The 144,179-nt window shown below is 42.2% G+C and overlaps 1 protein-coding gene and 1 long non-coding RNA gene across 2 annotated transcripts; both read right to left on the bottom strand.

The window, feature by feature from the left end:
- Positions 1-55,406: 55,406 nt before the first annotated feature.
- LOC134579350 (uncharacterized) lies at positions 55,407-58,012 on the bottom strand. The gene is made up of 2 exons (XR_010086198.1): positions 57,611-58,012; positions 55,407-57,565 (listed from the first exon to the last, which is right to left on the bottom strand). It is a non-coding gene; the product is annotated as an uncharacterized LOC134579350 (long non-coding RNA).
- Positions 58,013-62,111: 4,099 nt separating this feature from the next.
- Positions 62,112-129,402, bottom strand: WTIP (WT1 interacting protein). The gene is made up of 8 exons (XM_063438882.1): positions 127,366-129,402; positions 92,303-92,404; positions 78,941-79,008; positions 71,421-71,483; positions 69,227-69,357; positions 68,275-68,326; positions 66,066-66,134; positions 62,112-63,393 (listed from the first exon to the last, which is right to left on the bottom strand). Exons 1-8 carry the CDS (start codon positions 128,801-128,803, stop codon positions 63,241-63,243), a joined length of 2,076 nt encoding a protein of 691 aa, XP_063294952.1. The 5' UTR covers positions 128,804-129,402; the 3' UTR covers positions 62,112-63,240.
- Positions 129,403-144,179: the final 14,777 nt, after the last annotated feature.

Below are 144,179 nucleotides of genomic sequence, written 5' to 3'. Positions count from 1 at the left end.
TTAACCCTTAATAGGGAACACATGGGATGGGTAGCAGCATTGTAACCAGGCTGTGTGATACAAAGTAAATACAAATACAAAAAGAGAAGTCCTGCGCTTAAGCTGCAAGGACTACAACACACATCAGCCCCTATATATAGTAAAAACCAAACTTTGGTCTATTTACTTTGTATCACACAGCCTGGTTACAATGCTGCTACCCATCCCATGTGTTCCCTATTAAGGGTTAATAAGTAAAGGGGTGTATATAAAAAATACCCCTTTCTGTCTCATTAGAGATATCTTTGCCAGAAGCTCAAGGAAGCAGGCTGAAGGGTCAGTGTTAGGACCCGCTTAGGGGGGGTCTGCCTTGACGTTGGCAGGCGGGCATCCCTCCAATGGCCATTGGAGCAACTAAATGACCTCCATTTGTCTAAATATACATAGGGATTAAGGAAAAGGCGCAAGTAACATTTTCTTTTCTTTGGTTTTTACTATATATAGGGGCTGATGTGTGTTGTAGTCCTTGCAGCTTAAGCGCAGGACTTCTCTTATTGTAGCTTTTGTCTGCTCCTTCTCACTTTTCAGCAGAATGATACATTGACTACATTTTGATAAAAATAAATAATAATTAGCAGAAGTCAGATCTCCCCAAGATGAGACACAGGAGTTACTCGGAAGGTAAAAATCTATGCAAGAGTTGCATGGCTAAAGCTGGTGAAGAAACTCCCCAGGAAGACCTCCAAGACCTGGATCACCAGGCTACAGCTGAATGTTTTATGCCTACTGCAGGGACCTGTTCCTCCAAACATACCAGAGGAATTGGTTTCCTCCGTTTTTGAAGAGAATTTAGAATTTCTAGAAGGAATTTCAGAGGGATACAATGAAGAAAATTATAGCTCTAAAAATGTTGATTTTTAGGTCAGTGGAGAAGCTGATAAGGGACACCAAGAATTATTTTGAGGACCTTGCATCCAATAGACCTACTTTCTATGTCCAAACTGTCATCAGGGAGGTTATTAACCAAGAATGGAACAAGCCAGAAAATAAAGTAATCCTTTACAATAAGGCATCAAGGCTTTATCCTTGTGATCTAACAGATTGTAAATCCTGGGGAAATGTTCCTAAAATTGATGCTGCTCTATTTCACATGGCTAAGAGAAGACTGCTTCTGATAAATTCCATGGCTTAGTTGAAAGAACCTAAGGAAAAGACTCCTACTTGTCTCTGGGATCAGCATTACAATCTGCTGTAAACTTAACATCTATTCCAAGACCTTTCAAAGTTTAATTGGAATTTTTAAAGAAGATATTACTAGAGGGTTACATAGGGAACACCTTGATAATATGAAGGATTTTGTTCAGAGGCATATTTGGATATAAACAAAATGGTAGAAAGTAAGGCACTAACAGTGGCATCAATGAGCGCATTATGGCTACACTATTTGAGAGCAGACTAAGCATCCATGTCACCATGTGCCCTTCCATTCCAGGGTAATTTTTAGTTTGGTAAAGTCCTGGATGAAGCCATCCAAAAAGCCATAGATGAGAAAAAGGCTTTTCTTACTCCTGAGAAAAGATTGAACACCTTAGCCTGGAAAGATTAGATATTGTTTCTTTTGAGAAAGCAGGTCATATTGACCAGTGAAAGAACACTCTAAAGCAGTGGTTCCAAAACCAGTCCGCATGGCCCACCAACAGTCCAGGATTTATGCATTTCCCTTGTTTATTCCAATGGATATACTGAAAAAATGGACTGTTAGTGGTCCACGAGGACTGGTTTGGGAACCACTGCACTAGAGGGAATAAACTGGAGAAATTACCAATCCTCCTCAACTAACCCCCTACCAGTCCAGGGTTTAGGGATTACCTGGGTGTGTCTAAGGTTTTTAGAAAAAGAAAAAAAAAAAACACCTTAGAGCCTAAGGTGTTTTTTTCCCCTTTTTCTAAACACCTTAGACACACCCAGGTAATCCCCAAATTCTGGACTGGTAGGGGGTCCTGAGGACTGGGTTGAGAACCCCTGCCTTAGAGGAAGAGGATCAACTATTAAAGCCTTCTGAATGTGTGCAGGTCCATCCATAGCTAGTAGGAAGAAGACAGCAGTTCTTCTATCCTGCCTGGACCACACCTGTTTCCTATCCATTGTCAAAGGATACAGGATAGAATCTGCTTATTTCACAGGTATGCATTCCTTCAGAAAATAAAGAGTGGGAATAGGAACCTGCCATGAAAGATGGGTGGAACAAGAGGTTATAGAAGAAGTCCCTCATTACGAAAGATTTAAAGATCGCTACAGTTTTCTTGGCTCCCAAACCTCACAGAAAATGGAGACCTCTAAAAATTCATAATCCTGCCCTAACAATGCAAATATTAAAAATGGAATCAATCGCATCTATCCTTTTAACTATAAAAAGAGTGGATTGGATCACTTCAATAGACCTGAAGAATGCCTGTTGCCAGATTCCGTCTCACAAGAACCATGTCAGGTTTCTCAGGTTCTGGATACTAGGAAAGCCCTTCCAATTCATGAGATTTTCCTTTTGGGTTGAATCTTGCACCGAGAACATTCTCAAAGATTATGGTTATGTTAATAGCCTTACTTCTGCGGCAAGGTATACAAATGTTTCATTGCATCCTCATTGTGGTCCCCTCATTCCTAAAAACAGATCTTCATACAAAACAGGTTTTAAAAGTCCTACAGGATCATGGTTGGATAATAAACGAGAGGAAAAGTCCATTAATCCCTTCCGATCAGACAATGTTCCTCAGAGCAGTGATGGATACAATAAGCACTTAGGGGCATCCTTCCATAGAAAGGATGATGAGAATTTGACAGAAGATTCAGGCTCTATACAAGAAGTCCTCTATATCTACAAGGTTGTACATGAGCCTACTGGGCTACGCGAATTAGATCACCTCCTATTCTACTCCTTGGAATTTACCTTTAGTTCTGGATGCGTTAACAGAACCTCCTTTCACTCCATTGGATAACATTTCTACCTCTTATTGCCTTTATTCCTTGTGGTTATCACTACGGCTAAAAGAGTCTCAGAACTACAATCGTTTTCCTGTGAGAATACTCAAGCCTAGGAATCACTTCCTGCCAAAAGTAGTGTCAAAATACCATCTTTTCGTCCCTGAACTTTCTATAGAGTTGGAATCTAAGGTACATGAACTGGATGTCATTACCTATTTCTGTATCTTTAGAATTTAGAAAATCTAAGCAATTATTTGTATTTTTAGTAGGTGCTAGAAAATGGGAAGCAGCTTTAACCACTACTCTCGGGTATTGGATCACGAAGATCTCATGAAAAAGCAAACTCCTCCCAACAAAATCAAGGCACATTCCACTAGATTTTTGGCAATGTCCCGCTCTACATGGGCAAGAGGTTCCTTCTGATGATATCTGCAGGGTAGCCACATGGTCCTCGCCTATGACTTTTTTATTAAACCCTACAGACTGGATTTGCTTGCCTCGTTCACCTATTTGGCAGAGTTGTTTTGTCATCTGTTTCTTCTTTTTAATAAGATTGGTTTCGTCAGCACGCATTCTGGTCTTCGATTTCTTTCCATACATTTTGTAGTGCTTGGGGATTAGCTATAGTAACGGTTCCATGATTGGCCATGAATAAAAGCAATTGTTATCATGCTTACTGTAATTTTCTTTTTCTGGTTAATATTCATGGTACAATTTTCTTTATTTTTAATGGTGAACGAATTCCAAGCAGCCAATTCCCTCTGTGCTGCTCAGGCTAATTAGGGTAAAAGTATGAAATTAAAAATGAACCCTAGAAGATGTACAAACTTTGAATAACCACTAGATGGAGATATTATCACATATATTGCATGGTCCTGTATATTGGCTTTCATTGGCCAGGCATCTTTCATCACACAGCTCAACGCAACTCTCTCATCCCCCTTCACTCCAAAACAAGTATATTATAAAGATCAAATCTTTATTAAATACTCCTGTTGACTGTGTGGAATTTCAGACTTTGTCTTATGCATGTTGTTTTTCCCTACATCAGGCAGAACTTGCACTGTAAAGTGAGGGCTGAGGAGAAAAGGCTCTGTCTGGAGTATCTTGCTGGATCCTCCTTAGACAAGTCTAGTGCATGCGCGAGAGTCAGCACTGACGCAAGCTTCTTGATGATGTCGCTCCAGGAGCTCTTCAGCAAGACGTCAGGAAGACCACGGCGGTGGCTGCAAGGTACAGGTTTAGGTAAGTAAATCCTCACCTGCACCTGGCAGAGCAGTCACCGTCTGGGGTCTAAGTCCCGAGAAGGTGACAGAGCCGTTTTTAACAAACTTGCAGCACTGGATAAATTAATTTATTGTGTTTAACAAGACTTGATCTGAAAGACAAACCAATGTCTGGTTTTGAGAGTCCAGTTTGCGAGCTTACAATAAACCAATCGTGCTGGTAGAGATATTGACTGTTCATGCTGAAATTCAGAGAAAACAAATACTGGCTCTGTATGAGGTGACCTGGCCTGCTGACCACGGTGTGATTTTCTGTTACAAGACCCCTTCCATATCGGCAATATCAGATTTATTCCTATTTGGATGGAATTCATTTCCCAAAGGTGTGTCTGCTGACCCTCTGAGCCAATTCTATCCTAACACAGACTGAACTGATTCTACTAATAAAGAAATAGGAACTTTGTTTAACTCTTAACCAGAATACTAGCACCATAACCACTACAGCACGCTCAGGAGTACTATTAATTAATGTAAGTGTTCAAGGCTTGTTCCAATTAAACCGTGCTTCCACCCTCACTGGGAGCCAGACAAGCTCAGCCCTGTTACCTGTCTTAAGGACTTCATGGCATCTGCGGCCATGCTGTGTGACCAGGAGAAGGACAAGCCATGCTTATCTTCTAAATTATTAGCATTAAAATGAAACCAACTGCCATACAGAGTTATTCACTAACGCTTGGAATGTTCCGGTTCATCTATCTTGGTTTCGAATTTAAAGGTTCACTTGGAACTTATTGAAAAGCGGAATATCACAATGGCTTGAATTGAGTTACATTCTCCCCATTGTAGGAATGCGAGTTGGCTGTATTTGTCCAGAACTGGCTGGTACAGTAACTGTCAGATTATCAGTGATGGAACATGCATGATGTCGTTTTAAAAAGACCAGTGAAGTCAAAGGGAATTTCAAATTTAAGTCCAAAATAGCTGAATTAGAAAAATTCACCAAGTAAGCTTTACTTCCGCTTCGGCTATTTTGATCTTGAATTGCAGTCATTTTGTATTCTCACTGTAGTGAATAACTACTTATTGGTATTTGATGGATAATGTTAATATTAGGATACTAGATGACAGAGAGGCTGACGTTAGAGGGTTACTCCAAGCGCGGCAATGTCAGTGATATAAAGTGGTTATGGTGCCTGGAAGTCTGAAAGTGCAGCCTTTCCCTATGAAATGGTGCACGTACGGAGTTAACCTCTTTGCTTCATTTTTGAGTTCAGTGGCGTACACATAACCCATGGGGCCCCGTCGCAAAACGGATCCATGGGGCCCTCTTCCCACCTCTCTAACTTCTCCCTCCTCCCCCCAACAGACAGACACACACACACACACACACACACAGATACATACATACACACACGACACATACATACAAACAGACAGACAGACAGGCGCACACAGACAGACAGAAAGACACACACACATACATACATACATACATACATACAAAGACACATACATACATAAAAACAGACAGGCACACGCATATACAGACAGACACAAGACACACATACATACAAATACACATACATAAAGACACATACATACACACACACACACACACACACACATACAAGACATACAAAGACATACATACAAACAGACAGGCATACAAACAGACATAATATTTAAGTCGCCCTCCTGTTTCCTACCTTTTAGGTGCAGGAGGGTGACTTTCCCTGGGGTCCAGTGGTGGCTCAGGCAGGTGGGAGTTAGAGTTCTCACTCTGACTCCCTGTTCTTCCTCCCACGCAGGCTCTCCGTGATAGCTGGGAGGAGTGACGTGCAGTCACTTCCTCCCAGCAGTGATGATCTCATCACAGGGGGCACCTGGTCGCAGAGCTCTGCAGGGCGGGCCCCCTGGAGTGACGGGCCCGGTCGCAGCTGCAACCCCTGCGACCACGGTATGTACGCCAGTGGGTGAGTCATTAGCCAGCCTAGGACTATAGTTCTGGGCTGGCTAATGTCAATTCTGTGCATCTTTCATTACACAAAATTTCAGCCATTGGCTGAGAGAAGTCAGCTGACTCTCTCAGCTAATAAACGCTGACGGCCGTAGCTCTTTAGAATCTGGAAGCATGTCAACAAACCACCAAGAAGCATAAGAAGACAGCAAGTATCCAGGTATGGGGACAAACCGTTGCTAAACTATTTGCTCCATAACCAGGCCAGGATAATTCTGACACCATAGTCCCTACGGCGGGCTAAGCAGATATCATGACTGGAGTAACAATGTGTTACTGACTGTGTTTAGTTAAAAGCCTGTTTGAAAGAAGACTACTGCAAGGCTTACAACTCCAGGGCAAGAATGCATCTATTATGTTCCACTCTGAGCTTACGCTTTAATAGAGAACAATCACAAAATCAATGTAATTTTCCCTTCTAATGAATATCCCCCCTAGGAGGGCTTGCAGGAGTGAGCTGTTCCAGAGGATTACTGGCTGACCTGACATAGGTGTGATATTTCAGCCATGGGTTCAGGAGGTCAGAGACGGTCTTTCTGATATCTATATCTGCCTTTGTAACCTTGCCATACGTTTTACTGTGGATCAGACGCTCAATAATAGAATGGCTCACAAAGAGACTTGACACCATGACCCTCCATACTTTGACCTGCCTTAAAGGATTCTAGGTATTTTCATTTCATTGGCCAGAGATTCACAAGAGTAAAAATATGTCTCGTCATTGAATACACTACATAGTAATCTAGGTTGGAAAAAGACTAAGGTCCAACAAGTTCAACCTTGAAACCGATTCTTATATGCTGTTGATCCAAAAGTAGGCAAAAAAAAAACCACACAAATGAAGCCATGTCCAATTATGCCACAAAAGGGGGAAAATCCTTTTTGACTCCATAAAGACAATTTAATTTCTTCTTGGATCAACAACCTGTTTACATAAATCTGAATTATATCCGTGAATATTGTGTTCTTTTTTATAAAAATCAGCCAAGCCCTTTTTTAAAAATGTATTTATAGAATCTGATAACACAACCTGTTTAAGCAGAGAATTCCACAGTTTTATTGTTCCTACTGTAAAGAACCCTTTCTTCTGATGTAAGTGAAAACTCCTTTCTTCCAGTCTTAATGGGTGACCTCTCGTCTGTTTTATATTTCTGCTAATGAACAGGTCAGCACATAGCGGTTTATACTGAGCCTGTGTGTGTGTGTGTATATATATATAGTGCTATCACATCCCCTCTGAGAAAAATTAAATTAAATGTAAAAAAAATCCACCCTTCTTTACCTCTGTCCTTTGCACCTGACAATTTACATAGAGAAAGAGTACAGGTAAGAAGAGTTTACCAACTAACTCCAAATGTTTCAATTTTTCTCCTCCGGTTTGGCTTTGCCTGATATGACCTGGGTTATGATGTCACTGCTAAATATTTAATATAAATTTGAAATAAAATGGAGCATCTCGTGATAAAAAGGTTAACACAAGTTATAGGTGATATTCAATGATTTATTATAACGATGTCCATTCCAGAGAAGTGACAGTGACCCTTTAAGGATATTGAAATGCACGTTAACCTTCGTTTCATGGGATCAGAACTTTTGTTTTTTTTTTCTCCTGAGTTGATCAATCGATGTGACAATTTAATCTCCAATCTGGTTTGACGTACATACATTCATCCACTGAGTAAATATCTTTGATAATTTTGTTCTAAGAGGAGTGGTTAATAAATAATAAATTACATACTCAACCACAAAACAGTAACTATAAACCCGCAGCCCTCTGACTGTCTGGAGTCTTCGCCAACTCGCCAACAATAGACGAGAACTTTTCAAAACACGATGAAGCAATAATCTCTTCTCCATCTTATAGAAGACCCCTGACAGCCAAGTCAGATACTGTCCCCAAACTTTGGATCAAGCCACGGTGGTCCTTTAATGCTGAACTCTACCCCACACACTGCTGCAAAGTTAAACAGAGCTCTTTGTTGGCGCTGTGTGACATAATCCTTTCATCTTGGCTGGTGAAAGATATGTGCACTCAACTAACCCCCCCTCAAAAAAAAAGACCTGCTGGGATTCCTTGTGGCACCTTCTCAATGTATAGCTATGAAGGGGGGCTCTCAGCACTGTGAGACCCTGGACAGAAACATCTGTGTATTGTTCTTAGTTTACAAACACTGGTAAGGCACAGGGACATTAACAGCATTGTCCTTCTCTAGAATTGTAATGTAGTTTTGCTATTTTGTTTGTCTGTTTGCTCACCGAAAGCCCTTTGAAGATCCTTAACAAGGAGATCAAAGCTGTGAGATTTGGAATTTTTTTTTTTAATCAAGTGTAGATGGATCAGTTTAGATCAAAGGGACAAGGAATGATTAGGTGTTGTCTGTAGTCACAGCTAAGACCAGCCTTGGGCACAGTACGCCAGCAGTAGTTCAGGCTAGCCGGAGTATCTTGACAATGTACCTGGCCTCAGCTTCTGCAGAAACTCTTTGACATAAAAGGCTTCACTGCGAGGTTATGCTGCAAAAACTCTCCCTCTTTAGGATGAAGAGTCCCACTCTGGGTCCCAAATCCCTCCATCATTCTTTACTACCCATGACAAGAACTCCACAGCTCTGGAGCAGTAAAACTGATAGTAGCGTGCAGTTTGAATAACAGAGCTCCACAGTAATAAAACTCACAGTAATATGCAGTGTGTATAAATGTATCACAGAGCTCCACAGCTATAAAACTCACAGTAATGTGCAGTGTGTATGAATGTATCACAGAGCTCCACAGTAATAAAACTCACAGTAATGTGCAGTGTGTATAAATGTATCACAGAGCTCCACAGCTATAAAACTCACAGTAATGTGCAGTGTGTATGAATGTATCACAGAGCTCCACAGTAATAAAACTCACAGTAATGTGCAGTGTGTATGAATGTATCACAGAGCTCCACAGCTATACAACTCACAGTAATGTGCAGTGTGTATGAATGTATCACAGAGCTCCACAGTAATAAAACTCACAGTAATGTGCAGTGTGTATAAATGTATCACAGAGCTCCACAGCTATAAAACTCACAGTAATGTGCAGTGTGTATGAATGTATCACAGAGCTCCACAGTAATAAAACTCACAGTAATGTGCAGTGTGTATGAATGTATCACAGAGCTCCACAGCTATACAACTCACAGTAATGTGCAGTGTGTATAAATGTATCATAGAGCTCCACAGCTATACAACTCACAGTAATGCGCAGTGTGTATGAATGTATCACAGAGCTTCACAGATATAAAACTCACAGTAATGTGCAGTGTGTATAAATGTATCATAGAGCACCACAGCTATAAAACTCACAGTAATGTGCAGTGTGTATGAATGTATCACAGAGCTCCACAGCAATAAACTCACAGTAATGTGCAGTGTGTATGAATGTATCACAGAGCTCCACAGCAATAAACTCACAGTAATGTGCAGTGTGTATGAATGTATCACAGAGCTCCGCAGCAATACAACTCGCAGTAATGTGCAGTGTGTATGAATGTATCACAGAGCTCCGCAGCAATACAACTCGCAGTAATGTGCAGTGTATGAATGTATCACAGAGCTCCACAGAAATAAAACTCACAGTAATGTGCAGTGTGTAATATTAGAATCAAAGAGCTCCATATATAAACAACTCGGTCAGGTGCAGTGTGTCTGAGGACCGATCAGCACAGACATCGGCGGAGCGGCCCAAGATCACCATATCGGCGAGTACACCGTATTGTACTTCTGCTTTTTCTGTGATACTTAGAGACAAGTCTCCCAATATTATCTTGTAAGAGTTTGTATGTAGGGGGGATATTTAAGTGTGTTCAATAAATTGTTACTTTTTTACACTATGTTAGTATCACTTTTTTAAGGTGGACACAATTTCACACCAGACGAAAGAAAACTACTATAGAAGATTTGCACCATTTTCCCACTATTTGAACTGCCTCGTCAGTGTGGAGATATCCTGATTTATTTTATATCCTCTACTTTGACGTTTACTTCAAGACATTGGATATATTTTATATAAAATTAGACTCAGAGGCTGAATACCTCTGTCCATTCGCTTGGTATACAAGGGATTGTCTGCTAAGCGCTGATACTGGGATTTGATTTATTCTTGTTTGAATAAGTGAGTGATTAGTATGAGTGTATCACAGAGCTCCACAGCAATAGCTGCGGTGTATGAGTGTATCACAGAGCTCCACAGCAATAGCTGCGGTGAATGAGTGTATCACAGAGCTCCACAGCAATAGCTGCGGTGAATGAGTGTATCACAGAGCTCCACAGCAATAGCTGCGGTGAATGAGTATCACAGAGCTCCACAGCAATAGCTGCGGTGAATGAGTGTATCACAGAGCTCCACAGTTATAGCTGCGGTAAATGAGTGTATCACAGAGCTCCACAGCAATAGCTGCGGTGTATGAGTGTATCACAGAGCTCCACAGCAATAGCTGCGGTGTATGAGTGTATCACAGAGCTCCACAGCAATAGCTGCGGTGAATGAGTGTATCACAGAGCTCCACAGCAATAGCTGCGGTGAATGAGTGTATCACAGAGCTCCACAGCAATACATCTCACAGCACTATGTGTACAAATGTATGAAAGATACATAAATCAGTAGGTGATGATGTGACCAACACAAATGGCCATAGTACTCCCAGTCACTGGTCACACCTCTAGCCACACCCCGTGATTAAGAAGTGAAATGAGGAATCCCTCTCCACTGAGATCTCAATAGCACAAAATAGGCATACATATATTTTCATACACAGCTATAGTCACAGACCGGCTGTTTTAGTTGTGATTCAGATATCTGACAATGTTCTATAATGAACACTGATTCACTAACACTTAGTATCTGTAGTTTGAGACCTTATGTAGTGAATAATTGTAGTTCTCATGTGTAGCCACTAGGTGGCATACAGACCTCAGGCCAATACCATCCTAACAGGAATGCACTGAGTTATTTATTGAAGTATTTGGACTTTGGGTTTTGGATTGATTTGATAGCATTGAGCAATAGAATGATATTTCTTAATACCAGCCGTACCATCTCCATGGAATTAATTTAAGAAATATATATATATTTTAACTTGATATTATTTTATGAATTTGTTATTTAAACAATTTTGCCAACTACTACAGATTTCGATAGACTGACCTTAAAAGATTCATGTATTGGTCAAATATGCCTTTTTTCCTAGATTTGTTCAGAGTGAATTTGGCTGGAATTGTGAGCTCTGACGGCAGCTCTCAGTCTGTCTAACATGGTTATTTACAATGAATGTAAATTGTCTGCAATACAAAGAGAACTCTGAGTCAATTTCAAATTTAAGGCCAAAGTAGCAGAATTTGAAGCATAGCTAACTTGGATAATGCCTCCTATTTGACTACTTTGGCCTTACATTTAAAATTTATTTTGAATTCCCAATAATCCTCACTTTAGTAGATAACACTGCTACTTATTACACTGCTTATAACACAGAGCACTAACCATTAAGGAACTGTATAGCTTGGAGGTAAGACAAGATGGGGGGGATATGACAGAAACATTTAAATACATTATTTATCAAATATTTTACCCGGATCGATACATTGAGATTTCTCTTGTATTTAGGTATGTCCTGGGTCCACAAAACATTGCATTGATACATTATGGTACAATAAAATACAAAAACAATATTAATACACAATATATACAAAATGTAACATAGAACAGGTAGGAAATATATAATACACACATAAAGAGAATCACAACACAGTAAAGGAGGAGACTATATTTCAAAGAAGAAAAGCTACCACAACAAGAGGACATAGTCTTAAATTAGAGGGGCAAGGGTTTAAAAATAATATGAGGAAGTATTACTTTACTGAGAGGGTAGTGGATGCATGGAATAGCCTTCCAGCTGAAGTGGTAGAGGTTAACACAGTAAAGGAGTTTAAGCATGCGTGGGATAGGCATAAGGCTATCCTAACTATAAGATAAGGCCAGGGACTAATGAAAGTATTTAGAAAACTGGGCAGACTAGATGGGCCGAATGGTTCTTATCTGCCGTCACATTTTATGTTTCTGTGTTTCTATGACTTATTTACAACAGAGACTCTTGAGAGGGGAATGTAAACCTTAATATATTTTACACTAAAGAGGTATGGACGAAACAGTTCTGCAAAGTCATAAATATTAAATAGTGAATTTAGATTATCAAATGTTTTATTTTTCATGTCAGTTCTCCTTTAAGACCTGTAGCACCCGCCTTATAATTGAAAACTTTTTTTTTCCCCCCAAAAAATATATTGATCTTTAATTAACACACCTGTCGCTTAGCATCGTACTGTGGGTGATCAGGACAAGCAGAGTGAATTTATCATTGACTAGCTGTTAAACTGTAAGTACGTGTTTTATATATATTTTAATGAAGCAATTTTTCTCTTCTTAAACATGAATCTTGAGATCTAGTGAATGCATAAAGGGTGTCTCTAGGAGAAGGGGGGAAACCCTTTAACCTGCAGCTTGCAGGCGTAGCCCTATGTAACTGGACTCTGGGAATTGAGAAGGCTAGTGATCTCTCTCTGATAACCTGTGTGTGTGTGACAGATTAACCAATTCCATGATAGGTCTATGCTGAGGTGTGACTGATAAATCCCACACAGGGAGTCAAAGAATGGCAGGCATTCCTAACTAATACAACCTATTGATGGATAAGATACTTTTTAGTAGAAAGCGTTATTGTGTGGGGTTTTTATCCCTGTGGTTGGCTTTGAAGTTTGACAGTGTTTTCATTCTGTGTGTATTTTATTTTCTATCCTACAGGTAAGGAATTTTAATAAACTCACTACTGTATTTTCCTCCGTCCCTCACCAGCCTCTCTGGGCCGCTAAATGATTTATCCCAACTCTAGCTGGGTCACTGGTTCCATGTAGACAAGACAAATTAACCAACTGCTAAATGCTAAAACACAGGGCTTTTTTTTTTTTTTTTAAATTAAACATTTTAAAATATCTGTGTTTGATAGAAGGCTGGGTTTCATAGCTTATTGCGGTTAAATATTTCATCGTTTTGTCTTTTTTCATCTTCCCTCCCCATGAGAAGATCTAACATTCTAAATTCTGGTCGAGAACCAGTAAACCTTGCAGTCCAGGCGTGAAAGTTGTGTCACTGCTGTTGCCCTTCCGACTGGTCAAGCAGACTGGTCCACTGAGAGCAGACCATGCAGGTTGCGCTGTTTCAGTGCTTATTGAAGGGCCTTAGTTCCACCTAATGACTGTTCCCTGGTGTCCCCAAAAGAGGGACATCAGGGAACAAAGTCGAGATAATGGGATAGGACCCTAAATTAGAGTCTGAATAAATTATGGTTCAGACACTCCGGAAAACAAAAATAGCAGCTTTATTGGAGAAAAAGCAGCAACGTTAGGAGCCTAAATTAGGGGCTATCCTGCCAAAACTGGGACAGTGTTGGTGTGGGCTTATTATATTATGCATGTATCAATGCAGAAGAAAACTGTGATTGGTGCTTTTTGGGGTCTCTGCTCAAAGAGTAAATAAGTTGCTTATGCGTTGAGTTGGTAGACCACTATTATAATGAGGGACACCTAAAAATTCCATAAATAACCCCCCCACACACAACCATAATGGTCTTAAAACTCACCCCTGATACAATGGAGTCTGGTACCCCTTCTATAGCTCCAGTGATGGGTGAGTCCAGTTAGGGTGACACTGACAGGACATTTAGGTTATAGAATAGATGAGCATGCGTGAGATTACGAAATGGGGGATTTACTGATTATGGGGTCCACCAGAGATCAACAATGCACCTGTCATGGTTGATTATATATTTCTTACCTGTTCTATTTTATATATATATATATATATATATATGTTGTGTATTAATATTGTTTTTGTATTTTTACTATTTTATTGTACCCTCTTGTAACGATGTAATGTTTGAGGACCTAAGACTTACTTGAAAACGAGAGACATATCAATGTATCCTTCCTAGTAAAATATTTTATTAATAAATAAATTAGTATAACATTGGTGGTTGTCTGTGGCTGCTAGTATAGGTTCTTCACAGGAGCGTGTTTCCTCCACTCTAAGAATCCAGTTCCCGTATGGTGGACACCTCTCTCCTCCTCCAATGACTGGGTAAAAGGCTACGGGTAGAAGAACAGACCTCTGATATAATCGCATGGGAAGGAGTTAAGATGAAGCAAGTAGACTTTGTCAATGAAAGGACGTGGGTGTCTTCTAGCAGGGAGACAGCTGCATGAATATACCTCCAGAATGATCCTACCTGAGGACACTTCCACCATATGTGGATGAGTGTGCCAAGTTCTTTCCCACAGCGCCAATATTCCCGGTCTGCAGTTGAGTACATACTGGTTAACTTCTCAGGCGTGTTGTACCAATGAGTGAGCAATTTGTGCCCCAACTCATGATATTGGGTACTGATAGAAGATTTATGAGTAAAAAAGGAATACCTGTTCCCACTGGGAATCCTCAAAGGTTTTGCAAAGGTCATGTTACTGAAGCTTTGTATAATAAGGGCGTAAAGGGCCATCTGAGAGCACCATAGGAAGGCTATATTGCTGAGACACACCAAGTTCCAAGTACACAGAACTAGTCCTTCAATCAGACGAAAGGTTCTAGAAACTTCTTCCATGTGGAGTAAACAATAGGCCAAGAGCATAGGGCTTTATGAACACATTCCATTGCGAAAGAAGTTGAATAGGTCAATAAGAGGTGTTCACTACCCACCACTTTCCCCCAAGCCTCTTACCCTGATGTTTTTATTCCTCTGACGATTTTACAGGTCCTCCAGCTGGCATCTGATGTCTATTAAGAGTGTGGAGTGCTGTCTCAGGGTGTCAGTCATTCTAGTGACCGTATTGGAGGTTTCTGTCTGCGGATTGCAGTCTCCCCTCAAGGAAGGAGAGGGATTGCCACAGGTCTGCCAGTTCCCACTAGAAGGTACGCTTCACCTTATAGAGTATCCCTGTTTACCTCACATTAAAGAAACACTATAGTCCCCAGAAGCACTGCAGCTTAATGTAGTGGTTCTGGTGTCTATAGCCTGTCCCTGCAGGCCTTTTAATGTAAACACCGTGGCAGTCCAGCACTGGCGTTAGTTAACATGGCAGAAAAATAATTGGAAAGGGTTAGGGGGGCTACTAATAAGGATAGGGGGATAGGGGGAGAGGGGTAGGTGGAAAAATTATTGGAAGGGTTTAGGGGGGCTACTAATATGGATGGGAGGAGGGGGGAGGTAGAAAAATTATTGTAAGGGTTTAGGGGAGTACTAATATGAATGGAAGAGGTTAGGGGGTACTAATATGCACGGAAGGGGCTAGGGGGGTACTAATATGTGTGGAAGGGGTAGGTGGGGTTATTTTGTGCATGGAAGGGGTAGGGGGGGTTCTAATATTCATGGGAAGGGTAGGGGTGGTTCTAATCAGGAGGATCCCGGCGCTGTATCCGGGTAAGTAAAACCCCTTCCCTGTAGTGACCCTTTAATGTTATTATTTAATCATTGATATAGCGACTGCAAATTCCGTAGCGCTGTACAATGGGATAAACAACTCCTAGTTTACTAAATAAGAATATACCCGGCGAGTAAAAATGCTATCCCCCCAGATTTTTTGGGGTTCCTACGCCCATCATGGCTTTAGAATTCTAGAGTGTCCCTTCAGAGCTGTACTAGGTTATCTGTGGTCTCTAAAGGGACACACTAAGCTGTATAACCACTCTACACCACTATGCTGCTTAATGTCCCTTTTTAAGTAGGTATTTCTGTTGTTAAATTGTAAATCCCATCCGGTAATTAATGGTAGCGACTTTAGTCAGTTTAATAATAAATGTCCCATATGTTTCTATCAAGGCTCCAAGAAAATGTAACATTCTGATTGTTTGTGCCTGGGATGTTTCTTTTGTTGATGTGCACCGTGGTCCAAAAAAGGATGATGGCACTGATATAAAAGATTTTCATAAAGGTTTTTTTTTTAATGAAAAACTCAGATGTAACCATAGATGATAAGCTACATCATGCTTGAATACGATTTCTGTGCTAATGTATCTACCCCCTTGACGTAACTAAAAGAATATAAAAACATATAAATCTGCGCTTGTTTGGTAAAGCTGATAATTACATCCTGTTAATTGCAAGTAATTTAGTTTTTGCTAAAGTTAAGTAAAACATCAGAACAGTCTGTGTGTGTGACAGATTGAGCAGACTATGTTTTGCAGACAGGGAATGTCAGAAGTGATGGGAGCTGAGACTTGGAGCTGAAATGCATGATTTTTGTCGACGGGTGGGTAGAATCACAAATGATTCACTCAAACGCCTTGCGAGATGATTACTGAAAGATTGCCAGTCTGATAACAGGTGAGCTGCAGTCAATGATCTAATGGTCACATGCTTTCACAAGCCAGCCGTCTTCCTGGTACAAATTCTTTTGGTATGCAGCCCGCTGTGCCCAATGCTGCCAGTGAGATGCCGGCAGAGATGCAATGTGTGTTGTCTACATTTTGAAGAGTTACTAAGATGTAGAATAACATTAGAAAGTTTAAAAAAGCAATATACTAAAGGGACACTATAGGCAACTAAACCACTTTAGCTTAGTGAAGCAGGTTTGGTGTATAGATCATGCCCTCGCAGTCTCACTGCTTAATTTCGCTGATGATGAAAGTCTCATCTTGCATCTGACTTCCTCCACTATAAATAGATACTAGGTGACTCGTTAGTGTTACAAGGTTTCAGGTGTGAATTGGAGCAGGTGTGTTAAATTTCCTGTTATCGCTCTCACACTCTCTTACTGGTCACTAGAAGTTCAACATGGCACCTCATGGCAAAGAACTCTCTAAGGATCTGAAAAAAATTGTTGCTCTACATAAAGATGGCCTAGGCCAGGCATAGGCAACCTTCGACACTCCAGATGTTTTGGACTACACCTCCCATGATCTTTTGCCAGCATTATGGGTGTAAAAGCATTATGGGGGATGTAGTTCACAACATCTGGAATGCCGAAGGTTGCGTATCCCTGGCCTAGGCTATAGGAAGATTGGCAAGACCCTGAAACTGAGCTGCAGCACGGTAGGCAAGACCATACAGCGGTTCCACAGGACTGGTTCCACTCAGAACAGGACTCGCCATGGTCGACCAAAGATGTTGAGTGCAGAGGTTTTCTTTGGGAAATAGACTGCATTGCTGCAGAGGTTGAAGGGGTGGGGGGTCAGCCTGTCAGTGCTCAGACCATACGCCGCACACCGCATCAAATTGGTCTGCATGGCTGTCGTCCCAGAAGGAAGCCTCTTCTAAAGATGATGCACAAGAAAGCCCGCAAACAGTTTGCTGAAGACAAGCAGACTAAGGACATGGATTATTGGAACCATGTCCTGTAGTCCGATGAGACCAAGATAAACTTATTTGGTTCAGATGGTGTCAAGCGTGTGTGGCGGCAACCAGGTGAGGAGTACAAAGACAAGTGTGTCTTGCCTACAGTCAAGCATGGTGGTGGCAGTGTCATGGTCTGGGCCTGCATGAGTGCTGCCGGCACTGGGGAGCTACAGTTCATTGAGGGAACAATGAATGTCAGCATGTACTGTGACATACTGAAGCAGAACATGATCCCCTCCCTTCGGAGACTGGACCACAGGGCAGTATTCCAACATGATAACCTCAAATACACCTCCAAGATGACCACTGCCTTGCTAAAGAAGCTGAAGGTAAAGGTGATGGACTGGCCAAGCATGTCTCCAGACCTAAACCCTATTGAGCATCTGTGGGCATCCTCAAACGGAAGGTGCGGGAGCGCAAGGTCTCTAACATCCACCAGCTCCGTGATGTCGTCATGGAGGAGTGGAAGAGGACTCCAGTGGCAACCTGTTAAGCTCTGGTGAACTCCATGCCCATGAGGGTTAAGGCAGTGCTGGAAAATAATGGTGGCCACACAAAATATTGACACTTTGGGCCCAATCTGGACATTTCCACTTAGGGGTGTACTTACTTTTGTTGCCAACGGTTTAGACATTAATGGCTGTGTGTTGGGTTAATTTGACGGGACAGCAAATTTACACTGTTATACAGGCTGCACACTTACTACTTTACATTGTAGCAGAGGGTCATTTATTCAGTGTTGTCACATGAAAAGATATATAATAAAATCTATACAAAAATGTGAGGGATGTACTCACTTTTGTGAGATACTATGTGTGTGTGTGTGTGTGTGTATATATGTGTATGTATGTTGTGGGTAAAGTAATTTTAGGAGTTAAATCACCTTGTTTATGCAGTCCTAGTCACACCTGTCTGCATGTAACTTGCACAGCCTTACTAAACACTAGATATTTTAGGTTCCTGATTGAAGTGAAACTTTTTTTCCATGCAGACTGTGCCCGTTACAGCCAGAGAGGGTGTGACTAGGGCTGCATAAACAAAAACAAAATAGCTTAGCTCCTTAATGGCAGAGAATTGAGCAATGAGACTGCAGGGACATGGTCTATACACCAAAACTGCTTCATTAAGATAACATTGTTTTTGGGGCCTATAGTGTCCCTTTAATAACAGATTGGCAGTGTGTTATGATTATGATTTGCGCTTGCTAGACTACCATGTTTTTTGCTTTCCCATAGAAATATGATGGTTTCCTATGGGGAAATCCTAATTGACCTGAGCCAGCACCGAGGGATGTCAGCTTTTTAACCTCGTCTGCACTGCAAGAGGGGTGGGGGGGTGAGAGGTGGGCACTATAGGGAGCTAACTGTTTTCCTGGCACTATAGTTTTCCTTTAATGGTGATGTTTCTGGATGGATTTGGACAGTTTTTCTGGCAGTGTTGATTAATTTGGCAAGTCTATTAACCCCTTAAGGACACATGACGTGTGACATGTCATGATTCCCTTTTATTCCAGAAGTTTGGTCCTTAAGGGGTTAAACCAAGGCCTAAGTACTCTGTATAAACGATCTTCAGTGTCTGGATCTCATGGGCAGGGCCCTCTATACCTTCTGTATTGATCTCTGTATATTATAGATGACTTGAATTTTTACAAATCGGCTATGAATAGCTTTTTGAGTCACTGGTATCCCCAGATGCAAGACGCCCAGGATGACAGGACGTGGCTAAAATAAATTGTGGCCTGCACACGGCACACAATTACCATTCTGGGTGTCAGTGATCGGGAGAGAGCATTGGATCAACACAACCTTTCATTCCCTCCCCCATTGTACCAATGTGGATCTTCTGCGTTAGCTGGGAAGCAGGAAAGGGCTGAGCTGTAATGCGTTGAAAAGCCCCTGGTTTTCTTATTTTCTTTATTTTTTTGTTATTTTGTTTTTCTACCACTCAATGTTTTGGTGCAGAATGTGAAGGAGTCAGCACCCATAGATCCTACATCATAATCACTGCAATGAGTTGTAGTTATGGTGCTTAGAGTGCCCCGCTAATACATTCTCTGAACACATAAAAAAAAAAAAAAAGAATGTGTCACAACTACACCCTGGTCTGTCCCTTTAACTCCTTCCTGCCAGATGATGTGCGGTGATTGTCACAGTATAATAGAAATTGCCTGCCGCTCTGTCCTGAAGGGGTTAAGTTTAGTCCGTGGCCCCATCCTTTGGATTATTTAATAGTTTGGCTATTGTGTGGTTCCTATGCTATCCTGTAAGCTGATGACCTCTTGTTTCAAAACATGACCTCTCTCCTTTTCAGACCCTTCCTTGAAACAGGGCTGCTATCTAAATTCCATGAATGCTTGCATAATGTAACCGTCCACAATGAGCTTTGGACTAAATTCTCAATTACCTGCCATTGTGCAAGTCAAAGCTTTCACATTTTTTTTTCTCCTCCACTTAAATGTTTAGTTTCTGAGCACTCCATCTATAATTATACCCCCGATGACGCAGGGAACTAACAGGAGTGATAAACCCCACTCCTACAAAATCTGAAAATATATTTACTAAAAAAAGAATAAAGGGGTAAAAGTGTGCCTTAATCCAAATCAAGTCTCTGGATCTTTCATTCCAGTAGGAGAGACACTGAAACAAAGCTGTAAAATTAATTTTGCACTCACACGTTCCTGAGCCTGAATGGAGCTCTCTGGGTCAGTGTTAAAACTGAAACAAGAGGGAAGATTTGTCTTCAGAGTGTTTCGGGAAACTAACCGGGTTATTCTAAGTAAATTTCACATTTTTAATTCACAATATCTCAACTGGAAAAATGCTTCAAGCCTCGATGTAACAAGTTTAACTATTTTGACTTTGAATTCCTTCCAGTTCGAACATTGCTGAATGACTCTGTACAAGGTCATAGGCTGGTACAAGCAGTTAAGGCAACATGTAGACATGTTGGCAACCCATTGGTCATGGAAACTGTCATGCGTGAACAGCTGCTTAGAATGCCCCAAATATTCCACATGTTTCTGTTACAAGTCCTGGCATAGAGTAGATATAGGGCAATGGCATGTAGATCACATACACGCAGGACCGAGTAACCCTCTCTGGCATGTCAGAAGAGGTTAAAGGTCATCCCAGGATCATCTTGCATGTGAGAGGGCCCATGACATGTACGTTAGAGTGGACGTTGAACATTATTAATTGCTAGGAATGCCATTCTTGGAACAACCTGTATAAAATGCCCCCAGAACCTGCTAGTGTACTTTATTGATGTTTACAACAAAAAGTAACTTTTCGACCAACCAGATGGCCTGGCTTAACAAAAAACACACATTGTTTGATATGTTGTGAACACCAATAAAGCATGTGACTTTCTTGACTCTTAGTTATTTTTGTTTACTTGTTCGTTTGGCTGTTCCGATGATCGCTTGCTCCCTTTATACAAGGAAGGTAAGTGAGTGCACACACACAATTGTATGTCTAATACTAGGATAGAACACATACACAGGGGCTGTGACGCTTAGTTTCTGTAATAAGTGATCCTTGCTTACGATGTATGTACGTTTATTTTGTTCCCTATGGCTTTGTCCTGTCCACAAGTTGAAATGGTGTGGCACTCTTGAGGGGGGAACAACAAGGTATAGGAACCAATGCACCTCCCGCTACTCCATAGTAGACTCGCGCAACCTCTCAATAAGTAGACTATAAAATCCACGCGTTCAACAGGTAGGATGCAAAGTGAAATTTATTTAGGCAGTTAGCACAACAAAATACAACGTTTCAGCCCAATGGCCTTAATCATGAATTAGGAGGCCCTTGGGCCAAAACGTCGTATTTTGTTGTGTTCATTGCCTAAATAAATGGCACTTTGCATCCTACCTGTTTAACCTGTGGATTTTGCTGTATGCTCTACTTTTTGTTCTGTCTACATTTCTATGGTATTTTCTTGTAAATATAAGTTTATTGCCTATTTTGGTTTTCGAAAGCATAGGCATGGAAAGCACACAATTGGACTCGCAGACCCACGATTTGAGAAAGGAGCTGATCTTGCAGGACCCAAGGCTCAGTTGTCATAACTTGAAACTTGGGACACGCACGTCCCCTACAACCAAAAAGCAAAGCAGAATTTCCAAACGTTTAACTTCAATTACATTTGCTACGAGCATCCCAACCTTCCTGCAACTTAAACCATCTGAGTTGTGGGCAGGGGCGGACTGACCGGTCGGGCACTTCGGCATTTAAAGGCAGCCCCTTTAAATGCTGCAGCCGCCTGAGCGAGCGCTCAGGCGGCTGCAGTTTGTCACCTCACCTCCCCTGTAGCGTGGCCGAGCGGCTTTCCGGTTTTTGCACCTTCCTGTCAGTCCGGCCGGGTACAGGAAACAGAAACTCCTGTTCCGCGCGGAACAGAAGTTTCTGTTTCCTGTACCCGGCCGGACTGACAGGAAGATGCACACTCAGTGTGCACCTTCCTATCACTCCGGCCGGGCACCGCGGACCGGAAAGCCACTCGGCCACGCTACAGGGGAGGGGGTAAAAAGAGAGAGAGAGGGAGGGGGGTTAAGAGAGAGGGAGGGGGGTTAAGAGAGAGGGAGGGGGGTTAAGAGAGAGGGAGGGGGGTTAAGAGAGAGGGAGGGGGGTTAAGAGAGAGGGAGGGGGGTTAAAAGAGAGGGAGGGGGGTTAAAAGGGAGGGAGGGGGGTTAAAAGGGAGGGGGGGTTAAAAGAGAGAGGGAGGGGGGGTTAAAAGAGAGAGGGAGGGGGGGTTAAAAGAGAGAGGGAGGGGGGGTTAAAAGAGAGAGGGAGGGGGGGTTAAAAGAGAGAGGGAGGGGGGGTTAAAAGAGAGAGGGAGGGGGGTTAAAAGAGGGAGGGGGGGTAAGAAGAGGGGGAGCAATTGCCCCCTTCCCTGTCCGCAGGCACCGTACGGGCAGCCGGCAGGGGAGGGAGGAAGAGAGGACCCGGGAGCTCAGCCTGCAGCTCCTCTGGGTCCTTCTTGCGCGAGCACAGATCGTTGCCGCGGTTACCACGGGAACGTTATGGCTCTTGCGAGAGTAAACTCTAGCCCTGGAGCTACGGGCTAGAGTTCACTCTCAACACTGTGACCACCAGGTATTCCTGGTGGTCACAGTGGTGAGAGTGAACTCTAGCCCAATAAACACACTGCCCCCACACACCATACACATTCACACACTGCCCCCCATACACACACACTGCCCCCACACAGACCATACACATTTACACACATTGCCTCACACACACACACATACACTGCCCACCCATACACACACAGCCCCCCATACTAACATTGCCACACACATACACAGCCCCCTCGTACACACATTGCCCCACACACCCTACACATTCACACACTACACCCCTTCACACACACTGAACCTTTCACACACACTCTGCACCCCTTACACATTGCACCACTGCTCCTATACCCTACTACAGCCTCATATCCCAGCAGACCCCAGGTAAGTTGTCAAACTGTTCTTAAACGGTTTGACTACTTACTCTAGGAGGGGGTCCCGGCCCTCCTGGCACCATAACAACTACACAGAGCAGTAGTGGTTATTGTGCATGGATTATTTCTTTAAATAATCTACGAGTGCCCCAGTAGCCAGCAAGCCAGCCAGCCCACAGGCCGGCCAGCCAGCCAGCCAGCCCACAGGCTGGCCAGTAGCCAGCCAGCCCACAGGCCACCAGTTAGGCTTAAAGCCAGCAAGCCACAGCCTGCCAGCCAGCAAGCCACAGCCTGCCAGCCAGCAAGCCACAGCCTGCCAGCCAGCAAGCCACAGCCTGCCAGCCAGCAAGCCACAGCCAGCAAGCCACAGCCAGCAAGCCACAGCCTGCCAGCCGCAGCCAGCAAGCCCACAGCCTGCCGGCAGTAGCCAGCAAGCCCACAGCCTGCCAGCCGCAGCCAGTAAGCCCACAGTGTTCCAGCAAGCCCACAGACTGCCAGCCAGCAACAGTAATTAAGGTAAGAGGAGCCAACTTGGCCTAGGTATCAGCGAGCTATGTTGTGTTTCTATATTGTGAATAGGAACCAGAGTGTTGGAGAGACCCCCCTCCAGGCCCCATTAGACTCCATTGTAGTCTCTAATGGGACCTGGAGGAAATTCTTTCTAACACACTCTCTAAAGGACACTGAGATAGCCTCTGCTAGAATGCTCCCCCCTCCATGGCCCATTAGCCCTCAATTGTAGTCTCTACTGGGGCCTGGAGGCGACTGTTTCCAGCAGGGACACTGAGATGGCCTCTGTTAGAAAGACCCCCTTCCAAGCCTATTAGACTCCATTGTAGTCTCTAATAGGGCCTGGAGGGTATTCTTTCTAACACACTCTCTAAAGGACACTGAGATAGCCTCTGCTAGAAAGACCCCCCCTCCATGGCCCATTAGCCCTCAATTGTAGTCTCTACTGGGGCCTTGAAGGGATTATTGCACTTTTGTTCCTTGTGTCTAAAGATTGTGTAGGGTGTGGCTGGAGGCGGTGCATGGAGGCGGGACATGGGTGGCGCTTGCTGCGGAGTATGGGTGGGGCCTGTAAGGGGGCCCTTGATTTAATTTGCCCGGGGGCCCTGAGGGTTCTCAGTCCGCCCCTGGTTGTGGGGTCCATGTTTTTTATTGTAGGGCACTCTGCTCTCCCATCATGCACTGCTTTCATGCCTACTCTCTAATTATTTCCAATCATTTGTCCCTGCTACTGCCAAGCAGGATCGCCTCATTTCCAGGAATCTCCCGATCCCAGCCACGAATTCCACATGAATACCGGTAAATCTAACCACGGCTATTTGCTCCATGCAAATCTACTTACCTATCCCATGATTCACCCTCTTTCTCTACATTGTAGAAACCTGGGAAAGCAGACCACACTAGCTAATATTAGATTTTCAGATAAGAGAAGAATTTACCATTCCACATACAAATATTTAGATTTTTATTTTTCCCATAAAAGTAGCGTGTTTTGCTGTCTGAGTGCGATGTAATCCTAGCTAATGGGTAGGCGAGTGTTGATGACTGTGTCGTGATGATTCAGGTAATTGGTTGAGTGGTGTGAGCTGACTCCCAGTGAGTGAGGCCAGACAGTTATGTGGCTGCAGATTCTAGTCAGCCCGTGGGTAGTGTTGACAGTCTGGAGAGGTTTGTGGTCATTAATAGCCCTCTTTAATATATATGTTTATTTCCCTGCTTGCAAATCAGTAGACGCTCTGAAGATACATACCTGCCTAGACTTGCTCTGATCAAGGCGCCGCAAGATGGCCAAGCCCTGTATTTGCAACCATTGCAAGATAAATTGTGAGCCATACGTGCTAACTGGCCTGGACATTCAATTGCAGTCTTTTTTTTTTTTCTTTCTTTTTTCTTTTTTGGTACCCGGCTTTAAACCTGTGTTTATTTTAACCCTTTAACAACCAATAGTTATCGATGTATGTCTTGGTAAAATTCGATTTATTTATTTAAATTTTTTTGACAATGCTCAAACAAGGCGTAACGATTGACCAGGGTTGCTGTATCTCTCGTGCAGAAATGACTTGCCGGCATTTCGATTCTATACTGCCCTTATGGGTGGGATCAGTCTGATACACAAATGGTGTAGGTTCAGTTTGTAATGGCACAAGTGAACAAAAATTATTGTGAGACCTGAGAGGGGACTAATCGAAGGGCAGGCTACTGAGTTTTCATATTCTCTGTTTTTTGTTAAAATTAGATTTTGCCAAACGCTTTTTTTTTTTAGGAATGAGTTAAAAGATTAAGGGAATTAACCGCAACCAATAAAAGAATCACTTAAATTCATTACCTTTCATTTTGGAATATTCCCCTTTTCTCACATTACTGAAAATCGTTCTGATAACCTGACCGGTTTTACTGCACATGAGCTCAGTATTTTGACATAATCCCTGCCAATATAAAAATCTCATACAATGCCGAAGGTCTTCAAGATCTCATAAACTGAAGGGGAGATGGAGTACGCCCCCATATCTTCACTAACTCAATGTGCAGGTTTATTTAACCGGTTAGTTGGCTTCCCTTAAAATCCCTGCTTAGAACCTCACCTCTTACCTTAGGCTGTGGGATGATGGTCAATTAAATATTACATTAAATGAGAACGTTTACTAACCCCTTACGTCCTGCCGTAAATCTCATCTGCATTCAAGTTTTAGCTGCCTAACATAACCTTAAAGGCACATTCCAGACCCCTAAAGCACTTTAGTGTGCTGAAAAGCTTTGTATGTGAAGAGTATGTCCTCTTTTTTTTTTTTTGCAAACATTTTCAGATTTCAATAGAAAGTGACACTTTTGTAATTGAACCTGGTTACACCCCCTTGGCTTTTCAGCAGATAACCGGACCTGTTACTTCCTGGTTTGGTTAGCTCAGTGGAGTTAAACGCAAGAGGCAGAAATTGCCCTTGCAAAGACTTCTCGTTGAGCTGCAGTGGGAAGTCTGTGATTGGACAGTCACAGAAAGTCTGGGCGGGGATACAAGGGGAGGGCTTGCAAAGGCTGCAGACAAGAAATAGGCAGGTTTTGCAAGAGGATTTTATATATATATCCCCCATGAAACAAATGCATACTTAAATGCATGCATGTTGTCATTTGGTGTATATCTACTTAACAGGGATTTTTAATTCTGGCAGAGCAGTTTTCACACAGAAAACCCACAAGTCACTTTCTCAGTGCATCAAGACAGCGCTTCTAAACAAGTGTATTGTCAAATTTGATCTCTACCTTGTTTCTCTTAGATTGCCATTAGATGCATCGATCGCTAGATAAGATTTGTAACTGTAGATTGCATTCCTTTAGATCATAAGGTCCAAACTCTACAGATGAAGATAAATAATTTGAGTCTAGCAATTTTGACTCTGACTCTTGGTTCTTGACCCAGAACTTCAGATAAAACATTAGCTGACTGTATGATCAACAAAAAAATGTTAAAACGTGCACTAAAGAGAACTCACCTATTTTGGCCTAAATTTTGCAAAACGTTTGTCCCTTTGCATTGGTTGTTTAGTTGATCGGCTCTCCTGATTAAATTCCGTCATTACCCAATTATCAAGCACCCACTCTCTGATGACTACATTATTTAAAGAAAGAAAACACTAACATGTCTTCTTCAATCCGCAGGAGTTTAAAATGATTTTTCTTTTTTTCTAACACCATGCAAAACCTGTTTTTTTGTTGTTAATATTCATAGGTATAAGTGATTTTTAAATGGCCAAGCGAGAAGAACAAAAAATACAATAGAATATAATTTTTTTTTTCCCCTGATGTTTTCAAAGCACTTTAGTCTGCATAGCAACGACCGTAATACTAGTGCTTTAAAGAACAACTTGGCTCTAAGTAATTGTGCCGGGCTCGGGCATATAAAGGTCTCCCGTGATGCAGAGATGAAAAGTCAAGCAATGAATGTTCGTGTCCCGTGGGGACAAATCTTCTGCATCCTTCGGGAGCTATTTAGCATTAGAATAATGATCACAGTACCCTGTGCAGCTGCAAGTAGTGGGGATATCATTCAAATTATCTAATGTTAAGCAAGTGCAAGTGCTTGCAAACTGCAAAAGCTGGTTTTATTATTTTTGTTTCACTTTTTTTTCTTCTTCGTAAATACTGTAATTATTTAACTAAGAGCATGCCATCAATCTCCTATATCCTGTGTCCTGTGGGGTCGGTATGTGGCTTGTAAAACCATGTAAATACATTTTTTTAAAAATAAATCTTCGACTAGAGATATGTATCTCCTTGATTATTGCACCTTCTGTAGGTTCTACAGTACCTGTTCAGACCTTTAGGGTAATTGGTTCGATTCCAAGCAGGGATGATGTTTATCCTTCTGAGGTTGATAACGTGAGACTTATGGGGTAATAAAATCTAGAACACGCTATAAAAATTGTTATATCTCACTGTTATAAGCAGTCGACAAATCTTTTCCTGAGAGAAGCTCACCACCAGAAATGAGCGTACTTGTATAAAAAGGGGACGAGAGGACAGAGGAGACGGGGTCATAAAAGGGTGTTCTAAACCTAGTCAATCAAGACTAGGCCAAAATCAATAGTGGTCCTCTGCCAATCAAATGGATCATAATAGAAGAATGGGATTGAATTAGTATGAAGTAGATACAAGAGTCTCCATGAGGTCTTTTGACCAAGGTTGGGAGAGTGTGCGCGTAGTGTGATATGTGAAGAGGGGTGGAAGGGATAAATATATTGACCTCTAGGCTGGGCTCCAATTTGAAGGGTCAGTCTGTGCTTACATTTAAAGAAGACAGCAGGTCCTTGCTGATGAAAATTATCACCGAAGCATGATGGTTCCACCACCACAACATATTGATGCCTCTTCAAGTGTGGACAGTAAATGTGTGAAGGCACACATGACATAGGCACTGTCGTTATTCGGCAGGTGTTAGTTTAAATTACCTTTAATAAGACTCGGACACCAGTTATTCTGTTGGAGTATAACGTCCACAGCTTTTATTAAATCTTAAACAAATTAACATATTTAGGGTCATTGTCATTTCTAACATTTCGTTACTATCCCCCGTACAATACCCCTGACAATGACCCTAGCACTTAAACAATAAATAACATTTAACTTATAACACCCGGCCTACCAAAGAGGCCCCAACCAAACGTTACTGTAGGGGTGTACCCAGACACCCCTACCCCCTAATGTTCGTAGCGTGCGCTACGAGTGTGCGCGTAGTGTGATATGTGAAGAGGGGTTCGTAGCGTGCGCTACGAGTGTGCGCGTAGTGTGATATGTGAAGAGGGGTGGAAGGGATAAATATATTGACCTCTAGGCTGGGCTCCAATTTGAAGGGTCAGTCTGTGCTTACATTTACAGAAGACAGCAGGTCCTTGCTGATGAAAATTATCACCGAAGCATGATGGTTCCACCACCACAACATATTGATGCCTCTTCAAGTGTGGACAGTAAATGTGTGAAGGCACACATGACACAGGCACTGTCGTTATTCGGCAGGTGTTAGTTTAAATTACCTTTAATAAGACTCGGACACCAGTTATTCTGTTGGAGTATAACGTCCACAGCTTTTATTAAATCTTAAACAAATTAACATATTTAGGGTCATTGTCATTTCTAACATTTCGTTACTATCCCCCGTACAATACCCCTGACAATGACCCTAGCACTTAAACAATAAATAAAATTTCAATAACATGTAACTTATAACACCCGGCCTACCAAAGAGGCCCCAACCAAACGTTACTGTAGGGGTGTACCCAGACACCCCTACCCCCTAGGTTCGTAGCCACCGAAGAGCTTGAACCTACCAACACTCTTATCCATCTGGCCTACTCCGGCCTAGGCCTTGGCCTATCCACTTCCAATTCCAGCCAACTTCCGACTTTACCATGCCCTGTTCCCGCCGCTGTGACCAAACGGGAACCCAACCAAAACCTAAAGGGAGGGTGGGTGGGACAAAGAACAGGTGAGTGAAATTCTGTTAAAATGGCTCCTCTCTAAGATGGCCGCTATTTAACTTGCTCTTAGACCACCCCCACGCTGCATTAACCTAAGCCCACCCCCAAATCTTTTCCCTGCCCACTCTCTGGCCCTGTCAAGGCCCACTCCCCCTCTGCGTTGTTCCGTGGGCTTCATGACATAGGCACTGTCGTTATTCGGCAGGTGTTAGTTTAAATTACCTTTAATAAGACTCGGACACCAGTTATTCTGTTGGAGTATAACGTCCACAGCTTTTATTAAATCTTAAACAAATTAACATATTTAGGGTCATTGTCATTTCTAACATTTCGTTACTATCCCCCGTACAATACCCCTGACAATGACCCTAGCACTTAAACAATAAATAACATTTCAATAACATTTAACTCATAACACCCGGCCTACCAAAGAGGCCCCAACCAAACGTTACTGTAGGGGTGTACCCAGACACCCCTACCCCCTAGGTTCATAGCCACCGAAGAGCTTGAACCTACCAACACTCTTATCCATCTGGCCTACTCCGGCCTAGGCCTTGGCCTATCCACTTCCAACTTCCAACTTTACCATGCCCTGTTCCGCCATAGCACATGCCTTGACCCCTTAAGGACATGCGCGACCCCCACCACACAAAAACAGGGCTCTATCAATACCTTCTTGAAAGCCCAGGTTCAGTAAGTCAATCCCTACGTCTGACAAATGAACCCCGTCCCTCCTGAAATAACCAGGCAACATGCCCTCCAACTCCTTGTGCCGAACAACTACACCTCCCAGACGCCTAATAAACACTGACATAGCCCTATTAACCTTGCCCCTGCAGCGGGCCACCGCAGCCGGGTCCCTAGCGTGCCTCCACGCAAATCGGGGAACCATCTCTGACCACACCACCACCACGCCAGGGACCAGCTCCACTAGCCGATCCATGTCCCTCTTCATCCGCCTCACTAGCTCCCTCTGAGGAACAAGCCCTAAATCGTTCCCCCCGCCATGCAACACTACCACATCTGGCTTCGCCCCCCCCATACAGTTTCCTGAACAATACACTGCTGAAACCTTGCCAGTTAAACCCCCTAAAACCAAACCATGAGATCGCCACCCGCTCCCGAGGAAAGCCCAGCTGTGTTCCGCTTCTTCTAGCTGCAGCTCTCTTCTGTGCCCAATACACAAACGAATGGCTGATCACCCACACTTTCCAACCTGTAACGAAACAAAAGTTAGTACCTCGGCCTCCACCGCACAGTCCCTTTAACAACACCTTCACCACCCAGTTTTTTATTTATTTATTTGATTTATTTTTTTTGTTCTACACCAACCTGTCGGGCCTCACATACGATCGGAAACGCAAGGATTCCCATCTACCAATCCTTTTAATCCTATCGTCACCCAAACCTAACCTCGCCGCCTCCGTTGCGGCCCCAATACAGAACGAATGAGTACCGAACTGCATAGGCTCCAGGCCCATCCTCCCCAGACCTATCCGGAAGACCCTGGTAAACTGAAAACGTGACAACGCTGACCCGTCAGCGTGTATGAAAAAACAGCCCTTACCCTCTGGTCGGAGCGCCAAATAACTTGCTCCCCGTGGCACCGGGCAAACCTTGGACCCTGGCAACCCATACAAGACCACCGTGCAGCCTTTTCCAAAAACGTCAGTTTTTGACCTGCACAGCCTGATACTCACCCTGTCAGCATAGATCACCACATCTTCTTGCTGCAGACCCCCGACCCCCGCCTTGTTCCCACTCACCAGCTCGCTGACACGAAAAGCCCCAAAAAAGGCCCACACAAATGCACCTGCGAACAATTCAACCTCAAATGGCGAGCGGCATATCGAGGGCAGCAGCTCCACCAACCCCTGAAGTATCCCGAAAGACACCGGCCGCCTCGCGTCAGCCGTTTTCTTCCCTCTCCTGAAGCCCTTGATAGCCTGCCGAACCAAGAAATGTTTAGTAACATCTTCCCACCCATTAAACTTGAATAAAAACGCCAAGGCCGACATGTGTCTGTCGACCATGGCCGGAGAGGCCTGCTTAACGAACAACTGGCAAAGAATCCATAACAAAACATCCAGTCTCCGATCCCCGGAAAGCTCCCCCCCTACCTGATTCACCGTTTCCTCCCATACATTCCAGACCTTAACATACGCCGACCAGGTGCTTGGTGCCAGCGACTTCCTTATGCACTCCCCAAGCAGGCCATCCCGAGTTGCCACATTTCGACTGGGCACGCCCGCCCTATCTTCGCTGCACCAGGAGCCGCTTCCCAAAAACGTTCCCACTGCAAACGAGAGAGAGCGTCAGCCACCACATTCTTACACCCCGGAATGTGCCTAGCCTTGAACACAATGTTAGACGACATGCAAAGCAAAACCAACCGCCGCAACAAACGCACCACCGGTGGTGAGCTAGCAGACAGGCTATTAATCGCCTGCACTACTGCCATGTTGTCTGAATGAAATACGACCCTTTTGTTGGCAAGTTCCCCACCCCAGAGCGACACCGCGACCACCACGGGAAACAGTTCCAAAAATGCCAGGTTTCTGATAAGCGCGGATGACAACCACATGTCTGGCCACCTCTCCGCGCACCAGTCCCCCGCCAAATAAGCACCAAAGCCAATGCTGCCCGACGCGTCTGTAAACAACCCTATAGCCTCAGACGACACAGACAGCTCCCCCGTGTACCGCTGTCCAGATCCCCCTGCTCCTGTGGCGGGACCGCTAGATAAGAGCCAGCAGCATGACTTTGGCCCTGACTCCCCGAACCCCCCCTGGTGCCCGACTCACCGCATCCGGATATTCCGGCCTCCCTGGCCTCCTGGCCGCTTCCCGACCCGATCATTTGTACGGCTGTCCTGGACACCGGCTCTGCTCCCGCCTTCCTGCCAGCCGCAGATCCGCGGGGCGCCATCTTCCCGCGTGCTCCTTTAGTTGTGGCCTTCCTCGCCTGGCCAGCCGTCCCAGTGACCGGCGCCGGCCGTCTCGACAAACCGCTGTCGGAACCTGTCGCCATCACCCTGTCATCGACCGATGGGCTCCTCCGACGACGAGTCGCGGGTGCCAAACCCGGGCTCAGGCGCTGAGGCGGCCTTGTCCTCCGTGTAGGCCTCCGCTCCGGCTCCTGGGATGTTGCCGCAGCGCCGAGCTGCTGATGCAGCCACGCCATGCCTCGGTCTCTGACAGCCGCCTGGACTCCCTCCAAGATCTCTTCCGACGACGCCATACCTGCAGAAACGAGAAAAGAGAAGAATCCCACAGACCTGACAGAGAACAGGTGAGTGAAATTCTGTTAAAATGGCTCCTCTCTAAGATGGCCGCTATTTAACTTGCTCTTAGACCACCCCCACGCTGCATTAACCTAAGCCCACCCCCAAATCTTTTCCCTGCCCACTCTCTGGCCCTGTCAAGGCCCACTCCCCCTCTGCGTTGTTCCGTGGGCTTCATAATGCTTTTGTTTTGTTGCCATCTGACTACATCGTGGCTGGTAGATGAGATTTTCGATGGTGTTCTTTGAATAATGGCTTATTTTTCTTGCCACATCTGAAGTTGTACAGAAGTCTTGATCTGGTTGACTGCTGAGTGCTCCTAGTCATTAAACAATATTATTCCATCAAAATAAATGGTTTTCCTCTGTGGTTTCTCTTACAAGTCTCTTTTTTTGTTTGAGATCAAGTTTAGAGATTAAAGGTGTCTGAGTGGTGGAATCCAGCAACCGATTCCTGATATGCCAACTATTCTCTGTGATATTTGTTCCCATTTCCTAATCTATGTGTTTACTTTCCCTTCTCTTTTTAAAGGAACACAAATGCGGGTTCCTGACCTATCAGGTTAAAACCACCATTTAGGTAGCTTGCCCCCTTCTTAAAAGATAATAAAACTTACCTTATTTCCAGCACCATGCGGGTCTGCTGATGCTGGTCCCGTCCTGATCCGCCTCCATTACGGACATCAGAATTGATTTTTTTTTTTTTTTTTTTTTTTAGCCAACCTAATGTTTTCCCATAGGAAAATTATTGGATTGGCTGAGATCATCAAGGAGGTGGGGGTGGGATCAAAAGCCAGCTTGGCCAATCAGCATCTCCTCTTAGAGATGCCTTGAATGTAATTTGCATTGCGGAGCATGGAGACGCTGAACGTCAGTGTTTGTGCAGCATGGCCCCAGGAAGCACATCTAATGGCCGTCTGAGGAGTAGCCAGTAGAGGTGTTCCTAAGAACTTATGTAAACATTGCTTTTTCTCTGAAAAGGAAGTGTTTACAGCAAAATGCTTGCAGGGATTGACTATAGACACCAGAACAACTACATTAAGCTGTAGTTGTTTTGGTGACTGTAGTGTCCCTTTAACCTCTATAGAAGATTGATCTTTCCCTTCTGTTTGGAACAAACTAGACAGCAGCCTAGAGCACTGAACTAGATGGGGTATATTTTTAAGCTTAGTTATGTATTTAGTAAATGTTTAATTTGTAGGAGTTTGGGGATTGCCTCAGCCAGCCCCCCTCTTCCTATAATTAATTGATCTCTTTATGTCTGGTGATGGGGGAGGTGCAGTTTCTTTGTAATACAGTATATTCCTGTATACACCTAAGGGTGCCAATGAGACTGAAGTACACAGCGCGGCTCCCATGGATTTTCTGAACACTATGTGGATGTGTCATCCTAAGGATATAATCGCACCTTTGTTGGAAAGTCATGACTGAATAAGCAAAACCGGCTGGGGATTTCTCTGCCAGACTCAGCTGCAGATATACGTGTTCCATTTTATTGGACATTGCTGACTTTGATCTCTGCCACCAATTCTGCAATGAACAGAGAAACACAGGGTTAATAAAGGGACACGCTAGGCACCATAACAACTTATGGTCATTGCGTAGTTATGTTGTCAGCTGTCGTGTCTTATAGCTGCAGCATTTGAAAAAAGTACATTTTATTTATTTTTTAAATTCTTTATTTAAGAACGGGCACAAATTAATGTACATCTAGTAGCATAAAGTTGTAACTGTAACAAAACTAAAGCCGAGAAGACCTAGAGATCCACAATGCACAGTGATAGAGTTCATGTAAAGGTACATAACCTGAAAAGTGCTTTTAAATCATATTTGGATTCTCTAGGTTCAAAAGAAACTCACAAAAACGACATATTTAACTCATCCTATCTTGCCCCCCCTCCCCCCTCAGCCTTCTACCCCCTCTCCCCTCAGCCTTCTACCCCCTCTCAGCCTTCTCCCCCTCTCAGCCTTCTCCCCCCTCTCAGCCTTCTCCCCCCTCTCAGCCTTCTCCCCCCTCTCAGCCTTTTCCCCCCTCTCAGCCTTCTCCCCCCTCTCAGCCTTCTCCCCCCTCTCAGCCTTCTCCCCCCTCTCAGCCTTCTCTCCCCTCTCAGCCTTCTCCCCCCTATAAGCCTTCTTCCCCCTCCCTCAGCCTTCTTCCCCCTCCCTCAGCCTTCTTCCCCCTCCCTCAGCCTTCTCCCCCCCCTCCCTCAGCCTTCTCCCCCCCTCCCTCAGCCTTCTCCCCCCTCCCTCAGCCTTCTCCCCCCTCCCTCAGCCTTCTCCCCCCCCTCTCAGCCTTCTCCCCCTCTCAGCCTTCTCCCCCTCTCAGCCTTCTCCCCCTCTCAGCCTTCTCCCCCTCTCAGCCTTCTCCCCCCTCTCAGCCTTCTCCCCCCATCCCTCAGCCTTCTTCCCCCATCCCTCAGCCTTCTTCCCCCTCCCTCAGCCTTCTCCCCCCCTCCCTCAGCCTTCTCCCCCCTCCCTCAGCCTTCTCCCCCCTCCCTCAGCCTTCTCCCCCTCCCTCAGCCTTCTCCCCCCTCCCTCAGCCTTCTCCCCCCTCCCTCAGCCTTCTCCCCCCCCTCTCAGCCTTCTCCCCCTCGCAGCCTTCTCCCCCTCTCAGCCTTCTCCCCCCTCTCAGCCTTCTCCCCCTCCCTCAGCCTTCTCCCCCCTCCCTCAGCCTTCTCCCCCCTCCCTCAGCCTTCTCCCCCCTCCCTCAGCCTTCTCCCCCTCCCTCAGCCTTCTCCCCCTCCCTCAGCCTTCTCCCCCTCCTTCAGCCTTCTCCCCCTCCCTCAGCCTTCTCCCCCTCCCTCAGCCTTCTCCCCCTCCCTCAGCCTTCTCCCCCTCCCTCAGCCTTCTTCCCCTCCCTCAGCCTTCTTCCCCTCCCTCAGCCTTCTCCCCCCTCCCTCAGCCATCTCCCCCCTCCCTCAGCCATCTCCCCCCTCCCTCAGCCATCTCCCCCCTCCCTCAGCCATCTGCCCCCTCCCTCAGCCATCTGCCCCCTCCCTCAGCCTTCTCCCCCCTCCCTCAGCCTTCTCCCCCCTCCCTCAGCCTTCTTCCCCCTCCCTCAGCCTTCTTCCCCCTCCCTCAGCCTTCTTCCCCCTCCCTCAGCCTTCTTCCCCCTCCCTCAGCCTTCTTCCCCCTCCCTCAGCCTTCTTCCCCCTCCCTCAGCCTTCTTCCCCCTCCCTCAGCCTTCTTCCCCCTCCCTCAGCCTTCTTCCCCCTCCCTCAGCCTTCTTCCCCCTCCCTCAGCCTTCTTCCCCCTCCCTCAGCCTTCTTCCCCCCTCTCCTTTCCTCTCTCGCCCTCCTTTCTTCTCTCTTTTGTTCTCCCCACCTCCTACCTACATTTTCTGTGGTACTCTCCATTGATATCAGTACTTCTCTCTGGTAAGCTGACCCATTGCAAAATATTACTTACTGGAATAGGTGGATGTATATATGTGTATCGGTGTAACACATGCGCAGGTGCCTCTATATTACATAGAAATATTTCTATAATATCTCAATTCCTTTAAAAACAATGCATCTGTCACTATTTCACATTAAACGAAAACCCTATAAATGTACCTTCTGTATATCTAAACGCTTGGCTCAACGCCTCCATGATAATGACATATTTGATGATTTGTGTCACCCCTTTATTAGAATCCAGAACTGTGTGATATACAGTGTATACGAGGTGAATACTGTGATGTCCGGGGACATCTCTGGATTTTATGATGGCAAATGTCCTAAAAATAGATTCAAACCTGAATGTGCCCCAAGGCTGGTCTAATGGATGATGTGTGTCAGTCCAGTAACTTGTTTTGAAAGGGTCCGTAAAATTACAGGCCGTGCTACAGCTGATGTGTTTAATGAGTTCATAGGTTAAGTGCTTGCAGGAACACACAAAGTATTATGTATCTAGTTTCTGTGCTTACTCATAAGGACGGTAATGGGAGAAAGGCCCATTTTGTTTGTAATTTGCTACCTCTAGAATGATGACTGAAGCCTCAGCATAGGCTGTGGGCTGCGTCCATCACATCGGAATGGGTGATTTCCTAAAGGATGGAACATGTTGTTTGAAGAACATCAAACATGGAGCCTATTGAGGCCAAAAAGCCTGAAGGAAACGCAAAGCACCTGTAACCCACCTGCCCCCCACCCCTTCCCCTCTCCCTCTAAACTAACAAGTAATAGCAGTCTCAGTAGTCCTAATTTTGCGAGTTCCAAAGAGAAGGTTGTGCTTTGAAGAACATCAAAACATGGACTTGGGGTCTAATGAGGTCCAATAGCCCCTAGGCCTGACATATCATCTCTACCCCACTACAAAACCCACACATCTCCTCCTTCTGTCACTTCATCCCGTCTCCCACTAAAAATTTGAAGAAAAAAAAAACAACAAAAAAAACAAGCACTTAAAGTTTCCATCAGCCGTGGAATGTTCAGGGATTTAATGTTGAACATTGACTGTCCAATAGTATCAATTGATATTCCTCTTGAGCATATACTGGCACATTAAGAATCCCCTACATTGAGTTCTTGTATGAATTTCTTAGAGAGCCCCCCTCCCTCAGCGCATAAGGGGTTAAAACCCCTTCAGCCACTTACTTTAATCTAGGCGCTGGTGACCTCTCGTCCCCTGCCGACGTCAGCTGCCGATTGGAGCCGAATGCGCATGCGCGGCCAGTGGCACGTGCACATTCAAACCCGCCCATATGAAAGCATTACTCGATGCTTTCCTATGCGGATCTTTATTGACGCTGGAGGTCGGTGAGGACGTCCAGTGTCAAATAAGTGCAATTTACTCCGTGTAAATTGCGGAAGTGCCTCTAGTGGCTGTGAGGGAGACAGCCACTAGAGGCTGGATTAACACTGCAGTATAAACATAGCTGTTTCTCTGAAGTTACTGTGTTTTCAGCTGCAGGGTTAAAACTAGAGGGACCTGGCACCCAGACCACTTCATTGAGCTGAAGTGTTCTGGGTGACTATAGCTTTTAAATTTAGGGGTATGAATGGGAGTGTGGCCAGGGGCGGGGCTGTTCTGATAAATTTTAGATGACTTACTAATAACAATTTATGCAACTAAAATGTAATTTAGAATAAGAACAATGTATCTTATTGACACAGACTGATTTCTAAACACATTAATTGCAGTTTAAAGACACATTACTGTACGTGTTATAGCTGTGGAGCTCAGTTATACACTCAGACACAACAACAATATCGAGCTCCTACAAAATAAGGACATTAGGACAGAATAAAGGGACTACCCCTCCTAAATAGGGACAGTTTGGAGGTATGCTCTTAGAAAACAAACTACTGTTATCCTGTCTGCCAACTTTGTCTCTGTCCGTCTGCTTCTCCCTGTCTGCATTTCTCTCCCCTTCATTGTTTTTGTAATGTTAAACCATATATATATGTATATGTGTAACCATGAAACCACCATGAATTATTCTTCCCCTACCACTGCATATTACTCTGGGATTTATTACTGTGGATCTCTGTGGAGCATTAACCAACGGATCTATCTGAGAGACCTGTTGTAATAGTTTATTCCCATTGTTACCATTGTCAGGCCTAGGGATCCATCACACTTCATTTATTCTCACAGCGAAGTAGCTGGGAAGTTTGCATGTGACAAGCACGGACATGCCTGCAAGGTTCCCTCCAAGGACTTAAATGAGCATTTGTCAGGCAATGCATAAATCAAACCATTACAACTCGCTGCTGACAAGAGCTTTCTCATTAGCTGACATTCTTTCCAGCTCAATATGTGGGAGCTGCAAAATACACTTCAATGCTGTTAGGAAATAGCAAAAGTAGTCGACCTTGACTTTAAGAGAAATCAGTCGAGTAGGACACCAGGGGGTGCTGATGCTTGCCTAGGAAGGCCATATTATCGTGGGCACTGTCTAAAGGGATGACTTGGTGGAAGCTAAATGGTTAATCTTGTAGAGTCTGTGAATGTTCCATCAACAATGTAACTGTAAAATACAGTGAACCTGTTCACGGTGTACAATAAGGACCAATAGGGGTGCCCGGGCACCTGGCCCAACTTTAGCCACTTATGTTCTAAACCAAGGGTGTCCAATAGGTAGATCCCCAGATGTTTAAAAACTACAGCTTCCATGATGCTTTGTCATTCTAAAGGCATTCTAGAGGCATGCAAAGCATCATGGGAGTTGTAGTTCTGCAACATCTGGGGATCTACCTTTTGGGCACCCTTGCTCTAAATAGTCCAGTAATCAGTGTAAGAAAGCCTCTTTATCGGATCCTCAAATCAGCAACACTTCAAACATCCTTCACAAAGACAGAAATATTTTAATAAAGGGGATTTTCTACATCGAGTGATGGCCCACTTGTTATAACGGTCAGCGATACCTACTCTGTTTATCAACAAGACAAACCATTGCATGCTCTGTTATATCATGATTTGACAGACCCATGCTCTTCAGAGTAGCTCACTTGTCACAATACAATTAAATTATTTTGGTTATAAAAAAACATTTTTTGGTCAACAATGTGAGCCACGGATCAATGTCAGGCCTACGTCCAATGTTTCATGTAGTAATAGAGGCTGAAAAAATTTGCGTCTATCAGGTTCAACCCCTCTCACATCTGTTTCTACTGTTGATCCAAAAGAAGGTCAAAATAAAGTCCAGTTGAAACTCATTCCGATTTTGTGTTTCAATGAAAGGTTTAGGGAGCGGTTTAAGGCCGGATATGAGACCTGGCAAACTGCGCAAGTCTGTCTGTAGACAGTATAAAGAGAAAAACACTTTCCAGCCCCAGATTGGCAGTCAGGTCTGTCCTTAGATCAAGAAGCTGTTAATCCATGTATAAAATATTATATACCTGAATATTATGTTTTTTTACAAGAATTCATTTGGCCAATGTTTAACCCGTTAAGGACACATGACATGTGTGACATGTCATGATTCCCTTTTATTCCAGAAGTTTGGTCCTTAAGGGGTTAAAAATTGTACAGATTCCGATAAACCCACTTCTTCAGACAGAAAATTTTACATCCCTATTGTTCTTGCTGTAAATAATTATTTCCTTTGCCTTGGGCTAAATCTCTTTTCTTCCAGTCTAAATGGGTGACCTATGTATAGTCATTTCCAGACAATGGTTTGTATTGGCCATATATATTTGTATAATGCTATCCTATACCCTCAGAGGTGCCATTTTTCTAAGCTAAAAAGATTTAAATCTAACCTTCCTTCATAACTAAAATGTTCCATTCCTTTTATTAATTTTGTAGTCCGCCTCTGCACTTTTTCTAGTGCCAGAATATCCTTCTTTAGAACAGGTGCCCACAATTGCACAGCATATTCAAGGTATGGTCTTACTAGTGATTTATAAAGAGGCAAAATAATAATTTAATCTTGAGAATTAATGCTTAATTTTATACATGACCCTATCTTACTGGCCTTAGCAACTGCTGATTGACATTGCATAGATTGTAGTCCATAACAATTCTGAAATCATTTTCTGGACTCTATCTTTAAGCCAATGTTCTGCCTAAGAACAACATTTTTCATCCAATTTTCTTTTCATTTGAACACTGGCCTACCATGTGTAACCTTATTGAATGCCTTTGCAAAATCCAAGTAGATCACATCCATTGCAACACCCTGAGCTATATGTCTAGTTATTTCTTCATAGAATGAAATTAAGTTAGTTTTGACATGATCTATGTTACATGAAGCCGTGCTAATGTCAGCTAATGACATGTTCTTTCCATTAAATTCCTGAATATTATTGCTTTATAACCCTTCAAATACTTTCCCAGCCATAGAGGTTAAAGGGAATCTTCAGTGCCAGGAAAACAATCCGTTTTCCTGGCACTGCAGGATTCCTCTCCCTCCCACCGCCCAATCCCCAGTTGCTGAAGGGGTGAAAACCCCTTCAGTGACTTACCTGAGGCAGCGACATGTCCCACGTCGCTGCCTGCTCCTCCCCCGCCGCTCCTCCTTCTGCTTATGTCGGCCGGTGGGCGAGACTGATCCCACCCGCCGGCCGAGGAGACCTAATGCGCACCCCATAGGAAAGCATTGAAAATGCTTTCCTATGGGGATTTGAGCGACGCTGGAGGTCCTCACACAGCGTGAGGACGTCCAGCGACGCTCTAGCACAGAAAACCTGTGCTATGGAGCAGGAAGTTCCCTCTAGTAACTAATAGACAGCCACTAGGGGAGGACTTTATAAAAAAACTGCAATAATTACACTTGCAGGGTAAAGGGTAGTGGAAGTTGGCACCCAGACCACTCCAATGAGCAGAAGTGGTCTGGGTGCCTACAGTATCCCTTTAAGCTCATAGGTCTAAAATTTCCAGGCAGAGATAATGAACCCTTTTTGAATACAGGAATCCCATCTGCCTTTCTCCAAACCTCCAGTATGACTCCTAAAGAGATCATTTGTATATCTCTTGCCTTAGTTTCCTCCTTGATATATGATTTTGGTGGGACTGTCTCGATGTCTCTCTGGCAAGAGATATACAAATGTTCTTTTTAGGAATCGTACCGAAGGATTGGAGAAAGAGAGATGTGGTCCCGGATTAGTTTCCTGGTGTCCCGTTGTTGGAGAAAACGGTGAAAACAAAGAGTGAGTGTTTCATTACGGTCATACATAAAGGGCTAAGGGTACTTGGCCCCGGTAGAGATCACTGAAACAGCACTGCATGGTGCGCTGAGTTTTGTGATTGGCAGACATCTGTTTGGGCAGAGCCCATGACGCAATTCACATCACTGGCCCACCTCCTTTAACCCTGCACACCAGCGTCCCAATTCACAGGATGCTGATGTTTGGGGGGCTATGGGGAGGGGAGGGGGGAAGTATTAAGGTCCTCACTAGTATATCTGTGATGGCAATTGTGAGACAGAAAGAGCAAGCACTGAGACCAGACACATTGCCCTATTACCCACTACCAAGCCCTTAGAATTAATGGCCATTTATTTAAAACATCCCCCTTGCAATCCACTCTCCTTTTGTTCATAGTTCACTTTAAGGAGTTTGCAGTAAAGAATAGTAAAAGTCTGTCTACTTAAGGCTTAAGATAAAAATGGCATTTCCTTTACGCAGTAAAATTCAGCTTTCTCTCCTATCTATGAAGGACGCACCGCAGTATAATGGGTTTTAAGTTACACAAAATGCAATTCCCCCACCCCCGCTATACTCTAACACCTCTAACCCTCTACTTTACCAAATCCTCATTAAAATGAGCCTGATAACAACAAACTGACCCAATATCTGGGATCCCTTTACATTATCTCCTGCACTGGAAACAAGGACCCTGGACCAGTACAATAGGCAAACAAATCCCAAGTGTCCCTATTCAGGAGGGACAGTCCCTTTTTTGGACCCAAATCCCTCTGTTCCTTATTTCTATCTTAATATCGCTCTTTCCATATTGTTGGTGTGTCTCAGAGTATAACAGAGCTCCACAGCAATAATACTCCCAGTAATGTGTCTGAGTATATAACAGAGCTCCACAGTAATAATACTCCCAGTAATTTGTCTGACTGTATAACAGAGCTCCACAGTAATAATACTCCAAGTAATGTGTCTGAGTGTATAACAGAGCTCCACAGCAATAATACTCCCAGTAATGTGTCTGAGTGTAAAACAGAGCTCCACAGCAATAATACTCCAAGTAATGTGTCTGAGTGTATAACAGAGCTCCACAGCAATAATACTCCAAGTAATTTGTCTGACTGTATAACAGAGCTCCACAGCAATAATACTCCAAGTAATGTGTCTGAGTGTATAACAGAGCTCCACCGCAATAATACTCCCAGTAATGTGCCTGAGTGTATAACAGAGCTCCACAGTAATAATACTCACAGTAATGTGTCTGAGTGTATAACAGAGCTCCACAGCAATAATACTCCCAGTAATGTGTCTGAGTGTATAACAGAGCTCCACAGCAATAATACTCCCAGTAATGTGTCTGAGTGTATAACAGAGCTCCACAGCAATATTACTCCCAGTAAAGTGTCTGAGCGTCTAGCAGAGCTCCACAGCAATAATACTCCCAGTAATGTGTCTGAGTGTATAACAGAGCTCCACCGCAATAATACTCCCAGTAATGTGCCTGAGTGTATAACAGAGCTCCACAGTAATAATACTCCCAGTAATGTGTCTGAGTGTATAACAGAGCTTCACAGCAATAATACTCCCAGTAATGTGTCTGAGTGTATAACAGAGCGCCACAGCAATAATACTCCCAGTAATGTGTCTGAGTGTATAGCAGCGCTCCACAGCAATAATACTCCCAGTAATGTGACTGAGTGTATAACCGAGCTCCACAGCAATAATACTCCCAGTAATGTGACTGAGTGTATAACAGCGCTCCACCGCAATAATACTCCCAGTAATGTGTCTGATTGTATAACAGAGCCCCACAGTAATAATACTCCCAGTAATGTGTCTGAGTGTATAACAGAGCTGCACAGCAATAATACTCCCAGTAATGTGTCTGAGTGTATAACAGAGCTCCACAGCAATAATACTCCCAGTAATGTGTCTGAGTGTATAACAGAGCTGCACAGCAATAATACTCCCAGTAATGTGTCCGAGTGTATAACAGAGCTCCACAGCAATAATACTCCCAGTAATGTGTCTGAGCGTGTAGCAGAGCTCCACAGCAATAATACTCCCAGTAATGTGTCTGAGTGTATAACAGAGCTCCACCGCAATAATACTCCCAGTAATGTGCCTGAGTGTATAACAGAGCTCCACAGTAATAATACTCCCAGTAATGTGTCTGAGTGTATAACAGAGCTGCACAGCAATAATACTCCCAGTAATGTGTCCGAGTGTATAACAGAGCTCCACAGCAATAATACTCCCAGTAATGTGTCTGAGCGTGTAGCAGAGCTCCACAGCAATAATACTCCCAGTAATGTGTCTGAGTGTATAACAGCGCTCCACAGCAATAATACTCCCAGTAATGTGACTGAGTGTATAACAGCGCTCCACAGCAATAATACTCCCAGTAATGTGACTGAGTGTATAACAGAGCTCCACAGCAATAATACTCCCAGTAATGTGTCTGAGTGTATAACAGAGCCCCACAGCAATAATACTCCCAGTTATGTGTCTGAGTGTATAACAGCGCTCCACAGCAATAATACTCCCAGTAATGTGTCTGATTGTATAACAGAGCCCCACAGTAATAATACTCCCAGTAATGTGTCTGATTGTATAACAGAGCTCCACAGCAATAATACTCCCAGTAATGTGTCTTTAAACTACATTAGAAATCAGTCTGTGTAAATAAGATACATTGTTCTTATTCTAAATTACATTTTAGTAAATCACTTAGAATTTCTCAGACCAGCCCTGCCCCTGGCCACACACCCCTCACATCTCTGAAAGTAAACTATCCCTTTTTGTACATTTGAAATGTTGGGAGGTATACGTTTGTGACCTGTATGAAGATTCATTCTGGGATACATTTCTAAAAAGGAAGCAATCAACGGGTCATGGTGATTGTACCACATTTAACATTTCGTACCAGAATTACATTTTATCCACGTAATGCACGTTACATTTTATACACATAATCCTCAGAGGTTTGATATAACTTTTTCTTTCTTTGTATAACATTGCGCCTTGGTTGTTCTTTTTACGATAAACTCATGATAAACCGTGTAGCTAGCATCCCCTTGTATATTCTGTGAAGCTGCCTATGAGCTATCTCTCAAAATATATCCGATGACCAGGGCCACCATCAGAAATTGTGGGGCCCCTAACACAGTTTAAGGTCTGGGCCCCACCAGGGCCTGCCTTCAAATCCCAGTGTGTGTTCCTGTATTGGCTGCAGGGTCTGTTAGTGCATGTGTAGTGGATGCAATTTATGTGTATGTATATGTGTGTATATGTATATATGTATATGTATATATATACACACACACACACACCCACACAATTTGTGTTTTGAATGTAAGCATTTTTTTGTATGGAGGTATGTGTGTGAATGTTGGTGTTTGAATGAAGGTGTGCATTTGTGTGTAGTGTATACACTTCCACACACAGTGATACTCAGACACATACACTGACACACATGCAAATACACGGACACACATATAAACATACTGACACACAGATACACACATACACAGACACTCAAACATTAACTCAGAATACACACACAGACACAAACATACACACGCACTGATACAAAAGGACACAAATACACACAAAGATACACACACAGACATACTGAAACAGACATACACAGATACAGATATACACACATATACAGACACACAGACATACATACTAACACAGAGACAAATACTAACATACAGACAGAGACACACACATGCATAAAGATATACAGACACACATATACATACTGACATACAGACACACACACACACACACATATATATACACACACACACACACACACAGGTGGAAAGGAGGGCATGACAATATATAACTGTGCTGATTTACCAATCTGCTGTCATCCCGTCGTATGACGCCGACCGTTTACACCTTTAATTTTAGATCATATCGTCTCCCACCCTTCCTATTTCAATTGGCCGTATAAGTTATCATTCCATAGCCAATCGGCATTGACTCTAGCTTCTCCATTCCTTGTCTAGTTTCCCTTTTCCACTTTCTGTTCAGTCTACCTTCAACCTCTCCATTCTCTTTTCTTCCCTTCCCATTACATATTTCCTTTCTCTCATCATTTTTTCAGCCACCCTCCTGTTTCTTACCATTTCCTTGCAGGAGGGTGGCTGTGGCTGATGGGAGTCGGCTGCCTCTCCGTCTTCACGACCTGTCTCTTCTTACTCCCACGCGGAGTAAGCTGGGAGGAAGTGACTGGTTGTCACTTCCTTCCATCAGTACTTGTGGCTAATATTTTTAAAGGGGACCGGACGTGCTATAACACGGCAGCAGCGCTGGCCGGGCACCTGAAGATATAGGGCCCATCAGGTGGTCCTAAATGCTTGGGCCAGCCGATGGGCCCCATCAGAGTGCAGGCCCCAGTGCAGGTGCACCAGTGGCACTTCCGGGCTACACATGGGGCCCCCCAGGCGGCCCTGCCAATGAATAGGTAATGATTCCGTACTATGAAGTTACGCATTGCTTGTCACCGCCATGACCGTCCATGTGTAGGCTCTGTAGACGCCATCTTTAAATGGGTGCTTATTGTATTGAGTTTGAACCCTTGGCATTCCACCACTAAATAGACGGTAGCTGAGCATCATGGGAGTTGGAGTCCTCTCCTCTATAGAACCTGAGATCGGCTTTCCCTTGTTAAAGCAGGGTGTTACTATTATCTCACTAATATAAAGATATCCCAGTGTGTCTAGTGTGCTGGTTCTATTTCTTTGTTCGCTCCGAGATCTTGGGAATAAAAAAAAAGCAAACAATTTAATAGCATTCCCTGAAAGAATCCAGATGATATTTTTGTAAACTGTTAGTTTTTCTCTCTGCGGAGCAGCGTGGGAATACGTTAATGGGACGCATATGGATCCATTTAGAGAGGTTTTTGCTAAACGCTGCACCTGTCTGTGCCGCAGGAGATCTAGAAAGACGACGTTAATATGCTTTTTCAACAAGGCTGATGATTTCAATTCTTTTAAATTATTTCAAAATCTTCCTCTGTAATGCATCATGGGACTATCTGGTTGCTTACAATTTGGGAGTGTTAAGAAAACTATGAGAGCCTCTGTCTCTGTGGCAGGCGATGCTAAGTGAATAGACATTCAGGGCTATTTACTAAATGGAATTCAAAGTGAATTTCAAATGTAAGGCCGAAGTAGCCAAACCGGAAAGATTCTCTAATTTGGCTATGCTTTCAGTTTGTTTACTCTGGCCTTAAATTTGAAATTCTATTTAATTAAACGTTGACTTCTCACTTTAGTGAATAAACCTGGATTATCTCTCTCTGGGTGTTAAGTCGTGGTCATTGCTCTCTGTATCTGATCGTGATGAAGAATAATTTTGCAGTGGAGCAACAAGCTCCTTTTGATGGTAGTTTGGAGAGCAGGGTCTCCCGCCAGGATGAGCGATTGACTGCCGGGATTCTAAAAATGTCATTGAATTGGACCAAACCCTATACCTTCTAGTAACTCATCCTGTACCGTATCATCTGTTTCTCACTCAAAACTGTACCTCCCTTTTCATCTTCTGCACAAGACATATGCATATATATATATATATATTAAAAAAAAAAAACAATTATCCCAATTTATTAGGATCTGGAAATTAAACTTGTCAATATGTTTAGGTCTTTTCCACCTAATCTTGTGTTACTGTAATTCACCATCACATCTCAAGGAATGAAAGGGGTGCACCTCAATGAGAGAGGTCTAGGCTGTTGGCCACTGGGATGTATCTGTTGAGACCGGAATGGCGTTCTTTATACACCAATCAGTACCCTGTCAGGATGAGCCCTTTTATATAAGTGGCCACGGGACTTGCTGATTACCCACCTGGTTTTTCAGGATACCTATGATCAAGCAAACTATAGTCCGGAGAGATATGGATAGTTTGCAAAGAGGCCAAAGACCAGTGTAGGCAATAGACAGGATTAATCGGTATATCAACAAATGCTCCGTTTGTTTACACAGTTCTAGCCACCCCTCCCCAGCTGTGTTTCACACCTTCTCCTACCCACTTCCTGAAAAAGAGTCTACATTTTTTGCTTCCTTTATTGCACAGTGTGTTTAATTTAGAATGTATTAACTCCTAAATGGCAGGGAGGTGAGCAGTGAGACTGCAGGAGCATGATCTATACACCAAAAACGGCTTCATTAATCTCATATTGTGTTGGTGCTTATAATGTCCCTTTAATGCAAGGAGTGACGGAGGAGGCCCCTTATAGGTGTGATGTATCATCTGATGATAAAAAGAATGTGAACAGGCTAGTACATGCATTAATACTCCCAAACATGCAGCATAAATGCTGGCTCTCTAGGGTGTCATATTTGCAACCACTTGAATGTATTTCACATAAGCATGTGAAGCCTGAATCACAAGAGAGAAATGATTCCGTTTACATTAAATCCTCTTCCCTTTTTTATTAAAGATCCTAGGGAATTGTTTTCTGGAGACACATGCTGCCTATTGGCAATGTGTACTTTTACCACTCTGTAAAAGAGTCTGGATTTTGTTTTTATCAGATAAGTGGCAGAACTCCCCCCCTCCCCCCCCCCCCCCAATCAAAAGGGTGGCCAAGAGGTTCCCCATTGTTGTACAAGTCCCACAATGCTTTGCCAGCTGGTAATCTATTGTTTGCCCGTCCTTGCAGGGTTGTATTTAGTACTGAGCAGTGTTTGTGTTTTTGAATGTAAGCATGTTTTTGTATGGATTATGAGTATGTGAATGTAAGGGGGTACTTGTGTGTGGTGTTTGCTTTTGAATGCCGCTGTGAATTTGTGTGTAGTGTTGGTGTTTGAATGCAGGGGTATGTTCATATACAATATTGATGTTTTAAAACAAAGGGGTGTTTGTATGTACAGTTGACGTTTAAATGCAAAGGTTATTTGTGTGTAGTGTTGGTGTTTTGAATGCTGAGCTGTATGCACATATACACATACACTGATACATGTATACACACAATGACACACATGCAGATACTAACACTGACATGCATACAGATAGGAAGACACACACATACAGACACACATGCAGATAAACAGACACACACAATGACAAACATACAGACACACATGCTGGTCATCTTTTAGCCGGCTTCTGCTGGCTGAGTCTGTTGGTAGTCCGTTTATGCCCTCCCCTTCCACCTCTTCCTCTGCGTCTTGCGCAGCTCTATGTATGTTAGCTGTGTGGAAATGACCTGCACTTAGCGCCAATAATAGTGGTTGTGCTGTTAAAGGGCCACAATGCTTATTGGGTAGCCCTAACATGCCTATTTGGTGGACTGCAAAGAAAAGGTAAGAAGCAGGAGGCTGGCTGAAAAATTTGCTATGTATGTATGTATGTATGTATATATGTCAGTATGTTATGTATTTCAGTATGTATGTCCTTATGCGCGTATGTGTGTGTATGTCTGTATGTATGTTAGTGTATGTCTGTGTCTGTCTGTTTCAGTATGTTTGTGTCAGTATGTATGACTGTATGTGTGTATGTCTGTTTCAGTATGTGTGTATCTTTGTGTGTGTGTGTGTATCTGATTATTCCACCTCTGTATCAGATTCTTTACAAAAAATTTGCGACTCTGGTGCCCTGTGACAGTCGACTTGGCTAACTTTGTCATTTAGTGAGATCCCCTATTACTTAGATAACCCAAATAGTGTCAAATTTTATATTCTCCATATTAACAGTAACTTAGCTGCCTATTAAAGCTGCTGCCTTCTTGTATATACTGTAGGCTGTGCTACTGATATGATACTGAGCTGTTTTTATTTTCTTTGAAATTAATATTTATTTTATTTAAGGCGGTTCCTGAAAAGTTCAGATTTTGATTTACACGTCGGAAGGAAATGAAAAGTTAAGTAAATAACTAAAGTCTTATCTGATAAGAACCTTACTTGTCTACATTACAAAAGTGTGTATCAGTGTGTCTTGTCTCCAAGCGACCGTGTGAATGGCAGCATTCGCACAGAATGTGTGATCTTAGCTGCACCATACGGGTTATTAGGGATTGCAACAGAAAAAAAAACACCTTAGACTCCTGTTCATTCTTGCCGGAGTCTCGAAAAACCAACTTGCTAACTATAAAGTATGAAAAGCATCTCTTTCACACCTCAGCCCAATAATATTTTGTTTGGTAGTTTAAAAAGCCTGCAGGCGTGATCACAGCACAAAAGGAATGGCTTGTGTTGGGAAAGACTGACTTCAATCATTTTATCAGCACATTTTTTGCTTGGGACATGTTCTCACAAAGCTGGGATCGGGACTATTTGTTTCCGAGCTTCCTGCCTGAATTCCAATCAAGTTATCTCTCTTTACAAATACGCAACGCTCTCCAAAATGGCCGTAATGAATTTCTTTCAGGTGTCCTCAGCGAGTGAAGCAAGCAGTTCTGTTAGAACAATGTAGCAATGGGTATCCCGTCTGAAAACTCCAGATACTATCTCTTAGGGGCAATAAAAATGTAAATGGAGTATAAATAGGGCCAGGGTTTGACAAGTTCAATTGGTGACGGCCAATTAAGGTAGAATAGATTGTTAGAAGGAGTGACAGGCTGTAAATGATGACAGCTTTTCCTAATTAGCCACAAGTCAAGGGGCTAATGATTCACTCAACATATGGAGAGGAACTGTGATATTGGCTCAAAATAACCAATGTTGCACGGTAGTAAAGTGCATGGAGTGTTGGACCCAACATAAAGTATGGTTTGTGGATGCCCAAGACAACTGACTGTGGCAAGGACGTAATGGATGTATATTAATATAAAATGGCATGTAGTCTTGCAGAGCCTGTGCCCCAAACAGCAACCATAACTGTTTACTCGGGAGTAGGGCTGCCATCAGAAATTTGGGAGCCCCTGACACCGCTCAGGTTCTGGGCCACCGGGGCCCACCTCGAGTTCGTCCACAGGGCCCGTTCTGAGTCCTCCTACAAGGATGAAGTGTGTGTGTGTGTGTGTGTGTGTGTGTGTGTACAGAATGTGGTGTGGATATAGTGGATGCAGTGTTTGTGATGGCTGTAGTGTGTATAGTGGATGTAGATTGTACATTTGTGTAATGGATGTAGTATGTGTTTGTATAGTGGATGTAGTGTTTGCAGTAACTATTCACACTGCATCTATTACACGCAGTGTGTTTTTGTTTAGTGGATGTAGTGTGTGTATCGTGACAGCAGAGTGTGTACAGTGAATGCAGAGTTGTGTTTGTGTAGTGGATGTAGTGTGTGTGTATAGTTACTGCAAACACTACGTCCACTACACACACTGCATCTAATACATGCAAACACTACATCCACTACACAAACACATCTCTGCATCCACTATACACACACTACGTCCACTACACAAACACCCACTCTAATACACAATGTGTGCTTGTGTAGTGGACATAGTGTTTGTGTGTATAGTGACTAGTGACTGTAGATTGTCTGTTTGTGTAAGGATGCAGTGTGTGTAAATGTTGTATAAAATCAGGGGTGGGGCTACATTTTGTGGGGGAAGGGATAGCATATTTGTTTGTTTTTTGCCTTTTTTTACATTTATTGTAATTTATTTTATTCCCCCCTCCCTCCTTCTTACCTGTAGCCCCGGAAGGGGGGAGACTGCATTCCCTGGTGGTCCGGTGGCATGGTGTAGGGAGCCAGGAGCTGTACACTGCAGAGGGGGCGCAGCACACTCTGGCATCCTCACTTTACAGCAGCGCCTCGCTCATGAGCCCTGCCTGCATGCCGCGGAGCGTTGTAATGGTAACCCGTGACAACGCTCTGACAGATGCGAGGCTCGCGAGAGTTAGAGAGACAGAGAGAAGAGCTGTGCTGGGCCTCCACTGCAGGGTACAGGTAGCAAGGGGCCCACTGGTGCATATATATATATATATATATATATATATATAGTGATAATTGCTATGTATATGTGCACATAGGGAATGTGGTGCCTGGGACTCCCACAGCAGTCCGGGCCCCCTAGGACCACCGGGCCCATGTCAACCGTCATGGTTGTCATGATCTGATGGCGGCCCTGCTCGGGAGTCTAATTGGATGTCCACCCTCTCTCTAAAACTCAAATCTCTCCAAAACTGAGCTTCTTAATTTTCCTTCTAATACCGATTCTTCTCTTTCGGTACCTGCATCAGCCACGCCTTGCAAGCTCGCTGTCTTGGGGTTATCTTTTGATTCTGAGACCTTTACCAAATCCTGGCAATTCCACCTTAAAAACATTGCCTGCGTCAGCCATTTCTAATGCAAGATGCTACTGAGGAGCTTGTCCATGCTCTAGTAATTTCTCGTATTGATTCCCGGAGATTTTCTCCTAATTGGTCTTCCCAGAAGCCGTACTGCCTCGCTACAGTCTGCAGGGAATGCTGCCGCCAGGTGGATCTTTCTCTCCTATTGCTCCTCTCGCTCCGCTGACACTCCTTACACTGGCTTCCTGTATCTGTCAATTCAAAATACTAGCCCGTACCTATCAAGCTTTAAACCACTCTAGCCACTGCAACATTACTTCACTAATTCATAGATATGCTCCTTCTCGGTCTCTCCATTCTACCAGTGACCTCCTGTCTGCTGCTCACACACTTACTGCTAACTCGCGCTTGCAAGACTTTTCATGGGTTCCTTTCCATTGAAAGAACATGGCCCTACCTATCAGACTCTCCTCTGGTCTTCAATCATTTCAGAAGTTCCTCAAAACCCATCTCTTTAGGAAAGCTTAGGCCTCCCAGAGTAACTTTTATTTCACAAACCTGTCCCTTGCTCTCTCTGTCCCTTGCTCTCTCTGAAAGAGCCACACTCCGCTCTCACCTTTCAGTTCTGCCGATTCCCCACCCTGTCGCTTGTTTGCTATACCCCTCGGTGCCATTCCTATTGTGTTTTATACCCCACCTCCTCTAGATTGTAAACTCGTTGAGCAGGGTCTTCATCAACCTATTGTTCCTGTAATATTTTGCATATGATATTGTTTATTTCCCCCCTTTATAATATTGTAAAGTGCTGCTGAATAAGTTTCCGCCATATGTTAATAACAGTACTAATAATAATAATAATGATAATAATTTGGCATTGTGTCCAGAAAGAGCTTGGCTATTCACAGGTGTCGCTGTCAGCCCAGGGACCTGGAAAAACGGCAGAATAGGAAAACAGTCCATAGGCAGGACAGATTGGAAAACATTTGTGGAAACCATTTATTCACTAAGGTGTGAGCTGTCGCAAAGTCAAAGAGAAATTAAAATTTTAGGTCAAAATAGTTCAACTGGAAGGTGCTATTTTGACCATATTCAGCTATTTCTATAGAATTGAGGGGTCGGCTTTCTAGGAACTTTAAAGGAGCCGTCTAACTTTAGGAAAACCTTTTTTATTTCCATCGGTAATCATAGGGGTCTTTATATTAACGCCCCCCAGAAATAGTTAAAATAATAGAATTGATTTAACTTTTATTTCCCCGGGGTGCTGATCTCACTGCAGCTAACACTCCTCCCCAGATGAGACTATCAGTCCTGATCATCTCAGCCAATCCAATGCTTCCTCACAGTGAAACATGCTTACAGTCCCCTTTAAAGACTTCTTGCTGGCAGTTTTATTATTCTGTAAGTCACTCAGACCTATTGAAAAGTTAGGGCGTCCTGGTTGTAACACCACTGCCAAGAGTTACCCTTACACATAAAACCACCATTTATTTTAACTCCATCCCCAAAATAACCACAGCATTTATATCCATATCATGACATGTTTTTTCTCCCCAAAGAGATTCAACTATAGCATGTGGTTGGGAGAGAGTTAAATATAAAAGGGTGGTATAATAACGCAAGACCACATCTAATTAGTTGTTTCATCCTGTGAACACAGAACATTTCCTTCTGCAAAGACAACCGTCTGCTGTTTTAATGTGTCATCTGTGCGAGCACAAAGCTGTCCGAGCTATCTCACTTGTGCAATGACATGAATTTATTTCGTGTGTGAACGAGTCAGGGACACCAGGGGCCAATCTCCGCAATGCAAGTTCAATATTCTGTATTTTTCAGGAAGGTGTGATTACCAAAGGATAAAGCCTTTTGTGATATAGATCGAGGGAGGAGATCCTGTATGTCTCATGTCCCAGATCTGGTTGACTGTTCCTCGTCGGTCTGTGCTGCAGCAGAGATCCAGTCTCATGCACCAGAACCATAGTGTGGGAAGGCACTCGATCCTAGGCCCCATTTAAATCAATGTAAACGACCGTTAAGGACCTGAGCTCCCTTCGTAATCTTTGTCGTAAACTCTTGGCATTAATAGAACGGTGGCAGAAATATTTGCTTTCAGAGTGGTTTGCATTATACGGTCAATATTTGTAATGTAAAAAAATGTAAAGTTACGAGACATTTCTTTCTAAATGAGCTTATTTTAATTTTGAATATTTTATCACTTCACCTGTCAACGGGAGGATGCGAATCTTGAGAGTTGTTTCCTTTTGCTCATGAGTCCAAAAGTTACCAGTTGGCTACGTCAATCTGGCCATTGTGCTTTCATCCGTAAGTCTGCATTTAGAACTTTCACATTCTCAATAATTTAACAGGCACTACACTGCTCGACAAGTTTAAATTGAATGAGATTTTATGGGAATTGATGGCTAATGAATTAAAGTGCGCGGTAAACAAAAAAAAATCTTCTAAACTATGTTTAAACCCACTGCCGGGGAATGTTTGGAGAAATGACCGAGAACAAATGACTTCAGCCTCAGTAAGCAGATAAGGCCACACTGAATGGATCTTCTGTATAATTATTCTGGTGCCTGTAATTAGGGTGATTAAAAATAACAGGCTATTGTTTTCTATACTTAAGGGTCTTAGCAGACTGAAAAACATATTGTGCAGTTAAGGCTTATAACTTGCAATATATATATATAATATTTATTTACTCCTTACTTTTCTGCTGGAGAAATTTCAAACCTTTCGGTAGGATAGATTTGCACAGGCCTGTAACTGTGTGATTGCAGGCACCTATATTATGGTATTACAGGACCTGTAAGGTTGAAAGGGTCGTAAGAAAAACTGGTTGCATTTTACTGTTGCGAGATGCCTCCATCTTAGACACGGCCGGGTATATGAGGGAGGGGAGAAGACAGGACAGGACAAAACGTGACCCAAAGATGGTTCTGATTGGCTGCTTGGTGTTGTTCAAACAAATCAATGATACAATAATGGCTGCCTCCTGTCTGCTATAAAAATACATTTATAATTTTCATAATAATTCTAGAACTTTTATATATAAATATTTGAACTAATGTGCCTTTATTTTTGCTCCTCAAAGAGAATTTCATATTTCAAGCCAAGATAGCTGGTGGAGAGGTTTTCCATTTCCAATGTCGTGGCCTACAATTTCACAATGAGTTCAAATGCGCAAATGAAAATAGAATTGCAAAATTCAGGCAAAAATAGTAAAGCTGTGACTACAAATAGACTTATTGCTACTCCTCCCCCACCAATCAAATATTTTTTTCCACGCTTTACTAATGGCTATTTAGTAAATATTCAAATTTTTGATCCAATTCAATTTTTTTTTTTTTTTAAATGTTCTGGGGGTAGTGGGTCTGATGGTTTCCTCGTCCTATAGACGGCAGTGAGAAATATATGTAGAATATTATTAACCACTTAAGGACACAACTTCAGATATAAAAGGCAATCATGACGGAATATTTCCGTCATGTGTCCTTAGGAGGTTAATATGATTTAAGTGTAACAAGCTATAAGCAGTCTTGTGAATGTTGTTTGAATGAGCTAGCGACATAATAACCCCATAAGAATTGTTTAGATTCTACGTTGTTTTTAACAATCTTGGCCTCAAGCAGAATGCACCAAACTAGAATTCTCTACTTATCCGGATTATTCGCTAAAGTCACAGTTAATTTTAAATTCAAGGTAAAGAAGCTAAACTGGAATCATTCTCCAAGTTTGCTATGCTTTCAGTCTGGCTACTTAGAATTTAAGGTGAATTTCAAATTTAAGACCTAACTTTAGTAAGTAACCCTGTATATATTACATTACATGCCATGTTAGGCTGAATTTGAAGCTCATATAATCAAGAATCGTATTTTATTTTATTTATATAGCGCCAACAAATTCTGCTGCACTTTATATAGAATGGGGATAATTGACATTACGTAGCCGACATTTAAAATATTAACCGATCAGAACAGTCTTAACAGCCTATGAAGTTCTCTCTACCAGTGCGATTTATCTTAACCTGTTCTTCTAAGCTTTTTTTTTTTTTTACTTTCAGTACTGCAACTTGTGTTATCAGATATTGTTACTTTTGAAATCATAAGAACCAATGGATTTGGAATAAAATGGAGTCCACACATTTACATATAACTACAAAAAAAGTCTTTATTGTAAAAAGCAGATAACATCTAGGTTTACATGGCAATTCTGGCTTTTAACATTAAATAACTTAAGGGTGATAGCAGATTGCTTTTTTTTCCGATAAATAAAATCTACAATTTTTCCCAAGGTTTTTTTTTTTTTCCCCCCATTTCTTTTCTTAAACAATCAAGAGAATCAAAAACACTGAAAAATAAATGATAAAAAAATTATTCTAAAAAGTACTAAAATGACAGGAAAAAAAAAAAATCACAATTTAGAGTTTTACAAGAATTTATACAAAAATAGTTAAACTAATTCATATTTGCACGTGTAAACTAGTATACATGATATACAAACTGGGCAGTTTACATTGATCTCCTACAAAATTGGTCCAAGTCTTTGGAAGAAAACTATATTCTTTCAAAGAAAATTAAAATATATTAAGGAAAAACTTAATTTAAGTCAAATTTATATCCTACAGTTGTTAGTTGCACTATAATATAAATATATATAAAATATAATATTATAGTGTGTGGCAGCAGCCCATATATTTTACAATGTTGTGGTCAAAGGAATATTGACTTGCCTTAACGCGAAGCTATAATCTATAGCTATATAAACTAACCATTTATCAGGATTCAAGACATAGGTGCACATACCTGCTCGTATGCGTGAAAATACGCAATATGTTAATTTGTTATATAATGTCCTGTTACCCCAGTGCTAGAAAATCCTATTAAATCTTATTCTTTGTTTTTCTGGTTTGTTGTTTTTTACGTGGGCAAATGTATCGCACAAAACCTTTTAAATATCTCATCTTGAAATGTTACTTTTTTTTCCACCCCTTCGTATAGTGCATCTCAATGCAATTAGCTTAACCCGTTCATGAAAATTACAGATTTTTTTTTTTTAAATGCAAAAATAAACCGTCTGTCTTGACGGAATTTAAACATTTAGCAGATTCGTCTATTTAATTGAAGGTTGCAACATAATTTAAAATATAAGCCTAATTTCAATGTATATTTAAACCATTTCTTGTTCTCTGTGGGACTTTATGAATTTTTTAACACATCCTATCTTTAACCAATGAAGTGCTATGAGGTTTATAACCTGCCGTTTAATAACATATATGCCCTTTGAATTTTTTGACCTAGGAATATATAAGGCACTGTGCAATTAACCCTCCCCTATATAATGTTAACATGCCACTGTATGTCTCCAGTGTGATCTTGAGCCTGGGTGAGGTAAGATACATTTTTGTGGGACCCGTTTGCTCATGACCCAAACGGGCTCCATGTAGCAGCCTGCTGCTATAACAATTTATTTACAGTCTTGTCTACCAAAATTAGATTCTTGAAATCAGTGATTCTTATACAGGTGTCTGACAACACGGCTGAGTGGCTCAGAAAGAGTCACTTAGTATGATAAAGACATGGAAGTAAAATTTTGAAGAATCATAGCATTAAAGGACACCTATATCATGCATCTGTGATACAACTGTTGGCGCATAACTGCATGACACTCGTGTTTGCACATCTAATGTTTTACTGTCCTCGAGTTAAACGTGGCTTTTTGTGCGCAGGGTGGGCTAAAAGTAGATACTTGTGAAGTGAAGGAGACTGCTTTGGGAAATACTTAGAAAAAAAAAAATTCTATGGTAGTTTTGACTTGTCTGTACCAATCTGTCCTTTCAGATTTGATTTTGTATATATAAAATACACGTTTGACGTTGTGCACAAAGCAGGCATTGGCACTGGGGAAAAAAAAAACCAATCCTACCCTATCCTGTACTGCATTGCTAGGGCTAAATAGTTTGCGCTAAGGAAGCAGAAAATAGCTTTCTCTGTTCTATAGTCTACAGGAGGTACAAAACCAGTGTCTAACGAACGTCTTTTGAGTGACGCAAGTTACAACCTTCACTTTTAGTGCCGTAAGATTGCTATCTGCAAAATTTTACCGAAATTAATCCAGAATGGCAAAATTGAGACAAAATAACTGCTTACACTATAATCACAGCGTGCCAATTTTAGCCTCAGTCTTGTAATTGGGGACAACCAAGTAAAAGCTGAAAATCAGATCTGGTATAACACAAGCTAGGCCCAGCCCGTATGTTTATAGCGCCTTGTTTGAATAATTCAGTGTGTACTATACGGTGTGCATGGTTTACAATACTGTTCAACCTGTCCCATCGGGGTAATTTGATGTTGTGCAGTGTGTGGACATTTGAAAACAGTAGTACAAAATATAAAATTAAATATTTTATAGGCCTCTCCGGTTGCAAGTAAAATTACATTTTACGTTCATAATTCTATGCACAGTATGCTGATGCTTAAAAACACACAGGGTAAATCAAAGCTGGTATCTTTACAGCACAAAACTTTAATTACAAAAACAAAGTGTCTCCACTATTTAATCAAAGGCCATTATCCTTTGTAGGGTGCAAAGCTAAGGCAGGCCCGGACACAAACACAAAGTATGCAACGCTCTCATCCGATAAGTGAAGGGGACTGAAAAGGGGTGTGGGAAATGTAAAACTATCAATTATATATCTATGCAATCTGTAATCAATACTGAGTAACAGATTATACATTTTTCTTTCCTTTTAAATAAATGTAGGCCTCAAAACACAGACTTGATAAGTTAATAGTCCCAGTGTAAAGACCACCATTTTATCCTGTCTGGTGATTAACCCTGCTCCCCTCACTTCTTTCAAGAGCCAAAATGAGAATTGCAATTCAAAGTGAATTTCAAAATAAAAGGGACATTAGTGTCACCAGAACAACTACAGCTTAATGTAGTTGGTTTTTCTAGCGTCTATTGCCTGCCCCTGCAGGCATTTTGCTGTCAACACTGCCAGTCACTCAGACGGCCACTAGAGGTGCTACGTGGGTCACTGCTGCACACCGTGCAGGACGGATGTTCAGCATCTCCATGGAGACACTGAACATTCCCAGTAGAGAGGCATTGATTCAATACATCTCTATGAGGAGATGCTGATTGGCCACCGTGGCGTTTGGCTCCACCCCACATCCTTGGCTGAGATAGTCCATTCTGACTATCTCAGCCAATCCAATGCTTTCCTATCAGAAAGCATTGGATTGGCTGAGATCTTCAATTCTGAGGATATCAGCCATGTAGGTGGATAAGGGCCAGTATCAGCGCCGGCAGACCCGTGTGGCGCTGGAATGAAGGAGACGTTTGTATCCTATTTAAGGGGGGCTAAATCGTGTTTTTAACACTATAGGGTCAGGAATATGTTTTTATTTCTGACCCGATAGTGTTCCTTTAACCCCTTAAGGACCAAACTTCTGGAATAAAAGGGAATCATGACATGTCACACATGTCATGTGTCCTTAAGGGGTTAAGGTCAAATCAGGAAAACAGGATTCTCCAAGCCAGCTATGCTTCCAATTTGGCTACTTTTAGCCTTGAATTTGAAATTCACTTAAGTGAACAGCCCCGTTGGTAACTCACTTGTAAGCTAGAAGAATGTAAATATGTAGAATATTGGGATAGCCACGACTGTACTAGTTAAGATACTAGTCATTAATATGTCCAAGGATAATCAGTTCAAATATAATTTTACACACCATTTAGTAGCAATGGCAGAGATGTGTGATAGGATGAACTTGCAAAATCTGGGAGTTTTTTTTTTTTTAAATCCTAAATTCATATGCAACTCCAGAAGTCACCGATATGATAGTAATTGCTAAGTATGGCATTACAGAATACGACAAGAAATAACGTCCTTCCATAATACTTATCTGCTTCATAAGCTGCAGCATTTTACATACCCTACATGGTTTATTAACTCAAATAAAAAAATACATTTTAAGATATCCAGTAACTTGGAATAAACAGTCCTATCTCTAGTAAATCTTAAAGGTTCCTCATATCTTAATCTGAGGACAAATATAAAAGAAACATGCAAGCACCATCAGCACTGCAGAATACAGTAGTAGTTATGGTGCCAGGACTGCCTTGGCACCCACATATGTAAGTAGTCAAAGTTTGAAAGGAACCGGTGACTTCCTCCATTAAAAGCTGGAAGCGGATATAAGGAGCCAGCTCTTTGGCTGAATGGCAGCTGATCACCATCAGCCAATGACTGCTGAACTTGACCCAATACAGAGAGGTTCTGCCTGCAACAGGGGAAAGTATTGGACCCTAGGTAAGAAACTGTTTGCAAACGGTTTGACCATTACCATGTACCGTCACCAGTCTACACCCGGCAGTATGACCACTACAGTATGCTGTAGCGATTATGGCGCTTGGCGTGCTCCTTTTAATCCGTATGGAGAAAAGAAAAAAACTTCATTAACACCTCTGCTGCTGTTGCAAAAGGTGTAAGCCCCCACCCCCCCTACGTATTATTTATATTTTCAAACTGGGCACTTGGCACTAACACTGGAGGAAGGTTAGGGTTGAACATCTCATTTGGTAAACTGTACCAGCTATGGGGTGCCCAAAAGTCCGATCCCCAGATGGTTTACAACTACAGCTTCCATGATGCTTTGTCATTCTGAAGGCATGGGAGTTGTAGTTCTAAAACAACATCTGGGGATCTACCTTTTTGGCACCCCTGATCTAGCTTCTAAAAGGCACCTAGAGAGTTTTCAGGTAGCAAATTCCATAACTTAAAGGGGGAAAAAAAGGCATGATGTTAAGTATTGAAAAGATTCCATGTATTAAATTTGTATCATTTTAATGTAAATAAGTCCTGTCATGTCAGAAGCCCCATTTATCTGACTGAAGATCAAGTTTAACTAGAGTAGCTGTGATCGTCTCCGATGGTTGGAGATGCCTTTAGCTTGTACATTATTATTATTATTAAAACACAAAGTCATTCACAAAAGGGAGAACTACTGTCTGGAATTCAAACAATTTAAACGTTTAGGCCAAGGCAGAGAAACTGACAGTGTACGCGGAGACTTAGCCTGTTCATGTTCAGCTATTTTAACTTTGAAATCCACTTAGAATTCCTCAAGATTCTCACGTTCGTAAATAACGGACAATAGGTCTTGTACCTGCACGGTCTCTAATCAGATAAAGAGAACAGCTATGTCACACGACTGTGCTCTGCAAAGAGGTATTTACTTATAAATCATGTATTGGCTACAATCTATGTGTTAAATAATGGACCTACTGCTATAGATAAATGCCAAAGATGGCCCTGTGTTCTTGGCAGCTTGCACATTTTTTAGCACTGAAATGTTTAACACTTGCTGGCAGATGACTTGCTATAAAAGGTGTGCCTAAAAACCTTTACATGAAGCCTTTGATCACGTTCTACCTTTCACTCACACTGTTATCCACTAAACTGAACTAATAGGAACTGCACGTTTCAGAACGAACCATAACTTGGAGATTTATTTTCTTTTTTTTTCAAATTTTTGTCCAAAAACATGCAATGCCTTTGTGAATTCCCGACAATAAGTTTAGTGGCGTACATGGCTTGCTTTTGACTTTCTATTCAAATCGAAGTAGAAATAAAATAAATGATATGCACCGATCCTGCACTGCTCCTCAACCGATACAGAAATGGGTTTTCCTGCTGGTACTTTTGGCATTATATAGGACCTCATGCCTCCCACGCTGTACTGCAGTCTGTACAGAGCTAACACGGTATATGTCACTAAAAGGAGAAAAGGGGGACAGTGACAATGGCTGTAGGAACAGCCAGGAATACTTTTTAGATAAATATATGGTTTTATTAGACAGGCACTGTGCTTACTGAATGTAGGAGCAGCTTAGAATCTGCAAATTCTTAAAAACCAAAAAACAGACATATAAAAACAGGGCATCTGAACATTCTAATACAGCCAAGTCTTTTATTATACGATATCACATTAATATTTCTGGGGTGTTTTTCAGTCATTCTGCAGGACTGCAAAACGAGGGAATCTATACCCTCTAAAAGGTTTGAATAATTAAATTAGGGGGGGCGGAGGGGGGAAACCTATCATAAAATGAATAGTTTACATAGTTACATAGCTGAAAAGAGACATGTGTCCATCAAGTTCAGCCGCTCACACATCTGCTTTTTGCTGTTGATCCAAAAGGTTAACCCAACCAAATTAAAGTTTGGTTTTTATATTCGGTGAAGGGGGAAGATACTTTTATAATTTCTTCTTAATAATATTGGGTGGAATGTATAAAAGTAATTTGCACAGAAAATGTGAATAGCCTGGAAAACGTTTAAATTGTGCAAGAATTCTAGAGGATGTGAACTAGCAAAATTATCAGTTTTGTTGTTTTGAAGCCGATTAGAGCTAGCTTCTCATGCTAGTGAGGACTTGTTACCAAGACGACTGAAACTTAACTTGATTAAAAAAAAAAAAGCCAACGATCTAAATACTTATTCAAAGGCAACTTTTTACATTTTGAATAATTTTCAACAAAATCAAAGTAAAATTTTCACTTGATTCTCCTTTTGTTCACAATAAAAGCTGAAAAGGGGATTATTCTCAAAACGGGAATTAAAGGTAACTTGGAAAGAGAGCTGCAAATTTCAGGCTTAAAGCAGCTCAGTCCAAAAAAATAGTTGCATTTCGCAGTCAGCCTAGAATGTGGACTTTCAACATTAGTAAATAAACCCCAATGGAAGAATTCAATGGAGCCGTTTATTTATATCGTCACTGCTAGGAACAGGCCAGATGTTTCACATTCACAAACCAGAAAGAGGTATTTTTAGGGTCTCAGTAAGTGAACTTGGATGGAATGATACATGTTCCCAGTATTAAAAACCTCCGGGGACACTTTGCTGTGTCATTAGGGAAGGTTAAACCATCTAAGCTCACATTTTACAAATTTTTTGTTGGGCTTCAAAAAAAATTAAAAAAAAAATAAATTACAAATTACACTTATTTTGGCATTTATCAGTCAATTCACTGTTTTTTGTGCATAAATTCTTTGTACCGTACGGTGTAGTTTGAAATTGGTAGTATCCATAAGAGAATATTACACAGCATTACTTTTTTCGAAAGTCAAAAAGAAAGGGGATAAAAAAAAAAAACTACTACTTAAAGTACACAATAGCAATCGGTGTATTCTACAATGAAAAGCTGCACGTTTTCTTTAATACTGATCTCCTATGAAACTTGAAATTAGGGGACTATCTTGTGAAATCTGGGTGGTTTGGCAGGTACGTAATTAGGAGAAAGCGTTCTTTTTTTATAAGGAAATTAGTCACATTAGCATTGTATCCACACTACAAGCAGCTCTGCTCACCAATTCTGATTTGCAGAAAGTGAGAAATGTGCCCATTGTCCACTCCCATTAAGCACAGCCAATATGCTATCCCAACGTCCATTATGGGTAGCTGGACCCCTCCAAAAAAACAAAAACAAAAAGTTTTAAGCACATTTGTGGAAGGGTTTAATGTTCATTGTGTTATATACAATACTGTGCACAATAGAGTTAATCGAAAAGAGAACAAAATATTTTCAACCGCTTAGCGTTAACCCCTTCACAGCCACCATGTGGCCATTGAAAAAAAAAAAAAGCCACTTCACTCTCACCCGTTGTTCCTAATGTATCTGGCTACAAAAGGGTTAACCTAGAATAAGTGCTAGCATTTCCTATTTCCCACGCTACCAGACTTAGTAAGAACAGTTTTTTGTTTTTTTTGAGCTTTTGACGAGGGTAGGCATTCGCTGCCACTAAATTCCCTGGGAATTATGGGGTAAAATGACAGAACAATAAATAAATTGAGGGATGAGTTTTAAAATAACCTATCAACAAAAGATATATTCTATTATTTTTCCTCTTTCTTTATACGTCTTGACGATTCGAGAACTGGACTAAGCAACACCTGTCTACATTAATTCAGGAGGTGAGCAGGTAATGTCACTTTTCATCTTCCTCTTTTCCTGATTCACCTAGCGCAGTCCCCATGGCAGACTGATTTAAACACGCTGTACCGCTAGGTGTTCTAAGATAGGACATCTGAAGTCTTTTAAGATAGATTTGTGTTTTCACTGCATTTGCTTGTGTTTTCCTACTCAGAGTTCTGTGACGTGCATTGGATAGGTGGACGTCTGATGCGACGGTATATTAACACTTATACGTCTGATGTGGCAGCAGTGGCAAAGCAAGTGGCCGTCCAGAGGATAGCAGCGGTGGCCTTCCTCATCATTTAGCTGCAGCTGACAATCCTGCAAAGAAAAAAGATGATCAGAGTGGGGTAAGTATAAAAAGCATTGTGTTTCAATACACCTTTGCTCTCCTGTTAACTGAACGCAGGATGATTCTGTAACAGCTTGGGTAGAATGTCCATAATGTCTTTATGAACACTCAGAGCACCAGAACAACTCCAGGTCCCTGTTGTGGCTATGGTAGCGGAAGCTCCCCCCACCCGCACTTCATTTTAAGGAGTCAAAACCTTTCTAGTTTTTTTGACTACTTATTCAGATCTGCCGAGTGCTACTGCTGGAGGGCCCCCAGTGATCTAATCTCTGCAGGGATTAGCTCATGAGAGCTAACTGAAGTTTCTACTTGGGAACTTTCAGCTGTACTGCTCTGGTGTCAGAGACTGTACGGCCTAAGCTAGAGGCTACATTATTTGTTAGCTTGTGTCTATCTTATAGAGACAACAAAGCCCAAGTCTCCATCTTCATGAAAAACTCAGAACGGATTGAGACACTTTAAAAAGTAAATGGTTAAACTGATCACATTTTATGCATCATGTGCAGGAGTTAAACAGAACATGACTGTTCGATCACTAACCCGTTTCAACCTCCATAATCGAATAATAAACGCCATTTCCTATAATTAAAATAAAAATACTGATTTACGTCATATACCTACCAGAATGAGTAAATTAATGGGCAATGCACGTGTTTATATTGTGACCTTTTTATAGCAATTTGTTTCCCTGGAATCAGTAAAAGATTTGTTTCACATGGGGCTTCCTTTTTAAAAAGGTTCCGTTTCGATTCCTTTGCTACAGACATGCCAATATTTATCCAACTAGTAGGAAGGTTTGACTAAATCTTTGTTTGTGCCATAGAATGCACAGCTTCGGAAGAAGGGCAGGATATAATATTAAACGTGATTATGGCTAGAAGCCTGGGCTTCAATGCTAGGTTTTATTAGATCACAAGTAAATGGCGATAATACACTTCCTTTAAGACCATGATAAGAGACTGTGTGTGTATTTAGAGACAAGACTGGAACGGAAATTAACCATGAACTAGACAGAAGTCTCATGTTGGTAATTACAGGCAGAGTCATGCTGTAACCCTATGGCTGGAAGACCTCTCTGTTAGTTGTACCCAGACAAGTTAAGTTAACCTTTAGTCTGTTACCTGCCCCGGTTAGCAGATACTATGTTGAACAGTGCAGTTGGGAGATATGCAGGTTTATTTAAACTAAAATGTTCTTGAATTTTATAGGAATGGCAAAATGGAAGCAGAAATAGCGGTCTTTGAGAATTCGCTATATTCACAGTTTTGCTGTACAGATTACATTTACAAACGTTCAGAATCTAGTTAATAATCCTGATGGTTTTGTTTGCCAGTGTCGTGTAACGAAGAAATCATTGATCTGATAAATTTCACAAGGATGGTATACAGACACCGAAATCTGATAAGAACTGCAATATCCTACTGAGCCTTACAAAGAAAGAAAAGCCACAAAAATGGGCCAATTTTAACAGCTCAATAGAATATCTGTGTTTTAATAGAAAGTCTAGGCTTATCTGTGCAATTCAAGAGAATATCTAAACAAGCCTTAACAAAAACGCTCATCTTCCCACTGCACTAAGGTACAGGGCAAGAAACGGCAGCTCAGCAGTGCATCTCGGAGCTGAGAGCTAGTGGTTGGCTGAACTTGTCTGGGTAATTTAACCATTTCTGACTGCATTCTTGGAATAGCAAGGCAGGGGATACGGCTGATTACAGAGCGGCCTGGGGGCACATCTCCGATCTGAAAGGGTTCAACGTGACTGCCATTGTGCTCCACAATTTCTGTCTAGTTCATGGTTAATTTCCTTTCTAGTTCCCTCTCTGAAAACAGTCTTATCTGCGTTGGCATCTGGGTTTCAAAGGAAATGCATCACCTCTTTAATGTCCTGTGATTAGAATGAACTACAACACTAACACGGTTACAGCCCATATCCCTGCAAAGTAAAACATTTTTCATTTTTCACCAATAATTTCTGGTGCTCTGTTTCACATGAGACTAAAATCCTCAAAATCCAGGAATTCAGACTATAATCATCAGACAACAGCTCTGTCGCCTCTAGTAGTAGATGCGTATCATTTTACAGCTCCCTCCACGTAGCCTCAACACGTTTTCTAACTTCACTACTGAGGTTCTGCTTTGTAAATAAGCCCTTCTGGGAAGTAGAAAGGAAACGTACCTTTTCAGAATTCAATCTACTTGAATAATGCTTTCTCGGCCCAACCTACATGCGTGATAGGTAATCCTAATATTTCAACAGTGTATAACGTTTCAAAAATAAATAAAACCGATCTCCCTACATAAGATAGCCTGCTGTGTCTAGCAGTTACAGAATTACAACACGAGTGAGGCTACAATACAGGATTTGTAACTCTGCATTAGCTGGAGGTCTATCTCCTGCTGTGTTATCTAGCTTGCACCCCATCAGCACACCTGATGCAAAGTTCTTAAAGTGGTGCAGTCGCTATGGAAACAAACGGAACATTCTCTTTTCCGAAGCATACCCCATAATACCTCCCTCCCCCAGTAATCAAGTCTATTTTTTTTTTGTCAGTTGAAATCCAAAAACTTGTAAAAATTTATTAAGATCAGAATTGCTCTTTGGAGTGCTGGGGCAATGTCAGCTAGACAGAGCGACACTCACCTCACAGTGATAGCATTCCACGTGGTAATCTTTGTCCATTGAAACAACTCGTATAGTCTCCTCGGATCCCTGATATGGGAGGGGGGTTAAAGAAAGAAAACACAGGTAAGTGGTGATAATTAAAATCCATGTAACCTAAAACAGCTCACTAACACATCAACATCTGCCTGTTCTACATTCCAATCATTCTAAGGGAGGAGGGGGTTCAATTAATGATTGCCCAGCTACAAGGACACAAACCTGATAAGATGTGCAGACCTTGGCTTTCAATAAATATAGTAAGACAATTTAAGCCAGATTGGCCATGGCCTGCTTTCATGTAGCATTAAAATGGGTAATAGTGCTAATGACATTTCATTTGTCACACATTCAGGATCCTAAATTTATCTGAGCAGGGCACCGTTTAAAAATGTTTCTATTTGTTTAAAACATCCGTATTGTACAGCACTGCTGAATATGTTGGTGCCATGTAGAAATTACTATATCTGCAACTTTGCCTACATCAGTAACATCTGAATTGGGGGGAGGGGAGTTTATTCAATAAACCGCAGCCACAAAATTCACACCAGAGAAGATCTAGACGCTTACTTGCTGAACACACAATTATAATGAATTAACATGCAAAAAATATAATATATCCCCCAACCTGGCATAAGTCACAGTTTAGCGTTTTTTGGGGGGGGGGGGGGGGGGGGGGGCAACATTTCAATGCACAACATTTTTTTATATTTTTTTAAATGGTGAATTACAAACTAGTTTGGACTACATTTTCCAACTTGTTTGTTTTGTGAGCACAGATCTATTTACTACCAATGGGTTAATTAGCATTTAATCTCAGCCAGTCATCTGGGAACAGTGAATATCCTCACTGGGAGTTAATGGAAGAATGAAAATTCCTTCCAAAGACTGAATAAATTCAGAATGTCCCAGGGGGCAGGATTTAGTGAGGCCACATCACTTAGCCAGGCCTGACATTAACAAACCTTGGGGTAAATACGGTTAGCTGAAAAAGCACATGGGAAACCGTGGAGTATATGTGTGTGTGTGTGTGTGTGTGTACTTTATGTATTTATAGCTGGCAGCCCGATATCCAACAAAAACATGAATGTAATACGTCTGACGTCAGCAGGGAAAGGAACCAGGCTGCTAATATTTTTATTGTGGTGGAATTGAAGGAGATTTTATAATTTTTTTTATATGCATACAACTTTTCCGTGAGAAATTGCACAACTGCGACAGAGTCTGTCCATACGTATAAAATAATTTAATGTTGGAACAAGGAACCGGATTTTCAGAAAATCCTTTATAAAAAAATAAAATAATCCTGAATAAAAGTATAAAAAAAAAAAATGCGTTTGATTTAAATGGTCCATGGTTAAACATGAACTAGTTTCGCTAATCCCACACCACATGTTTTATTCTTAATTTGAGCCAAAAAAAAGGCTATTGCAAAGTTGAACAGCGTTGGAGACAATCGCATTAAGACGGCGAAGGCGGATTTGAGTGTTACTTTGTAGTTCTGGGGCTCAGCCAGAATGGGTCTCTGTCCACATCTTACGAATGCTTTCCCTGTGATAATTTATTTTTGGCAATTTGATTCTAGTATTTCTCAGGATGGACCACACATAGATTAAAGATACAAATATGTTGACTAGAATGCAAGGGGGGGGGGGGGTAGGGGTTGGGGGGTATAGGAAGTAAAGATGCTGTTTCTAAGCAACTTTATAACTTGGAGCCAAGTCCTGGCAGAGCTTAGTATTGCATTTCCTAATGTTTTAGGCTTTATCCTGTCCTCATCTAATAAGACTATATGAGATATAGGATCCGACTTTACTGCAATAACCGGTTTTCCCAACGCAAGAGACATTTGATGCTTTCAAATGAGAAAGACCCAGGGTTTGATCAGGCTCTTAGCCCACACAAATACCTGTGTGCCACCAGGACAGGATACAAAAGGGGGATAAAATTCACTAAACAGACAGAAAAAAAAAAAAAAATCTTTATAAAACCCAAAACTTGCACCAGACAGTCAGTCACTAAAGAGAGAAGCCTGAACAATAGGCTGGGATAAAGGAATTGAGCTTAGGACAAATTTACCGGAGCTGTATGTTCTATGGATCTAAAAAACTTGTGCATTATCAATTAACGGGACCTTATCATGCCTCTTAAACCCACACCACGCATTAAGTCATTTGGTTATCGGTATTACCTGTGCTGGCAAAATTGGCTGGTTACAAGAGGCACATTTAGGTGCAAAAACTCTGTAAAAAAAAATATAGAAAAGAAATGTCAAAAAACACATCAAATTCAATTTCTTAATAAATGCATTTACTTATAAAGAGTTTGTTTTTTGGTTTATTTACTAAATTGAGAAATCAATATGAATTTCAAACTTTTAGGCTGAAATTGCTCATCTGAAAACCTTTTCCACCCCCTTTTTGTTTGCTTCCAAAATCCTGTTGTAGAGGATATCTTGACATGATGTCAGAAGATCGAATTCAGCTGTTTGAGATTGATCTATGGTTTCAACAAAGCATTACTTGCATCATAAGCCCAGAAGTGCTAGAGAAATTAATCATCACCATTGGTTGGGTCCCTTCCTGGTCTAGGGAGAGCTCATTAAAGAAGCTGAAATAACAGATTTTGAAGCAAATGTTGAAATTTAAAGGTGGGTCTAAAAATAAAAAGGTTTTAATGAATCAACACTAAACTAGGATGCCTTGAAAGGAGGATAAGGGCTCAGTTTATTTGGGGCATCAATAGTCTACATTCAAGTACCCCTAATTTTCCTTGCAACAGGTCTAGGACATATACATCCAGCCCATTCAAAACCACAAGGAGAGTTTTTTGATGTAATAATGCAATCAAATAACATACTGACTATTAGCAACAAATTGTTCCGGTATGTAAATACTAGAGGATCATGGGAAAACTAAGCTCATTTGCATTAAATGCCCTGTCTGTGCCAACTATAGAAGCACTTAGTATGTCAGAGTGCATCTTGAGAATAATTTAAACTATACAAACAAAAGAGAATGGCAATATATACATTTAGAAAACAGTAATAGATACTTTTATGAGCTGGATATGCAAACTAAGTAATTAATGCCAAGACATCCTCCAGGCTAAAACAAATAAAGTGTGAAAATGACTGCTCTTACGTATGGTAATCCTTCACGCAGTAAATGTTGTTTTCTACGTCTACAGTAAATGGTACTCCGTCCAAACATTCATTGCACACGACACAGCGGAAACAGCCCGGATGGTAAGACTTGCCGAGAGCCTGTAAAATCTTAAAAACAGACAGATTGATATAGCAGGAGGATTCTCAGAGCAACCTATAGCAGGTATGTTTATTCTGGTGTTATCTAAGATAAACATTAAAGTGCAGCTCAGACCTGAGGTCAACTGATAAGCCAAACCAATAATCAATGTTAATGACTCTCCCATCTGCCATATTTCGACCTCCCACCTGGATATGGACCCCACACTCATAATTCTACAATGTTTACATCCAGGATAGCAGAACATGAAATGAGCTTAGAAAATGTAACAAACGCAGAGCAGAATTATTCAGAATTGTGAATTGCCATGAATCCAAAAGAAAAATGTTTAAACTTTTTTTTTGTTAAAATAACCAAATTGGAATTTTTATTCAAGTCCGCTAGAGTTGCAGTTTAGCTACTCTGTCCAAAAATCTGAACTTAGAATCCCATTTTTTTTTCTTGCCCATTACCGTACCACAACAGCAAGGCTTTCACCGTAATGTGCATGGCAAGTTAATTTCATTCATTGAAAACCTGTAGAATTGGATTAAAGGGACACTATAGTCACAGAACAACTACAGCTTAATCTAGTTGTTCCGGTGAGTAGAATAGCTCCCTTCAGGAATTTTCATGTAAACACTGCCTTTTCAGAGAAAAGGTCCTGATTGGCCAAAACTGCATTTGGCCCCGCCCCCGCGCCGATTTGAGCAAATCCAATGCGTTCCCTATCGGAAAGCATTGGATTGGCTAAAAACATGCCATTTTGATGTCACAAAGGGGGCGGGGCCAGCGCCAGTGGCCCTGCGCTGGAAATAAGGCGAGTTTTAAACTTTTATAGGGGAGCAATGGGGGGTGGGGAGGGGCATTATAGGGTCAGGAATACATGTTTTTGTTCCTGACCCTGTAGTGATCCTTTAAGCAGCAGGAAACTCTAGCTGCAGTGGGAATTCAAGTCCAATAAAGTTTGGGAATGCTCACAGATAAAAAGGCACATATCCGTGGCTGGCTGAGAATTAAGGGAATTGTAGGTTCAAATTATCCATTGCGATACGTTGGCTACCACTGTTCTATAGAAATAGTATTCAATTTTAATCTAGACTCGCAGAATTAGTAAAAAGGTGGGTTAGCAAGGGTGCCCAAAAAGGTAGATCCCCAGATGCGTGGTCATTCTAAAAGGCATACAAAGCATCGTGGGAGTTGTAGTTTTTAAACATATGGGAATCTACCCTTTGGACACCCCTGGTTTAAAGCGTGTGTCAGAGTTCCACAGCTAGAAAGCTCACGCTATGTAGCACAGAACTCCACAGCAATAACACACACAGCACTGTTGCAATGTAAGTATTGAGTGATGTACAGATCATACACACAAGCTGTATTATAGCTGTAATTTCCCTTTAACTGTCACTAATCTTTGAAATGTATCCATAAAAAGTGGAATATTTGAAATATGTAGATGTATATTTTGTTGCCAGAGCTTCATGTAAACTAAAGAGTAACACGCTGAGTCACACATTTTATGCTTGTCTGAGCAGAGTCCCTTCTTGCCCACGGAAACAAGAAGCACCACCAACATTGCGCCTTGCAGTATTTAACCGTTTAACTCCAGGCAGGGGATGTAAAGCAACGTATTACTCAATGCTCTGGCACTGGGTGGGGTAAAGATGGCCTGTGTCTGCCCGTAAGCGCTTACCAGGCCTGCCGAAACATACATCAGAGAGCGTGTGCTTCAGAACTGCTGCAAGGCGACAAAGTGGTGACAGCCCCGGGCAGATCGCCTTCCTCAGCGTGGCAATTAATAGTTTAACAAAGTCCAGTTTATTAGACTAATTTACAATTCTGGGAATTAACTGGTTAATGGACTATATATGCACATTCAAAGAGGGACGAGAGTTCTCTCTCAAAAGCTGAGATAATTGCACGCTATTAATCAAGCACACTTGACATTCGTTTAGCATGCGCCAATTTACAGGTAATTAAACATTGTAGGAACGCGTTTGGGAACGTTGCGGTCATGCCATCAGGTAGATACTGCTCCATGCCATGGTCATTACAAGGTGGCACCAAAGAAAGAACAATTGAGTCTGCTTACCATCTCCATGATAAGATGCCCGCACACAAAACACTTGTCTGCTGTTTGCTGGAAACCAGAATACTGTAACGAGAAGGAGGAGAGACCGTAAAAATCACACATTTTGTTTTTCTGGAGCATGAAGTACAATAAAAACGATTCTACAACAAGGGACGATTTGAAAATGTTTACACTCCTTATTGGTTGCTGCACACAAACCGCACTGTGTTTGATAGGACATGCACGCTTTGCCAGCAGACTGGGAGATGCAGTTTAACAGCGCATTCAAAGGTGAGTTCTATCAAGGTGTCTCAGACACGATTTGTGCACGTGACAATATTCCAGGGGGTGAGTGAAGACAATAGGGGTTTTTCTTTTTGTGAATTGGGATAATGGGAATTGTAATACATGGATAATTTCCACAACCGCACCCCTCTCTCCCCTACAGTGCAGTATCAAAACTGCCACCTTCAAACAGCCTACTAATAGCGTAAAATGAACCTTTACGTGAGCAGATTGGTTCAGTATTGATAATTCATTTTAATTAATTAATCCTGCTGAATCCCGCCCGGCTTTGAAGCTTCTGCAGTGAGTTTTGTCCTGATCGGCAAGTTTATTCCACAAATCCATGTTTACTGTTCTCTACAGGAACCGCACAGGATTGTGGGAGTTGAAGTTCAGTTAGCATGCTATGGTACAAAGTGTGTGCTTATGGTGCAAAACTCTTTTTTTTAATTAAACTAAAAGAATATTAATAAACAAGGTAAACAACCCACTGACCCAGTGATACCAATTATACCTTACAGGTAAGCACATACAATGTGATTCAAAGGATTGCCAATTTAAAGGAAAACTTTAGTGTTATGAATACAACAAGCCAGAATTCCTAAGGTTATAGAGCTTCTGTCCCTATAGAGATCCAGCCCACCATGGCCATAAGAATTGTTAAAGTATGTTTACTTTTTTCCAGCACAAAGACTCCCCCAGGTCTACTCACCTTCCTCCCTCCTCCCCTCCCCCCCCCTCGACGTCAGAGGAGGCACTCTTTTCTCCATTTGTGATCCAATCCAATGCTTCTCGCACCTGATGAGCATGCACGTCCATCCAATGCCTCTCATAGGAAAGCACTGAATGGAAAGCTTTCTTATCGGCTGCCACGTCACGTGACAGAGTTTTACCTGGTCAGTGCAGTTGAAGCGCCTCTATAGGCTTTCTGGGAGACCAAATGTTTTACCACGCGGGGTTAAAATGGCAGGATCACTGCACCCTGACCACTTCATTGAGATGACATGGTCTGGGTGACTTTAGCGTTCCTTTAAACTGAAACAAACATAAGCTAAATTGGAAGAAATAAAAAAATTAAAAGGAGGCTATGGGGTAGTTAAAAACTCCATCTGGTAGCCAAAATTATCTATAAAATAGTTACAGACCTAAAAACACATCTGACCGCTCACAAGAGAGCTGGAACGGACTATAAAAAGAATGTACAGGAGATGGATATTAGGTTTCCCAATATATAAATATCAGTCAGTCTGTGACACAGCACAGGCATTCAGTGTACAGTCAGCATTAATGGCGCTGCCTACTGAGAAAAGAGACCCCAAGGACAGAAATAATATATAGAATATAGAATTATAGCCTCAGATTCACTTTTGAACAACCTTAAGGTTACAAACTGGCTTGCTCACAGTCAGGAACCCCTGTCGGCTGGCAAAGCATTATGGGAGTTATAGTTCTACAGGTGTGGATCTACAAATGTCCCCCCCTGACTCCCCCCCCCCCCCCTCCCACCCCCAGACATATGCCATTAATAGGACGACACTATCAGAGAAAATAGATTACAAAAAGTACAATCAATTTTCAGATCAAACTCCCCTTGATAAATCCAGCGATTTAAGCGGATGTGTGTGCAGCACAATACCCACAGAGGGGCACAAATTGCTACTACATTAACCAGTCTTGTGGGCCTTAGCAGCCTGCTTAGAAATGCCATCACTTTTATTGCAGTACAGTATTTAATAAGACTCGGTCCAGCACCATTGAGAACATAAATCAAACTCCTGGAAAATCCTACATTAAGATTTTCCGTTAAAGCAACGCGTGGTCGGAAAAAATAGTTTTGCTCTTCTCCAGCATACCAAGGGAGCATAAAACCTGTCTGACATTGGTCTATCTGCAGGGCTTTTTAAGAAAAAACAAAAATAAATTAATTTAGTAAAATTATGCTATAGAAAACATTAGATAGGACGTAGACACAAAAGGTTATCTCTGACAGGCTGGGGAAATAAAAAGGCTTCACTCCGGCTGGATGACTGATATGCACCTCGAACGACACTGAAAGTAGTGTGCCAAACTATTCAGACGGACCTTTACTCCTGCAGCGCAGAGAGTGCCTTTTTTGTTCTCAGGCCTGAAGTCTGTCTTAAAAAGGAATCTAGAACTAAAATGGCAGACATTCTTATTTGAAAGAGGATTTTAAAGGCTTGCCTGTCTATAAAACACATGTTTAAAAACATTTATTACTAGAGCAAAGGCAGTTACTTAGTCATCCGTGATTAAATAACGGATTTCCATCCAGTAGCAGCTAAATGCTACATACTGCAGGGAAACACTGCTAATGTACCCTCCAAATCAGTACATGTAAATCCTACGCTACAAGCCATTTCTACTGATCACACTGTATGTCAAACTGTACTGCGCTTTGGTATAAGTTACCACTTTATGGATGGACATATTTATCCATACAGTACAAGGGCCTAGGTTTAGAGTTTAGGACCTTATGGCTCAAGATTATCACATTCTCTCCTGTGGCACGCTTCATCCTCCTTTCAGATCCCCAAATCCTTAGGGATTTCTTTTTTTCCAGACATAAAATCCGGGTGGCCATCTGTTCACACCATTTTCTAACGTTATGTCCTGGGGGGCCATCTGTAAACAGGTGGGGAGCCGTGTGGCCAGCAGGCAATCACTGATAAACAATGGATGGCTCAATGAATGAAACTGTACCATCTGGCTGTCATCTGATAAGCAATGTGAGTGGCCAGTCTGCCAGTTATTGATTAACAATGATATGTATGAATGACCCACTGACGAGGTAGAGAGTTATTTATGGGTGTAGTAGAGAGTCAGGCTGGGAACATGGAATTTAACACTACCCCCAAGCTGGGTCTCCAGCTCCTATTTCACTACAAGTCTCAGAATCCCCTGCCAGCCTGACACCGACAAAGAATTGTGGGAGCTGTAGTTAGTCCAACAACCCTGAGAAGGCAGGAAGGGTCACCGATATAAAAAAAAAATAACAAATGTGTTAACAACAAAGTAAATATTCTAGCATGTTCTAAGTTAAATATTAAATTGTGAATCAGGAGCTGGGATGGATTTATGCGATATTGGTTTTCAGTGGCAATTAGATTGCAAGCTCTGGAACGTTCAGGACAATTCAGATTCAGTAGAATTTGGAAAACATTACGATCAACTGCACACAGTCCATCTCTGTGCCTTCTGTGATGTACAGCGCTAGAATACGGTTGGCGTCATTGGACCAATACAAATATTTATACATGTATAACATGAGCTGTGTATAAGGGATTTCCTTATCTAAGACTTCGATGTGCTGGACATGGGTGAATGCAATGGATGCCAACCATGTTCTATAACACATTTTAAATCTCCTGTATTAATGGAGCAAATTAAGATTTCCAATAAAACTTGAATACTTAATCAAATTTCGGTTTATTAATCTGTGAAAATTATGACTTTGGGTGACGACGTTTATTTTAATATTAAACTGCCATTATGTAAAATCCCCCCCCATTATTAGCTGAACTGTAGCCAAGGTAAACTAAATAATAAATCTCTCAATTCACGCAGATTTTCACAGTAATACTTCCAAAGACTCTAGTGGAACCATTTTACACATCAAAATCTCTAGCCAAATCAGATAGCATTCAACAGATTATAGCCTGCACGTCAGCCAGCGCGTGATGCCTTGTGGTGCGGGGTAATGCTTTGAGGCAATGTGCTTGGTAGGATGCGGGAGGAAAAAACAAAAAAAACCTAAAAATATATTATAGCCATGTTATTTCAAAAAGCACTATCTGTTGGTGGGGGGTTTAAAAACAAATCATTGTGGTAACCCACAAATAGAAAATATATGTTCCGCTTGTAAACATCAAGGGCTACAGGAGTGTACACGGCATTCTGCTAGCCACGCAAAGCGAACGTTGAAGTGCAACATGAAGAGAAAAAATGATATGTCTAGCAATGAAAGGGTTAATTCAAATTCACCCAAACCATCCTACTTGAGGTGCCGAGCATCACACAGCTCTGGGACTAAGGAAGCAAAAATCTGATTGTATTTTTCATATTAACTGGCTGATGTGTGAGCAACACTTTAAGCTGCTAACTAAGAGGTTAAAAATGACCTTATTATTAACCCCATCACTGCCACTGTGTATACGGGAGCAGCAGATGTTTGCATCCGTACTCCAACCCCTTGTATACACGTTTCTTACCATTTTAATAACGTGTAAATTAAAGAAATGCTTATTGTATTCTAGTTTTTAACTCCTACAGTCTGTAAACCATCTCCCCTCTACAAGAAAATGAAAGTCAAAGGGTTAAATCCATGGGTGGCCAAAGATGCACATCCTAATCTCCAATAATGCTTTGCCAGCTTAAAGGACACAGTTGGATGTGCTTGTCAGCTCTATTAACCCCATGCAGCCCAGGAAAGAAGTGGAGGTAGACCACATGCCTCTCAAGTATGTTTTACACAGCCATCATCCCTTACCAAGATTGTACATGGCATTAAAGAGGTTAAAAAAATGGAATGAGATCTTCACCTTTTCATGGCCAGAGGACGCACGCTGCGTATAAGATTTGCTTAATTCACAGACGTTACAAAGGGTGTATTTGCTTTTTTTTTTGTGCTGACAAGTAAATTATCAATTGACAGCACGGGCCTGTTCATTTCCAGGCTTGTTCTTCTGCTCCAGGGAAATCTGTCCGACCGCGCTATGTGGAAACCACACGCCATGTTATAAACTTAAGTCAGAGCTTTTTATTTCCACAAATAATTAGTCACTCGGCGCAAAATAATGTTTCATTAACCTTCTCACCCAAAAATGGCTTTCGAACGCGAATGGGCTTTCTTTTTCTCCCTCTGCCCCCCTTTGAAAGCCCAGAGAGAAGTTTGTACAAAAATAATGCAGCCTCTGGCTCTCTCTTCGTCTGAACGAGACAGCGGATCCACAGACGTACAATGCCCAGTTGTGATAGGGCTCCGCCGTGAAACAAAGAGGCATTGTATGGGCTGATGACACACGGCAGACAAAGCAGTATCCCTCTTCTGTTCTGGTTGGTGCCCAGATGTGCGGGAAACCATGGGCTTGCCAGCTTCCTAGCCGTAACCCAAGCTTGTGCATTTGAATGGACCTAATGTTTACCCTCTGAAATTACGCTCTGAATTCCGGTCTCTCATAGACCGGGACACAGGCCAGACTTTGTATGTAACCCTTTAGAGAACAAGGGGCCTTGCAGGCACGTAGTTTGAATCCTGAGTAAAGAAGGAAGGATTAGGGCAACAGGTTTAACTCCTTCAGGAGCAAGATGATGCAAATTCCTTGTCATTATTATTACTGACAGGTTGACAGCCCTGAAGGCCATTAGACAGGGGATAAATAGTGCATCCACTTCAAGAACAAGTCCACAAGAAACTGGACTAAATAATTCACTAAATTAACAACGGTTAATGTTGGCCCTGCAGCGGTCTATGCACTAAACTTCCTGGGATACTTAATCGAGGGAAACTTGTCAACATACTATATTATACAGAATATACAGTATCTCACAAAAGTGAGCACACCCCTCACATTTTTGTAAATATTTTATTCTATCAGAGACAAAACTGAAGAAACGACACTCTGCTACAATGTAAAGTAGTAAGTGTACAGCCTGTATAACAGGGTAAATTTGCTGTCCCCTCAAAATACCTCAACACACAGCCATTAATGTCTAAACCTTTTACAACAAAAGTGAGTACACCCCTAAGTGGAAATGTCCAGATTGGGCCTAAAGTGTCAATATTTTGTGTGGCCACCATTATTGTCCAGCACTGCCTTAACCCTCATGGGCATGGAGTTCAGCAGAGTTTCACAGGCTGCCACTGGAGTCCTTTTCCACTCCTCCATGACGACATCACGGAGCTGGTGGATGTTAGAGACCTTGCGCTCCCCCACCTTCCGTTTGAGGGTGCCCAACAGATGCTCAATAGGATTTAGGTCTGGAGACATGCTTGGCCAGTCAATCACATTTACCTTCAGCTTCTTTAACAAGGCAGTGGTTGTCTCTGAGGTGTGTTTGAGGTCGTCATCATGTTGGAATACTGCCCTGCGGTCCAGTCTCCGAAGGGAGGGGATCGTGCTCTGCTTCAGTATGTCACAGTACATGTTGGCATTCATGGTTCCCTCAATGAACTGTAGTTCCCTAGTGCCGGCAGCACTTCCCAAAATCCAACTTGAGATATGCAAGTGATGAACAACAGTAACTTTATTCCTCCCAATAGTCCCAATTTTGGCAGGAAAGCCCTGACTTCTGTGTCCTGTCATGCCATCCTCATTTAGTTCCCTGGTGTCCCACATCTGGGCACAACTCGAGCACATTATTAGATGTGCACGGGCACTATGACCCTGCAGAGGGTTTCCGAAGTGCTCTCTGGAAGGTTCTGCAGGCTGGGGATCAGTCAGACCGGCTCCTTCAGTGGGCAGGAACACCCCTTTTCCTGGTGCGCCCATCCATTATGGGTGTTGCCCGTGAAGCAAGTTGCGTCACCGACGATGGCCCCTCTCCAGCCCGCCAAACCCGTCCGGATCTATATACCTCCCAATGTTGGGATGTATGTATATACCTTTAACGTATATTAATATTATCCTCGGCATTTATACAACGTCAACATATTCGGTTGTGCTTTAAAATTATAGAAAGGGGCTATTTAGAGTTGCTCAAACGGGCTTACAATCTAGGATTTAAGGCAGGTGGGTATATATCTTTGGGTGTGACAAGGTGTTCTGACCGGATATACAGATCAGAATCAATTAGACGATGGTAAGAGCATGCTGGGGGAGAACACTGTATTATTAATATATCATCTTGGCATTCTCTGGCATTTAATAATTAATTTCAGTACTTGTACATTTACAAATTTATTACAGGGAAGCACCATGCAGAAACTGTCCTGACGGAGGAAATACCACAGGAAGCAAACAGTGAGGAGGTAGCAGAGTGAGGATACATGAAGCATTGAGTGTCAAGCAGCGACAGTCTGAGCCCCCAGAGAAAATCCCCAAAACACGACTTTCGATCTAAAACGTTAAGTTGCTCAGAAGGAGCATGGGCAGAGAACATCCAGGGATTGTGCAAAAACGGATATTATCATTGCATATAAATATATTGATCTAATTGGGATTTAAAGCTCACGTTGTCTAAATAAATAAATACAAGTAATAAAAACATATTTATGAGGGCAGTGTAATAGGACTCACCAGGAAATCTTCTTCGCAGTAGACCTTCCCATTGACATTGTAGAACGCTTTACCCCGAAGCCTTCTCCCTGAGGAAAACGAAATATAAAGAATTTAGATTAATATTCCTACATCGCATTAAACTTTCACTAGAAATGGGGAGAAAAAATGTTAAATAGTACTCATGAAAGAAAAGCACAAACTAAACTGGTCTAAACCATAGTATATGAAAAGATTAATTTACAAGGGTATTCTGTCCAGAATTTAATGGGTACATCCAAGCTGTGTTGAATTATTCCCATGTATCAATTATGTTCACCTCTGCCATTATTGTACCTTGTTAAATCCCTTAAAGTGGAACTGTCACGCCCCCTCTCCCCCACTACTTTGTCTCTGTATATATCATCTGCCTGACAGTTTTAGACACTGGGCTGAGCTACCACTGCAGTCAAGAAGTGTCAAGCCCCAAGTCATCACCAGTGATGGCTGCAGAGAAATTTGTTCTGTTTAGGGAGGGTCCCACGGTCTTGCAGGATCTTCCATAGATCCCATGCTGTACTTTTCACATGTGGGAAAGTACAGCAGTGGTGTCAGCTCCTGGCAAACATAAGAGGACCGACCAAAAAAAGGATGGGACAGGTTCAGGTAATTTGAACTCACCGGTGCCTGCACCCCCCACCCCCGTCCAGTGATGTCACCATCAGGGGTCTTTGCAAATTATGCGTAGTCCCCAGATGGTGACAGTGCCGCATTAATATTATAGTGTTGCAGCCTCTCTCTTCTCAAAGTACTACATACTGACAGTTTTAACGTCTCCTATAGCCATTTTTATTTCAATTATTTATATAGCACCAACATGTTCCATAGAGTTGTACTACAGGTAAACAAGACAAAAACTAAATTCAAACACGATTGACATACTAACACAGTGAGTAGATGAAGAGGGGTCTGTCCAAAGAAGCTTACAATCTAAAAGCTTTTATCCATCTACTTCATAAAATAAGTAATGCAGAACTGGACACAATATTCTCTCTGGTTCTAAACTATCTTATTTAACTTTCTTCTTCCATTAGTCAATTTTCTTAAACCCCAAATATTATGCTTGATTTTTCGACTTTACCATTATATGCTTACCCCCAAGGTCCCTTTCTCCTGAAGTTAGGGCCAGTTAAATATAAGGAATGCATTTTGTGAATCACAGATATTTAAGAGTTCTGAGTTCTAGGGTTCTGTGTATGGAATTAGAAAATGGGTGTTTGTCGCTCAGTCACACCCTGGAACGGATTTAAACAAAGTAAAATTAAGGATGCTGTCATTTTAGAGATGTGACTTGTGGATCCAGGCTATAGAAAGGGTTAAAGCTTGAACACAGATACTTGGTTTTGCGACGACAATGAAACGTCTCGCATGTATTTGCAGTCCGTATACAAATGATTTCACAAAGAGCACCAGGGCATCGCTGAACACTGTGTGCTGCCCAGAGACACTGGCATCCTAAGCATTACAAAACGCAAATGGAATGTGCCGGGCAAATTAACAAAACGTTACATCTTCATCACCAATTAGAAACTAAACACAACTTTACTATCAACAGCAGCACTGTCTGCGAGGAGCAACTAAACTCAACATTTAAAAATGTGTCACAAAAACAGATATAAGGCCTTTGTTCTATGCTTCTGATATGTGTGTGACAATTGTATTAATAAAATGTTGCAGTGCATGAAAAAAAAACCACAAAAAAAAAAAAAAAACAGGGGACAAACATTTTAGCCTCTTTTTAGTGTTGTAGGCTCTGGCCGCTGAGGTTAAAACCAGACCACTTGGTCCCAAATTACCGCTTCGGGTGACAGAAGAAGTGACCTGAGCCTTGCTTTGGGATTGAAGAGGTTAAGATGACTTGCAGCTCTCCATATTAAACAGGTGAAGACATTTTGTTCTCTAACGGTAGCGGATTCACAAAATTCTATAGACGTTCCTGCACACAGGGCATATACAGATGCCACAAAATAAATTATTAAAAAAGGTCAGAAATGGTGAAATAACACACCAAATAAAGCATACAAGAAAAAACAAAACAAAAAAAAAACCCCAGTCATAAGCAGAGAGGAAAATAAATGGCAAAATTGTCCAGTGTAAATAATCAGCATTCCTGCAACCTGAGGTCACATACTGTCCTATTCAATTATGGCCTGCTGCGGCGTCTGACAGCTAAGCAGGGGAGAGACTCGATCACCATAAAAGAATGCTGGGATTTGATCTAACATTTTCAATCCCAGGCAGGCAGTGCGCCTGTGCCAGATTGCACCCAACAATAAGCAGGACTGCACTCCTTTCCTGGGTACTGAGTCTATAACTACAAGTGTGAAAGCAAGAGGAGGTATTCCTTCTGGAGTTAAAGAAACAGCCTACAACCTCACAAGCCTGTTGTATGCTGAAAGTGCACCTGTTTGTTGCCCCTATAAATGCCAAAGGTTACACGCCACGACGAATAATAGGGCTGCAGAGGGACTGTGAGAGCACCGGATTTAACCACTGAAAGAGGAATGAGGGAAACTGGGTATTGGCTCTAAAAGACCCATTGCCCCGTTACAATAAGCTGGAGCTATCAGGGTGCTTAACCCCTTAAGGACACATGACATGTCATGATTCCCTTTTATTCCAGAAGTTTGGTCCTTAAGGGGTTAAAGTGCCCCTATACACTTTTGTTTCTTTTAACTAAAAGTGGAGTATTTCTCTATTTAGTTCCCAAATTATTCTAAACCATGTCCAAAGATCGCTTAATTGTCACATGAGAATAGCTTACTCATTTTAAGAAATTTCATTCCATTCCAAACGTTCACAAGAACAAAAATTAGTCAAATCCGGTTATTCACCAAAAACAGGATAATTGTCAGGAAATTGCAAATTTCGGGTCAAAATACGCGAGCTTGAAAGAATCCACTTTGGATGTTCCCAACTTGGATATTCTGGTCTATAAAATGTGAATTTCCAGGATTAATATTGACAAATAAGCTCCTGTCATTTCACTTCGATTGAATGAATTTATGAGAGTCAATTAGCGACTTGTATCAAGTGGACAATTAATGTCTACATGGTCTATAAATTAAAGTGTAATTGGTAGCGGTTATATCCACAGACAGATATTGGATTATTTTGAACTGGTTTATTCAAAAGTATTTAAAATGTCAGAAGAAGGAACGTCTGCACGTCAAGAAGACATATACAAGAGAGTCTGGAGTATAGGCTAACCCGCCTTTTATTTTAATCTTACATTAAATATAAACACACAGAGCTCTCTTGCCCTTAAAACACGAGGTGTCAGAATGTGCCCGTCTGGTTATACAGAAGCTCCTGACTTTGTAGCCCTGTAATTTACTCCAGAACAGAACAAATTAATGTATGTTCTCCTAAAACTAAAATGCTTTAAGAGAATACTTTCTCCCCCCCCCCCCCGATAGTCCTTTCTGCCCTGAATTAGAGCGGGTAATGTCTAGAATTAGTCTGGAAAATAAATCTGATTCCTTTCTACCCGAATGAATAAGGTTATTATTCGGACCAGGAATTCAGCAAAGTATCCCAGCAGCCTCAAATCCTACCCAGCCCTGTTCAATCCTAACCCTGTGTGCGGTTTACGGTTAGCGAGAGAAGCAGCGAATCTGCGAATCTGGCAAAACCACAGACACGTACAGCTGCAGGATTCAGACTCCCATCAACCTCTCCTTACCTAATCTCACGTATAAAATTTCAGAAAATAAAGCATAAATATTCCGGAGAATGGACATCCCTCATTTCTTTTTATATGTTAGTTTGTGTTTGTGTGTAGTACATATCTCCTAATTCAAATAGGCAAAGAGCAGGGCTTCCCAAAAGGTAGATGCCCAGATGTTTTAAAACTACAACTTCCATGATGCTTTGTCATTCTAAAGACGTACAAAGTGGGCCATTTATTTAAGGGGTGTGGCCAGGGGCAGGGCTGTTATGAGATTTTTAGGTGACCATTTTTGCTAATTTATTTTAAATTTAGAACGAAAAAGGATGGATCTAATTTATACAGACCGATTTCTTTATTGTAGTTTAAAGACACATTTTGTCACGGCTCCCGGTCCCTTTGACGGCGTGACTGCACACAAACTAAGCCGCCACGCCGACAGATGTTTCAGACTTACCTTAGCCCCGGCGGACAGCTACCCGGTCTCCCTCTGTTCTTAGGAACGCGGCCGCTGAGGTTCGGGCTTTTATAAGAAACTTACCTTCACACACATCAAAGATGACGCCAATATGACACGTTTTGGGGTCAGAGGTCAGAGACAGCCTAAGGAGGGTTATTTAAACCCAAATTACTTTTTTATCAGTGCCCCGTCGTGGTTTCCACTAGCTGGTTATGCGAGAGTGTGTTCCTGATTGTGTTTTTTCTGGTATTTGACTTTGGCTTCGTCTTGACTTCCCTGATTTCTGGTATCCTTGACTTTTGGCTTTCTCCATCATTGTGTCTATTTCAGTGTCCTTGACCTCGGCAAGAATTTTGACTATTCTCAGGTACGTTAAGTCCGGCCATTCTAAGGTCCGTTTAGACATTATCCTTTGTCTTTAGGTGTGATACAATTTTGCCTGCTGAATAAACTATATTCCTGACAACATTACTGTATTATTGCTGTGGAGCTCTGTTATACACTCAGACACACCAACAATATGGAGGTTCTGGAAAAAAAAGGATATCAGGATAGGTACAGAGGAACTTGGACACACAATTGGGGGCAAGGTCTATGTTACATTTAGCTTGGCATTTTCTCTGGGTGCACACCTTAATGTAATTTACAAAACATGCAGCTCAATTTGAGGACACAAAGCAAACACGGCCCCCAACATTGAATGTACTGGCTTGATAGAACCAAATGAATACCTCCATTCTGAACAGATATACTTCTGTATAAATTCAAATGTATGTATACATTCGGCGTCCAATTAGAAAAACAAATTGCTTTTTAAATAAAAACCAGAAATTGTAGAATTTAGATAAGCAAATTTCAAGGAAAAATTGCAGAATTTTCAGCTCAGTAAAATTCTTATATCCTTTTAATAAGGTTAATTATGTAAAGGTAATTTTACAATCAATAGGGGGCCTAAATTATTTTACATATTTGCCAACATGCTATTTTATTTTCATATACAATGTACAAATGTGTAAAGAAAACAGAACTTCACGTAAAAAAAAAAAAAAAAAAAAAAGAAATATATATATATATATATATATATATATATATAACAGTGTAACAAACCTCAATATTCTGTTTTAGAAAGCTATGGATATGTCTAAACAATATAACAAATACATTTTGTTACAAAGTCTAAGAGCCGAAGGTCAGTTTAGTTTAGTTTTATACGACATCAAAATATTTATGGAAAACACCTGTGATCAGAATAAAACAAACATAAATGGCACATACCTGAAAACAAGAGAAATCTTGATGTATCCCTCCTGGTAAAATATTTTATAAATAAATAAATAATTGCACGGCCCATTAACTCCTGACTACTTGGACTGACATATTAAAAGAAATGAGTGGCTTTGGAATAAAAATACACAATCTACAAAGATTAAAAGGATGCTGTAAGAAACAGAACTATTACAGCTCAGTGAACCGGTTCTGTTGCCTACAGTCTCTGGACACTGTCACCCAGTTTTAGGTCAATCCTCTGTTGCTGAACACAGTGCTTTTCATAGATTTTTTTTTTTAACCCCTTAATGACACAGTTTCAGAAATAAAAGGGAATCATGACGGAATATTACCGTCATGTGTGCAGTATGCTTCTGCTGAGCACTGTCGTAAAGATTGATTGAAAATCGGACAATTCTATTTCAAGCGGTGTTCGCCCACAGAACGGACAATCACTAAATAGTTTATCTTGTTCTGAGATGCTTTAAATGATCACTGTAGGGTCAGGAACACAAACATGTATTCCTGACCCTATAGTGTTTAACCCACCATTTAGCTGGCTCGCGCCACCCTTAGGCCCCCTATAAAAGTTTAAAACACTTTATTTACAGTGCCACGCGGGTCCGCAGGCGCTGCTCTGCGGACGTTGGCTTCACCCCCATTGTGGATTGGCTTGGCTAAAAACGGGGCGGGGCCAAATACCATTTTGACCAATCAGGACCTCCTCATAGAAATGCATTGAACCAATGCATCTCTATGAGGAAAATTCAGCGTCTCCATGCAGAGCGTGGGGACGCTGAACGGCAGGGCTGCTTACTGTGCAGCACTGAGCCAGGAAGCCCCTCCAGTGGCCATCTGAGAAGTGGTCACTTGGAAGTGTCCCAAGGGACAACGTAAACACTGCCTTTTCTCTGAAAAGCCAGTGTTTACATGAAAATGCCAGAAGGGAGCTATTCTACTCACCAGAACAACTACATTAAGCTGTTGTTGTTCTGGTGACTATAGTGTCCCTTTAACATACATTGTAGTAACATGATAGAAAGAAGAAGGGCGTATACCGCGCCTATTAGTTTAAATTAAAATATACAGAAAATACATACATATGTTCTTGGATTTTCCAATAAATTGTGACCTCAAAAAAAATTAAGACAAAAAATAATAGTGCAATACAGCAAATTTTATCTTAAAAATAAGTGATTAGTAACTATGTACAGTCCACTCAGATGGAGATGAGCTATAACAGAGCTCTACTGTGAAGCGCTTGGACGGTACAATCCCCGTCTTTGGATTGGTAGTAGTTGCCACAGATGTTCTCAATATGCCATGTGCGTAGTTGGTATAAAAAACAGAAAGATAGCAGCAATATGGTGAAGTAAGTACCAATGGTATAATAGATAATAAATGGTATTGTACTTACACTTTCCAGAGCATGTGACCTGCTCTGGTGTAAACAGCTTGGGTGGTATAATCCCCACCAAGGATATACAGGATACCAGGAAATGAAGATAGTAAGTCTAAAAAGTAACTTAAAAGTATACTTTAATATATATATATAAACAAAACAATGGTTAATAAAATGTAGATATAAAATATAGTCCCACTTAACGCGTTTCGCCTAATAGGCTTCTTCAGAAGTGTCACTTCAGAAGAAGCCTATTAGGCGAAACGCGTTAAGTGGGACTATATTTTATATCTACATTTTATTAACCATTGTTTTGTTTATATATATATTAAAGTATACTTTTAAGTTACTTTTTAGACTTACTATCTTCATTTCCTGGTATCCTGTATATCCTTGGTGGGGATTATACCACCCAAGCTGTTTACACCAGAGCAGGTCACATGCTCTGGAAAGTGTAAGTACAATACCATTTATTATCTATTATACCATTGGTACTTACTTCACCATATTGCTGCTATCTTTCTGTTTTTTATACCAACTACGCACATGGCATATTGAGAACATCTGTGGCAACTACTACCAATCCAAAGACGGGGATTGTACCGTCCAAGCGCTTCACAGTAGAGCTCTGTTATAGCTCATCTCCATCTGAGTGGACTGTACATAGTTACTAATCACTTATTTTTAAGATAAAATTTGCTGTATTGCACTATTATTTTTTGTCTTAATTTTTTTTGAGGTCACAATTTATTGGAAAATCCAAGAACATATGTATGTATTTTCTGTATATTTTAATTTAAACTAATAGGCGCGGTATACGCCCTTCTTCTTTCTATCATTCACTCACAAGGTTGGGGAATCCTTGTTTTGTATACTGCTGCCTGATCACTATAGCGAGCGCCTACTATCTCTCTTTTTTCAACATTGTAGTAACAGCTGGGTGTCAAAGTAACGTGAATTACACATTTTCCTCATTACGTTTTCTTTTAACAATAAACAATTGTCTTGACTGATGTCTGCATGCTTTACAAATGGAGACACATCATTTGATATTTGGCTATGAGCAGATGCATCCAAGTGGTCATTAAGGATGGATAAATGGATAGAGGCGTATGTTAGTTTAAAAAAAATAAAAAAATAAAATAAATACCGATCTGGGTTCAAAGCGTGAATGCTCGAACGGTTTCTTCTGTTTTCTGGCCTCTCTTATATATCCTCTGTGATTTAATACAAATAAAGTTCTAGTGTAATATGCTTTAAACATGACGAACCTGTAGCATTTGCGGCCAAAAATGGCATTCTTCCAATATAGTTCGACCATGTAACGGGCAAATACTTAATGAATGTGTAATACACTTTTAAACACATAAGGTATGACTTAAAACCGTGTTACAAAAAGAAAAGAGGGGCGAATTCCATCAGTCTCCAACGGGAGTGTTCCACTTTCAGAACACTGACCCAACTTTTTTTTTTTCTTTTGGATCAACAGCAAAAAACAGGTGTGAGGAAGGCTGAACTTGATGGACGCAAGTCTCTTTTCAGCTATCTAACTATGTAACTATGTAACTTTCCATTGTTAACACGTTTACCCATTCCCCTATTTTATACACCATACGTATTTAACATGTACTAATTAATGCACACTCATGACAAGTCAGTACAAGAACACAGTTTGCATGGGTTCTCCTAAAACATACATTACTAGCGATAGGTCTACATATTTTGCTTACACACTCTGAGGTTTATAACTAGAACATTTCGTACCGTATCCAATGAGTTGTAAACCCCTAGTTATACAATGTCCCAGATCCCCATCCCTTTCAAACCAGCGCTGGAACAGAAAATCAAGAAAAATCGACGTACACATTCCAGAGCGATAGCATGAAATGAGCCTGATTAGGAATCATATGTTCAGTTTTGGTTTCACAGGGACTGGTCTGTCAGAATTCTATTTCAACAAAACCTTTGCGAATGCCACCATCATGACTTTGTGTGCCAACTATACACGTTTCACGGCAGAGCCATAGGAGAAGAGGCAGAGATCATTTGTATTGAATATCTACCATGATACCTGGGTAGCTTCTCTCAGTGCACCTCTATCTATACACGGAAGATGAATTCGGAAAGGAGCCAAGTTAATTAATATAGGTGCTGGCTAGGCTATACGCACTCCAATATAGGCAGATATCGACATTTATTAATTATAAACTACAAAGACTTCACAACGTCACACAGCAAGTTTTCTAGAATCTAGACAAATAAATCATGTAACAAAATACACCCACATTTTCTATCTGGATAGTTTAGGATGTGTGCCCCTTCTATGGACCATTCACTACAAGTTACTCCAGTCTCAATAACCCTTTTTTTTTTTTTAGCAGCTATTCATTAGAACAGATTTGTCACAAACCATTACAGCGGTAAGCCCACCCTTTACTCAGATATAGTAGCATTTGATTGAGAACAGAATCTGACTTGGCTCTCACAGGGGACGTGCCTCTAATGGCTATCACGAAGACAGTCACTAGAGGTGTGTTAACCCTGCAAACATAACACGGCCATATCTACTAAACGGCAATGTTTTACATCGCAGGGTTAAAACTAAACTAAAGAGCTACTGCACCAAAACCACTTCATTGAGATGATGTGGTTTGGAACCTTTAGTGTTGCTTTAAGGAATGAACCATCATCAAGTATCTTGAACCAGAATGATATCATGCCGCTTATGAAGACATTCTGCGTTTAAGAAGAAACACTTTTATCTGAAGACCGCGTCAGATTAATTTCTTCATGATTTTTATATTCCGTTCACAAAGAATAAAGTCCTTGTGGTGACAGTGATTGCTTTATTTTATTCCATACATGCACGAGGAGGCCTTTCATTTGTCCTAGTGTTTTACATTGCAGTACAGACTGACCTATATAGCTCTAGATTTCCATGTAAGAGCCGCTACGCAGGAAGTCATGTTGCTAGCACAGAATGTTAAATGATTTATGCAAATGAGCAGAACCCACTTTTTTTTCCCGATGAGAATTCCCAAGCTCCCCGAGTATTTGCCTGGCTCTACATTTCTCTTCAGTAGATTTGGGAACTTCAAAGCATTAAAAGAAGAAGAATTTTTTTTTTTTTTTTTTTTTTTTTTTTTTTAAAGAAAACAAACATACATATATAAACGGCTGCCTTCAAAGACTCCCAGAAATGATGAGCTGGAGAGATTTCTCTCACAAGAATGTACAGATTCCATGTTTCTGGCAGACTTCTCGTGCTATGACCTCTGAACCAGGAGTTTATGGAATATCCTGTCCCACAGTGTAGTAGAGCACAAATATCCAAGGACCCATCCCGCATAAACAGTGTTTTCTCTTTTTTTTTTCTCTTCTTCTTCAAATGCCAAGTCAGTATGATAGTCTGGAATTAAGCTGCCCAGATACAAGCAGAGAAGCAAGGAAGCAATAAAAACAAGAGCTGTCATTTCAAAATCCAAGTACGGCAAAGATAAGCAACATGTGGCCAAAAAGTAGACTTGATCTCCCATCAGATCATCCAACATCAATCGCTTGATGGGTATCTTTGCCCCAACACCAATAACCTCCAACTGTCCAGCAGCCAAGAATAAAAGCCAATACCACAAGATGACACAGATGATTATCAGAAGGTAAAATGTAGTCATGGTATAATGTCATAAAGGGAATCTTCTTACCAGGTAAGGTTTCACAAAGAGCCAACAGTAAGATTGGATCTTCGTCTCAGGCCTTTCTCAACCAGGTCAAAAAGAACGAATAGAATATGAAAGTACTGCTTGAACGGGGGTTAAAAAGATGTTGTGGGGTACAGGTTGAGTTATGAGTTGGCTTTGAGTTCTCCCCTTGCTGGGAGAAAAGGAGCTGGTTCCCTACAGATAATGGGCATGCCCTGTAACCCACCCTAGCATCCAACATACGAGTAGATATCAAGGATGCAAAATGCTATGGCAATATAAAGCCTCAGGTGATTTACTGAAACGGCAAACTCAGAGAACATTAAATTGAAATGCATGAGATCAAAAGGCAGCAAACAGGTCACTTTAATTCTAATGGTTATGACATATGGAACGCATTGGCAGGAGAGAAGGCTTGACCAGAAATGTACGAGCACAAATGTTTTCAGGGCAGGGTGACGATTAAAATTAATGGTGGTTAACACAACCCTCACCTACCCAGGCCCGCGCACCATAAAGGGTCCAAGGAAATGAACTGATCTTACCATTACTGGAGCCGAAATCTAATGGTCAAATTTTCAGGCAAAAGTAACTAGTGCCGTCGTCACTCAACAAAAGAGGTTAAAACTAATCTCCATTCTCTCAGACGATGCAATTCAGTCCCTTAGAAGAATGGTTAATTTGTTTACGTTACTGAACAAAATGCGATGTTTTGCTACGGTGTCTAGGAGGGACATTACTGGCAAGAACTCAGAGAAAGAATGTTTGTGCTAAGTCTGAAGACTAATCCTTTTCATCTCTCTTAAAAGCATTTGATTGCATGCCTCGAATATGTACTGAGTCACATTCTACTACCCATCCTTCCCCAATCATAACAGAAAAAAAATATTCCGGTAGGCATCGAGTTGCTGACTCTCCTGACTATTGCTTTAACTAAGAGAAGCATTTCAGTACAATCATGGTGGTACCCAAAAAATGCAGGAGCAAGGTTTCAGAAAAGATTGAAAATACTCCATAAAAAGGTTAATTTTCACTCAGTTGAATGATAAATTGTTGAATGTAGTTGGAAAAAGTTGTGCTTTGGAATTAGACATATTGTGGTATTTTTAAGTCAAAGTGATTCACCCAGTTGAGAATTACAAGCCAGATGTCCGTGTGACCACTGGGTGGTGAATGATTAATCCACCACCAATGATAATGTTAGAGAGAAGGGTTTTATTTTTATTATAAATCATAGCATGCTATTGTAACGATGACCGCCTATTGAATAGGATTTCATTACTTTTAAAGGGACACTATAGTCACCTGAACAACTTTAGCTTAATGAAGCAGTTTTGGTGTATAGAACATGCCCCTGCAGCCTCACTGCTCAATCCTCTGCCATTTAGGAGTTAAATCCCTTTGTTTATGAACCCTAGTCACACCTCCCTGCATGTGACTTGCACAGCCTTCCATAAACACTTCCTGTACAGAGAGCCCTATTTAGGCTTTCTTTATTGCAAGTTCTGTTTAATTAAGATTTTCTTATCCCCTGCTATGTAAATAGCTTGCTAGACCCTGCAAGAGCCTCCTGTATGTGATTAAAGTTCAATTTAGAAATTGAGATACAATTATTTAAGGTAAATTACATCTGTTTGGAAGTGAAACCAGTTTTTTTTTTCATGCAGGCTCTGTCAATCATAGCCAGGGGAGGTGTGGCTAGGGCTGCATAAACAGAAACAAAGTGATTTAACTCCTAAATGACAGTGAATTGAGCAGTGAAACTCAGTGGGAATGATCTGTACACTAAAACTGCTTTATTTAGCTAAAGTAATTTAGGTGACTATAGTGTTCCTTTAATAATGAACAACATTTACTTTCCTGCTGATTGCCATTCTATAAAGCAGATTCATACAGTAATTATCACCTTTGACATTTTTCTCTCATTAAAATCGTCCAAGGTTATTCACTTAACCGGACATGGTTGGGAACTGACCCTGAAACTCCAAGTTTTAGGCAAAAAAAAGAAAATTTTAATTTTTTTTGGTCAATTCAAGTTGCTTTCAAACAGTGCGTTATTTTGACAAAAAAATAATTGGAGGAATCATTTTGGCTCTGTAAAATGAAGCCGTGTGTACTCTACCATATGCTGTAAAAAGCACAGAATACTTTTGTATTTGTCTACCTTGAATTCACCTCTACTGTAATCACTCAAATCAGGCCATTATAAGAGTTTGCCAAAGTGACCTGTTAGAAGTGACAGGTTCTCCTGAAGTGTTTACCCAATAGCTAAATGCTGTTAGATATAATAAATTAGAATTCTGGGTTTAACCCTCTGCTGCTGAATGTGTACCAGCATCACTGGGGTGTCATCAGCCAGACCAGAATTAGAGTTCCGAGCTGGCTAATGTAAATCCGGTGTAACTTTCATTGCATTCATAGGCTGAGAGCGGTGAGCTGACCTCATCCAATAAATCGCAAGGGCCACAACTTCCTGCAGCACTGCAGAAGTTAGAAGCACATCACAGGACCACCAGGGAGCATCAAAGCCCAGCAGGAACCCAGGTAAGGTGGCAAACTTTTAGTTAACTGGCCATGGTACTCCTCACATCAGACTGGAGTAACCCTTTCAGGTCTAGCCATAGAATAGAATGATTTTATTGCCTATACAATCTTGACCCGTTAATGCTTTAATATTTTTTCTCTTTTCTTTTAAGACCATACAGTACTGGAAACATGTTCAGTGGTATCTGTGCGCTGATAATCTGCAAATTCTTTGCTGAAAAAGAGTTTCACAATCGTCGAGCTTCATATCAAGGAGATAAATTGAACATCTCTAAAACAGACTGAAATAAAGGAAAATCCTTACCGCAAGAACAACATGTGAAGCAGTTTGTGTGGAAGAGGTTCCCCATTGCTTGACAGGCCTGGCTGGCTCCATATACACCCTTTCCGCATTTTATACAAATACCTGTGGAGAGAGGAAACACATGTAAAATGTCAATAATCCTTTAGAAAATATAAATGTAAAAAAAAAATATATATATATATATATATAAAACAAACTGCTTTGCACATGTAATAAAGCCCATACACGCAGTAAATCACGTTAACATCCCAGGCATGTATAAACTGAATGACCACTTTACCAACACTGGACGATGCTGAAGGGGTAACAGTCATGATTTCGGCCTAAGTATTCTCGAACATCGGAAACCAAAAATGCACCTTATGATCCTGAGCATTACTCAGCAGCAAAGACCAAATATTATGGAGGTTTATTTTACAAAAAGGGATGATTTACAATCTAACGATTAAGGGATTCATCCCCTCCCTTCCTACTTGTAGCCCAAAGTCCCCTCTTGCTGCAAACATACTGATGCTTGTGATTTAAAGAGCTTCCAGAATTAAAATAGTAAAAAAAAGTTACAGGAGCATCATGATAGGCAGTCATCTCCTGATCTGGGCAACCCCTACTGCAGAACCAAAATTATAATGCAATGTTATACACGCATACATTTTATGACTTCTGCATATTTTTTTATGCAATATTTACATAATGAATTTAAACAAAAAGGAGGATGTCCTCAATCGATCGCAGAAAATAAACTATGACGGTCCAGGCAGATGCACCCGTTACCTTTGGGAAAGTGTAATCGGAATTAGGAATGTTCAACATGTTCCAACATGTCCCTCATTGCAGGCTATTCATTTACTGGTCAATTTAGCAACAACTCCTATAAACCTCTAATTTCCTGCAGCTGACGATACGTTCGGGAGATTTAAAGGTATAGGTATTATTCTACTGCTAAACGCTGACCCAATGTCTTCAATCCCCTTGAAACTGTTCAGCTTCCGTATAGGTTTGAATTTAACTTACTTAAACATGTGAAAATTAATGTACAATCGAGTCTTATTTAACAGAGCCTCATTTTGCACGTAGTAAAAATTATTAACAGTGAATTGTGGAGCTATATTCCAATGTCAAAATGATGCACGTTTACAAAAATAATGTTTTAGAAATCGTCCTCCAAAAAAAACAATAAAATACAAGAAAATGTGTTTAATAATCATTTATTTTTTCTTATTTCTAGCAGTGATCGGTATATACAGATAACAATCATGTAACTGTATATATAATAATAATAATAATAATAATAATAAAGTATTTAACCAAGAAAGGTACATTCAGATTGCTTTAGTTTCAAAGTACGTCCTGAGAATGTTCTTTTTGCCCAACCAACATATGATCCAGGGGATGTTACTATCTATGCAAAGTTTGTCTACATTTCTGTACAATAGTGCCAAAAAAAAGATAAAAAAAAAAGATGAAGTCAAATATTTGAAAGAATGAAAAAAAAAAAAAAAAAAAGTTGCATGCAAGACAGGAAACAAAATGACAGTATACTGATAAGGATCTTAGAGAAAATAACCCACCCAGCTATCTGTGCTTGATGGTGCTAGTGACACACAGTACATCTACACGTTAATGCCTCACTTTCACTGTATATTATTTGCAGTCCGTTTACCAGAATCCTTTCATAGAGTGAAGGCTTTGTTGTTTCTTGTACAGGGGTGTGAATGTGTTCTTTAGCCGTTAATGACTTAAATAGCTATTGACATGTGATCTAGTCATATTAACCCAAACTACCTCCTCTGCAAATCTTTTCTTTCAGATATCAGAAATCGTTTAATGGTCTACGAGAGTATTCGATGACAGATCATGGTAACGAGGCGCTGAATTTAGCCAAAAGGAGTGTTAAATGGGTACATAACTCTCCAAATCTACCAGTGATTATTATTATTGCCATTTATATAGCGCCAACAGATTCCGTAGCGCTTTACAATATTATGAGATGAGGGTGGGGGGGGGGGGGTGATTGGTGATCACCAATAACACGTGAAATACATCTACATATACAGCTTTATAATGATTTCTCTAGAACTCTTTTGTATCTTTTTGCCGTTATAAACCGTTTACCGTTCTAGAACATTATATATGTATACATATGCAGCAAAAAAGGAAACTTGCGTAAAAACTAGTTTTCCTCCAATGCGGATTATTTATAAGATACTAATTGCAATATTCTCTTCCATATCTGCACTATTTATTTCTCAGAAAGTCAAAAGGTAAACGGTGTAATAAGGCACCTTACGTAAGGACCAAATAAGCATTCCTGTGTGGGAACCTTGCAGAATATTATGGGGATTTATTTGCCCTGCTCCAATGTGACAGAGAATGGCAAATGTTAAAAGCCTTCTAAGGTACGTTTCTTTTCAAGCCAGTTTTACGAATGGAGAGGTACTGATTGGCTGAGAGCGTCACCTTACTGCAGTGAGACTGCAGGGGCACGGTCTATACACCAAAACTGCTTCATTGAGCTGAAAAGTGTTTTTTGTGGCCACAGTGTCCTTTAAATTCAAGTTTAAGCCCAAACATGAACATTAAAGCAGCACTTGGTGTACAGGCAGCCGTGATTAGCTGCCTAGCCAGGCAGCGTGTCATCCTTTTGTCCAAGATGACCAACCGAAATTGTGGATGGGGACATTGTCCGTGATGGGGATTGAGTCATGCACACGGCCACCCGCTAGCAACGCCCACACCTACCCAATATCAGCGAGACAGCAGTGCCCATTTTAATTTACTTTTGCTCAGCTAAAATACATATTGGTGAAGACGGCGTATGCAGCCTTGTTCAAAAGATGATCAGTATTTTATATTAAATCCTGTACCGTAGGATTACAATAATACACTGTGCATTACATGAAATCATAGTCTGCAAGGTATACACTTGAAATCATCGGAGATTGTACTTTAACCCGTAATAATAAGTAGTTACCAAAAAGCATCTGAAAACACATTCGGCATTTGTACATTCGTGCTGCGCTCAATATTTGTTTTCTTGAACAAATGATTAAATGGATCAGACAAGTGCTCGGCCTTATTGGCATTCAAACAGTTAACCCTTCCTGTATCTCATTGATTTTTCTTGACCTGCAAGAAGCAGGAGGTCATTAAATTTCCAGTCTCATCAATGCAGCCATCTGCACACATTGTATAGTGTGCATCTGTCATACCACAGAGGCCGCCAAATGGCAGTGAAAGGCATGATTGAAACATTATTCCCATTTTACATTTCAACATTTAGTGATTTGAACATTACACAAGAACCGGCTGACATAATTCAGCCAATTCCTGGTCTCCCAGTTATTGTTATAGTAATATCACGCCACATGTTAACCTCGGACATCACACATGCACCTATAAAAAAAAAATGCTCCCAGTCCCTTGGTGTGCCTGTGTATTACCAGTGCAAGCTTATAGCTTTGTTACACCATATTTGTGCAAGCTGCATTTGCTGATTGGCATGGGAACCTTTCTTAGAGAGCAGGCGTTCGCAAGAATACACCGGATCACACCCTTCTGTGCCCGCAAGCCAATCATGGATGCTTATTCCAAGACTGCCTACAGTTTGCAGACCTCTCAAACATTTGTATTGGGGGATTCGGCGTGTGCAGGAGGTTAACCAGGTTAGAGAGTCAAATTCTCCTCTCCGTCTCCCCCACTCAGACTCCTTCACCCTGTTAACACCAGCTACATCTATCTGGATTAAAAAAAAAAAAAAAAAAAACTGCCACCATCAGGACAATTCAGCAATGGAAAGATTAAGGCAAAGAAAGTATTCTGATGTCATTTGATTAAAGTAACATCACAAATACCACTATAGCGAGCTGTAGTGGTTGTAGTGACAGAGTAAGCTAAAACAGTTTTGTTTTATTAAAGGGACACTATAGTCACCACAACAACTACAATTTAATGTAGTTGTTCTGGTGATTATAACCATTCCCTTCTGGTGAGTATAATAGCTCCCTGCAGGCATTTTCACGTAAACACTGCCTTTTCATAGAAAAGGCAGTGTTTACATTGCCCCTAGGGAAACCTCCAAGTGGCCACTCCTCAGATGGCCACTGAAGGTGCTTCCTGGGGCAGTGCTGCACAGTAGGCAGCACTGCCGTTCAGCGTCTCCACGCTCTGCATGGTGACAATGAATATTCCTCATACAGATGCATTGATTCAATTCATCTCTATGAGCATATCCTGATTGGCCAAAACGGTGTTTGGCCCCGCCACCCTTTTTGCTGATTTTAGCCAATCCAATGCTATCCCATATGCGAACCAGCACTGCGCTGAAAATAAGGGGAGTTTTAATTTAAGAAGGCTAAGGGGGAGGGGGAGGGGAAAGCCACCTAAATGGTGTGTTTAACACTGTAGAGTCAGGAATACATGTTTGTGTTCCTGACCCTGCAGTGTTCCTTTTAAAAAAAAAAAGATTCGCTGTGGGCACAGTAATAAAATATGCCATCTACGCCTATGACATGCTGTGTCACTTTCATGGAGCAGAGAGCGCAGCTGATGTAGGGTGAAAGCCAGGTTTTGCCGATGGTGACAAACAACATTTTAGGTGGCCTCCGGTTGTCACTAAACATTCTGTGTGTCAAGAACAGTGCAGGCTGAACAGATTTAAAAAAAAATCAGAATAACTGCTCTGACAGTAGGCTAAATAAGAATACCAATCATGATGGCATTACCCGGGCACTAAAAGGTGGCAAACCATTTCCCTACCACACTGGTATAGATAAAACCATCTCACAACCTGGGCAATGGATCAGTTCAATGAACGGCAGCTCCGATATTGCTAGAATTCTAGAAACACATTGAGATTTATTCACTAACTGCAAAGAAATTACAAGGGTATTGCAAATTTTAAACCACAAAGCAAAGCGAAGATTTTTATTTATTTTTTTTCTTTAGTTTAGCTAGTGTGGTCTTAAATCTGCAACTGCCTGGTCGAGACACCATGAAATCCACCTGGAATGTCCCTTTAAAAGCAGATACAATGGCTGCAGATGGCCATGACAATGAGGTAAGATATGTAGCAACTTCCTGCCTTTTACAGTTAAAAGAAAATCAATCAGATGGCATTCTATTTTAAAGAAAGAGTTAACTGTTTGACTGCCAGTAACAAATACAAAATAAAAATGAATATTTTATAAGGCATAGCTCTCACATCCTATTCAAGGGTTTAAAGAAATAGACCATATGTGTCCGGCAAAATATATACCAAAAGGAATTCCAAATACAAGCAGAATACATTTAAACCAATTCTGGCAATTGTGTTGGGTGGGATTAGTCAATTAGATGACAAGTTACTGCAACACTTCTGTACAGTTCTTATAAACCAGGGCTGGTCACCACTGACTATGAATTCTGTTTGTGTTTGTCTTCAGAAAACAATGTGTTTTAGCCACACACAATCTTTTTTTTTTTTTTTAAATTACAAAACACCCACTTCATCATCTGTTATCATCCGACCTTCAATATAGCTTGAATTCTGGAGTTACCAGGCCTTAGAGCATGTTTAATATTTGCAGTTTTCCATCACAGTGGAAGGGGGTAATAAATCCTTACAATCTGCTATGCGGCTCCCACACAGAATCGCAATTGGTATCTCTGTGTGAATGATGCTTTATGGTGCTTTGTACACTTACTGCTTTCTGAGAAATAAATAGGGAGATCGTTTTTCTATATTACTCCATAGACTTCTGTTGCTACCTTGTTTCTATTAATCTTCAATATGCAGGAACTGCCCACACATTTATATAATGCTTAAAAAATTACCACGAAAAAAAAGATTATGTTTGTAGAAAACAGGCAAACACCTAGTAGATCACAGAGAGTTCTGTCAAATATGTAGTTTACACCTAGCTGCAGTTTGTCAATACACAGGATGATTGGATTCACTCGATTAGCTCCTAATAACCATACAGCAAGCATGTCAAACTCAAAGGCTAGTAAGGGCCAAATAAGCAAGGTTTAAGTTTATGTGGGCCGCAAAAAAACAAATGTAAATTTTCACCCCCTCTACTAAACCCCAGCCCCCCTCGTCTACTAAATCCCAGTCGTCGTCCAACCGTCTACTAAATCCTAGCCCCCCCTCGTCTACTAAATCCCATTCCCCGTCTACTAAACCCCTGCCCCTGTTAAAAAAAAAAAGACAACAAGCAGTGTCCGGAGTCCGGCCTCTGGCATACCCCCTGATAACCCCATCCGCACCTTAAAAAAGTGGATCTTCCCGTTACTCCTTGAAAAACCCTCACACACACTGACAGACATACACACACACACGCAGACAGCGTCAGTGCGTGCGTATCTGTCTGTCAGACAGCGTCAGTGCGTGCGTATCTGTCTGTCAGACAGCGTCAGTGCGTGCGCATCTGTCTGTCAGACAGCGTCAGTGCGTGCGTATCTGTCTATCAGACAGCGTCAGTGCGTGCGTATCTGTCTGTCAGACAGCGTCTAGAGCACGTCTTCCAGTAAGCCTCAAGTCCCCTTTTCCAACCTGGCTGCATCATGCATTTTTACCTTATTGTAGAAATACCGAACCGTCATATCTTTTTAGAACATATATATAATTTTTATTTGATTTAGTTTAAGGGATGCGCCATTTTCTTTTAAGTCTATATTAAAAATTTTACAACCGACATCACAATCCAGTTCATCCCTGGCACAGCCAAGGCACACAGTTTGTTGGTGGAGAAGAAAACAGAAACATTGTTTAGGTTTCTCCACTTCTTTCTGTGCTGACTGACAGATACATCAGCAGAACTTATTACAGTTCTGGGGTGGGCAGACTAGATGGGCCGAATGGCTCTTATCTGCCGTCACATTCTATGTGTCTATGTTAAGAGATTCACTGTATTTTGACAGTAACATTTTATTTTTCAGTCCTCAGAAATGCATGTTTGTTAAATGCAGAGGACAAGAAAACTTTTAATTTTTTTTAAAAAGGTGACCTGCAATTATAAGGTTTTAGAGCGAGGAGTATGAAACCGGTGGGCAATACTCAAGCTACGTTACAAGTTCACAGAATAAGTAGTACCTCTTCACTGTACGTCAGCCTCTCACCACATTAAACGGTGCCCGTGCTCATCAACAGGAAGTGATTCACTTAAACGACACGCCCATGATTTACAAGCTTCTTGGTTTTTGTACCAGCTTGTAGAATAGGCTGCGAGTATCCAAGTTTAACTATTTTCAAGACAGTTTTTTTATAAAAAAAAATAAATAAGAGGTATTCATTAAAAAGGACACTGGCGCCCTCCCAGAGAAATTTATGAAGCCGCTCTAGAATGTCCAGTCTACTCCTGCTAGACCAATAGAGACCACACTGATTGGCTGAGAGCACTCTGATGACACGCTTGGCCAATGAAAGCGGTCCTGCTTACGCCTTAGAAAGTTTACGCTTTGACCACCAGGCTTGAATGCGATCCTTTAAATCAAATACAAGAATCTACCTTTTTATCATTCATAATTTGTTTCACATTCGGAAAGCTGGTTAAAGCAGCGTTAAAGGAACACTATAGTCACCTAAGTCACTTTAGCTAAATAAAGCAGTTTTAGTGTATAGATCATTCCCCTGCAATTTCACTGCTCAATTCACTGCCATTTAGGAGTTAAATCACTTTGTTTCTGTTTATGCAGCCCTAGCCACACCTCCCCTGGCTATGATTGACACAGCTGGTTTCAACTGGTTTCACTTTCAAACAGATGTAATTTACCTTAAATACTTGTATCTCAATCTCTAAATTGAACGTTAATCACATACAGGAGGCTCTTGAAGGGTCTAGCAAGCTATTAACATAGCAGGGGATAAGAAAATCTTAATTAAACAGAACTTGCAATAAAGAAAGCCTAAATAGGGCTCTCTTTACAGGAAGTGTTTATGGAAGGCTGTGCAAGTCACATGCAGGGAGGTGTGACTAGGGTTCATAAACAAAGGGATTTAACTCCTAAATGGCAGAGGATTGAGCAGTGAGGCTGCAGGGGCATGTTCTATACACCAAAACTGCTTCATTAAGCTAAAGTTGTTCAGGTGACTATAGTGTCCCTTTAATTTATTTACACGACTGGATATTTAATTTATAATACACTTATTGCACATTCCACAACATGGCTTTATAGAAAAGCACACAGACACGGAACCAGTGCATCAATCCACACAACATCCACCGATAGATTTCCAGTGAAACCGATTCAATTCCACTCACACACGAATACCGTGCAGCCGGTTATTTGATTTGGAATCCCTGTGGAATGCAATACTTCTGTTAAACGGTCTGAGAACACAGCAGATTCCATCTTACACAATGCAATAGTTGCCCTCTCTCTAAGCAGGAGGGTTTATTTAAGGGTTTCATCTGAATTCGAGATAAAGCCATAAGCATTTTCTTAGCTATTTACAGATCTTTATTGTGCTATGCTGCAAGTTTTCATCCAGATTACATTCTATTTTTCTCACATTCCTCTTGATTATATAGAATATTAACTATTCCTTCTGATACTGGCGCCCTGTCAGTCACTCACTGCTACATAATGTCCGACAGATTGGTAAAACCAGCGCATTCATAGATGTCCGACCATCACCACTTAACCAGCCAGGGGGAAGAATTTCTTGGGCACAAATAATATACTGTATGCACAGTGACCACCCACATCAGAAAATTTTATAAGCCTGGTATTAGGGTTTATCTTTCAAGGTTTTCCAAATCAGCCATCAATGACCTTTACCAGCCTGTGGATTTGGGGGATTTCTCAGTTCTGTTCCAATTGAGATTTTGGGAATTTTGAACTCTACCAAAATTCTATGCAATGTTCAGCCAGCCAGTCTGTTCTACCTTCTTATGCTTATCCGCCATTCATATCCCCTTCCCCTTGAGTGAAACCATGTTCTCAAACCTTATCCACATTCATTTTTACACTTCAGTTTTTCTACCACTATTAACACTTCTTTCTAGCGCTATCGACAGAAGGTCTTTGATTACATTTTCATGTTCAATAATAAAAAAAAAGTTGCAGGACAAAGAAAAAGAAAAAACCCTTAAAGATTTAACATCTGGTCTCCAGTTAAAATACAAACAGGCACCAGGAACCCAAAAATAAAAACCAGGCACCCCAAAAATAGGAGGTAGGAAAAGACTAGATCAATCAATGAACCTATGGCCACTGCATCCCTACTGTTGATATCATTTTGTTTTCCAAATCTGTAAGTACAACAAGCAGAACATTCTAAAACAGAAACAATGTAATCTGAAGAGATAAAAATAGGATAATTTGAATGGTGATCTATTGGAATGTTCCAGTATCTGCAGTGTCTCACGGTAATCAGATTTATTAATTGATAGTGAATGGCCAACAATTAGGTCAGTGCTGGTGATATGTTACTAACCAGTGGCTCATTCAATCAGACTGGGACTGTGGAGACGGTGAACCATGAATTTTGGAAAAATAAGGCATCCAGTGGTTCTGAAGACATCAGAATAAACCACAAGACCGAAGGACAAGGTAGCCTACTTCTCCCCAAAATATGGTATATTCACGTTGGGTTAGTGTAGTGTAGGGGATAATGGCTACCGTTTGGGTACAGTAAGCATTCATACTTAGCGTTACTGTAGTATAGGGGTTAATATTTAGTGCTAGTGCAGTGTATTGTCTTAGTAGTGGTTTATTTGCAGTGTAGAATAGAGAGAGAGAGAGAGAGAGAGAGAGAGAGAGATTGAGATTGGCAGCACACACACTTGGTTCTGCTATTGTAACAGTCCTTTTTGTTAACCTCTTAGGTGCACTTATTCCAGTTCTATTGAGGTTTCGGAGCAAGCAGCACTTTTTGGACTTGGTGTAGGCCTTTATCAAGCTTCATACAATCTTACACTAAGGTCAAAACATGGGTCCTTGCTGTGGAACCTCAATACAATTGGACTATTTTCACCCCAAGTGGTGTGCTGTACCTTTACTTCTGGTCTAAAACATAAAAGTACAGATCCTTCCAACTGTGCATGTCCCAAGGAGCTGTTTAACTTGTCATAATGATCTGTAAACTAATTGGTGTGAATAAGGCATAAGTCACGTAAGTCAAGTGAAAGCCATCTTTCAACCCACGAAGAAAGGTTAAAAAATTGAATCTCTTTAGTTTGGAAAAAAGACACCTTAGAGGGGCCAGTACAAACCATTATCTGGTAATCTTTTCATAAACAGGGCTGTACATAGGACACAAGGTGACACATTTAGGCTGGAGGAAAGGAGATTTCATCTAAGGCAAAGAAAAGGTTTTTTTTTACAGTAAGAGCAATAAGGATATGGAATTCTCTGCCTGAAGAGGTGGTTTTATCAGAGTCCATACAGATGTTTAAACAGCAATTGGATAAATACTTCCAAAAACATTACATACACGGATATCATTTCTACTAGTAGGGTAATAGCTGCTTGATCCAAGTCTCTTTTCAGCTATGTAACTATGTAACCTTATAAAGTCATTCTAAATGTTTGCATAACCTGATACAATGTGTACATTATTTAAACACTTGTAAACATATTACAAAGCAGTTTTTAGAACACAAAAAGTTACATCCAATACAAAATAAGATACTTAAAAAAAAAAAAAGTTACGAATGTCTTCCCCCCCCCCCCCTCGCACCCAAAAGTTAAGAATGTCCCAAATTTTAATATTCCTGCCTCCCTCACACACAAGGCACAATCATACACCCGTACCTGACCAATTAACAAGACTCACAGGCTTGCTTACTTAAAAAGGTAAAATGTAAAAGCAGCCCTAATCTCGGGCTCCTGTTTGTTGACATTTAATGTGAAAAAAGTACACTAATTTACATACACAGTATGAAATAGTGAGAGTGTGTAGCGCTTAGTTTAGTGAACTTACTCCACAGGAGATCCCTCAGAGTATAAAGGGTTGATAATCTATTTAAACAAAAATAGAGAAAAATATAGTGCACACTGTGTAAAACGTAGTATCAATACACCACACAATAAAGGACACACTCACGTGGTTTAGAGCCTATAAGGATTGGCTCTGATCACTTGCGCCTTGTGTCCTTTTAGGTGACACACACCTTACTCTCCAAACGAAATTTTTTCCTCAAAAGGGAGAGATAAAGACAGGGGAAAATCGCCCTAGTATTGAAATCTTTAACGTACTCTGGTAGCAAGTTTAAAAGCACATAGGTGAAGATTGCTTCTCACCTGGAAGAGAGCCTGTGACCTGGCTCAAAGTAGATCAGCATATGAGTCCTTTTAGGGATGACTCTTACCCTCTTTGATAGGATGGAAAATGCACCAAATATGTATTCTAATAAAAAACTATTTATTTCACAAATTATAAAATCAACTGATACATACAATATGAGGTGAATCCGAAACGCGTTTCGCCGGTTCCGTCCGGCTTTCTCAATCGGTATTTTCCATCCTGCTTACTTCCTGGTTATAAACCCCGCCTTCCGTCCTGATTGGATGCCGAAAATTTGATGTCATCCAATCACGGGCGTCGCTGCGAGGGAGGGCAGAGTATTTCCAGCTGTATTAATTTATCCCTTAATGCGGACGTCATCACGCACGCACGTATAATCGTGCGGACGGCGTCACTTCCGGGAATGTGAAAGGGTTGTATTTCTCCTGTTGATCTATGAGATTCAATCATTTTCTTCTATACGTGTCACTTCCGGTCTCGTAGGTTCTCTCCTTTAGTCAGTTTATAACAGTTCAAACGTCCATTTTAAGTGATGGCAAAAGTCCTGGAAGACCGGAAAGGTCAGCCATAGCATTATAAATATCCTTCAATCCTAGAAATATGCTCATAATGAGCATAGGTGACAGACAATAAAGTGCATTAATGGATTATAAATATACCAAGGTGATACTACACATCTATACATAGAGGGGGACATATTACAAGCTAAAAGATTAAAAAATTCAAAAATTCAAAAATGCATAAAGGGGGTATATTAAAATATTAATAATATGATACATATGTGTTAATGATGTTTTAAGCCACTAAGTCTTAAAAATAGAAATGTAAAATATATGTAGAAAAGTATCAAATATGTGCAAAATAGCAATTTTCATATAAATAATTTATATGTAAAAATTGTACAAATTATAAAAAGTGGCATAGTTCGAAGTCATCATTAAGACCATATGGTTGCATAGTGTTCAAGTTAAAAATCCATTTCATCTCTGTTTGTCCAATTTGTTTATTGAGATCGCCCCCTCTCCAATTACCTACTATTTTTTGAATTCCCATAAACTCCATTAATTGGGGGTTACTGTTATGTTGATTCTTAAAATGCAGGGATACACTATGATTCAGGAAACCTTTCTTGATGTTTCTGATGTGTTCCTGAATCCTAGTGTTCAGAGTTCTATTAGTTCTACCTACATAGGCTAATCCACAAGGACATGTGATCATATAGATTACTCTGGTTGTATGGCACGTGATTATTTGTTTTATCTTATAACTTTTGTTTTTATCTTGTGGGTGACAGAATTCACGTAATGTCCTCCTATTGTTGTTGGAGCCCTTGCAGGCCCCACACATACCACATCCGTAGAATCCAGTTTTTTCTTTAAAAAACTGGTTTCTTAATTTCCTAGATGGTATGTGATTTTTAATCAATGTCCTTCTGAGATTCGGTACTCCCCTATAGACAATCTCCGGTGTATCTGGGAGTATTGAGTTTAATATAGGGTCATTTTTTAGGAGTGGCCAGTATTTTTGGATGATTTTCTTTAGACGTCTATTGTTATAATTAAAATCACAAATGAACTTTACATTCTGAGGTTCCATATTTTCTTTTTTTCTTTTGTACTCTATCAATTTTGTTCTATCTACAATTTCTACTTCGTTAATACAGCTGGAAATACTCTGCCCTCCCTCGCAGCGACGCCCGTGATTGGATGACATCAAATTTTCGGCATCCAATCAGGACGGAAGGCGGGGTTTATAACCAGGAAGTAAGCAGGATGGAAAATACCGATTGAGAAAGCCGGACGGAACCGGCGAAACGCGTTTCGGATTCACCTCATATTGTATGTATCAGTTGATTTTATAATTTGTGAAATAAATAGTTTTTTATTAGAATACATATTTGGTGCATTTTCCATCCTATCAAAGAGGGTAAGAGTCATCCCTAAAAGGACTCATATGCTGATCTACTTTGAGCCAGGTCACAGGCTCTCTTCCAGGTGAGAAGCAATCTTCACCTATGTGCTTTTAAACTTGCTACCAGAGTACGTTAAAGATTTCAATACTAGGGCGATTTTCCCCTGTCTTTATCTCTCCCTTTTGAGGAAAAAATTTCGTTTGGAGAGTAAGGTGTGTGTCACCTAAAAGGACACAAGGCGCAAGTGATCAGAGCCAATCCTTATAGGCTCTAAACCACGTGAGTGTGTCCTTTATTGTGTGGTGTATTGATACTACGTTTTACACAGTGTGCACTATATTTTTCTCTATTTTTGTTTAAATAGATTATCAACCCTTTATACTCTGAGGGATCTCCTGTGGAGTAAGTTCACTAAACTAAGCGCTACACACTCTCACTATTTCATACTGTGTATGTAAATTAGTGTACTTTTTTCACATTGAATTACGACAGGATTGGAGAGTTCCTGTTTTTGTGTGGGAGCAGCTGTCACTTTAGAGCACTTGATGTAATTTATACAAAGCGCCTGTAAACACAGAACACTTTTGTTATACCATTTATCATTGTTGACATTTAGGCCAGATTATTGCCGTTATCTTAGTAAATGCATTCTTTACATATCAGAAGGCTGATTCCAACAGTCTACGAATCAGACATCCAAAACCATTACCCCGACTGTTACCCTTGGCAAAGCTGATCTATGCCAACAATGTTTTCCCATGATGCTTTGGCTTTACTATTTATATGTACCATGATTTTTGGGGTCTTTTTTATGCAGCTGAAGACTGCAATTTGTTTACTCTATGTAAAAACACGTCACAAATTTGGAGCCAAAGGAAACCTTAATTCCTCTCCCTCCATCCATCTTTAACCAGAAAAACTCCGTGCCAGTCTTGCATTAGCCAGTAAACAATAACCCATATTATACACTGCTATCTACCAGGCCAACACTCTGTATGGCACAGTGGTTCACAAGCTCGATCGACACAAACGTATGGAAAAAAAAAGTGTATACAGCAAGTGTTTATTTTACAAAGTGTGGATGAAACAATGTTACAGTTTATAAAACGTAGAAATTATCAATCCCGGATAAAACACACCCACACATACACAAAAAATAAAATAAATGAAACAAAAACAAAAAACATAAAAAACCTTGTGTAGATATAAAAGAAAATAAAAGTCCGTCTTTAGATGTGTACTTGTTTGCCATTTTTGGAATGTGATTCCAGAATACGTGGGAGAGGCTGAGGGGAGATAAGTGGTGATAGTTTAGAAAAAATATATAAAAAGATTTCTAGGCATCTCTAAGCCTTTGTGCTGAAGTTGGCAAATACAAGATAGGACGAACGGGTGTAAGAATCAAATGGACTAACAATACCAAAAGATTTCATAAATCATTATAAATATATAAACCGCTCTATATAGGTTCCTAGAGAGCACTGATGCCGCTAGATTGCAAGCTAATTTGAGCAGGGTCTTCATCAACAGATTACTGCTATAAAAAAAATGTCTCATAGTTTGCCTCATTTCCCCCTTTATAACAACATTAGAAAGCGCTGCAGAATAAGTTGCCGCTATATAAATGCCATTAATAATAAGAATATAGCTGGCCAAGTAGGACTTCCAGTTTATATATTGGTGTAAGACAATTCTCTAAAGACTTAACGTCCACCCTGAACGAGAGCCACAGCTCATCAGTATTTTGACAAAACGCTATTTAGTAGATTCCGATAGACTGAAATTGAACATTTTGGATAAATACTTTAGGTATTCTTATTTTGGGCTGTTTGACTTCAGATTTATCCCAGTGTATACTCACCTTATTCTATGCACAAAAAGTAAAGGGGACAAACCAATTGTTAAAAAAAAAAACAAATAAAAAACAAACACACACACAAAAAAAAACCAAAACATTTACCTTGATATTTTTCCCCTCTTGTAAATGGAACCAAAAGCATTATTCAGCAATCAAGTTAAAGCCAGAAACTGTCTTGGCCATTCTTAGATCTTCGTATAAAGATCTGTGTTCTGTTAGATCTGTTTCTACGCATAAAACGTGACCATCTGCTCGTTCTTGGATCATTACTGGTAAAATGCTGACTTCTCTCCTCTCATCACAGCTTCAATGTGAAGTAACAAGTGCTACTTCAAAAATCCCAGCCAAGTCAAAAAAGGGATTATTAATCTACAAGTGTAAGTGAAATCCGCAGGAGCATCATGCACACTAAAAGTTTTCTCACCGAACACAACAAATTAACAATGCACTGGAACATACAGCAAACTCCTGCAACTAAAATCTAAATCTTTGGACCACCTTCATCAGACATGCACAGAGCACATAGCAAGTTTAATCCATTAAAAAAAAAATAATAAAATATATATATTTATTTTACATCTACAGTATATCCAGCACAGTGTATGTAAAACAACATAATCTAAATTAAAGGATCACTATAGTGACAGGAAAACAAAATCGGTTTCCCTGACACTATAGTACCCTGAAGGGGGCCCCCACCCTCAGGGTCCCCCTCCTGTGGTGCTGAAGGGGTTAAAACCTTCTTCCACCGCCGGGCTCCCTTACCTCTCTTCCCCCGTCTGACGTCATCGGAGCGAAATGCGCATGCGCATGCATTCAAAATGGCCATAGGAGAGCAATTTTCAATGCTTTCCTATGGACGCTCTGCGCCTCTAGTGGCTGCCCGGAAGACAGCCACTAGAGGCTGGCTTAACCCCAAATGTAAACATAGCAGTTTCTCTAAAACTGCCATGTTTACAGCAGTCAGGGTTAACCCTAGAGGGACCTGGCACCTAGACCACTTCATTGAGCTGAAGTGGTCTGGGTGACTATAGTGTCCCTTTAACCCCTTAAGGACACATGACGTGTGTGACACGTCATGATTCCCTTTTATTCCAGAAGTTTGGTCCTTAAGGGGTTAAGTTCAGAATTTCTTTCCAAGCCAGTTTAGTGAATGGGGAGCCACTGATTGGCCGAATACATCAGGTGACCGATGGCACCCTGCGCTCAAAATTTCAAAAGCTGGATGCCGCAGGGGAGGGGGAGAGTGGGGACCGGCAACTTAGCGGTTATACCGTTGGAGAATAGTTTAAGCCTTCTGGCACCATACCAACTTAATTTAGATTAAATTATAGGGGATAGTCAATGTTTTATTCAATGAAAAAAAATAAAGAAAAATAAAAAATAAAGGGGGGGAGGGGCTGTGGTATGAACATGCCGTAAATCTAAATCTCTTTCCTCAAGTAACTTCCATTGCTATGGAAACAAAAGCGTTTCAAACTGTCCGTGTCCACTTTTGATTATACGACAACTGAAGTGAACTCCACGGGAGGAATTTTAAACGAGGATATTTTACACAGCATTCCTTCACCCAAATGACACAGATGAATAGTTCAGTGGAAGATGGAAGGGACGGCCTTTGCCAATGGAAGTTGGTAATTAAATATTCATTAATTAAATGTAAAAAAAAAACAAAAAAAAAAAACACAACTATTAATACTACGTACTAGAATTTAGTATTAATTTGACCAAACGTTGTAAAAAAAAAACAAAAAAAAAAAAAAAAACAACAAAAACAAAATGCCAGTTTTCACTTTAATTAAAAAACTGCCCAAACCTGGGGTAGAACTAGCTTTATTCTTACACGCTAAGGCCTTGTAGATTGCTGTGCAAATATTTAAAGAGCCACTCACACACAAAATATGTATATATATTATTCTACACTTTATTTCTTGTTAGGTAATACTCCGCACTCTTATATAATGCATGCTTAAAACTGTATATAATATCTTTAAGTCAAAGATAAGCGAAGGAGCCACACTTAGTGGCGCAAGGCGTCACCCTTCTTCCCTTAAGAAGCAAAGATGAATAAATGGTATTTTGTTGTTTTTAAAGAATTGCATGATTGTGTTAAAGCACAACCAAATCATTTATTGGACCTATTCCCACGCCGACACCGAGATTATCCCAGACGTGCTACCAGACGGAGACTGAGAACTGATAACATCTTTGATTTAAAAAAAAAAAAAAAAGAAGGCATGATTTTTGTTGGCTGGAAAATACAAGTCGTTCCATTGCAATTTTCGTCTGGTACAAATAAAGTTTCAGCATTTGACAAAGTATTTAATTAATTCCGCACCAGACTGATGAATAATATACTGTGCTGTACTCCATAAATCTCTCTGGAACGCACAATAACTGGGAACACGTATCTTCTCATCTGGCAGAACCCTGGTCATGGGCACAGGGGTTAGATATCGTATAGCAGTGATGGCAAACCATTGGCACGGGTCCAGTCAATTTAGAAATCATCCATAGATTTCAATAGGAACATTCTGCATACATCGAAAACCATTGCAAAGCAAACTGTTAGGGGATTTGTAATTTAAATATTCATTTTTAATAAAAGATAGCAGTAAGAAAAAGACTCAGTTTTACCCATTTCTGCAAGGTAATACATGAAGATTATATTTCTATCCAGTTTTTGTATGAATTAAGATTATCTTTATGCATGTTTGGCAGCTGCATAAGTTCTCTATGATAATACACAGTTACATGCAAAATTTCTCACGATACAAAATATGTTCAAATTTTGCTGAGGTCCTCGGTGCTGGATTGGGATCTTTCTCCCATGACGTTAGTCTCTCATATAAAGTTTCCCCCTATCAAAAGCTTAAAGGATCACTATAGGACCCCCCTCATGCCTCCATACATATAGCAAAATCTTACTATATTCAAGCCTGAAGCTGTAACTCTGAATGCTGTTAGACTCTGAAAAACAAGCAGTCTGCTGACATCATTAGAAGTGGTGGCCTGATCCAATCACAGTGCTTCCCCATAGGATTGGCTGAGATTGACAAAGAGGCAGATCAGGGGCAGAGCCAGCATGAGTCAAACACAGCCCTGGCCAATCAGCATCTCCTCATAGAGATGAATTGAATCAATCTATGAGAAAAGTTCAGTGTCTGCATGCAGAGGGAGGAGACACTGAATGTTTGGATGCATTTTAGGCAGGCATGACCCAGGAAGGATCTCTAACAGCCATCTGAGGAGTGGCCAGTGAAGTTATCACTAGGCTGTAATGTAAACACTGCATTTCTCTTAAAAAATACAGTGTTTACAGCAAAAAGCCTGAAGGTAATGATTCTACTCACCAGAACAAATTCATTAAGCTGTAGTTGTTCTGGTGACTATAGTGTCCCTTTAAGGACGTCTCCTGCATTGTTTCCACTGAGCAAAACTCTGAAACACCAGAAAGGGACTGTCTTTAACCACTAAAGGAGGATTTAACCCTGAAATATAATTAGTGCCATTTAAGGGTACAGGGACACTGGGGGGAGGACCAGACGCATGGATGGGGCTTGGGGGGGGGGGGGGGGGAGGGAGGGGGGAGGACCAGATGCGTGGATAAGGCTTGGGGGGGAGGACCAGACGCGTGGATGGGGCTTGGGGGGGCTTGTGGGTGGTGGTGAAGGACCAGACGCGTGGATGGGGCTTGTGGGGGGGAGGACCAGACGCGTGGATGGGGCTTGTGGGGGGGGAGGACCAGACGCGTGGATGGGGCTTGTGGGGGGGGGGGGGAGGACCAGACGCGTGGATGGGGCTTGTGGGGGGGGGGGGGGAGGACCAGACGCGTGGATGGGGCTTGTGGGGGGGGGGGGGGAGGACCAGACGCGTGGATGGGGCTTGTGGGGGGGGGGGGAGGACCAGACGCGTGGATGGGGCTTGTGGGGGGGGGGGAGGACCAGACGCGTGGATGGGGCTTGTGGGGGGGGGGGGGGAGGACCAGACGCGTGGATGGGGCTTGTGGGGGGGGGGGGGGAGGACCAGACGCGTGGATGGGGCTTGTGGGGGGGGGGGGGGGGAGGACCAGACGCGTGGATGGGGCTTGTGGGGGGGGGGAGGACCAGACGCGTGGATGGGGCTTGTGGGGTGGGGGAGGACCAGACGCGTGGATGGGGCTTGTGGGGTGGGGGAGGACCAGACGCGTGGATGGGGCTTGTGGGGGGGGAGGACCAGACGCGTGGATGGGGCTTCTGGGGGGGGGAGGACCAGACGCGTGGATGGGGCTTGGGGGGGGAGGACCAGATGCATGGATGGGGCTTGGGGGGGGGGGGGAGGACCAGATGCATGGATGGGGCTTGGGGGGGGGAGGACGCGTGGATGGGACTTGGGAGGGGGGGGGAGGACCAGACGCGTGGATGGGGCTTGGGGGGGGGAGGACCAGACGCGTGGATGGGGCTTGGGGGGGGGGGGGGACCAGACGCGTGGATGGGGCTTGGGGGGGGGGGGAGGAGGACCAGACGCGTGGATGGGGCTTGGGGGGGGGAGGAGGACCAGACGCGTGGATGGGGCTTGGGGGGGGCTTGGGGGGGGAGGAGGACCAGACGCGTGGATGGGGCTTGGGGGGGGCGGAGGACCAGACGCGTGGATGGGGCTTGGGGGGGGGGGGGAGGACCAGACGCGTGGATGGGGCTTGGGGGGGGGGGAGGACCAGACGCGTGGATGGGGCTTGGGGGGGGGGGGGGGGAGGACCAGACGCGTGGATGGGGCTTGGGGGGGGGAGGACCAAATGCGTGGATGGGGCTTGGGGGGAGGACCAAATGCGTGGATGGGGCTTGGGGGGGGTAGGACCAGATGCGTGGATGGGGCTGGGGGGGGGGAGGACCAGACGCTTGGATGGGGCTTGGGGGGGGGGGGGGAGGACCAGATGCGTGGATGGGGCTTGGGGGGGGGGGGACCAGATGCATGGATGGGGAGGACGCGTGGATGGGACTTGGGGGGGGAGGACCAGACGCGTGGATGGGGCTTGGGGGGGGAGGACCAGACGCGTGGATGGGGCTTGGGGGGGGGAGGAGGAGGACCAGACGCGTGGATGGGGCGAGGAGGACCAGACGCGTGGATGGGGCTTGGGGGGGAGGAGGACCAGACGCGTGGATGGGGCTTGGGGGGGGGGGGGGGGGAGGACCAGACGCGTGGATGGGGCTTGGGGGGGGGGGGAGGACCAGACGCGTGGATGGGGCTTGGGGGGGGGAGGACCAAATGCGTGGATGGGGCTTGGGGGGGGGGGAGGACCAGAAGCGTGGATGGGGTTTGGGGGGAGGACCAGACATAGGGGGGTGGGGGGGTGGAAAGAGAGACACATGGGGGGGTTGAGAGTGGGAAAGACTCATGGGCAATTTTTGTGCTTTCTAGTTATGCCTCTGCTTTTGTCACTTATCTGATTCCAGCGCCAATGTCCCTCAACACTGGCCTCAACTCTGCCTCAGCTCCTCCTCCACCATCAGCTGGAGAGTGGGAGACCCAATGTCTTCCCCATAGGAAAGCATTGAATCAATGCTTTTCTATTGTGCTTTAGCGGACGCTGGATGTCCTTGTGCACAGTGTGAGGACATCCAGCGTCATTTAGCGGAACAAAGCAAAGGACCAAGAAGTCCCTCTAGTGGCTGTCTGGCAGACATTCACAAGAGGTGGAGTTAACCCAGCAAGGTCATTATTTCAGTTTATCAATAAATGCACTAATTACAATTGCAGGGTTTAGGGGACTGGGACAGTGCACCCAGACTACTTCAATGAGCTGAAGTGGTCTGTCCCTTTAACCCATTACTCTTAAAAAGGGGGCCCTGGAATCCAAAATATCCCTCTAACAACTTGGGACAATGAAAATATAACGTTATGGAACACTATATAGTGTTCATTTGATGACACTATTGATCAACGTTAAGATCAAATGCTTACTTAGGTGTTAACAAGCAAAATGTATCTTCTCATTACCTACTCCAGTTTATGGCAACTTCCTTGCATTTTACCTAGAATTCATCGTATTCAAATGGAGAGTGGGAGCTGCTCCCTGTATCCTGTGCATGGTGCCGGCCCAGACTCTCTCTCTCTCTCTCTCTCTGCAGTCGAGTCAAATGATGCACAGACAGATAACTAGTCAGGCTTCATAAAAACGCCCCAAACTAACACTTCTAAATTACTTGAGACCGATCCCACAGAATACTTATCAAAAGGACTATTGTAGGAAAACTTGTGCCTTTAAAGTCTCACAAACTCTGAAAGATTTATACATTAGTTATATTGTCCCTTAACAACCAATATGTTAAAATATTTACAAACAGAAGAAGTTAAGGATATCAGGATGTGACAAAAATTATGGATTATTCTGAAATGTACAGCACAGGTAGTTCCATAACATGCAAATATTTGCAACTACTAATTCAGTAATTAACCCTATAAAGGAAATGGTCACTTTTCGATCTCCATCCTGCAGATACCAGCTTAGTAGTGATAGTCCCATAGAATCTGAGGCGCCGTTGCTTGCATCACAGCCAAGGGAGATGCACAGAATGACAACGACATGTGCCGTGCTTATTAGAACAGAAATGTTGGGAGCAGGTCGAGGAGGTTTTCTTGTGCAGGAGAGAAATGTGGCAGTAAAAACAGAAACCTCTGCTAAAAAAGGGTTATCGTCTGGCAGACAGAAAAGCCGCAGGCTGCAACGAAATGGTCACGACTCTTAGTCCACACTGCAAGAACCTGCCAATTTAATCGCTCTAAACGTGGGAGCCTTCGCGCACACAGAATGCAAAATGTAAGCTATTAATCTTGCATTATAGCAAAATATATAATAAATTACACATGCAGAATCCTGCACAATCTTAATAGGCAGAAGGCTCATAAAATATAGCTTTTTAGATGTCCGTCACAATCAAACAGAGAAGGTATTTCGGAGAATATGGTTTGGCGACGTTATGGCACACCGCTGGCGAATTTATTTACTTATGCAACATATACATTGTAGAATGTAGCTACACAAATACCAAAATCCATTCCCAGCTAAACACTCATTACTTTATATAAGTGACCACACCACAGAGCGTTACAGCAGTAAAATTAGTGAATTCCATCACTGTGAGGTTTATAGTGCCAAGCTGTGATACCATGGCCTATATACATCCCATTACTGTATTTTATTGCCCTAGAGCTCTGGGATTTGTTCACCTACATACATCGCATTACTGTGTTTTATTGTTGAATGGTTTTGTGAGACGCTCACGCATGGCATATCACGATGAGTGTTACTGATGTACTCTGTGACCCACCACCCATTGATACCCTACTGTGAATGCTGTGTGAGAGCTGGAGTTTTATTGCAGTGGAGCTCTTTGACATACTCACTCACACAGCACATTCCAAGCTCCCTTACTGAAGTGGAGCTCTGTGACACACTAATACACAAGTTCCTTTACTACAATGGAGCTCTGTGATTTACAACAAACATTCCGAGCTCCTTCACTGCAAGAGAGCTCAGTAAAACACTAATACCTTCCACACAATGTAGGACTCAAGGGGGTGGGGGGCGGAGGGGGAGGAAGAGGCAAAACAAAACATGAAAACATTAAACAAAAATCTTAAACAAAATAGTGAATTTTCTACACAGAGGGCACCTCGGTGAATGTAGGAATACCACATTTGGAATGCTCAGGAATGAGCCAGTGAGTTTTTGGAGTGGGGATTAGGTCCAGGGCACTGAAAATACCTCTTACCAAGCCTCCCAAGACGGCAGCACCTATCGGGAGACCTCGTGAAATCTCTGGGCAATTACTAAGCAGGTCACAATTAGATTGGGACAATCTACCAAGGGGCTAGTTGCCATCCGGCAGACTGGGAAATCGGATGAGCACGTCTACTTGGCTACCACCACGTGCAGTGCGGCAATTATTTTTGCTCCAATTACGTCGCTTATGTTTTTTCAGGCTGGACCCCTGTGTGCATCTACCCATATCGTTGCCTATCAAATGATCTCCTTTTCAACCATTTCACAGTTTGCCAAAGGTTTACTTTGAGCTATATCTATAACTGTGACTAAGTTTATTCTTATATTTCAAAATATCCCTCGCATTACAATTTTCATGCAGATGTAGTATTCTTGTAATTTATATCCTTTGTGATGTGAGAACCAAAAATACAAAATAAGTTAAAAAAAAAAAAAGGGGGGGGGACTTATCAATACACAAGTCGACATACCATCAGTAACATTTAAACCATAATAAACCAAAAGAAATTTTAAAAAGTGGACATCCCAGTAATATAATAAGCATCAATAAACACATCCACTACTTGTCCAGGATGTTATAATGAAGGTATGTAACTGGAGCTCTGTGTTTGTATGGGGTAATAATGAGACTTTTAGAACATGTGATCAGTGTGAATTACAGTCCCCTTGATATTGACAAATTGGAGGAGGGTATAGATTAAACTCCATTCATAGGCAAACATGTTTGCACAAGGTTAGTAAGGGTTAAAACAACCTACGTCATCAATGCCTGCAGCAAATCCGTATTTTGCAACGGCAGTGTGTGTACAATGAGTGTCCTATTAGTAATCAAGTTACGCACACAGGAATGTGTTTCCCCGACAGGAACTAACACACTCACAGAACGAACAAAGCAAACTAACAGCTACTTTCTGTTCCTCTGCAGTGTTTCCGGACTAAGATTTCGGAGTCTGAGGCTCGTTGCTGCATGAAATTCACAACTTCCTGCGCCATGCCTTTCAAGTCGGGCAGAAGGCAAACGGCGGGCACTTCACTTGCCATTACAAGCGGCACACGAGAACAGAGAGAGGGAGCATCAGAACGAAGCAAACAAAAGGCTCTCGTGTATACTGTAAATTCTGTGATGAAGTGTCATTAAAAGTTACTAGATAAAGTGACCGTTTACTGCTGAACGCCAATAACTGCGTCAGCCAAACTGTATAAGACGTGGATGTTAGGCCGAATGCCGACACTGTACACGCTTAATGTGTTAGATTTACCATCATTTAGATGGAAATAAAAATTGATTTCTCACAGTTATTGGTTTAAATTTTCTCAGTAAACTGGCTGCTTAGAATTTTTTTTTTCTAGTGTGGTCTAGAATTCGGCCAATGCTGTAAAATATGGTTCCTGGTGTAGCTTAAATTAAATAAATAAAAAAACATGGACAATATGGGCAGGGGGAGCGGGCAGATGCGACTTCCAGCAGCTCCAGCAACTTATAGCAAATTTTGAGTCATATCGGAGGCAGATAGCCTACAATCAAAGCATTTTGCCCACCAAGTGAGAGGGGACGTTGCGGTGTCCCTGGGGATACCCTTTAAGCTGTCCTTCTTGCGGGAATCACCTAATCACTAAATGCGGCCTACAAGCATGCATGGCACAGTGGAGGTGGCAACTCTACCGCTACCACAAACGGTTGAATCCTCAAGTCTGGACCTCGTCTCCACCCCCCACCCACTCTGGACTAATGGGGGTTATCCCGGTCCCGGGAGTACACCCCCATGAACTCTGGTAGCTACCCCTGCAAGTGGGGACAGCAAGCGGACCTACTACCATGATTCAGTCTCAAGCTACCCTTCACAAGCTGGTGGCTTTATTTTCTGCCTTCCTATCTTGCCTGGCAGAGAAACACTGGGGCCCACTGGTACCACCACACAACCAATCATCTGCAGATGACCACAATAGTACAACAGTGGGATTACTGCCCATTCAGTTGACAGGCGGACAGGTCTCTGCTCCAGGCGTTCGACCATGCAGCATCCAAGTCAGTGCCGACAATCAAGGCTCTCCTGCTTCTAAGCAGTGGAAAGCAGTTGACCGACGCCACGCAAGGAAACGCAATCCTGCTGAATGGTCACGCCTTAATTCCTCCAAATAGTGACAGCTCATTGCCACAGCACGGAGGATATCCTGGTGGGACCCCAGTGCACATCTTCCTGGACCCTCGTCTGGCTCCAGCCCCAGGAGACTTAAGCAAACAGTGCCTGGAGCCCTGCAGATTCGGCATACGCTGAAACCAGGCCTAAAGGGGTGCTTACTCTCTCTTTATAGTATGTTCTAGGGAGGTGGCTACTGTACTCTTTAAGGAAATGTGAGGGGCGAGAAAGATAGCATAGCAACATTTCGATATAGTTCATGCAGTTGGTTTTAATCTCAGTGCATCGGATCTGCACTACTTTCCACTATCATTGTAGTGTACTAGCCAAGCACTTGGTTATTATTGGTCTTAAAAATAAAAATGGAAGTGATGTCACCTATGCATACACTATCAGATGGATAAGTCTATCTTCCTGTTTACCTCACTTTGTCGTTCATATTAGGATTATCCTTGTTGTAACATATATCCAAAAATAAAGAATTTAAAAATACAAAAAAGGTGGCGGGGCATGCCTGCCGCAGAGGAAAGACGCATCTTGCATGAGCTCCTCCACAAGCGCAATAAAAATAAGCTTTTTACAGCCCAAAAAACATGATTGGGGACGGCTGCACCTGCTGCATGACTTACCCGACAAGGGAACGGCATCAGCGACACGACCGGAGTTAATTAGCTCCACTGCGGCCTAACGTGTGCCTGGCGGGGAATGAACCAGAGTCCAGGGCTCATCAATCTTGTGCAAGCACCCAGTTACCCCTCCCCCCCTCGGATCGGCGGGGGTGATACCGGTTCCCACTGGAGTGCTACTCACTCACCTCTGCTGAATCCTGCTATTCCCGCTGAGATCACACCGCGTGCTCAGATGGCCACCGTTGGGAAGCTTGCAGCTCCAACAAAGTCCACGTTATGGTCCTCAGACAAGGAGTGACTTACTAAAGCCTTTGATCGTCCTTGGGAGCAGTTCTGCCTTAGAATCCAGCAACGAGCAATAGGATCTGGAACCAATCCAGCCATCTCGCCTAACCCTCCTGCCAAAGCCCAAGTACAACTCTTAGCTGTGAAAAGCCTGAACCCGGCACAGGTGCTGGAGAAAGGGAGGCGGTCACCTCATAAACCGCGAAGGCATGGGAGACTAAGCCATGCGGTCAACCACCGTCATCCTGGGCCACGGCCCAACTTGGGGAAACACCCAGTGTATGACCTCACGCCCTCAGCAGGCCATTGCTCAACAAGTGCAGCAGGTGGAAGGCCCTCAAGACCATGTCCTTGATGGGAACTGTGAAGGGACACATGAGACTGAAGCAGTGGACTTGGTGCAGGCCTGGGGCCTTATCTTCTTATTCCCATACCCAGTGGCATTTCTCATACTCTGATCACTCGTGTTTTAGACCTATACTGTTTTACCTAACATAATCCTCAGGTCCAGTTGACCTACCTAACCTAGCATGTTAAGAGCAGTTTAGCTACCAGGACATACATGCCTGGTCTGAATTACTCTTATTATTCTAAAAAAATGTGCAAATGTAACGACGTCATGTAAGTAGTTTTTAAGTGTTTTTCGGTGTGTGCAAAAGGCTGTTGTGGCTGAGCAAGTGTATCTGTATATCTAAGCACACAAAAATAAAGAATTATAAAAAACAAACAAAAAAACATTAGCCAATATGGTAAACTACTGTTGTCTACAAACCAATATGTTGATCTGGTGAAGCCAACCACAGAGGCAAAGGTAATATGGCATGTTATGAGATATATAAATGGACACAAGCACCATTGCTCCTTCACCTTGTTGCATGGATTGCACTGCTAGGAAGCTACATGTGTCACCTCTACAGTTTTTGTCTGTTTTTCTGGAAGATTCCTGGCACCTACAACTCATCATTTCAGCTTGCAACATGATAATTGAGTAATTTCACTTGCTCAAGAGTTTGAACTGAATACGCGCATGTTGTATTCCTGCTCAGTGCAAGAAAATAGTTTTCAGCAGTTTTATAGTTTGAGACAATTCATGGGTCAATTCAGACAGAGTGGTCGTACTGAGCAAAATGATTTATGAAAAGAAAAAAAAGAAAAAATCATTACCGACTGTAACTTGTTCTCTACATATGGCACATAACTTAAGAAATATGGCTGCTGGATTGAGGGCGGCTATTCTCTGAATAATTTTTTTGATTCCTAGAGCATCATAGAATTAGAAGTAGCTCACATTCTGTCTGCAAATATTACCGTCCTTTATGTGCAACAGTGATACTCCATAAAATGTCATTTTTGTAGCTTAATTAGTATCTTCTAGACATTAGTGACTCACTTAATATGGGACGTGACCATATCACCATGCAAGAAGTTGGTTATGGTTCTGGCAGTGAAGAGGTTACAAGACCTAACAAAACTGTAGACAGACAACAGCAAATGAAAACATGTAGCAGCAGCCTGATACAAGGGTTGCTATGTCTGACTGTGTTTACTCTAAGGAGAATCAATCTAATTTCAGTCCTATGACTCCAGATGTTGGACATAATAAGCCCTTTCTCCTATATAAATAAGGCTTTGTGGCTTCTGAATTATAGACACGAAAGAGTCCAAAGAAGTTCTGACTCTTCCCCGCAGACAGGGCATGAGGTTTCGTATGCGGCCTGTGGTAACGTCTGCGCAAAACGGACGTATATTCTCTTAACTACTAGTTAAAGTGATGAACAGTCCCATAATTAGAGTGGGAGTCTACAGGAATGACTCAAAAACCATGCTCAGGAGATACCCACAGAGAACGGAAAAAGGGGTTATAAACTACCTTGTAGGTTGGGTCCCATAGGGAGTTTAAACCAACCAGTATGGGTGCAAGGAAACTAAGTTTGACCAAATAACCCTTGGGTAAGCAATAGAAGGTTTGACAGTTTTTGGTGTCAATATGAAGTTTGCTTTTTGCAAACGTTGCACAAGGAGTACCAAAATACTGTCCAGGAGTAGGCAAGAGAGTCTTTACAGCCTCCGGGAATCTCTCTGCCCTAGGGAAAAGTGAAAACCAAAACAAATTTAGACTGCATGTCAGCAGTCCAAAGTGGCCCAATCAAAATACTAGGCTTATTTGCCAAATTGTTGACATTAATTTTGGACACAAGAAGCAGGTTATATACTATAATTTGACATTGGTAGGTTTTGTGCCATTGTCACATGAGTTCAGATTTACGTTTAGCTTCTACCTGTAGACATAGCAGTTATAACAATTTAATCATAGATCAAAACAGTGGCTTTTACAGAATATGCTCTATTTAAAAAATATATATATATACACACAGGGAGTGCAGAATTATTAGGCAAGTTGTATTTTTGAGGATTAATTTTATTATTGAACAACAACCATGTTCTCAATGAACCCAAAAAACTCATTAATATCAAAGCTGAATATATTTGGAAGTAGTTTTTAGTTTGTTTTTAGTTATAGCTATTTTAGGGGGATATCTGTGTGTGCAGGTGACTATTACTGTGCATAATTATTAGGCAACTTAACAAAAAACAAATATATACCCATTTCAATTATTTATTTTTACCAGTGAAACCAATATAACATCTCAACATTCACAAATATACATTTCTGACATTCAAAAACATAACAAAAACAAATCAGTGACCAATATAGCCACCTTTCTTTGCAAGGACACTCAAAAGCCTGCCATCCATGGATTCTGTCAGTGTTTTGATCTGTTCACCATCAACATTGCGTGCAGCAGCAACCACAGCCTCCCAGACACTGTTCAGAGAGGTGTACTGTTTTCCCTCCTTGTAAATCTCACATTTGATGGTGGACCACAGGTTCTCAATGGGGTTCAGATCAGGTGAACAAGGAGGCCATGTCATTAGATTTTCTTCTTTTATACCCTTTCTTGCCAGCCACGCTGTGGAGTACTTGGACGCGTGTGATGGAGCATTGTCCTGCATGAAAATCATGTTTTTCTTGAAGGATGCAGACTTCTTCCTGTACCACTGCTTGAAGAAGGTGTCTTCCAGAAACTGGCAGTAGGACTGGGAGTTGAGCTTGACTCCATCCTCAACCCGAAAAGGCCCCACAAGCTCATCTTTGATGATACCAGCCCAAACTCCACCTCCACCTTGCTGGCGTCTGAGTCGGACTGGAGCTCTCTGCCCTTTACCAATCCATCCATCTGGCCCATCAAGACTCACTCTCATTTCATCAGTCCATAAAACCTTAGAAAAATCAGTCTTGAGATATTTCTTGGCCCAGTCTTGACGTTTCAGCTTGTGTGTCTTGTTCAGTGGTGGTCGTCTTTCAGCCTTTCTTACCTTGGCCATGTCTCTGAGTATTGCACACCTTGTGCTTTTGGGCACTCCAGTGATGTTGCAGCTCTGAAATATGGCCAAACTGGTGGCAAGTGGCATCTTGGCAGCTGCACGCTTGACTTTTCTCAGTTCATGGGCAGTTATTTTGCGCCTTGGTTTCTCCACACGCTTCTTGCGACCCTGTTGACTATTTTGAATGAAACGCTTGATTGTTCGATGATCACGCTTCAGAAGCTCTGCAATTTTAAGAGTGCTGCATCCCTCTGCAAGATCTCACTATTTTTGACTTTTCTGAGCCTGTCAAGTCCTTCTTTTGACCCATTTTGCCAAAGGAAAGGTTGCCTAATAATTATGCACACCTGATATAGGGTGTTGATGTCATTAGACCACACCCCTTCTCATTACAGAGATGAACATCACCTAATATGCTTAATTGGTAGTAGGCTTTCGAGCCTATACAGCTTGGAGTAAGACAACATGCATAAAGAAGATGATGTGGTCAAAATACTAATTTGCCTAATAATTCTGCACGCAGTGTATATATATATATATATAAAAAAAATATATGTGGTTTAAACTACTGCCCACCACCTTCAAAACTGTAAAACCCCAATAAAACTTATATTGTTTTTTGGTTACAGATTAAACTCCTCTATGCAGCCCAATCCACCTATCAGTCATCAACCCCCGATGACTACTGCCCAGTCAGATAAGAAGCACTGTGGACACACGGCACATACACAGCAAACTAATGCTTCTATGAGAAGCATCCAATTCATCGCTGTACAAAGGCAAGCATAGGGCACACACAGCGTCATCCAATACTTGAATCTAACGGTGTCGGAAGCCCCAAGCAGGCATGGAAATGGCAAAGTCACGATTTCGGTGCCTAGACTGTCTTTTTAAGCAAACAGAGCAAATGAGGACGACAAGCCCTTTTAGAATCACACTGCAACATGGAATATCAACAGGTAAAAATCAACGCACCTTTAAGACGGGCTGGCAAAATAAGTATGGGAATTGCAGGCCAGAAACAGCTTGCTAAGGTAGATATTTCTGTTCCATAGTGTGATTCTAATGTGGGTTATTTATTGGCACAATACGCTTGCACTTCCCTTCTGTAATCTAAACAAGGACTGCAGGGGTGCCCACTACAGAGAACTGTGCCATGTGAGCCCCCAGACAGCTACTCCTTTTGTAGATTGCCAGGGAAAGCGAGAAAGGCAGCAGTTACTTGGCAAGTTTGTCTCCCAACACTTTTTTTCGGTAGGACACAAATGGCCCTTTACCCATATTCTTGCAGATTCAGCAAAACTAAATCCAAAACGGCCACATCCCAAAATAATCATTTAGCCTGTGACCAAAATAACGTATCTAAATATTTAAATGGGTCTTAGAAAGCAGATGGGACAGTTAAGAAACCGTGTTACGGGCACAAGCACACAGACTTGTAAAGGCTGAAAATATGCCACGATATTAAAAAGAGGGGGGAGGAGAACACAGCATCTACTTTGGTTCCCTTGTCCATGCTTCACGGCTAGGAGGAGAGATTTGGAATAAGAAGCAGAAATTCTAGGAATTCTTGCTGTTCTTTGTGTTTAATGCCACAGGTGCCGCTATAAAGAAAATGTCAACAATGAGCAGGCCGAATGGGGAGTCTGAGTCCCGCATTCCTGCGCGCACAGAAAATACTGAGCTCAAACAAAAGACACCATGATCACATTGACTTGAGCTTGAGAAGCCTGGGGCACTCAAGCTGCTAGCGAAGCAACTACCAGTGGCTTCCGCCTGTCTAGGGAAAGCTACCCTCCAGCTGGCTAGTGATGGGAGTGGGGGATAACAATGGCTAAAGAGCCAGGGTGTTGTTTAACTGTAAAAGGACAATTGTAGCTGACCATATACTAAAGGGAACTCTGCAAGGATTCTCGTCCAGAGTAGCGGGATAACTTGCCACTTTATAAAAGAATAATAAAAAAAATCAGAATGATGATGATGTGAATGTATAAAATTCTGTCAACAAACAGTCCCAGAAAATAACCAAATATGCACCGTAGCTTGGGGTGTAATAAGAGGTCCATGGGTCAACAGGCAGATACTGAGGACTACCGTAAATAAGGGGCTTATTTAGTAAAGGGTGGTATGAGATTTAGAGAGCAGGAACACTATGTGGTTGCAGAGAGGCCAGGCTTGGGGTGTTAAGAAAGCCCAGCCCCCTCCCCCCCAAACCATCACAGAAAGTGTGGGATGGCACCCAGACACTATGTGCTTAGAGTGTCCCTTTAATGCGATTAAGTCACCATCATTTTTGTTTTATTCTGACGTAGACATGTCAATGCCACTTAAAATCTTTCCACGAGCCGCTGGTAATTAAAATGTTGTCACTGTGATTAGCGTTTATGTGTTTGCCACTAACAAGATTCCCAAAGTGAAGGTGCACCCACTGAGGTCAAAGGGGAATCTACTACGGGCAAACATGGATGCGGTTGGACTGTACTGAAAGATCACGTGTGAAGTCAGCAATCCTGGTTGTATTCTGTGTCCTTTCCTAAGGAACGTGACGAGACAGTGTAACACTTACATCTAGTTTTAGAGATCAAAATACATACAAAACAAGGAGCCATGAATGAAATAAAAGGACGATGACGGAGTGTCGGCCTCAAACTGCCTGGTTATAGTCTTCTGTCCTATCCCAGGATCCTGGGCAACACATATTAACCCCTTAAGGACACGACGGAAATATTCCGTCATGATTCCCTTTTATTCTAGAAGTTGTGTCCTTAAGGGGTTAAGTTATCGGTTCATCCAAGAAATCGATTCTAGATTTCTACACGGAAAGGCCATACCCACCACTACTGAGTAAATGGAAGAGTTAATCCGCAGGCCACAGCCAGGTGTGGGAGGAGAGATATGGCACCAGTTGAGAGTTAAGATCTATAAAATAATCCACAGTTATTGTGTTCGTCCCCAGCACGGCTGAACGTATCCTTTGTGCTGGGTGAGTGTTGGGTTTCCCATTGTGGATGGCATCTTATGACCACAAGTGGCTCAATGAACAAACGCAATGGGGGAAGATCAAAATATAACACAGCAAATTATCATAATGTATAATCTACCCCAAACTATAACGTTAAAAAAAAAAAAAAAAGCAAACACACACACACACACACACACACACACACACAACACAAAGAAAAAGAAAACAAATAGCCAAATAAGTCATTAATGTGGCTCCAGGCACTCCACCTTTTAAGGATCACAGTTGGCTAAGTGTATAGTAGTTGTAGACTCAGTAGCATAACTCAGATTGGCAATTCATGGCTGGTCACCCACAAGAGCCATGCCTCCTGGAAAACAATATCTTTTTAGTTTAGTATCTTTTTAGTATATATTTTTTTGAAAAATAAATTGCTTTTTCGGGGGGGGGGGGGGGGGGTTACACCTTGGCTTCAGAATTCTACAAATATCTACCAGTGTTGCGTCTTCATGTCAAGAATTAACCAACACGCCACATTTGGAGATGGGGTAACAACAGCATTAATCACAAGGTGTGAATTCATGGGAATTCTTAAAGAGTCACAAATTTTAGCTTAATATTCGCAAGATTTTTAAAATTCACACTTGATTGCATAATGTGGTACGCTTCTCTTCTTCGTCGATGGCTGACCAATGGAGAGCTTGATGCCAGGCATAGGCAAGAATCTGTTCACCAACACATCAACCAGCGCCACAGCAAAAGGCCACCCAGGACAGCCTGGGAGTCCAATAGGTTGTAATGCTAAACTTGAGCTGCAGATTCTTTGTCAACTCCCATGATCGCTAGCAAGGCTCTAGATTAGTAGCCACTGTATAATGACAGAGGAATCCTATTCAGGGGCTATGTATCTTTGGAAGACTTGTGTTTACCTTACTGTGATGTACTAAACCACAGCAGAAATGGAGTAACTATGTATAATGATTTAAAAACACTCAAAGACTTTGTCAACAGAACTTACACTCTACAGACACAAGTCCAAAATTTCCAACCAATCTTACTCTGCGGGTGGGAGCGTTTTCTCACCAACCTTCCCACCAGAAAAAAAAAAAAGAAAAAAAAAAAAAAAAAGGTAGCTTGTTTTTCAATGGCTCAACAATCAACCTTTTAAAAACATATCAGATGTGGACACTTTTACTCCACAAGATTTCTCGATTTTGTTTCAAACAAGCTGAATGGATTACATGAACAAGACACAGCGGAATTGGAAAACGTAAGAATTCTCCCAGTTCGCTACACTGGTTTAAGACTTGAAATTTCATTTAAAATTCTCCAGTCCCCAATTTGGCTAATAAACCTGCACCTTTCATTATATCCATTATGTCGGGTTAGCAGATAATCCCAAATTCAAGATTTATTCGCTGAATCTTGTCGTGATCAACATAGAAATATTAAATCAAATACCACAAGCACAGCGTCATGTGTTAAACCCTCAGCTCAACAGCTAATAGATGAAATAAAACGGTTCTGGCACAAAAATGCAAATATCACAGCTCTCAATGCTGGGCAAATCCTTCTCTAAGAAAGGACTCTCCCTCCCCCCCCCCTCCTAAAGAACAACAATCTGTGCCCTGCCACCTGCTGGCACCTAAGGAGTTAAAAGAGAAAGGTTACATTGTACCAATCAAGGTTGGGGAACAATGCTTCTATTGTGTAGCTATTGCTTAAATCTTTAACCAGTTAGTCCCTGCAAAAAAATAAAAAAAAAAGTAAAAATGCAAAATAAATCCAAATGTTGCAGAAAAACCGCCATGAAAATACCTTTTTTTTTTAAACACACAGAGTGCCACGAAACGTGCGGTATGTCAACTTTCACTATCACCATTAGCCACAACTCTGCCAATCCCCTTATCATTTAAAGGGTTAATGCAGAGCAATCAAAGTCTGCTGGTTAGAATGCAGAACCGTACGCCAAAATACTAAGAAATCCCTAACACGGTTTGAACAGACTGCCACGCACATAAGGTGCGATTAGTGATCAGGAAGGGCTCATCCATAGCAGGAGGCAAAATCGTATTGAAAATAAATACTTTTTTCTTACAGGAAATTAATCATGGATGCGAGAAAGGATATATACGTGTACATCAGAGGCGGAGGCATTCAAATCCACAAGGCACAATAAATTCTTTATGCCATCACACTGGAGATCTATGGCGCTGTATAAAGGAGTATTTTTGGGCAACGTTCAAAAAGCAAGGCCGTTACCAGTCTAAGTAATTGGCACCAAGATTACTCTTAATACATCACTCAATGTGTACAGCGCTGCGGAATTTGAGCTAGAACCCCTGTAAGCAAAGGGCAGTTTACAAAATGTATGAAATACTTTAAACTAGTCCTTTTGAAGTTAGCGCATCAGCAGTAATCGTCCCAGGAACAGTAAAGTCTACAACTACGCCTCTCAAGATGCTCAGCCAGCATAAAGACTAACAGAGCATCGTGGGAAATGTAGCGGCGAATCCCAAGTTTAGACATCACTGTTCTAAAAGACATAGCTCTCTGGATCTTGAGATTGGTCAAGTCCTGTATGAATAGGATAGTCACAAAAAATTGCCAAGAATTCAAAGTGAAATTTAGCATTTTAGTTTAAAATACATTCTCCAGTTCAGCTGTGCTTCCAATTCGGCTACTGTGGCCTAACATTTGAAAACTCTTTGTACACTGTAAATACAGAATGAATGGGTTGGAAATTTAATTTACAAGATTTAGTGAGTGCTTTGCCAGGCCAGTACTTGGTAACACCAATCATGTCCAACCCAGGCATTGATCAGTAATCCCAACTAATACGCCATCTATTGAGAATGCATGGACATCAAAATAAATAAATAAATATAAAGCCATCAACTTACCAAAGTATTCCTTTTTCATGTGCATTTCCAGTTCCTTCTCCAGCTCCAAGGTGAGTGCCTCCAACCTTCTCTCCGCCTGGCTGGGTCCACTTTCCCTGGACGGGGTGACCTGGTATGGAACCTTAAACCTGTGGACAGTGGCAGAACCTTTGGCAGAGCTGAAGCTGTAGGAAGCTGAATTAGGCCCAATGCCAGGGTCAGGGCCGGAGGTTATAGGTTGCTGCTGGTGTTGCTCTGGTCTTGAAGGGGACTGGGTGAGTATTTTGTAGTGACATGCATCTCCAAGATCCTGTATAAGATTCTCCTCCTGTAGACTTGGCCCCAGCATTGAAGATCTTGGGGATGGTACTGATAAATCAGTGTATGCCCCAATGGACCCCCTAGAACTTCTGGAACTGCGAGAACTATGACTTGATATGCTGGACCTAGGGCTAACCACAGAAGGATTGCAACTCCCCAAAGTGGCAGATCTTACGTCTTGTAGACACATGCTGGATCTGGGGCTCACCAAACTTCCGTGCCCTCCAACCCCATCTAATTCAGGGTGCCCCGTAGACATATACCGTGAATCAGAGTAACTGGACCTCGGGCTAGTGGTGCACGAATACTGGCTAGCTGTACTGGACCTGGGACTAATATGCCTCTGGTCGTAACCCATGCTGATTCCACTAGTACGGTTACTGCTAGGCTTGCTCCCACAGTCATAGCTATTAAGACTGGCCCTTGGACTTGAATGTTTGCTGGTATCACTGGTGGTGCTGGCGTAGCTGGATCTGGGACTCAGCACGCCGCCTTCGTATTGCCCAATACTAGACCTGGGGCTAGTGTATTTCTCCTGCTGCCCTGGAACCACCAGGCTGGACCTAGGGCTGGAGAATTTCTCAAAGGACAAAGCATTGCTGCTGATGCTTGACCTGGGGCTGGAGAATTTGCTGTGCTCCTGCGAGGAGGTGGATGATGCCATGCTTGATCTGGGGCTGCTGGCATTCAGTTTGCCCACTGAATACATAGTATTGCTGCCTCCTTGCTTGGCATTAATAGGAACACCCTCATAGCTGTTCCCGCAGCTGTGTCTGTACAGCTCTGCCGAGTATCTCTTGTTCTTCTCTGAAAACCCAGTATAACATGGCAAGGCCACCTCAGACTTGCAGATGCCCTCGTCCATGCAGCTCTGTAAAGAGTTGTAGCCTTCTGCCCGGGTTCCATTAACCGACCTTAGCTGGGCACTGCCAGCGTAAACTTTGCTGGCAGCAGGGTAGGTATCGGAGGAGGAATGGGGCAAATACTGTGTCAGGCTTCCATTCAACTTCCTCCCCCTTTGATCTGCCATCATCTGAGCAGACAGGACCCGGCTGGTCTCCACATCTGGAGATATCAACATATCGTACAGCGATATATCTTCGATAAACTTGCTGGCTTGGTCTTCGAACTTCTCCATTTACCTACCTTCAACCCAAACCCCCCCAAATGCCAAAATAAAACAGAAAAAATATAAAAATTACAAAATGCCAACAACAGCTTATTTCCAGTGTGAGAGGTAGGGGGGTGGGGACAACCAACAGAAATCCCCCCACCAAAAAAAAATATCCAACAAGGGTTCAGAGGAAAGTATCCACATGCAACAATGTATATAAATATTATTTCAAATGCAGAGCCAGAGTCCAGAGAGGCAGGCTGCCAGTCCAGGCACCTGGGTGGGAGTAGCAAGCCCTGGCAAGAAGCAGCCCTGAGCAGGCATCACTCAGCTCCCTCCAGCCCCTGACAGAGCTCCAGGAGATGGGAGGCACAGCCAGCCAGGAGCCCTGATGTCAGTGGGAGCACTAACTAAGTTGATGGCTTCAGTCAATGGAGGGCTGAGCGGAGGGATCTGCCAGCCTGCCTGTCCCTCTCTTCTGTCTCTTTTTTTGTTTTATGGAGCAAAAATGCACAAAGCTCCAGGTCCAGGCTCGGGAGACATAAAGGAAGAGCGCCAGGCAGAGGGGGTGGCTGGGTCTGCCGAGAGAGACAGAGAGCAGGAGCTGTGAGGGGGGAGGAGAGGGGGAGGAGGAGGAGGGACGGACTCTTTTCTTTTTTTTTTTCTTTTTTTTTTCTAGTAAGGAATGCGCGGAAGGAGACACGGGTGAGGAGGCTCTGAGGAATGTGGTTAATGCTGCAGCCAAACAATCATTGTTACCAAGTCACAGTGTGTGCAAAGAGTGCCATGTACACAGCTACACAACATGTACCAAGTCACAGTGTGTGCAAAGAGTGCCATGTACACAGCTACACAACATGTACCAAGTCACAGTGTGTGCAAAGAGTGCCATGTACACAACTACACAACATGTACCAAGTCACAGTATGTGCAAAGAGTGCCATGTACACAACTACACAACATGTACCAAGTCACAGTGTGTGCAAAGAGTGCCATGTACACAACTACACAACATGTACCAAGTCACAGTGTGTGCAAAGAGTGCCATGTACACAACTACACAACATGTACCAAGTCACAGTGTGTGCAAAGAGTGCCATGTACACAACTACACAACATGTACCAAGTCACAGTGTGTGCAAAGAGTGCCATGTACACAACTACACAACATGTACCAAGTCACAGTGTGTGCAAAGAGTGCCATGTACACAACTACACAACATGTACCAAGTCACAGTGTGTGCAAAGAGTGCCATGTACACAACTACACAACATGTACCAAGTCACAGTGTGTGCAAAGAGTGCCATGAACACAACTACACAACATGTACCAAGTCACAGTGTGTGCAAAGAGTGCCATGTACACAACTACACAACATGTACCAAGTCACAGTGTGTGCAAAGAGTGCCATGTACACAACTACACAACATGTACCAAGTCACAGTGTGTGCAAAGAGTGCCATGTACACAACTACACAACATGTACCAAGTCACAGTGTGTGCAAAGAGTGCCATGTACACAACTACACAACATGTACCAAGTCACAGTGTGTGCAAAGAGTGCCATGTACACAACTACACAACATGTACCAAGTCACAGTGTGTGCAAAGAGTGCCATGAACACAACTACACAACATGTACCAAGTCACAGTGTGTGCAAAGAGTGCCATGTACACAACTACACAACATGTACCAAGTCACAGTGTGTGCAAAGAGTGCCATGTACACAACCTGTACACAACTACACAACATGTACCAAGTTACAGTGTGTGCAAAGAGTGCCATGTACACAACATGTACACAACTACACAACATGTACCAAGTCACAGTCTGTGCAAAGAGTGCCATGTACACAAATACACAACATGTACCAAGTCACAGTGTGTGCAAAGAGTGAGATGTACACAACATAGCTGTACAACAAACATCTGCACAACATGCACCAAATCACTGTGTGCAACAGACACCTACAGAACATGTACACAACACACATCTACGTAATATGTATTATTTATTTATTTATTTATAAAATATTTTACCAGGAAAGATACATTGAGATTTCTCTCGTCACTGTATGCAAAGAGTGCCCATCTACACAATACACACCTACACAATGTGTATCAAGTCACTGTATGAAAATACTGCTTATGTCCACAACACACAAATACACAACATGTATCAGGTCACTGTGTACATAGAGTACATACGTACACAAAACACACTGAGAGCCTGTGACTCATACATAACACACACATTTACACATTAAGAGCCTGCAACAGATCCATGTATACACTGAATCTGCTACACACATGTACACAACACACAGTTACACAATGATAGCCTGCTAAACACAAATGTACACAACACACATATACACATTAAGAACCTGCAACATACCCATGTACACACTATGAGTCTACTACACAAATGGGCATTGTACACACGCATGAACACACTGAGAGCCTGCTACACAGACATGAACACACTGAGAGCCTGCTACACAGACATGGACACATTGAGAGCCTGCTTGGGCAATGCACACAAATATGTACACACTGATAGCCTGTAACACACAAGTACACACTGAGAGCCTGCATGGGCAATGCACATACATGTGTACACACTGAGAGCTTACAACAAAAACATGTACACACTGAGAGCTTGCAATATACACGTATACACACTGAGCATCTTGAAACACACACATGTACACACTGAGAGCTTGCAATATACACATATACACACACTGAGCATCCTGAAACACACACATGTACACACTGGGAGCTTGCAATATACACATGTACACACTGAGCATCTTGAAACACACACATGTACACACTGAGAGCCCACATAGGCAACACACACACATTGCACGCTTTTAAAAACCCATACTCTGAGCCTTACATGGGTATCTCACACACACAATGGGCCTTGCACAGACAATATGAGCCCAGCATGGGCAGCGCACAGTCAGTCTCTCACACATGTACAGACACATACGCTGAGTTTTGCATGGGCAGACACAGAGATATTCTCACGTGCACACACTGTGAACACTACATGTGCTGCACACATACTCACAGGGTTACACACCAAGCTCTGAATATTTGCAAATTAAAGCGGTACTATCACTCCCCTGAAAAATTAGCATTTCATAAAGTTAAAATCTTTATGAAATTCTCATTTTGACCCTGTTGGAATTTCATTGAACACAATCAAGTGATATACTGAGAAAAAAAATAGGGACTATGTTGTCTCTGTATAATTTCGAAGCCCAACACTTCTACACACTGGGCGGAGATACCACCGTCTAAAACTGTCAAGTGGCTCTGTCTAAGGAGGATATCGTGGTCACACGGGATGCTCCATGGACCTCAATGCTGTACTCTCGTGCATGCGCCAGAGTTCAGCAGTGACATCAGATCCTGGCACTGAAGGAGTTGAAGATGGTCGCACCCACGAAGGACAGGTTAGTAGTAAGTAATTGTAGGGGGTCTTTGCGAATTCTGCAGAGTCCTCAGACGGTGGCAGTGCTGCTTTACACCTTAAATTAATTAAATGGAAAAACTGGTTGCAAAAATAGCTGGTCTGGAAAAATTCTCGAACTCAGCCACATTTACAAGTTAGTTATTTTTACTTCAGTTTTTCCATTCTGATTTAATTTAAAATCTCTATATATATATATTTTTTTTTAAATGCAGTTTAGAGAATGAACATGTGTGAGTTTTGTGTGGATAGTGCACACTGTGTTAGATTGTCTCCTGTTGCAAGTGGATACATAGTTTCTGATGGGGCCACTCTGTGCGTTCGGTGGCCACCATTTTACCTTACAGAAGTTCAGTTGATGACCTGTTTTGCCCGGCACAGACTGTACTGATTATCACAACAGCCCCCCCCCCAATGTAAGAATACAGAATGCTGGCAACATGAGTCCAGTAGTATACAGAATGCTGGCAACATGAGTCCAGTAGCCTGTAAGCTCTTCAGTACCAGGGGAGCATTAAAAGGGACTTATTCACTAAACTGCAAATGATTTTGGATTGAAAACTGGATTTGCAAAATACAGGCTACAGCAGATATACTAGGATTTTAATGAATTTAGAGAATTTTTCCAGGTCAGCGTTTTTTGCCAACATTTTGAAATTGGTCTCAAAATTTGCTGTTTAATGAATAATCCGCGAAGGCTTTAAAAATGAGCAATGGTGATTCTGCTAGTTGTGTTGGACTGACCTGCACATTTTAAAAATGTATGGCCTAGCTGGAAAAAAATCTCTTACAAAAACAGTCACTTTGACCAAATGTTTTATCTCGGTTCTAGACTGCGTGCCTATCAAGATATGTCCATTCGGCCTGGGAATTAACCAGTTTGCCATGAGTCCTTTCTTCAAAATCTGCCCAAATACAACGTGAATTTGCTTAATTACTCCGACATCCTGTTCTCCTGACCCTTTGTTCAGATATTATTTACCTCTAGATTCTAAAAACTTTTCTACGTATACCTCCATACTCTGAGAATATGTCTATTTATCGGAAGACCGGAAGAACTTGCCTGTTCAGCCTAGGGTTCCCACCTGGTTGGAATTTTACCAACACAGCCAGTATTTGAGGCTGTATAGCCAGTGCTAAATACCGGCAATACAAATGCCTATTTTTTTCTAACTGGGCTCTCATCAAGATTGTGTTCCTGATTATCAGGATGGTCTTATACCCAACACATAGAACTTAAGTTAACAAATATACTGTATACATAAATCAGAAACCCTAAATCGTATTAACGGACTTTAGAATGGTTGGATTTATCGTTGATAGAGAAAAGTACAGGACAAGCCGAAGTCAGGGAAATCGAAGGTATGAAAACCGTACACAAGCCAAAGATCAAGGGATAAGATGTTAGAATAGTCAAAGAACAAGCCAGGGTCAAAATATACAAGAATCAATAGAAATAAGGCTGTGTAGCAGGCTCTTTTGCCCCATTTCCACTGAGCGGAACGGTTCCGGTCGGTTCGGTACGGTACACTATTTTGAGTGTTTCCATTATTAAAGCGGCCCATACAACCAAACCGAACCGCACCATTCCTGGTCCCCCTACAGATGAAGGTCCATAGGAAATGGTACGGTCAGGGTGGAGCTACTAGCGTCACACTATACAATCCATTAATTGGCGAACGTGAAAACATCAATGCTCACGACAAATGACACGCTAGGCATTTGGTATAAACCCTGCATGCCCCCTGGCGGTCCGGCTTGCAGTGGAAACGCTCACCTGAATAGGCTGGACCATTCTAGCCCTTCCAAACTGTACCGACCCGAACCATTCCACTCAGTGGAAACGAGGCATTTGATATTCAAACAGGAAACCATGAAATGGCTCTGAACAGTAATCAAAATGAGTTTAAATATCGTAAGAACAACTCTGATTGGCTAATTGTAGTCATGTGACGTGCGTGACGTTGACGTGACCAAGCACGTTCATGATCATCAAATTGGGCAATGAACGTTTCTAATTCTTCCGGGCACGGCTGCTACTGAGATAAGGTAGATACCCAGCACAGCTACATCAGGAACCATGCTGTCCAGGAGTGTGGCCGGCGCTGTGACATTGATGTTCTATTTATCTAAATATATGTTTGTGTTTTTATATATATATATATATATATATATATATATATATATGTGTGTGTAAGTATAAATCTGTCACTGTATGTATCTGTAAGTATGTGTAAATAAATGTCAGTGCATGTATCTGTGTGTGTGTGTGTATATTAATTTAATGTATGTTATCTGTGTGTGTGTAGCTATAACAGTGTATGTCCTATGTGTGTATAATTTGTATATGTAAGTGTATGTAAATATGTCTGTGTCATTGTGTAAGTGTTTCAATGTTTGTGTGTCATGTGGGTATATATATGTTTTTAAATTTTATATTTATGTAAGAATGTGTGTGCATTAATATGTATATATATATATATGTGTGTGTTTAAGTGTATCTAACTGAGTTTATGTAAGTGTTTGTTTGTATCTGTAAGTGTTTTGTGCCTATATCTGTGTTTATGTGGTTATGTAAATAAATGTGTCTGTCTGTGTTTGGTGTTATATATTAATGGGGACATACTTATTTGTGTGCCAGGGACTATTTATATCCTGTGACGTCCAAAGGTGAGCAGCACAATGGGACATGAGGCATATTTAACAACAAAACTGAATCTGCCCATTGTTGCTAAGAATCTGCTCATTGTCCCTGAATCTGGCCATTGTTACCTGGAATCTGTCTGTTCACACATGGCACAAGGTGGTGCCGAAGATTCCCAACCTGACATATTACCAGAGACCTGAATTTAAATAGAATTGCTTGTTGATTTTTTTTTTTTTTTTGTCAATCTTTCTTTTATTAGAGGCAAATGAGATAGGGTACAGAAGAGAAATTGGGGGAAACGTTCAAATGAATTACAGTATTGAGTCAGTACAGCAAGTTTAAATTACATTTCCTGAATTGCGTTGCCTCAATTTTTAAATTTTTGTCGTTAAAACTTTAGTTAGAAAATACAGGCTATGGATCATAAGATCCGGTTGGTAACATGCTAAAATATTAGAAGTCATACAGTTGGTTACACGTGTGTAGACAAGAAGCTCACAGTTTAGAGATACAGTGGTTAAACATTAGGTTAAATGGTATGGGTGCCGATCAGTGAATTAAAACATTAACAACGTGTAGTTATATTGCATGCAGGGTCCTATTCAGTGTAGAGTACTGCTAAGTTACAAGTTGTTGCACGAAAAGAAGCAGCTTTAGGCCAAGTAAGGTCCTGGAAACTCAGAGTATAAGATGATAAGCTAGGTGGCTCGCATGTTTTGTCATTTTTATGTGTCGAAAGTATGCAGTCATCTCCACTTGAAATACATGTAAAATCGTGTGTGGCTTTAAGCATTTGGAAACCGTTAGTTGTAAAATGATAAGCAAGAAAATACTTATTTAGCTCTGCTGACCGGAGTGGTGGCAGGGAGAGAGGCTACTGCAAACCTTCACCCTACGCCACTGGTGTGCTGGAGCAGGTAGTCCATGCAGTGACTTGTCATATTGCCTTGAATCCGGTCATCCGTGTTGGGGACCCGAGGTGAGGCAGGATGTTGTGGGCTTTTGGACCTTGGTACTGCCAAATGGTGGTGATGGGAGTAGCTGTCCCGGGAGTCCGTGAGTCTAGTCATGTGCCTTCTTTCAGCCCCTGATTGCCGTGATGATCGGGTCTGCTGCTTACTTGGCGGAGAGCACGGGAGTGTTGACCAGTAGACGGTCCGGGGTGTGCCAGTCTGCTGGTTCGGAGACTTGGCCGGCAACAGTCTGCTTGGGTGCTGGAGCTGGCGCCTTGATTGGGCTTTTTCCCGCTTGTGTTTTCGTGGAGGGGGATTCCCGCCTAATTGGCGTCGTGTTGCCGGGCGGATCCATGCTGTCACCTCCTTTATCGCCCTCGTGTAGGCCGGTCTCTGGGTGCTTAGCTTGGTCCACAGGTTGGTACACATCTTGACATAGAACACCCCTATGTGCTGGGGTGGCATGTGGAGTATGCGGATCGTGTTAGACTGTGCCTGTGCCGCCATCTTGATCGGGGCCTGGCTGCTTCTCCTCGTTTTATTCGTTGTCTCTCGTGCTGGTCGTGGTGTGGGGGTAATCGTCCCCAGCGAGGACCGGGATGACCCCCGCCGGTCCAGAGGGGGGGGGTTGGAGGTGAGCACTGTGTGGGTATCACCTGCGAGGTTACCATCCAGGAGAGCGGCCGCCTCTCCCTGGCTCGATCGCGGGTAGGCCTCAGACCGGGATTGTGGGGACCTGATGGGTTGCGGGTGTGTGTTTAACACCAAAACGATTCCCTGGGTCTCCCCCACTCAGTAGGCACCTTCCCAGCGGTGAGTGAGCGATGGGTCGGGGTATATCCCCGGTTTTAGTCGTCGGTGTGCAGGAGCACTCGTGGAGCACGTCCACCCTGCTAGGAAGCCAAGCTCCGCCCCCTGCTTGTTGATTGATTAACCATTTTGCAAGATTTAAGGAACAAATGAAACAAAAGTGAAAAATAAAAACATATTTTACTGAAAGAAAAAAAAACTCTTCTGCAAAGTCTAACAAGGTTTATTAGTCCAAGTTATATGTTCGGCCATTTGTCTGGCTGTGTAGTGGTGTTTACCCAGTGGCGTGGCGTGGCGTACTGTAACGGAGCGGAGTAAGGTGTCTGAGACTGAGAGCCCTTCTTGACAAGAAGATCTACACGATTCATCGAAGTTCCCAACACATGGCCTTTGATGGGCAATGTACAGGTGTTGTTTGAGGAACAGGTTTACAAAAGAATCAGAAATGGTGCTCCCGAAATGTATCCGTGTGCCTGTGCACAAATCCTGCTTTTAAATACTTTTATTAAAGGGACACTATAGTGTCAGGAAAACAAATCGGTTTTCCTGACACTATAGTACCCTGAGGGTGCCCCCACCCTCAGGGTCCGCCTCCTGTGGCGCTGAAGGGGTTAAAAACCCTTCAGTAGCTCACCTAATTCCAGCTCCAGGCTCCCTTACCTCTCCTCCCACGCCGACGTCAGCATCCTCGTCCGACGTCACAGGAGCCGGATGCACATGCGCGGCACTGCCGCGCGCGAATTCAAAGTGTTCGTAGGAAAGCATTTTCAATGCTTTCCTACGGACACTCTGCGTGATTGAGGCATCATATGCCTCAATCATTGCAGATGCGCCTCTAGTGGCTGTCCGGAAAACAGCCACTAGAGGCTGGCTTAACCCCAAATGTAAACATAGCAGTTTCTCTGAAATTGCTGTGTTTACATCTGAAGGGTGAAAACCTGAGGGACCTGGCACCCAGACCACTTCATTGAGCTGAAGTGGTCTGGGTGACTATAGTGTCCCTTTAATTATGCGATCCTTGGGCTCAGTAATTGAGGGGAAAGGGGCAGCATACTCCAATGAACTCAACCTGTAGTCTTGTAGTCTTTTATGCATGACATAATATAGGAAGCACGTTTCGTAAATAAATATAAAAAAAACAATTAAAAATGATACAGGCTAAACAATAATGTTTGCATTTGAAATTCCTGCTTTTGCTGCAAATACCTTGGCCTTCCTGCATTATTAGCATCCGCCTAATGTTTGGCTTAATTTTTATTGCATTGTAGAAATGTATTGTATAAGCAGTGCATTAGGGGCACAGGAAGGGTTTCAGGGAGTTTGTGAAATATAAGCCCACCCAATCTAACTAAATGTCATCTAGCCTTCACAGTGCACCGAACATGTGGGATCCTGGAGTGTCCCTTTAACATACCTCATTTTATTTAATCTACTATTCCATCACCGTTTGTACGATGCTGTGAGCCTCTATGGGCTACCCACGCACTGTACTTTGCAGATGTGTGTTTTGTCACCGTCCTGTCCTCGGTCGTGTCACAAGTTAATATATCAGGAACATTCCGTAAGTTTGCATGCTAGTTAAACATTAAATTGACACCATGCACGGCACAGTCTGAATAAAGGTCTTTAAACCAGTGTCCCGTGTACACACACGTACAACATTCACAACTTTCCTACCAGTTTGACTATAGTAACAATGATTTGTGATGTCCTCTCGTACACAGCCCACGGACATCCTATTCATGCATTCTAAGAATCTTATGAAACATAAAAATATATAAACTACCCTGTGTAGTTTCTTTCTATGTAATTACTTTGTCATAGATAATATTTCTCCATATCTTTCTCTTATTTATGCCCTGTGTAAACACAGATGTACTTTTTTTAGTAGTGGCAATTTAACAGTCAGTGTTATTAACTAAAGTGTACACTGGTAGGAATTCAAACTGCGCAGTCACTTAGTAAATAGAGAATTCAAAGTGCATTAAACATTTAAGACCAGAGTAGCCGCGCTGAGAGCATATCCAATTTAGAGAATGTTTCTAGCTCGACTATATACCCTTAAATAGGTCCTTTCTCCTGTTCTGGGTCACAAAATGAAACTCCAGTTTCCGGGGAAACAAGTTTACAAATAATTACTCTGCATTCTGTATGAAGAAACACGGATCATGCAAGGCAGTCTGTGAACATGAATTATGGAATCTGGGTACATGACAAAGACTTTAAAAATCATGTGAAGAGGCGGAGCCTGGCAGCGCATCCGAATAGACGCCGTTTCCACAGCTCTGAGCGCTAAAAACTTAATCCACCTAATATCTCCTGCATCTTGGCAAAACCAACTGAAAGGTTGCAAGCCGCCCTGACTCCTCCGATGCCCTTTTTATACACCCCGGGCAAAAAATACCAGAACCGAGGCTCCAAGGCCTACCGCGCTACCAGACACTCCTCAGCAGCCTACGGAGGCCTACTGGACTAGGATGAGACAGACTTCTTCCCTCTGCCAACAGGTAACATGGGCAAGAGAACCCCCAAAAAAACAGCGACTACTACCAGGACTCAGCACGACATAGGCCTTATGCTGCAACAAACGGCGCCCACGATGGCACCAGCGGCACGAGAGACCTTACTCACCCGAGAGCCCTCACTCTCAAAGGCTGACGGCAGGACCCCACTCCAGAGCCCGATACCGGCAACCACAGGGACACTACACCTACAGGAGACAGAAGCTCCGGCAACAAAAAGGGAACTTCAAAATATGCTCACCGACCTCCAAAACAACCTTAGGACAATGTGGGAGGCGGATCTGGCGGTTCTTAAAACGGAGGTACAGGCCGTCAAAACGCGCACACAGACTGCAGAAAGAAATGCAATAGACCTACAAAAAGGCCTTAAAGCACTCAGTGACAAGGTACAGCATTTGCAGAAAACACAAGCTGAAACCAACAAACAAGTGCACATACTAGACAACAGGGGCAGGAGAAAGAACATAAAGGTAAGGGGAGTAACAGAGTCCATACTCCTAGAAGAATTGCCACACTTCATGAGAAGACTGATGACATCATTACTGCCAGCAAGAGAAGCCAAGTACTTCTCCTTTGATGGGGCATACAGAATAGCCAAATCTGAAACTGCACCACGTGACATAATCCTGAGGTGTCCAACGATGTCCAACAAGTTAAGCCTGCTAGCGGCGATAAAAGGAAAGACGCCATATAACTTTGAGAACTGCAAAATTTCCTTCTTCCAAGATCTTAGTAGAGCCACACTACAGTGGCGAAAAGCCATGCAACCCCTCACGCAGACCCTACAAAAAGAAGGACTGACCTACAGATAGGCGACACCGCACATACTGTGGGTCACCAAAAACGGAAAGTTCTGTAAGGCCACAGACCCTGCAGATGCTCCCGCACTCTTGGCAGCACTGGACTTGCAACCTAACCCTACACACGAGCCGCCAGATACGCAACCCCGAATGGACACTGACTCGGACACGTCTTCACATGACCCCGGAAGAGGCAGGAGGCCGAAGACCTGAACCAAATAACATGCTTGGCCATCTTATGTTGCAGTGGCACATTCTTAGTTACAAAGTTTTGCAATTGTAACACTACAAGTTCCGCTTAATTTGCCTACTCTTACACACACTAATGCACAGTCACTCTGCTTTGCTAAAACACCCAAAGGACACACACAGCGCTCACACTATGCTCAGGAACTCCCCCCCCTCCCCCATAGTTCCGACATGCCAGGGAGAAAAAGACAAGGGGACAGGGGACCAAACACACAGATGAGGGCCACACGATAGGACTTACACCACTAGTACTACCTCATAGAGATAGCCCACTCACTGGAGACGGAACCGGGATGTCACCTGGAACCACGGCTCCGTCACCGGCCGACACCACAGAGACACCAACACCTCTCCCTTCTACATAACACCCGAGCGACCTAGACACCGCAAAACTCACTGGCACGCAAACTCCTCGGCACCACTCATAGAGGGGGTTCATTAACCCATACATTGACCAACTCGCTACAACCCGACAGTCCATCACACTTCTAAAATGTGCAGCACGCTCACCAGACATAAACCACAAACATATGATGTTACATAAGATGTTTACTCATGTATCAGACCAAAACAAAAAAAGTATGTATGTACGTTGCATGCAAATCTGCACCAAAAATAAAGAATAAAAAGAAAAAAAATAAAAAAATAAAAAAGAAATCATGTGAAGGACCACCAGAATTTCAAAGCTCTGTCTGAGGCTCGTCAGGGGAATTTCCAGGGTGGAACTGGCCAGGGCTCCTGTATGACATGGAAAAGCTATTTTTACCCTGAGGATGCAGGATGCAGGATGAGCTACCTTCCCTCTTTTATGTGACATATATTGTTGATGTTTTTGAGTGTATAACAGAGCTCCACAGCAATAGTATTTTTTTAATAAGGTCCTTTAAAGCGGCATTGTCTGCAAAATGAGTATTTCATAGAGATAGAATCTTTATGAAATATTCATATTGACTGTGTTAGAATTTCACTGAAATTCCAATCCAGTCAAAAGATATGCTGAGACAAATTAGGAACTTTTTTTCCTCCACTTGACACTTTTGACACTGGGGGGAGCTGCCGCCGTCAAGAATTGTCAATTCTCCAGCCGTCACCAGTGACGGCTGCAGGTAAATTAGCTCTGTCTACGAAGGGTCTCGCGGGATCCTCCATAATCTCAATGCTGTACTGTCACACATGCGTGGAAGTACAGCAGCGAAGTTGGTTCCTGGTAGCTGAAGCTCCTAGAATTGAAGAGGAGCCGCCGGGAGAGGATGGTGATGCTCTCAAGAGACAAGTTCAGGTAAGTAGAACTTACCTTTCCCTGCTCCCCACTCCAGACTCTGGACCACCAGCGGCATTGTCACCGTCAGGGAAAATGACGATTTCAAGGATTCTCTAGTGCCGGGAAAACAAACCTACCGTATTTTTCGCTCCATAAGACGCACCACACCATAAGACGCACCTAGTTTTTAGAGGAGGAAACCCAGAAAAAAAGATATTTTGAACAAACTGTCCCATAGTGTTTTTTACTATGGGAAAGCTTGTTCAGAATATTTTTTTTTCTCCCCTGTCCCATAGTGTTCCTTACCACCCACTCCCCTCTCCTGTCCCATAATGATCTTTAACCCCCCTCCCCTATCCCATAGTAATTTTTAACCCCCCCTTCCTCTGTCCCATAGTGATTTTTAACCCCTCCTCCCCTGTCCCATAGTGTTCTTTAACCCCATCCCCTTGTCCAACAGTGTTCTCATCCCATAGTGTTCCCCCCCTCCCCTCCTCCCATAGTGTTCTCCCCTCCCCTCCTCCCATAGTGTACCCACCTCCCCTCCTCCGATAGTGTTCCCCCCTCCCCTCCTCCTATAGTGTTCCCCCCTCCCCTCCTCCCATAGTGTTCTCCCCCTCCCCTCCTCCCATAGTGTTCCCCCCTCCCCTCCTCCTATAGTGTTCCGCCCTCCCCACCTCCTATAGTGTTCTCCCCCTCCCCTATCCCATAGTAATTTTTAACCCCCCCTCCTCTGTCCCATAGTGATTTTTAACCCCTCCTCCCCTGTCCCATAGTGTTCTTTAACCCCCATCCCCTTGTCCAACAGTGTTCTCATCCCATAGTGTTCCCCCCCTCCCCTCCTCCCATAGTGTTCTCCCCCTCATCCCATAGTGTTCCCCCCTCCCCTCCTCCCATAGTGTTCTCCCCTCCCCTCCTCCCATAGTGTTCCCCCCTCCCCTCCTCCCATAGTGTTCCCCCCTCCCCTCCTCCTATAGTGTTCCCCCCTCCCCTCCTCCCATAGTGTTCTCCCCCTCCCCTCCTCCCATAGTGTTCCCCCCTCCCTTCCTCCTATAGTGCTCCGCCCTCCCCACCTCCTATAGTGTTCTCCCCCTCCCCTCCTCCCATAGTGTTCTCCCCCTCCCCTCCTCCCATAGTGTTCCCCCCCTCCCATAGTGTTCCCCTCTCCCCTCCCCTTGTCCCATAGTGCACCCCCTCTGCCCTCCCCTTGTCCCATAATTACTTTCCTGTCTTGTAGCGTGGGCCGGCAGCACAGTGCGCACCGCGGTACTGGAACTTCAATTTCAGGTTCCGGTTTCCGGCGGGACTGAAAGGAAGTGTACAAACTGAGTGCGCACTTCCTTTCAGTCCCGCCGGAAACCGGAACCTGAAATTGAAGTTCCTGTACCGCGGTGCGCACTGTGCTGCCGGCCCACGCTACAAGACAGGTAAGTAAACCTTTACATTCGCTCCATAAGACGCACAGACATTTCCCCTCACTTTTGAGGGGAAAAAAAGTGCGTCTTATGGAGCGAAAAATACGGTAATTTCCTGGCACTGTAGAATCCTGGAGTGCCCCCCTACCTCCCATCCCCCATCCCACGTCGCTGAAGGGGTAAAAACCCCTTTAGTCACTTACCTGAATCCAGCACCGATGTCACTTGGCGCTCGGTCAGGCTCCGCCGGTGGGGGAGACCTAATGCCCATGCGCGGCAATGGCCTACAGTGTCCCTTTAAACTACAATAAATGTGTTTAAAATCACTCTGTGTAAATAAGATACATTGTTCTAAATTACATTTTAGTCTCATAAATTGTTATTAGTAAGACATCTAAAATTTCTCAAAGCAGCTCAGCCTCTGGCCACACCCCTAAAATTAATGTTCAATCTTTGTCCATTTGAAATACTGTGAGGTATGTGTTTGCTGTTTGCATTGTGACCCATGGCTGTATTGTCAATACAGAGAATGTACCAAGTGGCCCAAATGACAAAATTGTGAATGGCATTGACGTCTGTCTGAGCCAACGGTTCACAGGTGAGTACCGGCTATTGCTCCCCTTCCAATTAGTAGGAATCAGTAAACATGTCCATTTGGAACGTGAAAAATGTATTCCAACCAATGCAGAGCTAATTCTTCTGTTTGTTGTATAAAAAACCTCTACCTCTCCTGTTCCAAAACAAATATCTAGAGTCTAGACTTTCCCATCAAATATTATAAATAAATTGATTAAACGTTGGTAACTTTCTTGACCCTTTACGAAAAGAGAAAAATAAAAAAATGTGTTATTTGAATATTTATTTTAACGCTGACTTTAGTACTCACAGAGACAGAGATGGCCCTTATTTTATCAGAGTTTGGTGCTTTGTTTAAATGATACCTTTTTCTTAAAGCATAATTCCAGGATTTCAGTGATAACGATGGCTTGCATTGCAACAAAATCTCATCACACACTCTATGAAATCTGTTTTCAGAGCTTCGTCCGGCAATAACTGAGCACAAATATCACCATAAATACATTTCCTGGATGTTTATTCATATGTAAATCAGTAGAAATCAACGTATAGGGTGTAATTTCACCTATTTCAAAGCAGTAAGGAGAAACATGATGGAATTCTAAGAATATATACACTCTATCTCTGTCTCTCTCCGTAGATGGATGTGCATGCCAGGCCCCTATATTAACATGTAAAA

Source organism: Pelobates fuscus, chromosome 12 (assembly GCF_036172605.1).
Source record: "Pelobates fuscus isolate aPelFus1 chromosome 12, aPelFus1.pri, whole genome shotgun sequence".
Lineage (NCBI taxonomy): Eukaryota > Metazoa > Chordata > Amphibia > Anura > Pelobatidae > Pelobates > Pelobates fuscus.
This window is presented reverse-complemented; position numbering and strand designations above follow the sequence as displayed.

Bases quoted from the DNA above. Each gene is read 5' to 3' on its own strand.
- WTIP (XM_063438882.1), bottom strand. From the start codon at position 128,803: ATGGAGAAGTTCGAAGACCAAGCCAGCAAGTTTATCGAAGATATATCG. The intron at 92,405-127,365 runs GTAAGTTGATGG...CTCTCTCCACAG, and splicing joins CATGAAAAAGGAATACTTTG to GTATTTGTATAAAATGCGGA. The intron at 69,358-71,420 runs GTAAGCAGACTC...TCTGTTTTTAAG, and splicing joins GGCATCTTATCATGGAGATG to ATTTTACAGGCTCTCGGCAA.